Raw genomic sequence first — 129910 nt, 5'->3', positions numbered from 1 at the left:
ATGGCACTTGAGTATATAAGCTGAATCAATTCAGTGCAAGCTGAAACTCAAAGGCCATTGTTGACCAAGATAAGTCTTAGGGAAGGAAGGCTTTGAACCTAAATGAACCTGAGGTTTCAGTCAATTGCTTGTAACTCTTAATGAGTATGGAATAAACAGTGAAATATATATATATACACATACATTCCTGGATAGACATACTCAGTGTTAGGCTGGGAAAATAGCATGTTGGTTATGCAAAAAGTTTTCATGCTAGAGGCTCCCAGGCTCCATGTTTAGTTTTTGGCACTACCATAAGCCAGAACTGAAGAAAGAAAGACAGAGTTAATCTTGGCTTGTGTTTTTAGGAAAAATTATTATGGTAAGGGCAGGAAAAGTACAACTGTGAGGTTCTTCTTTGTATCTTTGAGATGATCTTAAACTTCCTCCCTTTAATCTAATAATGTGGTAACTTACATTAATAGGCTTATAATTTTACTAGAATACTGCCCAGTTCTGGTTTATGGTGGTTCAGGGGATTGAATCTGGGATTTTAGAGCCTCAGGTGTGAGAGTCTTTTTGCATAACCATTATGCTATATACCCCCACCTCTGACTTTCCTAGTACAAAGCCCACTTGTTCATGAGGTAGCTTTCAGTAGTTTGCCATATTCAATCTGCTAAAACTTTATATAGGATTTTTTCCATCTGTGTTCCTAAATCAGATTGGTCTCTAATATTTTATTTGTTTATTTATTTATACAGAGAGAGCTAGAGAGACCAGAGCACTGATCAGCTCTGGTTTATGATGGTGCTAGGAATTGAACTGGGACCTCAGAGCCTCAGGCATGATTCTTTTTGCATAGCTATAATGTTATCTTGCCAGCTTCCCTCTAATATTTTTTTCTCTTCTTGCTCATCCCTGGTTTTGGATACTAAGGTTGTATTAGCCCCATAAAATAAGTCTGAGTATTCTTTATGTATTTTTCTGATTTCTTTCTTATTATTTTAAAAAATGATTTATTTATTAACAATAAAGAGAGAGGGAGAGAGAACCATAGAACCTCTCTGGCATATGTAACGCCAGGGATTGAACTCAGGACATCATGCTTGAGGGCCCAACAATTTTCTTTTAACCCACTGTGCCACCTCCACTACAGTTTGTTTCCTAAAAAGTTTGTGTCCATGAAGTCTTCCAGGTGAAATCTATAGTATTTCTCCATGGTGATGGGGCTCAAATCCAGGCACCTGTGATGGTAAAGTGTGTGTTCTGCTGGGTGAGCTATCTTCCTAGTCCTCAAGATTTCTTTTAATAACATTTTAGTTTTGAGAGAGAGGGAAGGAGGGAGAGAGAGGGAAAGAGAGAGAGAGAGAGAGAGAGAGAGAGGAAACAAACACCAATGCACCACTCCAGAGCCCAGGATCAAACTTAGGACCTTATACACTCAAGTTAGTCACTATTGGTGAACCACCTCCCTGGCCACAAGATTTAAAGTTTTTTTTTTTTTTTTCCCCTCCAGGGTTATTGTTGGAGCTCAGTGCTTGCACTACGAATCCACTGCTCCTGGTGGCCAGTTTTTCCATTTCATTGTTGTTGATGGATAGAACAGAGAGAAACTGAGAGAGGAGGGGAAGATAAAGAGGGGAGAGCTGCTTGTAAGATGACCCTGGTGACCCCAGTAACCCCGGTGACCCTGATGATGTCTTCTGGGTCCTGTGAATTTTTTTTTTAAAGATATTTTAAGGAAACAACCTCACCTGCAGGGGGAAAGCTTCAGTAAAGATAAAGCAGTGCTGTAGGTGTCTTTCTGTCTCTCTCCTTTTAAAATTTTGTTCATTTACTATTGGATAGAGACAGAGAAATTGAGAGGGGAGGAGAAGATGCAGAGAGAAAGAGACAGAGAGACACCCGCGGCCCTGCTTTATCACTTGTAAAGCTCTCCTCCTGAAGGTGGGGATGAGGGGCTTGAACCAGGGTCCTTGCTCCCAGTAATGTGTGTGTGCTTAACCAGGTACACCACCACTTGGCCTATCTCCCTCTCTATCTCTCCCCTCTCAATTCCTCTCTGTCTCTATCCAATAATAAAAAATAAAAATATTAAAAAAAAGATTTTGGGGACTGGGCGGTAGCGCAGCGGGTTCAGCGCATGTGGTGCGAGGCACAAAGACTGGCATAAGGATCTCGGTTCGAGCCCTGGCTCCCCACCTGCAGGGGAGTCGCTTCACAGGCTCCTACTTTTAGTTTCTCTAGCCACATGAACAATAGCATATGCACAAATACACATATGTGCACATATACACATACATGCATATTCAAGCACTTCTTGCCTAGTACAACTGCTTAACAGTGAAATAGACTGTCTGGTGCTCTATTGCCCTCTAGCGGTCCTCTGCCACAATACACCATACTGACAAGTGGAACAAAAAGCCCATTATGAAATCCAGAGAAAAGCTAAAGCGTTGTAGGAACTCAAGGAGGGAACTTCCAGTCATGGCTTCTGGGGGGATTAAAATTTAAAACAGCATTCATATATATTTGAATCTGAATTTTACTACATGTTAATTGTGTGACCATAAACAAGTCATTTGACTCCTTAAGCCTGTTTCTTCATTTGTAGAATGGGGAGACACAAATTTTTTGTTTTGTTTGTTTGTTTTTCCAGAGCACTGCTCAGCTCTGGCTTATGTTGGTGCTGGTGACTGAACCTGGGATTTAAGAACCTCAGACATGAAAGTCTTTTCGAATAACCATTATGCTGTCCCCCGCCCCTGCTCACAAAAACATTTTCATATCCATGAAATGCTCAGAAAAGGGCCCAGGTAGATTAGAGTGTTTACCTTAGGTAGAAGAAGTTTACCTTAGGTAGAAGAAACTGTGTAAGCAAAGACAGGTAACAAGGTTAATGTTCAGAGCACAGGGATGATCCTTCTTTTTTTTAAAAAAAAATTTTTATATTTATTTATTTTCCCTTTTGTTGCCCTTGTTGTTTAACATTGTTGTGGTTATTATTGTTGTTATTGACGTCGTTGTTGTTGGATAGGACAGAGAGAAATGGAGTGAGGAGGGGAAGACAGAGAGGGGGAGAGAAAGATAGACACCTACAGCCTTGCTTCACCGCCTGTGAAGCGACTCCCCTGCAGGTGGGGAGCCCGGGGCTCGAACCGGATCCTTAAGCAAGTCCTTGTGCTTTGCGCCATGGGCGCTTAACCTGCTGCGCCACCGCCGGACTCCTGGGATGATCCTTCTTTACTGAGAATAAAGTTAGTCCCATGGAATAGAAAAGCATGAGTCTCAACCGGAACATAGTGAGAAGAGCTGGAACCTGTTTGTGGATGCAGCTGTCTTGGGTTCCTTTGTGGCTTCACTTTCTTTTTTTGAGAATCAGAATTTTTTTATTTTATTTCTTTATTGGAGGATTAAAGTTTTACAATCGACAGTAAATACAATAGTTTGTACATGCATAACATTTCTCATTTTTCCACACAACAATACAACCCCTGCTAGGTTCTCTGCCATCCTGTTCCAGGACCTGAAACCCCCACTCTCCACCCCTCACCACCTATCCACACCAGAGTCTTTTACTTTGGTGCAATACACCAACTCCAGTCGAAGTTCTGCTAAGTGTTTTCTCTACTGATCTTGTTTCTCAGCTTCTGCCTGTGAATGAAATCATCCCATATTCATCCTTCTGTTTCTGACTTATTTCACTTAACATGATTTCTTCAAGCTCCAACCAAGATGGGCTGAAAACGGTGAAACCACCATTTTTACTCTGAAAATGTCCAATACTTCTAGTTTATTCATCTCTTCATTTAGCTTCTTCATTTCTTTGTTAATTTTCTGCCTGGATGATCTGTCAAGTCGAGAGAGTGGGGTGTTTGTCCCCTACTACTACTGTGTTGCTGTTAATATATTGCTATAGCTCTTTCAGTAGATGTTTGATGTATTAGATGGCCTCTCATTTGGTGCATAGATATTAATAATCATTAAGTCCTCTTGATAAATAGATCCTCTGAGCACTAAGTAATGTCCATCCCTCTATTTTTAAATTTTATTTATTTTAAGGTCTATCATGTCAGATATGAGCATAGTTGTTCCTGCCCCTTTTTTGTGTTCCATTGGCTTGTATGGTAGTTTTCCATTCTTTCACTTTGAGTCTGTGTTTGTCTTGTTGAGTTAGGTGGGATTCCTGCAGACAACATGTGGTTGGGTTGTTGTGTTTTCTGATCCATCTTCTTACTCTGTACATTTTAATAGGTGAATCCAGGCCACTGACCTTTATTGATATTATAGATTGAAGATATTTTAATGCCATTATTGCAGATTTTTAGAGTGTTCTGATATATGACATGGTTATTGTGATCTAATTGTTTATAGGAGAACTTTGAGGACTTCTTGCAGGGCGGGCTTGGTGATAGTTGATTCTTTCAACTATTGCTTGTCTGAGAAGGCTTTTTTTATTATCTTTATTTATTGGATAGAGACAGCCAGAAATCAGGAAGGAAAGGAGTGGCAGAGAGAGAGAGAGAGAGAGAGAGAGAGAGAGAGAGAGACCTGCAATACTGCTTCACCACTTGTGAAGCTTTCCCCCCTGCAGGTGGGAACCGGGGTCTCGAACTCAGGTACTTGAGCATTGTAACATGTGTGCTCAACCAAGTGTGCTAACGCCTGGCCCATCTGAGAAGGTTTTTATATCTCCATCTGGTCTGAATGACAGTCTAGCAGGATACAGTAGTCTTGTTTGAAAGCCATTCTCACTTGATAGCTATCTTGCCATTCTCTTCTGGCCTGTAGTGTTTGTGTGGAGAAATCTGCTGCTAATCTTATCGGTTTTCCTCTGTAAGTGACTCTTGGGTTTTCTCTTGCAGCCTTCAGGATCCTTTCTTTATCCTTATTACTTTTCATTCTAAATATGATGTGTCACAGTGTTTTTAAGTCTGGGTTAATTCTATTTGGGACCCTCTGGGCTTCTTGAACCTTTATGTCTTTTATGTTGTCTAGACTAGGAAAGTTCTCATTTATTATTTCCTGTAGAATGCTTTCTTTCCCCTCCCTCTCTTTCTTCCTCTGGTAGGCCTATAATGCATGTTATTTCTTTTTTTTTTTTTTTTGCTTATTAATCTATTTAATTGTTTGAACTGTGTTAGAGAGTACATATTTTGTAATACATATTTAATTAATTCAGTTACAATACAGATAGCTTCCAGTGGGAATTAATATATATATATATATATATATATATATGTGTGTGTGTGTGTGTGTGTGTGTGTGTGTGTGTGTGTGTGTATGTCTACCTCTGCATCATCTGTTGCCAAATCAGTATTACATATAGTCAAAATACATTTTCCAGCTATGCATTTAATTTTGCCAACTTCAGTCAATTGGTTTCATAGTAGCCATGTTATAAATTACTTTTTTTGTTTTTAATTTTATTTATTTATTTTCCCTTTTGTTGCCCTTGTTGTCTTTTTATTGTTGTTGTACTTATTATTGTTGTTATTGATGTCATCATTGTTGGATAGGACAGAGAGAAATGGAGAGAGGACGGAAAGACAGAGAGGGGGAGAGAAAGACAGACACCTGCAGACCTGTTTCACCACCTGTGAAGCAACTCCTCTGCAGGTGGGGAGCCGGGAGCTGGAACCAGGATCCTTACGCAGGTCCTTATGCTTTGTACCACGTGTGCTTAACCCACTGCACTACCACCCGACTCCCTAAATTACTTTTATAAATATTTCAAAGCATGTTTTCCAATAATTGTTTTCCTAAGGAAGATATATAATTCAGCTATACTTATATATGTTTTCTCTACACAGTGATATTTTTAGAAAATAGAATGAAATATGCAAAAGCTCTAGGTCTTCACAGCAAAGCAAAAAAAATTAAGGCAGAATTTAGTATTCCTCCTGATTTTCACTCTTTGAGTTTTATTTTCTCCCCTTGTCTATTTTTTTAAAAGATTTTATTTATTTATTAATGAGAAACATAGGAGGAGAGAGAAAGAGCCAGACATCACTCTGGTACATGTGCTGCCAGGGATTGAACTCAGGACCTCATGCTTGAAAGTCTAATGCTTTATCCACTGCACCACCTCCTGGACCACTCCTTGTCTATTTTCTTAAGGACATATGCCTCTTCAAACAAGATTGTAGGCAAGACATTTCAACACTTACAAAGTTGAGAAGTAACTTCCTAATAAAGGTAACAATGTTTATATTTCAATGGGGTAGTTTTACATTGTTAAAAAATACATATGGTTTTGAAGTGATTGGCAGTAAATAAATTAACTTTATAGGCCAAAATGGAGAACGTTTCAGGATAAGGCATAGTGCAATTAGCAATGACTTAAGTTAGTTAGAATAGCAGGAATCTGGGGTTAGAGCTACTTCCATTATAGGTAAGTGGGACCTTATTTGTATAGCACTTGTTTCTGTCATAAGTTTAACAGATGTCAGTATCTTCTTCATCACAGCGATCACTCTGGGAGGCAGAAAATCTTTGATTACTTCTGTAAGACCACATTTTTTACAGAGGTCAGACAGACTGTAGACAAATTTGGTTCTCACTGGTGAGGTAGGATCAGAGATATTCTCCCTGTTGGTCAGAGGAACAACAATTCTGATGTTTCTCTCCAGAATGTCTTCCCTAGGATCATAGGGAGAAGGGATGTACCTGGAGGTAACCTGGGCACATTGACATTTGTTGTCAACAAGAACAGTCACCCTATATTCATCTTGGGCTTTTAACAATGCTCTAATATCGCCTTGTTATAACCCTCCAAATGATTCTCTCATGCTATTAGCAGAAAGTTGAAGTTACCTGGGCAACACCAGAACCAGCATTTGCTTTGGGTGGCTAGCGATGGCACATGCACAGTGTGGCTCAGTAGGTGGGCCTGGAGGCCATATGTTATTTCTTTTGAAGTCATCCCATATATCTCTGTTGCTGTTTTCAGTATCTCTTAATCTTTTTTTTTGAGATCTCTTCTTATTTTTCTCTAATTCATCCTCAATCTTGCTAATTCTGTTTTCAGCCTCATTTATTCTATTTCTCTCCTTTCTGTTGTTTTCTGTAGCTCAGTTATTTTGTTACTCTGTTCTGATACTGTATTAGCTTGTTCAACTAGTTGTGCTCTTAGCTGAAATATCAGCTTTCAGCTATCTAATTACCTCAAGATAGTACTTTTTTTCAGAGACTCATTTGTTGTTTCTGCATTTCTGATGACAATTTTTTTTATTTTAAGAATTTATTTATTTATTCATGAGAAAGAGAGGAGAGAGAAAGAACCAGACATCATTCTGGTACATGTGCTGCTGGGGAATGAACTCAGGACCTCATGCTTAAGAGTCCAATGCTTTATCCACTGCGCCACCTCCTGGACCACCTGATTACAATTCTTTTTTTTTTTTAAAGCTTTCTTTTTAAAATTTAATTAATTTATTTATCCTTTTGTTGCCCGTGTTGTCTTTTTATTGTTGTTGTAGTTATATTGTTGTTGTTACTGATGTTGTCATTGTTAGGACACAGAGAAATGGAGAGAGGAGAGGAAGACAGAGAGGGCAAGAGAAAGACACCTGCAGATCTGCTTCACTGCCTGTGAATGGACTCCCCTGCAGGTGGGGAGCCAGGGGCTAAAACCGGGATCCTTATACCGGTCCTTGTGCTTTGTACCATGTGCACTTAACCCACTGTGCTACCGCCCGACTCCCCTGATGACAATTCTTTCAAACTCTTTCCTTACTCCTGTGACTAATTCCTTAGCTAGTGTTTGGATGTTGATCTCATTTTTCTGTGTTTCTACCTTTGGGGGGCTTTTTAAAAAAAATATTTATTTTATTTATTTATTTATTCCCTTTTGTTGCCCTTGTTGTTTTTATTGTTGTAGTTATTATTGTTGTTGTTGTTGTTGGATAGGACAGAGAGAAATGGAGAGAGGAGGGGAAGACAGAGGAGGAGAGAAAGATAGACACCTGCAGACCTGCTTCACCGCCTGTGAAGCGACTCCCCTGCAGGTGGGGAGCCGGGGTTCGAACCCGGATCCTTATGCTGGTCCTTGTGCTTTGCGCCACCTGTGCTTAACCCGCTGTGCTACAGCCCGACTCCCCTTTGGGGGGCTTTTATCTGGACTTTTGTCCTAGTTCATTTCTCCAATGTTTCTCCTTGGTTTAATCATTATTATAGTGTGTTATGAGGTCCTTCTCTCAGTACTTTTCAGTCCACTGATCACTCTTTCCTGGATTGACTTGTGTCTAAGTAAGGTACTTAAAGAGTTCACAGTTGTGGAAATTAACAGTGGTTTCAATGTTATTTCAATCCCTGAGTTGAAGCACAGTGGTTGTTAAAGTCTCTTTTGTTCTTTTTCTTACCTATGGAAGCCTGAGGGCTTTTTACCTATAAGTAGGTTTTTTAGCTTAATCACTCACTCCTGACCAATAAATAAAGCAGGGTGGGGAGAGATAACACAGTGGTTATGCAAAGAGACTCCCACACCCCAAGGATCCAAAGCTCCACGCTCAATTCAGCTTCTCTGTCAAGCTGGAAAGCACTGCTGGGCCTTGTGAGTTTCTAAACAAGTCCCGTTTATAGTCCGTAGATTCTGAGCCAATTATTCACCATGTTCTTATCTGGGGAACAATGTAGAAAGACTCCCCCTATACAGCACCACCACTAGACCATTGGGGTATAGATCTTCTCCTGAGTTTCCTGGTCAGTTCTCTGCCTCCCAATGTCAGCACAGAACTTCACCCCTGCTACTCCAGCCTCTGAGGCCAATTCTTCTAGCGTTTGCCCTTCTTCCGTAGCCAGTCAACAGCGTTAGGTTGAGCCTGATGTAAAGTTTCAAGACCTCCTTTGAATTGGAGAGGTGGCAGTCGTTGACTATGTGGGTCATAGTCTGTCTGTAGCCGCAGGGGCAGTTCGGGTCGTCTCTGGCTCCCCAGCGATGGAACATAGCGGCGCACCAGCCATGGCCTGTTCGATAGCGATTGAGGAGGGCCCAGTCATAACGTGCTAGGTCAAAGCCGGGTTGACGCTTGCAGGGGGGGTCTGTGATGAGGTGTTTGTTCTTTACCTCTGAGGCCAATTGCAAATGGAGACTTGGTGAGTCTTAGGGGAGTCCTTTCCTCCCTTCAGCAATCTTTTTTGTTGGTAAAACAGACTGGAGGTGGCTCCTCAACTGGCAAACTGCCAGACTGTTACCAGCTGCTGGGGAGTAGATAAGGGCTTTAGCCCCAGGGATCTCTCCTTAGGCTCTTCTCTGTCCACAAGCCACATGCGTTTTCACTCACCAGTGAGTTGGTGGGTTCCCAAAGTAGTCCCAGTCCTGTCTTGTTGCAGTCTCAGGTGATCTTTGATATTCCTTGTTATTTAGAGAAGTTTCTCAACTGGGTAGAACTGGAGGTCTGGGCAGAGTTGTGGTCTCTGGATGCTCTGGTGACTTTGGTGGGTTCCCAAAGACATTCTAGTCCTGTCTTGTTGTGGTCCCATATGGTCTCCTTTGATACCTGTGGCTTTCCTTTCTATGAAACCCTGACTTGTCATTCCAATCTGTTCTCCTCACCCCTTCCCTGTCCCCTTCCCCCCCCCCACTTCTACCCTAGGGCCCCATGTCTGCACAACTTCACTGCTTCCAGTGAAGTTTTCTTTTTCTTTTAAGTTTCAGACAGTGACAGAGAGGGAGAGAGAAGGAAAAACACCACACCACCACAGCACCATTCATGGTACTGCTCTATGGTGCTAGGGGCTTGAACCCCAGTCCTTGTGCATGGCAAAGTGTACATTATGTTGCAAAAACTAGATCCTGGTCCCTGCCCATCTCTTTTCATTTTCCATATTCTTCTATATCCATTTAACCTATCTCATTGACTTTTATTGACACCTATGTTTCCCCCAGAGCCTCAGACCTACTCATCTAAGTGCCTCTTGGATGTTCTACAGGCTGCCTTGAACTGATATGTCCAAAATGAAATTACTTTGCTGCCCCAAACCTGTTCTTTTGGTGTGTCTACTGGGTCCACCCTCTGCCCTTATTGCCTAAACCAAAAATATGGGTGTCAACCTTGACTTTTCTTTCACCCCACTCCCCAGAAGTATTATCACAATGTTCCAGTCATTATACCTCATATGCTTATCTAATCCACTCATGATGCAGTGAGAGATTGAGAGAAGAGTATACTTCTCTCCCAGCTACAGAGGCCTTATTCTGGACACCACCCTCTTTTTCTTGGAATTTTTTAATTGCTTCTGAATTCAACCCCTTCTTCTAATGCTGTTATTTTGTTTACTTCTTGTGTTCTCTTCTGGAACTCAGGGAGCAGATTCTGTTCATTTTCTACTCTTTTTTTTTTTTTTAACCTTCTAGAGTCTCCTCACATTCCTTGCTTCACTATTCCCTTCCTCCATCTTCAAAGTCAGAAAAGTTACATCTTAGATATATATTTTTCCCCCATAGTCACATCTCCTTTTGCTTCTCGCTTCTGTTTTTACTCATTCTATGGCATTTTCTTTTTAAAATTTTGATTATGTTTCAGAGAGAAAAGGAGAACCATAGCACCACCTTGGCACAGGCAATGCCGGCGATTAAACTCAAGATTCCATCCACTGAGGCACCTCCTGGGATGTTATTTTCCCTTATTCTGTGTTTAAGTACCTTTGTGATTACATTGCACCAACTCTGGTAATCCAGTATAATTTCTCCATCTCAAAATTCTGAGTTGTATCTGTAAGTACCTTCTTGCCATAAAATGTAACAGATTCACAGCTTCTGGGTACCAGGGCAGAGACATCTTTGGAGGGATATTATTCTGCCTGTCACAGAATTCTCCTGGTCCATACCCCCAATATTTATACCTATCCTACATATGATACACTTCAATCTCATTTCAAGGTTTCCCCCAAAGCCTCAGTCCATGGTAGTGTCAAATCAATGTATAAAATATCACCTGAATCTTGTCATCTCATTAACTCCAAACCTCATTATTAAAACCTTCTGTACTAGGTATTGGTTGAGATTCAATACACTCTATCCTGGGGTGAAGTTCCTCTCCATCTGTAGACCTGTGAAACTAGAAGGAACATTTTAAAAAGTATTTTATTTATTATTAATGAGAAAGATAGGTTGAGAAACAGAAAGAACCAGACATCACTCTGGTACATGTGCTGCTGGGGATTGAACTTGGGACCTCATGCTTGAGAGTCCAACAGTCCAACCCTTTAGCCAATGTAGCACCTCCCAAACCACAGTAGAAGGCACATTCTCTGCTTCCAAAATAAAACAGTAGGATTATTAGCACATTATAATTATAAATTGTAAATATTCCCATGCAGAAAGAGTGAAAATGGAAGAAACAAAGGAGTCACCAGTCCCAAGTAATTCAGAATTATTTAGGGGCCAGTAGGTGACTTTTGCTAATTTCCCTTTAAATGATCTATTTTCCATCTTTTTCTTCTATAAACTACAAGAACAAAGTCCTATCATTTAACACTTTGCTTGGAAATCTCCCCCATCAAAAATCGAAGTTTAGGTTGGATTGTCAGTCAGGTTCGATTATCCAGTGAATCACAGCCCAAGTTCAAGCTCCTGGCCACCATATGAGAGCACCAGGCACAGGAGAAGCTTCCCAAGCAGTGGAGCAGCACCACATTGTCTCTTCTCTCTCTGCCTCTTTTTCCCTATCAGCTCAACCTCCTGTCAAAAGATTAATAAATAAAAAGTCCACTGGGAGGAAAGTCCCATAGAAAAATCTTGGTGGGGAAAAAAATGAAATAAAATTCCAAGGTCACTGTTTATAACTTCTACTTTCTACAAAACCACAAGGTATAATTCTAAGATTTTGGACACTATATAACAGGAACTCTTTTTCCTCCATTTTCATAGCTTTCTGACTCCTCACAGAGAGAACCATTTTTTTTTTAAATATTTATTTTATTTATTTATTCCCTTTTGTTACCCTTGTTGTTTGATTGTTGTAGTTATTATTGTTGTTGTCCTCGTTGTTGGATAGGACAGAGAGAAATGGAGAGAGGAGGGGAAGACAGAGAGGAGGAGAGAAAGACACCTGCAGACCTGCTTCACCGCCTGTGAAGCGACTCCCCTGCAGGTGGGGAGCCGGGGTTCGAACCGGGATCCTTATGCCGGTCCTTGTGCTTTGCGCCACCTGCGCTTAACCCGCTGCACTACAGCCCGACTCCCGAGAGAACCATTTCTATCTATAGTTTTTCTACATCTAATGGTTTAGGTGTTTTCTTTTATTTTTAAAAAATAATTAAATAGTTAATTTTTTCCCCCTGAGCACTGCTCAGCTCTGGCCTATGGTAGTATAGGGGATAGAACCTGGGATCTTGGAGTCTCAGACATGAGAGGATTTTTGCATAACCATTATGCTATCTCCTTCCACTCTATTTATTTATTTTGGATAGAGAAAGAAATTGAGAGGGGAGGGAGAGATAGAGGAAGAGGTAGAGGGATAGAGACCTGCAGCTTTACCACTCATGAAGATTCCTCCCTGCAGGTGAGGATTGGGGGCATGAACCTGGGACCTTGTGCACTATAATGTGTGCACCCTATTAGATATGCCACCACCCTTCCCTGATTTACGTAATTTCTTCTTCTTCTTTTTAATCTTTATCTGTTAGATAGAGATAGTCAGAAATTGAGAGGGAAGGGGTGATAGAGAGGGAGAGAGACAGAGAGACACCTGCAGCGCTGCTTCACCACTTGTGAAGCTTTCCCCTTACAGGTGGGGACCAGGGACTTGAACCTGGGACCTTGCACACTGTAACATGTGTGCTCAACCAGGTGCGCCACCACCTGGCCCCTGATTTAGGTATTTTCTAAGCTGATTATTTAGCATGCTCCCTATTTCCTTCTGCGTTCTCACTTTCTCACTGGCAAAGTCATTAACCCTCCAATTACTGTCTGTTTGAGGCAATCTAATCTTTTCCATCATACTGCTTATGATAGAATATCTTTCCTATCTCTTCCCACTGTTCAATTCCAACGTCACCTCCATATATTTAGCTATTTGTGACAACAGCACCAAACAGTACTGAAGTTAGTTCTCAGTTGCTGTTGGAACAGGGTTACCACAAATTTAGTATCTTAACACAATGCAGATTTGCTATCTTATAGAGTTCTGTAGGCCAGAACCTGATATTGGGGTAAAATCAAGGTGTGAACAGGGCTATGCTACTGTCTGGAAAATAAGAGGAGAATTTATTTCCTTTCCTTTTAATATTTATTTATTTATTTATTCCCTTTTTTGTTGCCCTTGTTGTTCTTTTATTGTTGTAGTTATTGATGTCGTCATTGTTGAATAGGACAGAGAGAAATGGAGGAGGGGAAGACAGAGAAGGGGAGAGAAAGATAGATACCTGCAGACCTGCTTCACCGCCTGTGAAGGGACTCGAACCTGGTTCCTTCCGCTGGTCCTTGCGCTTTGCACCACGTGTGTTTAACCCGCTGCGCTACCGCCCGACTCCCGTTTCCTTTCCTTTTCTACTTAATAAAGTCTTCCTACTTTCCTTGGCTTCCCTCTTTCAACTTCAAAACCAGAAACCATGCATCTCTCTGCCTTTATCTATTATCTCCTTGCCTTTCTCTTCCTTCTCCTTTATTTATTTATTTGCTTTTGCCACCAGGGTTATCACTGGGACTGAATGCTTGCACAACTTCATCCTTCCTGGCAGCCATTTTAATTTAATAATAATAACATTTAATAATAATAATTTTACCAGAGGGCTGCTCAGATCTGAATGATGGTGGTGTGGGAGATTGAACTTGGGACTTTGAGAGCTTGTTTGGAGGCTCTAGCAGGGAAGGCCATCCTCTTCTACCCTCCGGGAGGGAAGTACATGGAGCGGTGAGGGAGGAAGGGGACATCCGCCTCGCCAGCCAGATCAGCCGAATCAACCCTGGCGATCAATGGTGTGACAGATGTCGCAGCCAGATCGCCCTCACATCCTGAACTTGGGACTTTGGAGCCTCAGACAGGAGAGTCTCTTTCCTTTACATCATCTACCCTCCACCAATTTTATTTTATTTTAAAAAAGATTTTATGTATGTATGTATGCATTTATTTATTTATTTTTGAGAAAGATAGGAGAGAAAGAACCAGACATCAACTCTGGTACATGTGCTACTGGGGATTGAACTCAGGACCTCATGTTTGAGAGCCAGATGCTTTATCCACTGTGCCACCTCTCATATCAGGCAGCCATGTATTTATTTTGATAGAGGATAAGAGGAAGAGAGAGTAAAAATGAGACAGAGAGAAGAGGAAACATCTGTAGCGCTGCTCCACTGCTCATGACGCTTCTTTCCTGCAGGTGGGGCCCAGGAGCTTGAAGCTGGGGTCTTGTGCATGGCAATGTGTATGTGCTGTGGGTGCGCCAACACCTGGCCCCAGCTTATTTTAGGGATGCTTATGATCACTCTGAGCCCATTTAGCTAATCCAGGATAATCTCTTTATCTCAGTGGCTTTGGTTTAGTCACACCTCCAAAATCCCTTTGAACATGTAATATCATATATATTCTCAGAGTCCAGGGATTAGTTTATGTACATCTTTATGAAACCATTGTTCTACCAAATACACCCATGCAAATTTTTCCAATATGGTCTCTCTAAGTAAATTCAATAATTAAAAAAATTCAATAATGGTACTTTCCTAGTAACAATTCTGACTTTTAAAGTTATTTGTTGGTTTATTTAATGAGACAGAGAGCCAGAGCACCACTGTGGCATGTCTAGTGCCAGGGATTGAACCTGGGGCTTTACCCTTGCAAATTCTGCACTATACCCACTGAGTTACCTTCCTAGCTGCTAAAAATTTTATTTCTAATTGTAGGAAAAAATGTGAGTATCTGTCACTGTGTAGTTTATTTATTTATTTATTTATTTATTTTACTGTGTAGTTTTCTAGGGCTGTCATAACAGTGCCACAAAACATATAGCTTAAAAAAGCAAAAATAGTTTGGGAGCTAATCTCTCTGCCCTAATCTAGCTTTCTAGCCCTATTTTCAATTGTGACTACATCTTCCCAATGTTTTTAGATAATTTGCATGTTAACTATCAAGCTTAAACATAAATTACTAAGTCATGGGCCACTAGGAACATACCTAAAATAGACTTCCTAGCTTCTCTCCACCCTAAAATCCCTATTCTCATCTACTCCAATCCTACTTTTTGTTTATTGTTCAGTTTTATCTTTCTTTGTAGCTTGCTGTCTTTCAGCCACCAAGTTGCAGATGCTACTATGATTCCATCCTGACTTCCCTGGGCAGACAACCTCACCAATGTGTCCCTCACCTCCCCAGAGCCCTACCCTACTAGGGAAAGACAGAAACAGACTGAGGGTATGGATCGACCTGCCAATGTCCATGTCCAGTGGAGAAGCAGTTACAGAAGCCTGAACTCCTACCTTCTGCACCTTCAACAGAATGCTGGTCCTTACCTTCAGAGGGGAAGCAATATTAGGGGAAGAGGACCAGAGGATTCTGAACTCCAGTTTTATCAAGCCTCCAAGTCCTAAAGAGAGATAAGTGGAAAAAAGGAAGGACGTTTGGAAGTAGTAAGAGGTATAAGTGTGACTTAGAAAGGAAGGAAAGACAGGACCATAGGGTAAAAAATGGCAAATATATAAAAATATAGATAGGGAGGACAAGCCGTACTCCACCAGGTTAAGCTCACATAGAATGAAGTGCAAGGGCCAACGCGCAAGGATCCCTGTTTGAGCCCCTGCAGGGGAGAGGGGTTCTTTCATAAGCCCACCCTGTCCAACGCTTGATGTCTCGTCACCCAATCTGGTCCCCTACGCCTACACTGAACTTCTCTGTTCCAGTCTCTTGGAAACAGAGTTGGCAGTCAGCTGAGGTAAAGAACAAACACCTCATCACAGACCCCTGCAAGCGTCAACCCGGCTTTGACCTAGCACGTTATGACTGGGCCCTCCTCAATCGCTATCGAACAGGCCATGGCCGGTGCGCCGCTATGTTCCATCGCTGGGGAGCCAGAGACGACCCGAACTGCCCCTGCGGCTACAGACAGACTATGACCCACATAGTCAACGACTGCCACCTCTCCAAATTCAAAGGAGGTCTTGAAACTTTACATCAGGCTCAACCTGACGCTGTTGACTGGCTACGGAAGAAGGGCAAACGCTAGAAGAAGAATAAGCAGTGAAGTAGGTCTGCCGGTGTCTACCTTCCTCTCTCCCTAGTCCCCCCTTAAATTCTCTCTGTCCTATCCAGTAAAAAAGAAAAAGAAGAAAAAAGGCCACCAGGAGCAGTGGGTTTATAGTGCAGGCACCGAGCCCCCAGTGATAACCCTGGAGGCAATAAATAAATAAATCTCACAGGCATCTCACAGGTATCTCACAGGCATCTGCTGGTAATGGCAGAGGATTGGTGAGTTAGACAGAAGGAAAAAGTTATTTCTGACCTTTCCAGAGTCAAGATTGGTGGGATGGCTAGAATATGTAGTTATAGAAATAACAGTCAACACTAATCTGTGACCTTGAGAGCTACTGCAGTTTCCAATGGAGGGAATGGCAACACAAAACTCTTGTAGTGGGAACGATGTAACATATTATCTCATAATTTTGTAAATTAATATTGAATCACTAATAAAAGTAATAAGTAAAATAAAACAGCAAAAATAGAGGACCTGGAGATAGTTTACTCAGTAAAGTGCACACTTTATCACGTTTGAGGACCCAGATTTAGTGCTCTGCCTGTCATGTAGGAATAACTGCATAGGGGATGCGTCATGAGCAGTGGAGCCGTGCTGTGGCATCACTCCTCTTTCTCTTTCCATCTCTACTTTTCTTTTTTTAATTTAATTTTAAAAATATTTATTTATTTATTTTCCCTTTAGTTGCCCTTGTTTTACTGTTGTAGTTATTGTTGTTGTTATTGATATCGTTGTTGTTGGATAGGACAGACAACAATGAAGAGAGGAGGGGAAGACAGAGAGGGGGAGAGAAAGACAGACACCTGCAGACCTGCTTCACTGCTTGTGAAGCGACTCCTCTGCAGGTGGGGAGCAAGGGGCTTGAACCAGGACCCTTATGCGGGTCCTTTCGCTTTGCACCATGTGTGCTTAATCGTCTCTACTTTTCTTTCTCTCTTTGTTTCTCGTTCTCTCTTTTACTATTGGCTTGTTTAATTCATTAAATTCCCCCATAATTACATTTCTGTGATTTTTTTCTTAAATTATTATATTTTGCCTTTTATTGTTGATGCTGTTCTTTGTTATGTAATGCACAAATTTTGTGTCTTCACTGATAAAATGGTTGTCCAAGCTTTCTGTTTGTAATTAATAAGGGCAGTTTCCACTGGCTAACCATGTGCAATATTAGATACAAATTCCATATCAGCATAGCCTTCCTTTGAGCTCATTATGACAGACAAGGAAACTGAGATACATACAGGTTAAGTACCTTGCCTGAGGTCACACAATAAGTGGAGAGATTTTATCTATTCAATCCAAGGACAAATTTTCCATCTTTTCCAAAGTCATTTTTTTCAATATGGTATCTCACAGGCATCTGTTGGTAATGGCAGAGGGTTGGTGAGTTAGACAGTAGGAAAAAGTTATTTCTGACCTTTTCAGAGTCAATACTGGTGAGATGGCTAGGATTCTCTAGTCTTCTTAGAGGCTGTGGGACTGAATCTCCCTTACACACACACACACACACACACACACACACACACACACACACACCAAGTAGGAGGAGCAGATGTATTGTTAAGGGATCCTAATGTCAAGAAACAATGAGGTGACTGCTTAGTTGGGTACTCTGAATTCACTGACTATACCATGTGATACAGCTAGTAACTATAGAAACTCAGAACCTTAGTGCCGGCATAGCCTGAGGGTGCTTCTTCCTGAGCACGTGTTCTCTGGGTTGGAGAGAACTCAACTGGAGCCAACCTAGGCTGCTGCATGGGAGAGGGATCAGGAACTTGCATCAGGCTAGCATTGCAGGAGAGAGACTCTGGGACTCGCGGAGCCAGAAGGCAATCCAATGTGTTTCATCAGAAAAGAAGATTCTTTTATACATCCAAAGAAGGAAGTGGTAGGGTGTGACTAGGAGAGGGGGCAGAGTGAAAAGAGAGTCCGAACCAGTGGGGATTAAACCAATGCCCTGCAGACAGGGCAGGTCTCAGGTAAAACAGTGATTATGTAAATAGACCACAGCATTAAGCAATGGAGCAGGGGGGAGCTGGCGTACTTCCCAACACCTTAGAACCAGAGGCTGGGCCAAATAGGCCAGCAGAAAAGCTGCAGGTTTTTCTGGCCATGTCCTTTAGTGGGAGTCAGCAGAGTATCCAAATAGCAGCACTGGATATATAGGAATCAGAGTAGACCCCACCACATCATGCTGAAGATGCAAAGGGTGCTGAGGGCAGTGAGCAAAGCTGAGGCTCCTACTCTATGACACCTTAAGAGCAATCAATATCAATCAAAGAGGTGTGGGAGGAGAGACATTTGTAAGAATGGGTGGCACATCTGTTTCCTGGTGAAAGACAAACCCAAGAGGAAGACTATTTCTGGGGCAGAACTTACTTTGTGTGGCAACATGTAAATCTGGGTCACTTCCTGTTCAGGCTGTGGTTGGAAGATACTTTTGAGTAAGACCTCAGTTAGCTAAATCTAGGGAAGTTCCCACATTAATCTAAGACCCTAACAAAGTTCCTTGGAGGCTTGTTCAGTTTACGGGGAAAAATATTTTAGGTATATGGTACCTAAGGATCAAAAGATTTAAACTCAGAAATTAATTGGAAGGAACACCACTACTGGGTATGGTGTGGAACTATACATTGTGATCTTTTTTAAAAAATATATTTTATTTATTTATTTTCCTTTTTGTTGCCCTTATTGTTTGACTATTATTATTGTTGTTATTGATGTCACTGTTGCCAGATAGGGCAGAGAGAAATGGAGAAAGGAGGGGAAGACAGAGAGGGAGAGAAATACAGACATCAGCAGCCCTGTTTCACTGCCTGTGAAGCGACCCTCCTGCAGGTGGCGAGCTAGGGGCTCGAACTGGGATCCTTACTCCTGCTCTTTGTGCTTCACACCATGTGTACTTTACCCGCTGCACTACAGCCCAACCCCCTTTGCAATCTTTTTATTTATTTATTTATTTTTTACATTGTAATCTTACATTCTTGGAGCCTGTTATTAATCACAAATAATAAATTAAAAAGCCAACACTACTATTAAAAAGCTTCAGTTGCATGAAGATAGTTTCTGCATTAAAAATTTAAAAAAATATTTATTTATTTATTCCCTTTTTGTTGCCCTTGTTATAGTTATTATTGTTGTTGATGTCATCATTGTTGGATAGGACAGAGAGCAATGGAGAGAGGAGGGGAAGACAGAGAGGGGGAGAGAAAGACAGACACCTGCAGACCTGCTTCACCGCCTGTGAAGCGACTCCCCTGTGGTGGGGGGCGGGGCTCGAACTGGGTTCCTTACACAGGTCCTTGCGCTTTGCACTACCTGCGCTTAACCCTCTGTGCTACTGCCCGACTCCCCATTTTTGCATTATTTAAAACCAACATTTTAATTCTGTGGTTCATTGTATTTTAATGAAGCAATCTGCATGTGAGTCCAGGGAAATAAACAAAACTGCCCCACTATGTATGTTCACTCAGTACACATATTTGACTCTAAGAATGTAGTACTGAGACTTCTCAAGACTCCAACCTGGATGCAGGTGCAAATGAATTTTTTTTTTTTTTATCAGGAATCACAAGAACAGGTTATAGATGAGAAGTTTCCCTGCCCTTGTTCTACTATCCTTGGGCAAAAATCCACTCCTGTTTAATTTTCTGGTGCCATTTTTTTGTGGGTACCATTCTGTAGTACCCCAAATTTGATAGGAAACTGGTAGATCCCTTGTCACAGAAATTCCATCCCCCTACTTCTCATCACTTGCAGTGGTAATGAGCAATCGAGAGTAGGCTTGAGATGCTTTTGGAGAGAGAAAGAGCTCTGTGGTCTGGGAAGCATCTCTGTCACACTGGAGGAGTGCCTTGGCTGTTGTTGAAGACTGTCCATTGAGAGATTGCACAGGAAATGAGCCTGCACGGCAATGGAACCCTGGCTCCAGTCTGAGCTCTGTGCCTTTTCTTTTCTTTCTTTTTTTTTCTCTCTGCATCCTCCCTTCTTTCCTTCCTTTCCTCCTTCTTTTTCTACTTCTTTTTTAATTATTGTCACCAAGGTCATTGCAGGGGCTTTGTGCCAGCACTATGAATCCATCACTATTCATGTCCATTTTTCCTTTTTTTTTTTTCTACTTTATTTGATTTGATAGGACAGAGAAAAAAATTCAGAGGGAGAGGGAGAGAGAAAGACACCTGCTTCACTGCTCATGAAGTATCCCTCCTGAAGGTGGGGATCTGGGGCTTGAACCCCATCCTTGAGCATGGTAGTGAGTGTGTGCTCAACTAGATGCACCACCACCCAGCCTCCACTCTGTGCTTTTTCTTGTTAACCTGGATCTGGAATCTGGTTGGAGCCTCAATTTATTCTGGTGATAAATGACTAATTCCTTGAATCCTCAAAGAAATAATTCTTAAACTTGTTTGGGTTGCACTTTTGCAAATTCAGGGCCACTCAGAATAAGTCACATACCCATTCACCCTTGAAAGTAGTCAAGTGGGAGTCCGGCGGTAGCGTAGCAGGTTAAGCGCAGGTGGCGCAAAGCGCAAGGACCAGCGGAAGGATCCCTGTTCGAAACCCCAGCTCCCCACCTGCAGGGAAGTCGCTTCACAGGTGGTGAAGCCAGTCTGCAGGTGTCTTTCTCTCCCCCCTCTGTCTTCCCCTCCTCTGTCCACTTCTGTCTGTCCTATCTAAGAACAAAGACAGCAATAGTAACTACAACAATAAAAAGAAACAAGGGCAACAAAAGGGAATAAATAAATAAATAAATAAATATTTTATAAAAAGTAGTCAAGTAATTTCAGAGGACTGGTAAAGCACTAAAATCTATCTTTGGACCCAGGTTAAGTTGTCCTCCAAGATAAGGACATTAGGGACAGTGTGCAGTGCAACCTCCTCAGCATAGCACACAGGGCCTTTTGAGGTCCGACCTATTGCTTTCCCCCCCAGCTTCTCTGAATGCTTGCTGCATGTAATAATTTTTAGTTCTCCTTTCTCACTTCTGCACTTTCATGCACACTAATCTCTCTGCTGGGAAGGCTCTCTTTGGTTATCTGGAAACAGACAAGCTTTATTAAAGCAGAAGCTTCTTTTTGTGTGTATGACGTATATACCCCAAAACCCTTTGGTCAGTGGTGTGAAAGCTACCAAAATGTCAAATCTCTGTATCCAAATGTAAAGGCAGTGCTTCTTTAAGGTGCTGTGGTAGGATGGGTTTGTTTATTCATTCCTCCCTAATGAAGGAAGTGTCAGGGCTGTGGTCTTTTCCACTCTTTCTGTATTTTTGTTTCTATCTGAAAAAGTCATTCAGATAGTGGTGAAAACCTGGTAATGACAATGTATGTATGTGTGTATGTATATGTGAGTCAATAACTGCTTCATGTTTTGCTCAGTTTTTATTTTTGTTTTTCCCCCTCCAGGGTTATCGTTGGGGCTTCATGCCAGCACTACTAATCCACTGCTCCTGGGGCCATTTTTTCCATTTTTATTGGATAAGACAGAAATTGAGAGAGGAGAGGAGATGGAGAGGGAGAGAGAAAGTTTGATAATTGAAGACCTGTTTTACTGCTTGTGAAGCGACACCTCCTGCAGGTGGGGAGTCCGGACAGTGTGTGTGGAGGCGTTTGAACCCAGATTCTTGCCCGGGTCCTATGTGCCTTTAACCGGATGCGTCACTGCCCACCCCCTTTGCTCAGTTTTCTCTTTTTTTCTTCCTTCCTTCTTTCCTTTCTATCTCTCTCCCTTCCTTTCTTTTCCTTCCTTCCTTCCTTCCTTTTTTTTTTTTTGCCACCAGAGTTATCTCTGGGGCTCAGTGTCCCATGATGACTACTGCACCCAGTGGCCATATTTTTTCGTTCTTCCTGTATTAGAAAGTGAAAGAGGGGAGTCGGGCGGTAGCTCAGCAAGTGGCGCAAAGCTCAAGGACCCGTGAGGATGCCTGTTCCGCTCCTCACCTGCGGGGAGTCTCTTCACAGGCGGTGAAGCAGGTTTCCAGGTGTCTTTCTCTCCCCATCTCTATCTTCCCCCCCTCTCCATTTCTCTCTGGGCTACCCAACAATGACGACATCAGTAACAACAGCAATAATAACTACAACAATAAAACAACAAGGGCAACAAAATGGAAAATAAATAAAGTTAAAAAAAAAAAGAAAGAAAGTGAAACAGAGGAATACTGCACCAAAACAAAGGACCCTGGGGAATGAGCAGGAGGAAGGGACTGAAGAGGGTCATAAGACCCTGTAACATGACTATGGAAAAAGACCTAAACTGTGCATGAGAGTGTCTGTAGAGAACTTTTGGGGCGAGGGTGGGGAGATGAGAAATTGTACCCATGTGTCAACTGTTGCACTATAAACAATTAACCAATCCAATAAAATTGATAGAAGAGGGAGAGAGAATGAGTGAGAGATATTCCAAAGCCTTTGGTACTTGCTGAAAAAACAAAAACACTACCACCAACAACAAAAATTGAAAAAGAAAAAGTGAAAGACAAAAGAGAAACATTGCAGCACTGCTTCACTGGTCCTGAACTGTCTCCCCTTGTAGGTGGGGCCTGGTGGCTTGGCCTGAGTCCTTGCCTATGGTAACGTGTGCACTCTCCTTTGTACAGCACTACCTGGCCCTTATTTGATAAATTTTCTATGTTTCTGGGTTTAATTTACCCCCTTCCCTTGGACAAGCAAGGATTTCTTCCTGGGGTCAGCAGGTAGCTTACACAGTTGAGCACACATGTTACCAGGCATACTTGGTATGAAGTCTTGGGTCTCCTTTCTCTGTATCTCTTTTCTTCGTCTATCTTTCACTGCCTTTCATTCTATCTTTCAGGAAAGAAGAAGAAATAAATGACCATATGAGTGATGGGGTCATGCAGGGACTGAATTCTAGCAGTAACCCGGGTGGCAAAAGTAAGGAAAAGAGGAAGAAAGAAAGCAAGCAAGAAAGAGAGCTTCTTCTTAGATCCAGCACATGAGATAATCTACAAATTTAATTTTTCTTGGCAATGTTAATTCTGAATTTGCTGTCCTTTTGCTCCAATCTGGAGGATGCATTCTGCTGTCATAACCATCACCCTGGAATTTCCCTTCCATTATTACACTGGAAATAACCTTAACTTTTTGTTGTTGTTGTCACTGGGTCTTTACTGTTCTGGGTTAACTTTTTCAGATAGAAAGACAGAGACAGAGAGAAAATGGAAGAGATAAGAGGAAGAAATACCATAGCACCAACGTTACCCCCAGTGCCCTCGTGATCAGATTTGAACCTGGGTTGTGTGCATGGAAAAGCAGGCATTTTGCTAGATGAGTTATCTCTACCACCCTAAATTTTATTATTATTTTTTCCTGTGCTGAATGTTTTTCTGGACTCTGCTTTCTTTTTCCAACTTCAGATTAGCATTATTGAGGAAATATTGTTAAAGGGTTATTGTTGTTCCAAGGATACATTTCCACTTTTCCCCCCAAGATAGAAGTCAGTATCAAACCATCATCCTGTTTCCCCACAGGAACTTAGATTTCTAGCCACCTTTTGGCAAGCCTTCCTTCTGTTTCTGAGTCTCTGGATTGGATGCAATGGCATATAGCCCATTGAGGATTCAGCCAATTCATCATTTTCTTTCTTCTTCATTTTTTTTTCTTGGTTTACTTTTTTGGCAAAGCATGCAGGGGAGAGGAACCAGTGAGTGTTCCAATAGAAAACATATAGTCAGTGTTGTAAAGGCTACTGAAGAAAGTTTAAAGAAGGGGCTATTTTACAAAGTACAGACAAATTTTTAAAAAAGTTCATAAAGGGTGTGATATCCTCTGGGGCAAAAAAAAAAGTTAAAATAAAATAGATAAGAAAAAATAAGGCACTAAATTACTTTAATATAGGACTTAAAAAAAAAAAGAAAGAAAGAAAGAAAGAGAGGAAAGAAACAACTCACCTTTTCTCAGCTCCTGTCCTTTGATTTCTCACTCATAGCTCCCATCAGCTGAATCCGCTAGAAGCAAATGTGCAGGGAAATCTGGCTAATGGACTGATGCTGTGCGTAAAGGTTCCTTTCAGGGAAGGGCAGGGTAACGGGTAATGAGTGCATGTGGTGAAACCAGGGGCATTGTAAACGTACAAGGGGGACATATTTATATATTTATTTATTGGAACTGGGTCCTCACATAGGAGTATTTCACTGCTTTCAGCATGTTTTTTAATTCGTATGTGGTGGGGGTGAGCACATGACACCATAGCACCAGAGCTTCCTTCAGGATCATGGTACCTGTCATGTGGTGGCAGATTGAATCTGGGGTGCACACATGGCAAGGCACAACATACATCCTACAAAATACATCCTGAGCTATCTTTTCAGGGTAGAAAGTGAATATTTTCAATTGAGTGTATTTGAAATTAGGCCTGTAGAGTATTCAGTTGGCTGGTATAGAATTCTGAGTTAGTTAACTCCTTTTCCTCAGAATGTTAGAGGCAGTGTCCCATTATCTCTTGGGTTCCAGAGTTTCTGCTGAGACTCTGTGCCATTCTGATTACCAATTCTTTTCTGTATGACTCATTTTTCCTTAACTTTTCTTGTCTATCCACACATACCCATATCCTTCCCCCAAACATCATGCTATTTGGTGATGTGTGATTTCACATTATAGGACAAGGCCCCCAGGTGTGTTTGTTTAGTGCCTCCTTGCCCTGAAAATGCAGGAAATAAGATTATAGGCATCAGTCTCCTGCAGCATATGTTCAGCAGCTCACATATGATGTCTGATCATTAACCTGTGGACAACACAGCAAGATCTCATTGGTGACTAGCTGGCCCAGGCTCCAGACAGAGCTCATGAACTGAAAGACACTTCAAGCTCAGACTGACAGGGAGTAGACTGACACAGGCTTCTATGCTATATATGAATTTATATGGATCCTAGGTCAGATCAATGGGGTAAACAGTTAATTGTATTTATATACATTCCTCATATTTTGGAGCTGTTCTCTGCCCCAATTCAGTTTTCTAGCCCTATTTTCAGCTTCAACACTATCTTCCCAGACAATGTTTTTAGTCTACCTGCATGTTAGCTATCAGGCTCAGGCAAAAATTACTAAAGTCATGAACCCTTTGGAATATACCTAAAACAGACTCCCTAGCTTCTTCCCATTCAGAGACCCCTATTCTCACCTGCTCCATTCCTACTTTCTGGTTCCTGTTTATTAAACAATCTGTAATGCCTTATATTTACCACCTTTCAGCCACCAAGTTGCAGATGCTACTATGATCCCATTCTGACTTCCCTGGGCAGATGACCTCACCAATGTGTCCCAGGAACCTCACCTCTCCAGGGACCTACCCCACTAGGCAAATATAGAAACAGGCTGGGGGTATTGATCAACCTACCAATGTCTATGTCCAGTAGATAAGTAACTCTGGAAGCCAGGACTCCTACCTTCTGCACCCCATAAAGAATTGTGGTCCATATTCCCAAAGGGATAAAAGGGAAGAATAGGGAAGTTCCCAATGGAGGGAATGGGACACAGGACCCTGATGGTGGGAACTGTGTGGAATTATACCCCATTATCTTATGATATTGTTAATCATTATTAAATTACTAACACAATAAAAAATCAGGATCTCATACATGCAAAGCATGTTCTCTATCACTGAACTACTGAGTTACATCCCAGGCCCCAGACATATCTTGTACAACTATAAATCAGATCATTTTGTTCTCTTTCCTTCAGTACAGTGCTTGAAACTTATATATTTCTCAGTACTAGTTTTCTAAGTGAAAGAATGAATGAAAAAAAGTTCCTAAAAGGTAGGGTGATTCCTAAAGTAAAGGACAGTTACTGAGAAATTTTCTGTAACAAGGATGGGTTTGGACCATAGTATCTAAAAATGATGTCTTTCTTTTCTTTTCTTTTCTTTTCTTTTCTTTTCTTTTCTTTCCTTTCCGTTTTTTTCCCAGACCACTGCTCAGCTCTGGTTTATGGTGGTGTGGGGGATTAAACATAGGACCTTGGAGCCTCAGGCATGAGAGTCAGTTTGCATAATCATTATGCTATCTACTCCACCCCTAAAAATGATTTTAAAAGTAGTTGCCAATTCTGTACTGTACTTCTCCCTATCCTACTCCTCCAAACCACCTTCAGTCAAGGACTGCTGCACAAAATTGCAATTTAAGGAGAATTTAAGGAATCAAAGAAGGTGTTCAGGAACTGTGCACAGCAGTCTAAAATATGGCAGTAATTATAAAAGAAAGCTAATAAAGTATCTGTATTCAGTGGAGCAGATTAGCCATGGAAAATAACCAGAATTATATGAAAATAAGGGAGAATTTGATGTTTTCTAATGCTGGGTTACAGTTTTAGGCCATTCTTACTTTTATTTATTTATAAAATGGAAACACTGACAAGACCATAGGATAAGAGGGGTACAGTTCCCACTACCAGAGCTCCATATCCCATCCCATCCTATGATAGCTTTCCTATTCTTTAACCCTCTGGGAGTATGGACCCAGGGTCATTATGGGGTGCAGAAAGTGGAAGGTCTGGCTTCTGTAATTGCTTCCCCGCTGAACATGGGCATTGACAGGTCGATCCATACTCCCAGCCTGTCTCTTTCTTTCCCTAGTGGGGCAGGGCTCTGAGGAAGCAGAGCTCAAGGACACATTGGTGGGGTCATCTGTCCAGGGAAGTCAGGTTGGCATCATGGTATCATCTGGAACCTGGTGGCTGAAAAAGAGTTAACATATAAAGCAGAGCAAATTGTTGAGTAATCATGAACCTAAAGGCTGGGATATTGCAGATGAAGATTTGGGGTCTCCGTTTTAGAAATAGCTGTTTTAGGTATATTCCAAAGGGCCCATGACTTGATTAGTTTTTGCCTGAGCCTGACATCTGATATGCAGGTAGACCTAGGTTATTGTCTGGGGAGATAATGTCATGGCTGGAAAAAGGACGAGAAAGCTGGGCCAGAGAAGAGAGTAGCTCCCAAATATGGGGAAACTGTATGGTTGACTGTAAACCTCATCGATCTGATCTGGGGCCCATATTCAGCATAGAAGCCTATGTAACCTCTACATGCCTGTGGGTCCGAACTTGCATTCTGTGGTCATCAGTAGGAACATTCCGAGTTGCAACTATTTGAGGACACATCTTTTTCAGGTGGTAGATAGAGTATGTTATCCAAACCCCCTTCGGAGGATGGAACATTCTCTACCATTGTTGATCCACATTGAGGGCAAGATCCTATGGGGGGCCCCAAAGGGGTCCATTTTGTTGTTCCTGGTGGGGTTTTAGTCCATTCTAACTGCTTGTTGAAGCAATGAGTGAGCTGGAAGACTTCGGAGGTAGAATCTACAATTCTGGCTACATAAGGATAATTAAGTATTTAATTCACAGCGATAAGGATTACATTGGTTACATTGGGATAATTCCTATAAAGCGCTTAGCATACTGCCTGGCCCATCAGTCAGTGTTAATACTTGTTTCCTTCACTTTCTTCCACTCTCTCCCAGCAAGTCTTCATTCATTCTTTTCCAAGGACGGGCAGGGGCGTGCTCTCTCCTCCCTCCGCCCCGTTCAAGCTCCGCCCCCCACCCCTGTTCGGATTGGCTCTCGAGAGGCAAAGAGCCCTGAACGCCGCGGTGGGGGCGGGGCGCATGCGCAGACTGGGCTGGGCGGAGGTGGAGAGGAAGAGCTGCCGGAAGTAGGCGGCTGAGGTGGTGGAGGAGCAGGCGCTAGCTGCCAGGGAAACCGCGGCGCTGCACTGTTGCCCCGCTGACAGGCAGGCCGGAGAGTTGTCTCCGTGCCCGGCACCCAGAGGGATCAGCCTCTGTGCCTAGATTAAGGGTGGCTGGTCTGGCAGCCTCCTCTGGACTCGTTTTTTCTCGGAGTCGGTGGGAGGGGGCTGAGGGGCTGTAGGGTGCGGCGTAGGAGCGGCTGCGAGAGCCGGGCGGCCGGCCGTGGAGGGGGCGCTCCGCCGGGCCCTGGAGGTGCCCCAGAGCGGGGACCCGGAGCCCTCCCCACCGACCCGAGGCGGGGGCTGCTGGGGGCCAGGAGGGCGCGTCGCCCTCTGCCCCCGCCGGCACCCTGGCCATGACGGGCAAGTCGGTGAAGGACGTGGACCGGTACCAGGCGGTGCTGGCCAACCTGCTGCTGGAAGAGGATAACAAGTTCTGTGCGGACTGCCAGTCGAAAGGTAGCGCATCCTTCGGGGCGGGCGAGGGGTGGCCTGTGCGGGGAGGCGGCTTCAGGAGTGGCCGCCCCGCAGATCCTGCTGAGTGGCCCCGCGAGCTGTTCCGCAGCGCCGGGGTGCAGTGGAGGCAGGTTTCGAGGGCGGGGGGTGGTGGGCAGGGAGGCGGCGGGCGGGGGGTGTCGTGGTGGGTGCTAGTGGGTGCCTTGCAGGACGCTGGACCAGTGCGGGGCCGACCGTCCGTCCGTCCAGAGGCAGCCCCAGGGCTCTCAGCCTTTCCCTTTGCACAGCTGAGGGTGAACTGCAGCGTGTGCGTGTGCGTGTGTGTGCATGTGCATGTGTGCGTGTGTGTGTGTGCGCGTGTGCATGTGCGTGTGTGCATGTGCGTGTGTGTGCATGTGTGTGTGCATGCGTGCCCACGTGTGGTGTGTGCCAGCGTGTGTGTGCGCGCGCGCGTGTGCGTGTGTGTGTGTGTGTGTAAGATGAGGGGAGGGGGAGGCGGGAGGTGAGACCAGGAGGAAAGCTGCTGAAATGGTTTTTTTTTTTTAAGGTGCTAATGCTGCTGCCACTTGGCGAGCAGCTCCGCCTGTCATTTCGCAGCCTTGCTGAGATCTGACGGTGCTGAGGTGGCTTCCTCCTTCCTGGATGCCTTGCACTGGCTGGGACAGCTGCCTTATGCGGTGACACAGTGCGGATTTCTAGGCAGCCCAGCCCTGGCCTGTGGAGCGCTTTGGAGGCCTCGAGTGTGGTGGCAGAAATGCCACTGGGTCTGTTTAATCTGTGCTGAGGACACAAAGGATTCATCAAACTCGTTATTTCCATGGTGATCACCCTCCTAAAGACGAAAGATATGGTCCCTGCAAACTGGCACGGTCATTTAGCCCCTGTTTTCTGTGCTTTTGGAGATTCATAACTTGTAGGATTGGTAGGAAAGCTGGCATATTAGTGAGATGTCTTTTCTCAACACTTAAGGACTCAGCTTTCTGTAAATATTTTGTTTCCTTTTGTTTCTTTCTGAGTTCTTTGGAATGTAATCGGAGGAGTGGGGGAAATTCTTTTTTCTATGGTTGGGAGAAAAGGAGTAGTTACATTTGGAGAGCTATGGCTAATCTATTTTTGTTATTCACAATGCAGTGGATGTGCCTGGGCTGTTTGTCACTCAGCATATAGAACATTTAGCACATAGCAAAGGTTGACATGTATTCGTATTTATCAGTTGAGAAAGGAAATAAATGCTTAATCGATACGTTCTCTTAATTATTTCTAAATAAAGTCATGTAAGGAGAACTAGGGAATAATACATTGATCTGGATACCTACTAGTATATTTTCATGACCTTTGCTAATACATAAATGGCATTTGCCATGATGAAAGCAGCCCTCCTCCCCAGACTTCTGCTCCTGCATTTTTGTACTGGTAAGGATTCATTTTAAAAAGAATTTTAGAATTGATTTGTGTTGAAATTTGTGTGGGATCAATTGATGTAGGCTCATTTCTTCTAGTTGATTCTTGTTAGATCTTGTACTAGGTTTATTGGAAAATTTGGTTTAAATTTTAGGAGTGTATCTCTGGACTTACTAAAATTCCCGTGTCCTCAGTTGACAGATCTTGAGTCACAGTGAAGCAACCTGCTGGAGGGAGCACTGCTCCATTTGGGTTGTCAGACGCCATTTTGGTGATTAGTTCCAACCCCACCCGCACCCTACTCCCCATTTCGCATACCACTCTCATAATTTACTCATTCCAGTAAAATATAGCCTATGGAAAAGAGTTGACTCACCATTTCTTCTCTGCTATTTTCTGGAATCTATCAGTTGCATTACTGGGGATTAGGTAATTAAACACTAGTTAATACTTAATGAGAGTTAATGTCTGCTGGTTTACTGCTTTTGTAGAATCCTGGCTCTATCAGTTCTTTCCACAAATTGGTTTTTTCACTTAGACTTGATGACTTCGTGACTCACGTGGTCATTCTATTAAACATGAGATGACAGTTCAGTTAAATAAGACATTTGTTGCAACCTTAGTTTATCCAGTTTTTTACTTAGCTAGCCTGTTCTACGCTTCAATTCCTCTTACTCATTTCTTCCTTCCTTCCTCCCCCTTTTAAAAAATTTTTTTGTTTGTTTGTTATAATGATCATGTAGACAGCAAATCATGGAAGGAAGAGACATTCTTTGATAGATTAAGTTACCTCTTAGCTCTGGTTAAAATTACCCTTTGTAGCAGGAGAATTTTAAATTCTTTTTTTTTAAAAAAGATTTTATTTATTTATTCATGAGAAAGATAGGAGGAAAGAGAGAAAGAAAGAACCAGACATCACTCTGGTACATGTGCTGCCAGGGATTGAACTCAGGACCTCACACTTGAGTGTCCGGTGCTTTATCCACTGTACAACCTCCTGGACCACATTCTTCTTCTTCTTTTTTTAATATATTTATTTATTCCCTTTTGTTGCCCTTGTTGTTTTCTTATTGTTGCTGTTATTGATGTTATCATTGTTGGATAGGACAGAGAGCAATGGAGAGAGGAGGGGAAGACAGAGAGGGGGAGAGAAAGACAGACACCTGCAGACCTGCTTCACCACCTATGAAGCGATTCCCTTGCAGGTGGGGAGCAGGGGGGGGCTCGAACCAGGATCCTTAAGATAGTCCTTGTGCTTTGCGCCACCTGTGCTTAACATGCTGTGCTACTGCTTGACTCCCAACAGGAGAATTTTAAAACTATTGGCTAAAATTAGATTTAGGTTTGAGTTTATGTATGTGTATGTTTCATACCCTTTCTTACTTAGAAAATTAAAAGATAGTTGAACAGAACTTGGAGAACAGATGATATAGCTTTGCACTACAAATCTGTGAACACATATTTTTTGCAATATTCTATGCTAATTCTTTGACAATAACTCCTTTTAAATATCTTATACTTATCTAATAATTATATTATTTTTAGATATGTAATTTGAACATAATGGATAAGCAAGCATGAATTCTCTTTCATAGTACAAGTTCTGCTGGCCCTGAAGTTTTTAGCTTTCTTGAGCACATGACCCATCAGTTTCTGGGACTCAAAACAACAAAATGATTTCTCTGTGGAAAAGTAAATTGTCTTGGAACTGTTTTAAAAAGTGCTATTACTCTCTGTAGGTTAAAAGATGTCTTTTCCTTGTCACTCTCTGGTTATTGTGACCTCTAATGTAAAATTTGGGGTTGACTTAAGTACCAACAGAGGACAGACATACTAGAAATTCAGATAGGTCAATGGTAACTCTACCTAGTTTAAGTTGGTTCCATTTATGGAACCCTTGTTGGGGGTCACACTGGTCCAAAAGAGTCTTTAGGTCTACTGTTCTATATTTTATCACTGTGCCTAGAATGACTTCTAATCAGCCTCTTCAGAGACTTAACTAGACACTATCTTACTTACCATGAAAGGATCTACTTTTCTAATGACCTGAATACTTGTGTCTACTATTGGGACACTCCTCAGCACCCATGTCCATGAAAAATTGAGAGCTGCTTAATGACACATAATTAGAATGAAAGACATTTCATAATCTTAGGGAATATTCCTGCGGAAAACACCATAGGAATTCTGACAGAAACTTTGACATATATATTACTCCTCTGCTTGATCCAATTTCTGAGGTGTTTCATTGCATATCACATAGTAGTAATCTCTAGTCTTATTCCTCCTCCTCCTCCCTCTCCTCTTTCTCCTCCTCCTTTGCAGTGCTGGGAATTGAATTCAAGGCTACTTAGGGTATGTGTGATACCACTGAGTGACTTTCCCAGCCCATTTTTCTTTCCTTTTGTTTTTTCTTTTCTTTCCTAAGACAGAGGAAAGAGGGAGACAGAGGGTAAATACAACACCATCACGTTACCATTCCTGGAGCTCCTTTATTGCCATCCATATCACTCTCATGTGGTGTCAGTTCTCAAACCTTGGGCCTTGAACATAGCAAGACTGGTTCTCTCTCTCTCTCTCTCTCTCTCTCTCTCTCTCTCTCTCTCTCCCCATCAGAGCATTGCTTAGCTCTGATTTTTCTTTTTTAATTTTTATTTATAAAAGGGAAACTATCTCAGTATAATTTTCCTCATTTGAAAAATGTAAGTGCCTTATAAACTGATATATTATACAAATATAAGCATTACTTATTATTACCATACTAATCTTATTTATTTTATCTTGATTTATCTCAATTTATAGTTTTGTTATCACAAATACTGTGGTTGCTGGAATCTACAGTTAGGATGACTCATCTAATAAGTCCCTAGTCTTAGTCAAAGAGGTCCTGACATTTTTACAAATTTGTTCAATACTTTATTGTACCTTTGAGAATGTCTCTGAAAATTTCCTGACTCTTCAAACTTATATGAAATAATTAGCCCAGGAATTTTTGTGTAAAAGTTTACAATTAACAATCCTAGGTGTTTTTTTTTTTTTTTTTTTAGGTTTAGTTTATTTAATTTTAAAGAGTGGGAGAGGGAGGGGTTGGGTGGTGGGGCACTAGGTTGAGCTCACATAATGCACAAGGACCCGGGTTCGAGCCCCTGTCCCCACTTACAGGGGGAAAGCTTTGTAAGTGGTAAAGCAGTGCTACAGGTGTATAGGTGTCTCTCTGTCTCTTTCCCTCTCTATCTCCCCTTCCCTCTTTCTTGATTTCTGACTGTCTCTATCCAATAAGTAAATAAAGATAATACAAAAAAAAAAAAGCCCGACCCCCACCTGCAGGGGGAAAGCATTACGAGTGGTAAAGCAGGGTTGCAGGTGTCTGTCTCTCTCCCTCTCTACCACTCCCTCCCCTCTCAATTTCTGGCTGTCTCTATCCAATAAATAATTAAAGATAATAATAATAATAAAAGAGTGGTAGAGAGAGAGGAATGTGATAGGAGCTAGGCTTGAACTTGGTTTGCACACATTATGAAGCACTATACTACCCAAATGAACTATTTCACTGGCCCCCAACTCCTAACTCTTAAGTCTAGTAAATTAGTTAGCTAATTATTTAATTTTACTAGAGCACTGCTGAACTGTGGCATATGGTGGTGGTAATAGTGGGGGTTGAACCTGGGACTTTGGAACCTTAGGCACAAAAGTCTTTTTTTGCATAACCGTTATGCTATCTCCCTTACTCTAATTCAGTAAATTAATCTTTGGTTTTGCTGTCTTCCAAGGTAGTTAAATGTGCATCCAATGGAACATACACATTTCTATCAGTGTCAAATTATTTTAGCTATATCTGTGTTAACTTAAGAGAGGTTTAAAAAGTTTTATTTGCTATAGACAACACAGGGAGTTTTGAGTTTTGCTTCAATTTCTAGTTGTTAAACACTCCATTTTCACCCAGGATCAACTAATTTTATGCTGTTTGTTTTTTTAAATAACTAATGCATATTAACTCAGATAGTAGTGGTAAGTTTGCCACTGTTTTACTCAAAATATGCATTGGATTATTTATTTATTTTTGCCTCCAGGGTTATCACTGGGGCTCAGTGCTTGCACTACAAATCCACTGCTCCTGGTAGCCATCTTTTTTTTTTTTTTTCCTTCCTGTTGCTGCTGCTGCTGTTATTGTTGGATAGGACAGAGAAACTGAGAAAAGAGGGGGAGAGAAACATAGACACCTACAGACCTGCTTCACCGCCTGTGAAGCGACTCCCTATGTGCACTTAACCCGATGTGCTACCGCCAACCCCCTAGATTATTTATTAATATCAGTTTTTTAATCCTGTTCTCTGGGAGATGCTTTCCTGTTAATTCTCCTTATCCTTTAAATATAATGCTGTGGCAGTGGGATAGAGAATACAAAATGCTGTATCTTTTAGGTAGAGGTATTCTTTTCCCATTTTTTATTTGTGATTAATAGTAGGCAAGATTATAAGGTTACAGAGTATAGTTCCATGCCACATGCACCATATTTTTTTTTTTCTCTTTCTTTTCCCCACCAGGGTTATTACTGGAGCTCAGTGCATGAACAACTTCACCATTCCCCATGGTCATTTTTTAAATTATTTTTCTAGCTAGAGAATGAAAGACAGAGGGAGAGAGGAAAGGAGAGACACTGAAGCACATTCCACTGTTGGTGAAGCTTCCCCCGTGACAGGTGTTCCCATGAGGCTACTAGGACTGAAACCCACACATGATAATGTGATATGCTCTGCCTTATGGTATTGCTTGAGATTAAACTTGGGATCTAAGAACCTGAGGTATGAAAGTCTTTTTGCATAACCAGTATTCTATCTCTCCAACCCCAGACAATATTCCTTAAGTACCTTTAGTGTCATTAACTGTACCAGCATATATATTGAATAGGTTAAGAGAAAAGGCTGAGATATAGTTCACCCAGTGTACCTTGTGTACCTAGTGTACATTGTGGGGTGTGTACCTTGGTATGTGCAAAAATGTGGGTTCAAGCTCCAGCACTTTATGTGAGCACCATGGACAGCACCAGGGTACCCCCTACCCCACAATGGAGGATGGAGTGGTGCTGTAGTGTCCTTCCTCTCTATGTCTCTTCTCCCACTCAGAAATAAGATAAATGAAATGAAAAAAAAATTAGGCCCAAGTGCAGTGGAATTGTGAATGTGAGAGCCCCCAGGGCCACAAACAACAACAACAACAACAAACAAACAAAAAAAAACCCAAAAAAACAAGGATAAGAATTTTTGGTCTGAAGCATTTTCTAGTCTAATGGGGAAGCAGATGTGTAAGCAAATAAAGGATGTAATGTAGTTGTAAATGGAGAAATGAAAGTATTAAAGAAGCAAACAAGTCTGTCTCGGGAAGTTGAGGTTTCAAAGACAAGTAAGCTGTGTCTTGATAAGCATGGCTTTATCAGGTGAATTTCAGGGACTTTGCATTGTAGGCAAAGAAGACAGAATGTGCAAAACTGCCAAGGAGTATTGTATCATGAATGTGTACAGGAGGGCATTCTTTATTATGATTATGTGTTGGGGAGGGAAAAGGATAAGATTTTTGATAGGTAGGCAGGAACCAATAAGCTTAGTAGTTGACCTGCTACATGGCATTTTATGAGTAAGAACGCCAGTTGTACAAGAAGCTTATAATATTAGAAGCCCATCTACTATCTAAATGCAATTGTATATATATTGCAGACATAAAATGTTTTATAATTTTTTAAAATTATGATAGAGACAGAAATAGGGCAAGAGATGGAAGGGGGGGAGGGAAGGAGAAAGGGAGGAAGGAAAAAAGGGAGAGAGAAAAACCACCACCTGTTCTAGAACTTGTAAAGCTTCCCCTGCAGGTGGGGATGGGATTTGAACTGGGTCCTCACATATGATAACTTATGCAGTTTTACCAGTTATGTCACCACTGAACCCCCTCATTTTCTAATTTTTGAGAAAATAATAGTCTGAGTATTTCCCCCAACACGCTCTCCTTGAAGTGTACCTTACAACTAAATAAAATTATTTTAGAAAAGACCAGTACAACGTCAGTGATACATATTATGTCATTTCTGGAATTGATGGCATTGATTTTTGAGTTTGAAGGTGCTTTTGTACTCAAGTTGTATAGTCTGAATACTGAATATTGGATGTCTGCTTTTGGTTGCTCAGTGCATAGGATTTGTAAACAGGCAGCCATAACCCTATTTCAGTATGCTTTTTTTTTTTTTTAAAGCAAATTTCTTGCTTTCAAATAAACCAGAAAGCTATCTTCTTTCTGTAGTTTTCATCTGATGTCATTATGGTGTGTAGGTGGCAGCTTTCTTGGGTATAGTTGTCTGTATAACTGTTCACCACATGAGTCACTGTCTGTTTCTGTTCTTCTGCCTCAAAATCCCATCTTGGAAATAGCATAATGCAGTTGGTGACTGCAATATCTTATGCATTATGTATGCTGCAGTTAGTTTTGTATATTTTGTTGGTAGAATCTACCTGTGCTATAGACAGACAAAGGGTAAGTGACTTGTTAAATTGACCCAGACTCAATTCCTCCAAATGGTATTTCCCTTGAAAGTGAGGCCAAGAAAGAATCTGCATAAAACAGACATTTTGTATTCTAAGTATGGAAAGCCTAACTTTTGTTATTGTGTCTGCTTAAATCCTTGTCACAGTTGTACTTCTGTTTGAGCAAGTGGCCAGTTAAGTAGATACTAACTTTGAAGAAGTTCTGTATTGGCCCCTGGAATATGCCAGTTCAGCATACCACATTGAAAAGGTAGGAGCCAAGTCTATTTAGAGTAGAACACCTTGAGTTTAATTCACTTTTACCAAATTCCTCTATAGTTAAAGAATTAGTCCTGTATTGATTAGTTGTTGATTATAATTTATCACACAGTTAATGTGTCCACTAGAATGTAGGCTCCATGAGGGCACAGTCTTTCTGTTTTGTCACCTATTCCCAGCACCTAGAACAAACGCTTGGCACAGATCAGGATAGCTGTAAATTTTTGTTTGAATGAATAGATTGATTTTGTCAACTATAAATTATATACTTATTTATTTAACAATACATACTTTTTTTTTTTTTTAGGTTTTACTGATAATGAGAGAGAAAGAGTAATAATGAGAGAGAAAGAGAACCAGGCATCACTCTGGTACATGCACTGCTGGAGATTCTTCTTCTTCTAGCGTTTGCCCTTCTTCCGTAGCCAGTCAACAGCATCAGGTTGAGCCTGATGTAAAGTTTCAAGACCTCCTTTGAATCTGGAGAGGTGGCAGTCATTGACTATGTGGGTCATAGTCTGTCTGTAGCTGCAGGGGCAGTTCGGGTCGTCTCTGGCTCCCCAGCGATGGAACATAGCGGCGCACCGGCCATGGCTTGTTCGATAGTGATTGAGGAGGGCCCAATCATAACATGCTAGGTCAAAGCCGGGTTGACGCTTGCAGGGGTCTGTGATGAGGTGTTTGTTCTTTACCTCAGCTGACTGCCAGCTCTGTTTCCAAGAGACTGGAACAGAGAAGTTCAGTGTAGGCGTAGGGGACCAGATTGGGTGACGAGACGTCAAGCGTTGGACAGGGTGGGCGAAGATATCCGCGTATATTGGCAGGTCCGGTCGAGCGTAGACGTGGGAAATGAACTTAGATGATGCCGCATCCCGACGAATATCTGGCGGGGCGATGTTGCTAAGAACTGGCAGCCATAGAACCGGGGTGGAACGGATGGTTCCAGAAATTATCCTCATGGAGGAATATAATTTGGAATCGACCAAGTGGATATGTGGGCTACGGAACCATACTGGGGCACAGTATTCTGCAGTGGAATAGCATAATGCCAGAGATGATGATCGTAGTGTGGAAGTGCTCGCGCCCCATGAGGAGCTGGCCAGTCTTGCAATGATGTTATTCCTCGCGCCCACCTTTGCTGCAGTTTTTATGAGATGTTCGTGAAATGACAGAGTGCGATCGAGAGTAACGCCAAGATAGACTGGCTGGGCTTCATGCCGGATTCTCGTATCGCCAAGCTGCACATTAAGCTCACTCGAGGCTGAGGCATGGTGTAGATGGAAAACAGATGATACCGTTTTTGCAGTGCTAGGGATTAGTCGCCATTTTTTACAGTAATCAGATATCAGAGACATGTCTTTCGTGAGTGTTTCCTCGAGGATGTCGAACTTTGATGCCTGAGTTGCACAGCAGATGTCATCGGAGACTGCTGGAGATTGAACTCAGGATCTCCTGTTCGAGAGCTCAGCGCTTTATCCATTGTGCCACTTCTCAGATTGCTTTATTTCTCTTACCATAGTGCTGCTTAGCACTGGCTTATGGTGGTGCCCAAAATTGAACCTAGGACTTTGAACCCTCAGGCGTGACTCTTTCTGCATAGCATTTATGCTATCTCCCCTGCCTTTACATCTTGCTTCTTATTAGAATAAATCTACATTATCTACATAAATTATCGACATTATCAAATAATTGTCTAATCTTTAAAAAGCTCAATGGTTTTCTAAAATAAGTTTTAAAATATTTAAGTCAGGACCCAATCAAGGAAACAAACCACTGTAAATTGTATAAGCAAGGGAATTTAACATATGGAATATGGGCTACACAAGTGATAAAGGAGTGGATATAAAGAACCAGTGAGGCAACCTACAGGTTAGCAACACCTTGAGTTTTTCCCCTAAGGAAAAACAGAAACCACTGGTGCTGTAAGCCTGAGCCGTCTACTATGAGCAGATGCATGAAAAGGATAACTATCTTATGATAGCTAGAACTCAACCAAGTGAGAAAGAATTACCCTGCCTTCTTGCTTCCTTTTCTTATCAGTGCCTTCCACTGATAATAAAATACTTTTTTTTTAAAACAGGGGGAGGAGGAATTTAGAGAGAGATAGGAGAGACACACAGCTCTGTTCCACTTGTGAAGCTTCTCCATTGTATGGTGCTTCCATGTGGTGGCCAGCTAGAACTCAGGTTCTTATGCATGGTAAAGTACTCTGCCAGGTGAGCCATCTGCAGGACCCAATAGTTGTAATTTTTAGATAATAGATAAGAAGAGATTTCAATCTAGTATACTCCTAAAGGATCTTAACTGTTGTTAAACAGTAATTAGTACCAGGAAGTAATATAACAAACTCAGTCATCGCCCATATAATTAGGACCTGTGAAAAGGAAAATTAGTTTCTGTTAAATCTTTTTTTTTTTTAAACTGTTAGTTATTGCCTGGAGTGATATTCCTTGGTTACTCAGAAAGTAAGCTTCCACCCTTCCAATTCTGGGAAATCTTAGGCATGATGTATATTCATTAAGCTTGTTCCATCTACAATTGGAAGATTTGAGTCATTAGCACAAAGAGAGTTTTGAAGATTGTAGCCTTAAAACATGGTATAGATTTGTTTCCCTTTAAAATAATAAAGGTAATTGTGGGGCTATCTCATTTTCTTTCTTATTTTAAGATTTTATTTATTTGTGAGAAAGATAGGAGGAGAGAGAAAAAAACAGACATCACTCTGGCACATGTGCTGCCGGGCATCAAATCACGACCTCATGCTTGAGAGTCCAAAGCTTTATCACTGTGCCACCTCCCGGACCACAACTATCTCATTTTCTTGGTGCCATATTATCAACTTGTTTCTCCTCCTCCTTCCTCCCCCTCTTCTTCCTCCACCTCCTCCTCTTCTTTTTTTAAGATCACTGCTGACTCTGACATATGGTGGTGCTGGGGATTGCACTTGGGGCCCCAGAGAATTAGACACAACTCTTTTTCATAACCAATATGCTCTCTGCCCATCCCTTTTTAATTATGTTTATTGCGCTCTCCCTGTTCCCTCCAGATAGGTTTGTACTAGGAGAAAGTGAGATCACTAGATCTGTTTTCTCTTATATAGGACTTGAAAAGTTCTTTATCTAACAAGGAAAGTTGTTGTTGCTCCACTTAAAGTCCAAGCTTCCCAAGTTATTGATACTAGTTTCTTCCTCGATTAACAAGTGTTTAATTAGTTACATGACACGAGTTCAGCACTTTCTAGAAGTGCTTTTTTTGTCATTCAGGTCATCTGCCTGTGGGCCCCTGCTACATTAATGGAACTGGTAGAACTAGGCCAACAAAGGTTGCCAGTGAAATGTGAGTAGTTAGCTTTTTAGACTATTATTTTGCACAGAGTCCATTGATTAGGGAACCTCATTTTAGTAAAATTACCAGCTATAAAATTGCATAGGTTTCATGTTTTTTCCCCTTTCTCCAAAAATTAATGTCTTCTTGGCAGATATAACTGTAATTCCCAGGTGTAATTAAACAATAGTTTAAAAAAGCATATCTAACTGCTCAGAATGCCATTTCTTTTAAACAAGTTCATTTCAGCTTAAGAGGTACATCTACCTACTTTTGAAGCCTCATGTGTATATAATAATTACATTTTGCTGTGTTTGACTCTTCTATTTCCCAAACTTTCTCCTTTCCTACCCCACTCTTCTGGACCCTGTATTTCCCCACAGGCTTTGTGGATGCTGGTCCATTGATGGCTGAACTGCAGGCCTTTCCCCAGTGGAAAACCCCAGAGATGAGCCAAATCTACCTTCAACTGTGGCTATCCATCAGCGTAAGGCTGCCCTGGTGGTTGTCTTTAATTTGTCCAGTCTTCCCCCTTACTCCTCCATACTTCCTTCTGTATGGCTGAAGCTTGCCCTGGAATCCTATTTTTGTAACATATTACTGGGTAGAAACAGGGCTTTATTATTGCTGCTTCTTTTCATTTTTTGTATTTTTTTCCTATTTATTTATTTTACCTTTTTTGTTGACTATAGTCCTCTTTGACCCCCAATTTGTTTATTTCTTATGGGTGTTATGGCTTGCTTTTAATCACATATAAAATATGGTTTTGTTTAGATAGTACTATTGACAAATTTCATAAACTCACTTAGAAAATGCATGTTGACCTTTTAAAAATTTCAAGTCAAAACTTTCAAACATAATTTTTTAAATCCTAAACAATGAGAGCTGGATCCTTTAGGTTTTGTGTTATTTCTTCCTACCTAGAAAGCAGATGTGTAACATTTTCATTTTATAATTTATTGACAATATAGTAAAGCAAATATAGGAAAAAGAAAGACCTCTCTTAATTGTAATTGTCTTAGCATAGTCATTTGAGAAAATAGAACACTTTTTTCTTTTCCTTTTTTTGTTTTCTTCCAGTAGATTCGCTATCTTTTACAACAATTACCAGTGATAGAAACACCATAAATCCCCAAGATTCAACTAAGAGCTTACATCTTTAGATGTGGGTTTTCATGTTAATCCTATTGCTACTTCCTGAAGTGTACCTGCTTCTTCCTCTTTTTATATCTTACAGGAAGTCCCCTGTGTGTGGGCTTAAAGATGAATTATATAGTACTTTAAGTCTTGCATTTTGAATGTTACTTTAATGGATCAGTGTACTAGCTCAGTTGGATAGTACACTGCTTTGTCATGTGTGTGATCCTGGTTTAAGCCCTGCCCCCACTGCCACCCCCACTAGATTGGAGGAAGCTTCAGTCCTGTGATCTCCTTCACTCTTGCTCTGCCTTCTCTGTCTCTATCTAAAAAATGATTTAATATCATTTAGATGATTGTTTTTATTATTATACCTTCCCCAAATACCTTTTTACAATAGAGACAGAAAAATTGAGAGGAAAAAGGATAGAGAGGGAGAGAGAAAGACATCTGTAGCACTGCTTCACCACTTCTGAAGCTTCCTCTAGGGGCCAGGGACTTGAACCTAGCTACTTGCACATGGTAACCTGTGTGCTTTCCTAGGTATACTACTGCTCACCCCCTCTCAAATTTCTCTTTATAGATTTTCTATGTGAGTTGGTAGGGGAGGCAGCATTAGTACCTTTTTTGTTGTTGATACTTTACCACTGGGGTTATAACTAACACAAGCTCTGAAAATAAGAAATTGGAAGGAAAACTCCCATACTAATTATGATGCTTTTGTTCAAAATAGCTGTAAAAAGTAGAGCTAGTGGAAACCAATTTAGGTATGACAAGTGATTTTAGAAAGAAAGAATTAAAAGATCCAGGGTTTGGATTGCTATATTTAAAGCATTTTTTGGGGGGGTAGATAAAATAATAGTTATGCAGAGAGACTCTCATGCCTGAGGCTCCAGAGTCCCAGATTCAGTTCTCCACATTGCCATGAACCAAAGCTGAGCAGTGTTCTTGAAGAAAAAAAAAAAAGCATTTTCGTGAAAGAACAGCTGTTTTAGAACTAGGGGCTCTGTCTCTCTAGCTAGGCCAGACAGGTATGATGAGTTTGGTTAGAGGAATTGTTTCAGATGGAGGGATATTCTGATAAAAGGTCTTTCTTATAATGTGATGTCTTTATTAATAGTCCATCTTGCATGAGAGAGAAAGATGTTTCATTAAATGCAGCAATGAAATCAGGAAGACTCAAAATCAGCTTCTCTGAACATTCTTACCTGATTCTGAGCCTACTCTGTAAACCAAAGCAGCCTGATATAAGTGACTCAGATCAAGAATCTGCATTGTGGGCAGAATATAAATAGGATGCAGTTTTATTTGTCTTCTTCTGTATTTAAGGGGGGAAAAGATTTGTTGCTATAGGAACAAACTCTTAGACTAGTTGTAATATGTCTTGGATTTGGGGGAGTGGAAAAGCAGGAAAGAATCCTCTTATGCTTATTAGATAAATGTGATTTGTTTAAAAAGCAAAAATGATATTTTATTATGAAAGTTATTTATATTTATGATAGAAATCACTGGGAAGTATAAAAATATATGATGATGTGGAAAATATATCCTATACTTCTTATTACCCATTTCTACTTGAGCTTAGACTAAAATAACTTTATGCCATTGTTATTTTTATTAGTGATTTAATGATGGTTTACAAAATTATAAGTTTACTGGTTTATTCTCCCACCCCCAGTCTGCCAAAGTGTGGAATCTTAGAGATTTACACAAAGTCTTAGAGACAGTTTGTCTTTTTTTCTTTCCTATTTTAAAATTTATTTATTGGATAGATACAGCCAGAAATTGAGAGGATAGAGGGAGGTAGAGAGGGTGAGGGTAGATAGAATAATGGTTATGCAGAGAGACTCTCTGAGGCTTGCCTGAGGCTCCAAAGTCCCAGATTCAGTTCCCCACACTGCCATGAACCAAAACTGAGCAGCGTTCTTGTAAAAAAGAAAAAAGCATTTTCATGAAAGAACAGCTATTTTAAAACTAGGGGCTGTGTCTCTCTAGCTAGGCCAGACAGGCATGATGAGTTTGGTTAGAGGAATTGTTTCAGATGGAGAGACACCTGCAGCACTACTTCACCACTCAGAAAGCTTTCCCCCAGCAGGTGGGGACTGGGGCTCAAGCCCAGGTCCTTGTGCATGGTAACATGTGCACTCAACCAGGTGCACCACCACCCGGCCCCACTACTTTTTTTTAAAAACAAGTTTATGCCATTATTGTTATTGTTGTTGTTTTGCTTTAAAAGAATTTATTTATTTATTCATGAGAAAGATAGGAGGAGAGAAAGAACCAGACCATCACTCTGGTACATGTGCTGCCAGGGCATCGAACTCAGGACCTCATGGTTGAGAATCCAATGCTTTATCCACTGCTTCACCTCCCAGACCACTGCCATTATTACTTTGATTAACATTGATTGTAAGACCTTTTCCTGACATTAAAAAACACTTAATACCTTTACTGTACTGTTTGTACATATGATTACTAAACTTTTGCCTAATTGCTAGATATTTGTGCAAACATATTTTGTGTGTTTTATTGTATTAATAATGGTACAATGTAACTTTTGTGTTGTTATTAGACTAATTTTAATAGTCATATGGGCCTCCTAAATTATTATTACTATTTTGCCACAAGGATTACCAATGGGGCTTAAGTGCCTACACAACTCTACTGCTCCTATAGCCAGCCTTTTTGCCTGCCTTCCTTCCTTCCTTCCCCCCCTTTTTATAGGAGTGAGAGAGATAGAGAGGGACAAAGAGACTGAGAGAGAAGTGATAGCCACAGTAGTGTTGCACTATTGTAAAGCTTCCCTCCAGTAGGTGCTCCCATATAGTGGCAGGGATCAAATACATGGAAACATGTGTTCTACTTAGTGAGCTACCACCCAACCCAGGGCCTACTAATTTAAAAATGTTGTTAAGGAATCCTCTGGGTTGAAGGTGGTCTTGCTATTGAGACTGTCATCCTGAACTGCTTCACTGTAGTGGCTATCTGTTGAGACTTTGAGTAGATGGCTAGGGAGAATACCACTGAAAACACAGAGCATCTTTATGGAACCCAGTCATAGCAAGATGAGTCAAGATATATTTTCTTTCTTTCTTTTTTTTTTAAACCAGAGCACTGCTCAACTCTTTTTTTTTTTTTTTTTAGTATTTATTTATTCCCTTTTGTTGCCCTTTTTTAATTTTTTTAAAAAATTTATTTCTTTATTGGGGAATTAATGTTTTACATTCAACAGTAAATACAATAGTTTGTACACGCATAACATTCCCCAGTTTCCCATTTAACAATACAACCCCCACTATGTCATTTATCATCCTTCATGGACCTGTATTCTCCCCACCCACCCCAGAGTCTTTTACTTGGGTGCAATATGCCAATTCCATTTCAGGTTCTACTTCTGTTTTCTTTTCTGATCTTGTTTTTCAACTTCTGCCTGAGAGTGAGATCATCCCATATTCATCCTTCTGTTTCTGACTTATTTCACTCAACATGATTTTTTCAAGGTCCATCCAAGATCGGCTGAAAAAGGTGAAGTCACCATTTTTTTACAGCTGAGTAGTATTCCATTGTGTATATATACCACAACTTGCTCAGCCACTCATCTGTTGTTGGACACCTGGGTTGCTTCCAGGTTTTGGCTATTACAAATTGTGCTGCCAAAAACATATGTGTACACAGATCTTTTTGGATGGATGTGTTGGGTTCCTTAGGATATATCCCCAGGAGGGGAATTGCAGGATCATAGGGTAGGTCCATTTCTAGCCTTCTGAGAGTTCTCCAGACTGTTCTCCACAGAGGTTGGATCAATTGACATTCCCACCAGCAGTGTAGGAGGGAATGACCCCACACCTTTGACCCCACACCCTCTCCAGCATTTGCTGCTGTTACCTTTTCTGATGTATGACATTCTCACAGGAGTGAAGTGATATCTCATTGTTGTCTTGATTTGCATTTCTCTGACAATCAGAGACTTGGAGCATTTTTTCATGTGTTTCTCGGCCTTTTGGATCTCTTCTGTGGTGAATATTCTGTCCAATTCCTCCCCCCATTTTTGGATGGGGTTATTTGTTGTCTTGTTGTTGAGTCTGGCAAGCTCTTTATATATGTTGGTTATTAAACTCTTATCTAATGTATGGCATGTAAAGATCTTCTCCCATTCTGTGAGGGGTCTCTTGGTTTGGGTAGTGGTTTTGCTGTGAAGAAGCTTTTTAATTTGATGTAGTCCCATAGGTTTATACTTGCCTTAGTCTTCCTTGTAATTGGATTCATTTCATTGAAAATGTCTTTAAAATTTATGCGGAAAAAAGTTCTGCCAATATTTTCCTCTAAGTATCTGATAGTTTCTGGTCTAACATCCAAGTCCTTGATCCACTTGGAATTTACTTTTGTATTTGGTGAAATACAGTGATTCAGTTTCATTTTTCTGCATGTTTCAACCCATTGTTCCCAACACCATTTGTTGAAGAGACTCTGCTTTCCCCATTGAATAGTCTGGGCCTCTTTGTCAAAGATTAGATGTCCATACGTGTGGGGCCTAATTTCTGGTCTCTCAATTCTATTCCACTGGTCAGTGTGTCTGTTCATGTTCCAGTACCAAGCAGTTTTGATGACAGCGGCCCTATAATATAGTTTGAGATCTGGGAGTGTGATGCCTCCAGTTCTGTTCTTTTTTCTCAAGATTGTTTTGGCAATTCTAGGTCTTTTCTGGTTCCAGATAAACATTTGTAGCATTTTTTCTATTCTCCTAAAAAATGTGCTTGGGATCTTGATGGGGATAGCATTAAATTTGTAGATGGCTCTGGGTAATATATTCATCTTGATGATGTTAATTCTTCCAACCCATGAACATGGAATATCTTTCCACTTCTTTGTGTCTTTTTCAATTTCTTTGAGTAGGGACTCATAATTTTCAGTATACACGTCTTTCACTTATTTGGTTAGATTTACTCCTAGATGTTTTATTGTTTTTGTTGCTATAGTAAAAGGAATTGATTTCTGGATTTCAATTTCTTCTAACTTAGTGTTTGCATAGAGGAATGCCACTGACTTTTGAATGTTAATTTTATAGCCTGACACCTTACTGTACTGCCTGATGATTTCCAAAAGCTTCTTGCTGGATTCTTTAGGTTTTTCTATATATACTATCATGTCATCTGCAAATAAGGAGAGTTTGACTTCTTCTCTTCCAATCTGTATCCCTTTATTTCCTTGCTCCTGCCTGATTGCTATGGCAAGAACTTCCAACACTATGTTGAATAGTAATGGTGATAGTGGGCAGCCCTATCTGAGTAGTACCTGATCTGAGTGGAAATGCTTCCAGTTTTTCACCATTGAGTATGATGTTGGCTGTAGGTTTGCTATATATAGACTCCACTATCTTGAGGAATTTTCCATCTATTCCCATTTTTTTTAGTGTTTTGATCATAAAGGGGTGTTGTATTTTGTCAAAGGCTTTCTCTGCATCTACTGATAGGACCATGTGGTTTTTGGTCTTGCTTTTGTTGATGTGGTGGAACACATTGATTGATTTACGTATATTAAACCAACCTTGCATGCCTGGGATAAACCCCACTTGGTCATGATGAACAATCTTTTTGATATACTGCTGTATCCGGTTGGCTAGAATTTTGTTCAATATTTTCACATCTATGTTCATCAGAGATATTGGTCTGTAGTTTTCTTTTTTGGTTGTGTCCCTGTCTGCTTTTGGTATCAGGGTGATGTTGGCTTCATAGAAGCTGGCAGGGAGTATTCCAGTGTCTTCAATCTTCTGGAAGATTTTTAAAAGTAGAGGTATTAGTTCTTCTTTGAAGGTTTTGTTGAATTCATTTGTAAAACCATCTGGTCCAGGACTTTTATTTTTGGGGAGATTTTTGATAACTGTTTCAATTTCATTAGCTGTGATGGGCCTGTTCATGTTATCCACTTCCTCTTGACTTAGTTTTGGAAGTTGGTAGGTATCTAGGAAATTGTCCATTTCTTCCAGGTTCTCTAGCTTGGTGGCATAGAAGCCTCACATGATATGTTGAATTTCTGCAGTGTCTGTTGTGATATCTCCTCTTTCATTTACTATCCGATTTATTTGGGTCTTCTCCCTTTTTTGTTTTGTGAGTCTGGCTAAAGGTTTGTCGATTTTGTTTACTCTTTCGAAGAACCAACATTTACTTTCGTTGATCTTTTGTATGGTTTTCCTATTCTCAATGTTATTTATTTCTGCCCTAACTTTAGTGATTTCTGACCTTCTCGTTGCTTTAGGATTCCTTTGTTGTTCTTCTTCTAGGTCTTTAAGATGTTCAATCAGGCTGTTTATTTGTGCTTTTTCTTGTTTCCTAATGTGTGCTTGTATAGCTATGAACTTCCCTCTTAGGATTGCTTTAGCTGTGTCCCAAATATTTTGATAGCTTGTGTCTTCATTTTCATTGAACTCTCGAAACATTTTGATTTCCTCTTTGACCAAGAAGTTGTTAAGAAGTGTACTGCTGAGCTTCCACATTTTGGCACTGTTACTAATCTTTTGTTGATTGTTAAGTGTTAGTTTAATTCCACTGTGGTCTGAGAAGATGCTTGGGATGATTTCAATGCTCTTGAATTGGCTGATGCTGTCTTTGTGGCCTAATATATAGTCTATCCCTGAGAATGACCCATGTGGATTTGAGTAAAATGTGTATTCCAGTTGCTTGGGATGAATGACTCTGAAAATGTCCAATAGTTCTAGTTTATCCATCTCTTCATTTAGCTCCCTTATGTCTTTATTGGTTTTCTGCCTGGATGATCTGTCAAGTTGAGAGAGTGGGGTGTTGAAGTCCCCTACTATGATTGTGTTACTGTTAATATATTGCTGTAGCTCTTTCAGTAGAAGTTTGATGTATTTAGATGGCTTCTCATTGGGTGCATAGATGTTAATAATTGTTAAGTCCTCTTGATTGAATGATCCTCTGAGCATTAAGTAGTGTCCATTCCTATCTTTTTAAATCTTATCTATTTTAAAGTCTATCATGTCAGATATGAGAATAGCTGCTCCTGCCCTTTTTTGTGGGCCATTAGCTTGTATGATAGTTTTCCATCCTTTCACTCTAAGGCTGTGTTTGTCTTGTTGAGTTAGGTGGGTTTCCTGTAGACAGCATATTGTTGGGTTGTGTTTTCTGATCCAGCTTCCTACTCTGTGTCTTTTAATAGGTGAATTCAGGCCATTGACATTTATTGATATCAAAGATTGAAGATATTTTAATGCCATTGTTGTAGAGTTTTAGAGTGTTTTGATATATGTTCTATTTGTGGTGGTCTGATTGTTTATAGGAGACCTTTCAGAACTTCTTTCAGGGCAGGTTTGATGATAGTTGATTCCTTCAACTGTTGCTTGTCTGAGAAGGTTTTGATGCCTCCATCTAGTCTGAATGACAGTCTATCAGGATATAGTATTCTTGGCTGAAAGCCTTTCTCATTGAGCACTCGATAGATATCTTGCCATTCTCTTCTGGCCTGTAGTGTTTGTATGGAGAAGTCTGCTGCTAATCTTATGGGTTTTCCTTTGTAGGTGACTCTTTGTTTTTCTCTTGCAGCCTTGAGCATCCTTTCTTTATCCTTATTCCTTTCCATTCTAATTATGATATGTCTTGGTGTCTTTAGGTCTGGGTTAATTCTTTTTGGGACCCTCTGGGCTTCTTGAATCTTTATGTCTTTGATGTTGTCTAGACTAGAGAAATTTTCAGCTGTTATGGCCTGGAAAATGTTTTCTTCCTCTCCTTCTCTTTCTTCCTCTGGTATGCCAATAATGCGTATATTATTTCTTTTGAAGTCATCCCATAGGACTCTGTTGTTGTTTTCAGCATCTCTTAATCTCTTTTTGAGATCTGTTACTTCTTTTTTAGTTGTCTCTAATTCATCCTCAATCTTGCTAATTCTGTCTTCAGCCTCATAGATTCTATTCTCTCTGCCCTCTACTGCTTTCTGGAGTTCATCTATTTTGTTGCCCTGTTCTGATACTGTTTTAGCTTGTTCAGCTAGTTGTATTCTTAGCTCAGCAATTTCAGCTTTCAGCTCTCTAATAACCATGAGATAATTAGTATTTTCTTCCATATTCTCATTTGTTGTTCCTGCATTTCTGATTATAATTTTTTCAAATTCTTTACTCACTCCTGTTATTATTTCCTTAGCTAATGTTTGGATGTTGAACTCGTTATTTTGTGCTTCACCCTCTGGAGGACTTTTAGCTGGGCTCTTGTCCTGGTTCAAGTCTCCAATATTTTTTCTTGTTGTTTTAACCATTTTATATATTATGTTATGAGTTCCCTTTATCAGTACTTTTCAAGGTATTGATCACTATTGCCTGGATTGACTTGTGTCTAAGTAAGTTAATTAAAGGGTTCACAGTGGTGCAAGTTAACAGTTGTTTCAATAGTATTTAAATCTCTTGAGTTGGAGCTCAGTGGTTTAAAAGCCTCTTTTTTTTTCTTCCCTGTAGGCTATGGGAGCCTGGGGGCTTTTAAACTATCAATAGGCTTCTTAGCTTAATCACTGACTCCTGACCAAGAGATAAAGCAGGGTGTGGCAGAGATATTCCAGTGGTTATGCAAAGAGACTTTCACAGCCCCTCAGCTATGCCACCGAGGTATAGGACTTCTCCTGAGTTTCCTGGTTAGATCTCTGTTCCCTGGTGTCCCTCCCTGTCGCTGCTCCAGATTCTGAGGGTAGTAGCAATGGAGACTCAGAGTTGCACTTGGTGAGTCTCTGGGGAGTCCTCTCCTCCCTTAAACTGTCCCCTTGTTGTGGAGCAGACTGGAGGTGGTGTCTCAACTGATAAACTGCTGAACTGTTAGCAGTCACTTAATCTCTCCTTAGGCTCCTCTCTCCTCTCTGTCACCAGCCACACATGTTTGTACTCACCGGTGATTTACTGGGTTCCTGTGGTCATTCTAGTCCTGTCTTGTTTCGGTCCAGGGTGGTCTCCTTTGGTATTTCTAATTGATCTGGGAGAGGAGAGGAGAAGGAGGAGAGGAGAGGAGAGGAGAGGAGAGGAGAGGAGAGGAGAGGAGAGGAGAGGAGAGGAGAGGAGAGGAGAGGAGAGAAAGCGATCTGCTGCTCGTAGCTCCGCCTCCAGAAGTTGAATCCTCTGTTGTCCTTTTTTTATTGTTTTAGTTATTATTATTAATGTCGTTGCTGTTGGATAGTATAGAGAGAAATGAGAAAGAAGGGGAAGGCAGAGAGGGGGAGTGAAGGATAGATACCTGCAGGCCTGCTTCACCACCTGTGAAGCGACTCCCCTGCAGGTGGGAAGCCGGGGGCTCAAACCGGGTTCCTTATGCAGGTCCTTGTGCTTTGTGCCACCTGCACTTAACCCGCTGCGCTACTGCCTGACTCCAAGATATATTTTCATATCTTATGTCTTCCACATTATATGGTTTATATGTGGAATTTGTGCTGTGCTATTAATATTAATTAGAATGGTATGTTGTTTGTAAGTCCACCTTCATGTAAATTTAGTCCACTGAAGAAGTTTGGATTAGTGACCCAATATTAATAATAAGGGAAAAACAGGTACTGGTCTTTGTTTTTGTTGTTTGATAAAGGATCTTCTTAGACTGCAAAGTACACAAGAACAGGAGCAGTGTCCCTGTATGTGCATAATGCACAGTGGATAGAACATAATGTTCATCATGAACAATATTAGTTTATTGATGTGTGTTTAGATCATATTATTTTTGTGTTTTTAAAGTTAACTTACTTAACTATATACTATAAATAGAACATAAATACCCCACACCTATGGACATCTATTTTTTGACAAGGGGACCCAAACTATTAAATGGAGAAAGGAAAGTCTCTTCAGCAATTGGTGTTGGAAAAATTGGATTGAAACATACAGAAGAGTGAAACTGAACCAGTACACCTCACCAGAAACAAAAGTAAATTCTAAATGGGTGTAGGACTTGGATGTTAAACTAGAAACTATAAAATACTTAGGGGAAAATATTGGCAGAACTCTTTTTCCATCTAAATTTGATAAAAATCTTTAAGGATACAAATCCAATCATAAGGAAGATAAAAACAAAAATAAACCAATGGGACTACATCAAATTGAAAAACTGCACAGCAAAAGAAACCACCACTCAATCAAAGAGACACCTCACCTTATGAAAGAAAATCTTTACATGTCACATATCAGACAGAAGACAAATAAATACATAAAGATCTCACCAAACTCAGCAACAAGAAAACAAATGACCCCAAAGTGGGGAGAAGATATGACAGAATATTCACCAAGGAAGAGATCCCAAAGGCCAACAGACATGAAAAAGTGATCTAAGTCATAGATTGCCAGAGAAATGCAAATAAAGACAACAATGAGATACCACTTCACTCCTGTGAGAATGTCACACATTAGAAATTATAATAACAACAAATTCTGGAGAGGCTATGGGGGCAAAGGAACCCTTCTTCACAGCTGGTGGGAATGATAATTTGCCCAACACCTGTAGAAAGTATTCTTGAGAACTCTCAGAAGGCTAGAAATGGACCTACCAGCAATTCCTCTTCTGAGGATATATCCTAAGGAGTCAAACACACACATCCAAAACATGTTTACAGTAGCACACTTCGTAATAGCAAAAACCTGGAAGCAATGTAGGCATCCACCAATAGGTAAGTGGCCTAGAAAGTTGTTCGAATACTACTTAGCTATTTTTTTTTTAAGAAAGGATTAATTAACAAAACCATAGGGTAGGAGGGGTACAATTCCCACCACCCAATCTCCATATCCCATCTCCTCCCCTGATAGCTTTCCCATTCTCTATCCCTCTGGGAGCATGGACCCAGGGTCATTGTGGGTTGCAGAAGGTAGAAGGTCTGACTTCTATAATTGCTTCCCCGCTGAACATGGGCGTTGACTGGTCGGTCCATACTCCCAGTCTGCCTCTCTTTCCCTACTACTTAGCTATTAAGAATAATGAATTCGGGAGTTGGGCAGTAGCACAGTGGGTTAAGTGCAGGTGGCGCAAAGCACAAAGACCGGCGTAAGGACTCGGTTTGAGCCCCCGGCTCCCCACCTGCAGGGGGGTCATTTCACAGGTGGTGAAGCAGGTCTGCAGGTGTCTATTTTTCTCTCCCTGTCTTTGTCTTCCCCTCCTCTCCATTTCTCTGTCCTATCCAACAACAACGACATCAATAATGACTACAACAATAAAAAGACAAGGGCAACAAAAGGGAATAAATAAATAAATATTAAAAGAAAAAAGATAAATAAAATAAATGTTTCAAAAAAAAAAAGAATAATGAATTCACCTTCTTCACCACATCTTGGACAGAGCTTGAAGGAATCATGTTAAATGAGATAGCTAGAAAGAGAAGGATGAACTATGGTTGGATCTCACTGACAGACATGATTTGAGAAATAAGAACAGAAAAGGGAAACACAAAGCAGAACTTGGACTGGTTTGGTGTGTTGCACCAAAATAAAGGACTCTGGGGAGTGAGTGGTGGCCTTTCAGGACCTGGTGCATGATGGTGGAGGATGACCTGGCTAGGGGGTGACTGATAGTGTTTTGCAGAAAACTGGGAAATTGTAGACATGCACCTATAATTGTATTTACTCTAAGCTATTAGTCCCCCAATAAAATTTTAAAAAGAAAAATATATAAAAGGAAAAAGTTGTATTATAAATATATTTATTATATGTTAGTTACATTATTAACTCAGATATTGAATATTTGGACATTCTAGGAAGCTGAGTAGGTGAATTTCATGGTTGCTTTGTGGTAGTTGCTTTAAATTTTTTTAAAAAAAATTATCTTTATTTATTGGATAGATACAGCCGTAAATTGAAAGGGAAGGGGAAGAGACAGAGACACCTGCAGTCCTGCTATACCACTTGCAAAACATCCTCCCTGCAGGTGGGGACTGGGGGCTTGAGCCCAGGTTCTTGTGCACAGTAACATATGCGCTCAACCAGGTGTGCCACCACCCGGCTCTGTGATTGCTTCTTTATGCCATTTCTTTTGTGTGCTTCTGACATGTGCTGCATTGAAAGTGGGAGCTAGTCACGAAGCAACTACTTTGCCCTCTCAGTAGGAGGTTTTAATATGACGTATCTTGGGGGAAATGTAGCATGGAGTGTGAAACAGGAGTCTGTAACAGCAGTCCTTTAGTTTTTTTGTGGGATGGGAGTAAATATTTAGACTCTGTTCTCAGGTGCCATAGAAATTAACAATATTCTTGCAGCAGTTTTAGAAGCTCTCCTTATAGCCACTGAGACAGCTTTGTTTAATTTAAAGAATCTTGCTTTAGCTACTTTGAAACTGTGATTTTTTCCCTAGACACCTATCCTGGATTCCCTCTGTAGGATCTTTCTATCCACATGACTGGCATCTTTACCCCTCTTCCTTGCACCACACCTTCTCACTTATACAAAGCTAGCCTATTTTGAAACACCTAGGTTTTGAAATGTTGCTGTGAATGTTTTCTTTTTGAAAGAATGAAGTTCCACCTTTTGCTCTCCCCCTTAAGCCAGGTCTGTTCTGATGACAGACGTTCAGCATGCCACTAGACTAATCAGCCATCTGTACTTTGATCCCGGAATTCCTTTCTTTTCTGCTGTTTGTTTAGAAAGTAAGGTTCTTTCGTGTGTTTGAATACGGTTGCCATTTAATTAAACTAGCACTGATTTTTTTCTTCTGTTTACTACTGGTTAGACTTTCTCTGATATGTAGGAAAACTGCTCTGTTATTGTGGAGAGAAGTTCATGTCTGTAATCTTGTACAAGAGTTCATTTGCAGACTCAGGAGGTTTTGTGTAAAGCCTGTGCTTAGGTCAAAGGTATATGCTTCCCTTCAAACTGGGAAACATACTATCTGGCTACTTGTTCTTGAGCGCTAGTATATTAGGCTTCTCTTCTCTTTTGGACTTTCTTTGAGAAAAAGGAATATGGGTTCTTGAAAGTTTAAGCCTTCATGAATAGTTTTAGATATTGGACTTTGCAACTATATATATATCTCGTAAAACAAAAATCCAGCTGAAGAGCTGGGAGCTAGTACAGAGGTTTGTGCAACAAACTTTCATGCCTCAGGCACCTGAGTCCCCAGGTGCAATCTGTAGGATATTTTATTTAATTTACTCTTGTGTGATTTTCAGAGTAATAAATTACTTAAACCTCAAGTTCACATAAAAATTCTCAGTAGTTTAAAAAACTTATTTATTTATTTATTTATTTATTTGGACAGAGACAGAAATTGAGAAGGAGGAGGAAGGACAAAGAGAGACACTTGCAACAGTGCTCCACTGCTCATGAAACTGTCCCCACCTCCTGCAGGTGGGAACGGGCTTGAACCAAAGTCCTTGAGCATTGTAATGTGTGCTCTACTAGATGTGCCACCAATAAGCCTCCTAGTTTCTTTTTTCAGTACACTAAATCAGGTATTTGTTAGCTAAAACAACACACAAATAAACAAAAAGCAGATACAAGTGCCAGAGGAGAGCAACAAAGTGCTGTGAGAGTCAGAATAGGAAGAAAAGTCTGATATAAAATGCAACAGGATTTTCATAAACGGATGTTTTCCTTTTTTAAAAAATATTTTTATTTATTTTGTTATTAGATAGAGACAGAGAAATTGAGAAGGAGGGGGAGATAGGGAGGGAGAGAGAAAGAGACACCTGCAGCACAGCTTCACCACTCGTGAAACTTCCCCCCCTGCAGGTGGGGATCAGGACCTTAAGCACTATAATGTGTATGCTTAACCAGGTGTGCCACCACCTGGCCCTTCAAAATAATGTTTTTCAAATAGAAGAAGTAACCTATGTAAAACTGTCTGTGAGACTTTTTTTTAATTTTTAAAATTATCTTTATTTATTTATTGGATAGAGATACCCAGAAATTGAGGGGGAGGGGGAGACAGAGAGGGAGAGAGAAAGAAAGGCACCTGCAGCACTGCCTCACCACTTGTGAAGCTTTTCCCCTGCAGGTGGGCACTGTGGGCTTGAATCTGGGTCCTTGTGCTTTATAACATATGTACTCATCCACGTGCACCACCCCCTTGAGACATTTTAAGAGATTAGGAAAGTGCAAGCAGTCCAGTTTTCTTCTTGGTCAAAACTGAGAATGTCCAAAATATGAAGTCAGGAAGTAGAATCCACAAATAGATGAAAAGTTGCTTAGTTGGCCCCTGGTATGTCCTGCTTCTTTCCTGTTTGGGGTTGCTGCTGCTTCACTGCCAGTATTTCATCATATTGCTGCTTGTCTTCTGAAATTTTGACTTCTCTCTCCGTCTCTCTCTCTGTCTCTCTCTCCGTCTCTCTCTCCGTCTCTCTCTCTCTCTCTCTCTCTCTCTCTCTAACTCCAGGGTTATCTCTGCGGCTCGGTGCCTGCACTACGAATTCACTTCTCTTGCAGGCCATTTTCCCCATTTTGTTGCCTTTGTTGTTGCACTTGTTGTAGTTGTTATTGTTGTCATAGCTGTTGTTGTTGGATAGGACAGAAATCGAGAGAGGAGGGGAACCGACAGAGAGGGGGAGAGAAAGATTGACACCTGCAGACCTGCTTCACCACTTGCGAAGCGACCCCCTACAGGTGGGGAACTGGGGGCTCGAACCGGGGTCCTTACGCTGGCCCTTGTGCTTTGCGCCATGTTCGCTTAACCCGCTATGCTACCACCCAGCTCCCTGACTTGTATCTTTCTTTCATTCACTCAGATCACCTTCTTTGAGTCTTTTCCCTGAGCCTTATTGAAACTGTTCAGAAAATTTGACTATAAAAACAAAACAAAAGAAAAAAGAAAAAGAAACTGAAATATTCTACCCTTTCAAGGTTAAATTGCAGATCTCTCTCTCTTTTATTAGAGATAGGGGTAGGCTTTAAATTTATTTGCCTTTTTATTTTTATCAGTATTTGTCCAACAAAGAAAGTATAGGAAAGCAGTTTTCCTTAAATATAGTTGAAAGATAACAAAATAAATTTTCTTGCTTGTAAGGATGAAGAGAAAATAAGGTGTAATAGTTCAGATTAAGAAATAAATTGAATTAGAAACTATTATATATTCATTTTCCTATGCATAAATCTTTTAAGGCAAGCAAATTGACACTATTAACTTATAGCTAACCAGCAATTTGCTTATCTCTTGGTTCATAGTCTCTGTTCTGCTTCATAATCAGAAGTTTCTGTGCCTTCACTTTGTAGGGCCTGAGTAGCTTTTAGTTACCGTGCCTGTTTTATTTATTTATTTTCTCAGAATTAGACCCTGCTTCATGTGAAATGTACTATTAATGACTACCTTGGAATTTTTCTTTCTAGAGAACTTGAGCTAGAGGTGAAGGTCAAACTATCTTTCTTCCACTGTTGCTTAGAGTTCTTTGACTTCTACTCATTCAGTCCTCTTTTTGAAGTTACTCCAGAAAGAAAGAGGTTTTCTGCTCCCCCCACCCCCCACCAAAGCACTGCTTAGCCCTGGCATATGGTAGTACAGGGGATTGAACCTGGGACTTCAGAGCCTCAGGTGTGAAAGCCTTTTGCATAAGCACTATGCTAACTCCCCCATTCTAGGTTTCCTACTTTGAGGTCAAGTAATATATATATATTACAACTTTTATACTGGCTTCTCATAGGACCATTTATTTAACAAAAACTATGTACATATATTTTATTTCCCTAAGAAAGGAAACACTTTCATTTTGATAGAACAGAGTTATTTATTTATTTGATAGGACAGAGAGAAATTGAGAGGGGAATGGAAGATAGTGATTGAAAGAGAAAGAGAGACAGTTCCAGCATTCCTGCATACAGGTGGGTCCTTGTGTGTATGTAACATGTGCACTCACCCACTTGTGCCACCATCTGGCACCCACTGAATGAAATTTAAACACAAAACATGGCCTAAACAAAATCATAAGTAAATTTAAAAAATAAGAAACAAATAATTGCAAATTGTCAGTTCTTCTAAATTAATCTGTGGATTTAGGACTAAACTAACAAAACATTACTAAGTTATCTGGTAGAATGTTGTCTAGATTTTGTTATTTTGCGTTTCATTTTATTTTATTTTCATGGGTTTTAAAACCAATGTAATTTATTCTAGTGACCAGGGAGGTGATAACAGTAGGGAAAACATTGGACTCTTAAGCATGAAGTCCCTAGTTCTATTCCCAACATCAAATGTTCTGAGTGATGCTTTGGATCTCTCCTTTCTTTCTCTCCCTCTCTCTCATTAGTAGATAAATATTTTTAAAATGTTGATAAATATTGTCACTTTTACAGATTTTTCATAATAGTTCATTGCATTTCCTTTATTATTTAAAATGTCTCCACCTGGTTATTTCAAATTTCAATTAGTGATTTAAGTAACAGGAAATCTTTTAATCAAGGACTAATAGTTAAAACTTCCAATTCTGGAGAGCCCACTGAATATTTAGCTATATACTATATGTAGCATTATTTTTTAAAAATTTTAAATCTTTATTTATTTACTGTATAGAGACAGCCAGAAATTGAGAGGGAAGGGGGTGATAGAGAGGGAGACAGAGAGATACCTACAGCCCTGCTTCACCACTCGTGAAGCTTTCCCCCTACAGGTGGGGACCAGGGGCTTGAACCTGGTCCTTGCACACTATAATGTGAGCACTCAATCAGATGCACCACCACCTGGTTCCTTTTATAACACTATATATTAAACAATGTCTTAAGAATATAATAATAGCAAATATAGCATCAATTAAATAGCAGCCATTAATTAAAAAGAGAGAAAACTGGGTCTTGGTGGTAGTGCATCTGGTTAAGTGCACAAATTATCATGCACAAGGACCCAGGTTCAAGCCCCCAGCCCCTACTCTCGGGGAACCCTTCACAAAATGGTGAAGCAGGTCTACAAATATCTTTCTCTCTTTGTCACCGTATCAATTTCTCTTTGTTATATCAAATAAAATAAAGTTGAAAAAGAAAGAAAAAAAAACAAATTGAGAGAGAGGAAAAAAGCCTTTTTTCTTCTTTTTCTCTTTTTTTTTTCATAAGGATTACTGCTGGGGCTCAGTGCTGGCACTACAAATCCATTGGCTCCTGGCAGCCAATTTTTTCCTTTTTTTTTTTTTTCTTTCTGTTTTATTTGATTGGACAGAGAATTTGGGAGAGGATGGGAGACAAAGAGAGAGAGAAAGAAAGATATATATGTAAAGACCTGCTTCACCACTTACGAGTCACCTCCCTGCAGGTCCAGATCAGGGGCTTGAACCCTGGTCGCTGCACATGGTACTATGTATGCTTAATCAGGTGCGCCACCACACAGCCTCTGAGGTAAACCTTTTAAGAGAGAAAGCATAGACAAATGGCCCGATGTAGTTGTGATATATATCAGTTAATGCTTAGCAATACTCTACCTCACTAACCTCCTTCTTCTGGTTACTTGGTAGAAGGATAATGCTTTGCTTCATCTCTGCTGGTGTCATAGCCATGTGACAGCTACATCTATTTTGCTATTGATTTCCAAAATTGAATTGAGTTAACTAGCTTATATTTTGGTTGACTATAACAGCAGTTGCTCTTTTTAACTAAAATTTCTAAGCCTCTATAATTTACACACCTTGACAATTTTATATAATATGCAAGTATAGAAGCAACAGTAGGAAGTAAAAATGATGAGAAGATAGATTAATATGATCCAGTATAAGAAAGGCATCTGTAATAGTCAGTGCTATATAATAGCCAGACTAGCCAGTTTTAAAAATGCTACCTGCAAACATAATTGACAGAGTTTTCAAGGAGGAACCACATGGTCACTTGTAGAAAGATCATCTACATTCAGGAAGTTAGACTCAATGACATCCATGTTTGTTCCTCTTATGTCTGATTTTCCAGTTTTAAATTCCTTGGTGTAATATTTGCCTTTATTCTCTAGCAGGTCTCGAAATGTTTTCATTTGATTTGTCTGAAACATTTAAAAAGCTTAACTTCTCCTTTTTTTTTTTTTTCCAAGCATGTGATGGTAGACAGTATCTCTTTTTGACAAACGGAAACAACACTCTTGCAAGATTGACCAGATGGAAGGGGACTTCACTTGTAGAGTACTCTGTGAGCAGAGGGTGATTGAGTAAGCTGTTATTTTGATCTCATGGTTCCCTAAAGCACTGTAATTACAGAGTTTCAAAGTTACTGTTTACTTATTTTGGAATAGGGAACTAGATGAATTCTCTTTTGTAGAGATGAAAATAAACTGGTAAACATACCTTTCAGCAACCTTATCTAATTTCTTCAAGATGACACTGATGTTTCTGTGTATTCTTTGCAGTGAATAAGAAGATAAGGGAACTTAGTGTTAGTCAGATAAACTTGTTCTAAAAACAATTATTGTATCTTCTTTACTTTGACTCCCAGATTTTGTGTTGTAGTTAATGACTGGCCAAGTCAAAGACAACTAGCCGCTATTTTAAAAAGTTTGTTGATTTAGTTTCTTTATGTGGTTTTTATTTTTATTTGCTGTTGGATAGAGACAGAGAGAAATTGAGAGAGAAGGGGGAAATAGAGAGGAAGAGAGACAGACAGAGAGACACCTGCAGACCTGCTTCACCGCCTGTGAAGTGACTCCCCTGAAGGTGGGGAGCCTTGGGCTTGAACCAGGATTCTAACCAGTCCTTGCGCTTTGTGCCACGTGAGCTTAACCCGCTGCGCTACCACCTGACCCCCCCACTTTTTTTTAATAAAAAGGAAACACTGACAAAACCATAGGATAAGAGGGGTACAGCTCCACATAATTCCCACCACCAGAACTCCATATCCCATCACTTTTCTTGATAGCTTTCCTGTTCTTTAACCCTTAGGGAGTATGGACTCAAGGTGATTGTGGGATGCAGAAGGTGGAAGGTCTGGCTTCTGTAATTGCTTCTCCACTGAACATGGGCATTGACAGTTTGATCAATACTCCCAGCCTGCCTCTCTCTCTCTGTGTGTTTTTATACTTTAGCCAACCACATATTTAGGCTCATCAAGACTTGATATCTTTATGCTTGCTATCTCATTTTTCATTTTTAGAACCACTGAATGCCAAGTTAAGAAGGGACCAAATTAAGACTATTATCTACAAATCAACCAGTAGAACTGTAGTATCAGATGGGATTTCAGGGCTAATCACTCACTGACTCACTGCACTGAGATCATTTCTCTACCATCCCTAAGGGCTAATCTTTCAGCCTCTGCTTGAAACCTACACTTATGGGATTCTACTGTTTCTGAATATGCTGCATTTACTTTCACACAACCTTAACTGTTAGAAAATTCTTCCCTCGAGTGTGCTAAAATCAGCTTTTACTCATTGGTGCTAGTTCTGTCTTTGAAATCTGTATACTATGTTCTTAGCTCTCTTTAATTAACATTTCTCTATACCCTAAGTACTGCGAGGCAGACATTATTTTATAGATGAGAAAATTGAGCCTTAGGAACTCTAAGTAGCTCTCTGAAGGTCAGAGTGATAATTTTTTTCTAAGCTTTTTCTATGTGCAAAGATTATATTTTAAATACATATACATTTTCTTACATGTCCAGATAGAGTTATGTTTGTTACTTGTGCTTTTCTCTTCTCTAATTAAAAACTATTTTATGGAACATTTCATATTAACTAAAAAAGCCTACTGGCTTAAAAGTAAAGGAAGCTGAGCATCTGAGATAGAACTGTCACATTTTCTCTGAGAGTAGATGAGGGAGGGGGCACAAGAAACTCTCCACTCACTCTTTTTAACTATTTATTTCTTTATTGGGGGGGTTAATGGTTTACAGTCGACATTGAAATACAATAGTTTGTACATGCATAGCATTTCCACATAACAATACTCCCACTAGGTTCCACTCATTCTTCATGAAAATATTGTTGCCTGTATTTCTGTACTGAGGTCTTGTTATGTTAGTGGCTTGTGGGTATTAGGTCTTAGTCTTATGTTCTTTAGAGGCAGACACTGAAATATTCTGGAATGAGATCTGGAGAAATCCCATAGTTGTGACAGTGAGACAAATAATTAGGAATTGCGCTCACCAGACATAGAGTCAGGAAGCAAATAGCACAGCACTTAGTTAACCTTTATTTCCCCCCTACTTTTTATTTGTGATTAATAGTGGGTTACAATATTTTTTTAATTATGTTTTATTTATTTATTGGGTAGAAACAGAGAGAAATTGAGAGAGGAGGAGGAGATAGAAAGGAAAAGCGACAGACACCCACAGGCCTGCTTCAACACTCGTGAAGCTTCCACACTGCGGGTGGAAACCAGGGCCTTGAACCTGGGACTGTGCACACTGTAATATGTGCGTTTAACTAGATGCGCCACTGGCTGGCCCCCGGGATTACAATATTTTAAGATATAGTTTCATACCTACAGCCACCACCGAAGTTCTGTATCCCCACCATATCATTTCCCAAAGATAACCAATATAGTTCTCATAAGTCTTAGAAACAGCTTGCTGCTTCTGTTCCTCCCCCCAAGTTCATGTGTATCAGTTCTAGATTCTACAGTTTCACAGCTAGCTTTTCATAGGGATTTTTGACTTTTGATGTTGTTAGCAAACTATTTTATCATAAGAACCCATCAAAGTAGAGAGGAAATGGTAAATAGAACCATGAAATTATAACTTTTGGCTCCATTTTTAATTCTTTACAACTTAGTTCTTAGCAGAATTTCTTTATGAAAGCATAACCTAATGTAGATACTTAGTACCCTAAGAAACCTCATTTGTATCTGTTTAGCTACTTCTTTATAAAATATCCTGGTTTCTCAGAAAAGTCACGACACATTTTGCTTAGAAAGACATGGAAAATATATCATGACTTTTCTGGCAACCCAATATAAACTCTTATTTATTTTCTATTATTTTGTGTATGCAGGTTGTAACATGTGCACTGAACTGCACTGCCCCTCCCCCCTCCCACTTGAATTATTTGTGAGAATCATAGATTCAGTTTTCCAAAATAATTTTCTTTTCTTTTTTTATATTTATTTATTTTTCCTTTTGTCACCCTTGTTTTTCATTGTTGTTGTTGTAGTTGTTGTTGTCGTTGTTGGATAGGACAGAGAGAAATGAAGAGAGGAGGGGAAGACAGAAAGGGGGAGAGAAAGACACACCTGCAGACCTGCTTCACCACCTGTGAAGGGACTCCCCTACAGGTGGGGAGCTGGGGGCTTGAACCAGGGTCCTTATGCCGGTCCTTGATCTTTGCGCCACGTGTGCTTAACCTGTTGCGCTACTCCCCAACTCCCCCAAAATAATTTTTTTTTAATTTTTTAAAATTTTTATTTAAGAAAGGATTAATGAACAAAAACATAAGTTAGGAGGGGTACAACTCCACACAATTCCCACCACCCAATCTCCATAACCCACCCCCTCCCATGATAGCTTTCCCATTCTCTAGCCCTCTGGGAGCATGGACCCAGGGTCATTGAGGGTTGCAGAAGGTAGAAGGTCTGGCTTCTGTAATTTCTTCCCCACTGAACATGGGCGTTGACTGGTCGGTCCATACTCCCAGTCTGCCTCTCTCTTTCTCTAGTAAGGTGTGTCTCTGGGGAAGCTGAGCTCCAGGACACATTGGTGGGGTCTTCAATCCAGGGAAGCCTGGCCAGCATCCTGGTGGCATCTGGAACCTGGTGATTGAAAAGAGAGTTAAGATACGAAGCCAAACAATTTGTTGAGCAATCATGGATCCCAAGCTTGGAATAGTGGAGAGGAAGTGTTAGGGAGGTACTCACTGCAAACTCTAGTGTACTTCTGCTTTCAGGTATATATTTTGCAGTAGTTTATGGATACGTGTGCACATAAGCTCTCTCACACAGAAACTGGTGTATATCTAGGTTATGGGACTTTGTTAGAAAGTGAACTACCTGAGATGAAATTAGAATGTACTATAAAAGGAAAGGTCTCACCCGAGTAATGAAGCTGAAGGGTTGTCATTCCACACGTGAAGTCTCTGGACACAGTCTGAGGTGAAGCATGTTGAGGTGGCAATCGTTGCGTTGGTTAGGTTGTGATCGGCGGATGCAATATTATTTGGTTTGGACTGGGAGATGCATACGGGAAAGTGGGCCCTATCCAAGGGTTCCAGGACTGGGGGAAGTAGGGGCTCTATAGTGGAGATGTGAGGTTCCTGCTGTCTTCGGGTTCAAAAAGACAATCGATAGTTAATGTTATCATCACATTATTTGTTAATTGGGTTAACTTTGAAAAGTCCTTTTGTTATGGTTTGCTGTACAGTATCCAGAATCTTGTATATAGCTGTGCTATTGGATGCTTCTAATCTACTTGGTCTAGGCTTTTGAGAGAGTCCGCATATCAAATAGACAGCCTATATATTAAAAGGATTCAGTTTGTGTTTTGAGAAACTTTGAGACATACAATTGATTTTCCCCCTCTCATATTAATTAACTACTGATTTATATGTCTACATTTTGCTAGGAGTGTACATAAACACCATTCCCACCACCAAAGGACTGTGACCCATCCCTCCCGCCCACTCCCACCCCCCCAAAAATAATTTTTTACCACATCATTCTAGCTTTTCTTCTGTTAAAACCTATAGATCAAACAAGTAATTGTATTCAGCAGAACTGAAGTATTTTTTCTTTGTTGTGCTAACCATAGGTCCTCTTTATTTTTGTAGAAAATCAGGTAGTGTCTTTTTACCTCACTACTGCAACCTCTGACTGACATTATGCATATCTTATGTGGTAAACTTCTTCTTAGTGGAATGATGGAGAAGAAAACAGTGATTTTTCACTATTTGGCAGATGTTATATAAAAAGTAACTTGTTTTTTGTCTGTATAAAAATTATGAAGAGTTTGATGATTTTTCTGAATTATCATTATGAAGAGCAAAGTTAGCAGGGAATGGAAGATTATGTAAGAGTTTTTTTTTTTAATTAGATACCTCTATGAGTTTTCTTTTTCATTGCTATAAGCATCTTTATTGTTTGGCAATCTAGGTGATGGTGGCGTTGGGTAAAGTAGGGACATCAGCCCAAGGGAAAAAGATCCTATTAAGTTAATCTGAATGCATATTTTATAGGCTTGGTAGAAAAGGGAGGGTAACTAGTTTTAAATTTCAGGTTGAACACTTGGACTGGCATGACATGTTTATATCGTTTTTCATAGTAGGACTTAATCCAGGCCTCACTAACATTAAAAAATTTCTTGGGAATGTCTGTTCATTAAAATACCAAACAGAATGTGATATGACTTTTCTTTTTTTTCTTTCTTTTTAAAATTTTATTTAAGAAAGGAGACATTAACAAAACCATAGAATAAGAGGGGTACAATTCTGCACAATTCCCATAACCCAATCTCCATATTCCATCCTCTCCCCTGATAGCCTTCCCATTCTCTATCCCTCTGGGAGTATGGATCCAGGGTCGTTGTGGGTTGCAGAGGGTGGAAGGTCTGGCCTCTGTAATTGCTTCCCCGCTGAACATGGGCGTTGACTGGTCAATCCACACTCCCAGTCTGTCCCTCTCTTTCCCTAGTAGGGTGGGGCTCTGAGGAAGTGGAGCTCCAGTACACATTGATGGGGTCGTCTGTCCAGGGAAGTCTGGTCAGCATCTTGCTGGCATCCGGAACCTGGTGGCTGAAAAGAGAGTTAACATACAAAGCCAAACATCCACTGTCCTATACTCTGCTTGTTAGGCCTCATGGGAGTTTTCTTTATTTTTTTTTTTAAATACTAGAATATCTGCATTTAGACAATCAAATTATTCAACACTGTAAAAAATGTTGCTACATGCACACACACTATCATAATACCCACATATAGTATGGTTCTGTTTATATGAAATGTACAGAACTGGCTGATCTGTAGAGACAGTGGTTAAATTTGTGGCTGTCAGGAGCTTGTGAAGGGGATTAATGGGAAATAAGGAGTGCTAGCTAGTGAGTATGGGGTTTCTTTTGGGGGTAATAAAAATGAAAATAGTGGAAGTGAAATTAGTGGAAGTGGTTGTACAACTGTGTGAATATACTAAAGACCATTGGATTGTACACTTTAAAATGCTAAAACTAAGCTAAAAATTGATTTATGGAAAAATGGATAAGACCAACAAAAAAAAGAGTTGAACATACTGACAGTTTTGTCACTGAGGTTCCTGCAAAAGTGTTGTCTTAAATCTAGAGATCCTAGCTTGGGCCTTGAATGTTGTTTATATTGTGCTTTATTACCCTGTTCTTCATCTTCATAGGGCCACGATGGGCTTCCTGGAACATTGGAGTATTCATCTGTATTCGGTGTGCTGGAATCCACAGAAATCTAGGGGTGCATATATCCAGGGTAAAATCAGTTAATCTTGACCAGTGGACTCAAGAACAGATTCAGGTATTTATACAGCCCAATTGTAATATAGCCACTCCCATATATCCATGAAATAAAGATAAAGGAAAGTTTAGTTGTCAAATACTTGTACAAAATTTTCACATCATAATAGAGAAATTTGTACTTAAGATGCAAGTTATTCTACCTATAGTTTGTCAAAACACAAATAGTCTATGATCTAGGACTCCATGAGTATGTGAACCATAAAGAGGGATCTTTAAAGTTTTTTTCTTTCTTTTTGATAGAGAAAGAAAACAGAGAGAGAGAGCGAGAGAGAGTCCTGTAGCACTGCTTCACCACTTGTGAAATTTCCCCCCAACAGGTAGGGACTAGGGGCTTGAACCCAAGTCCTTGCACATGGTAACATGAGTGCTCTACAAAGTGTGCCACTGCTCAGTCCTCTATTTGAAGTATTTTTAAGATCCTTAACAAGTGCAGCCTCAGGAAGTAGTTTAGTGGATAAAGTGTTGGATTCTCAAATATTAAGTCCTGAGTTTGATTCCTGGCATTACATGTGCCAGAATGACGCTCTTATTCTATCCCTCTCCCTCCATCCCCCCTCTTATTTTAATTAATTAAAAAAATGACCCTTGGCAATTGTAGATTTAACATTTGTAGTTTGAGATATTTACTAAAAAAACTTTCAACTCAGATTTACAGTAACATTCTATTGCTTGCTCATACTTGCTCGGCACACACACACACCCACACACTTGGGCTGGGAATGAGATACATAGGTTAATAAGTGTAGTTGGCCCAATATTTGTACCTTGAAATTACTTTGGGGGCCAGAAGATAGCTCACCCAGTAGAGTTCATGCCTTACTATGCTTGAGTCCCTGGGTTTGAGCTCAGTCATTACATGGGAGCATCATAAACAACATCAGGGGAAACTACATTGATGGTATTCAGATATTCTCTCTATAAATAAACAATAAAAAACATGAGAAAAGTTGTTAGCCAGGTGCAGTAGGATTGTGCATGCTTAAGGCTCCGGTGTTGGGTTAAAAAACAGAAACACGTTACTTTAGGTTCTATTTATTTATTTATTTATTTATTTTCCCTTTTGTAGCTCTTGTTTTCCATTGTTGTTGTAGTTATTGATAGGATATTGTTGTTGGATAGGACAAAGAGAAATGGAGAGAGGAGGGGAAGACAGAGAGGGAGAGAGAAAGATAGACACCTGCAGACCTGCTTCACTGCCTGTGAAGCAACTCCTCTGCAGGTGGGGAGTCGGGGGCTCAAACCCGGATCCTTATGCTGCTTCTTCCGCTTTGCACCATGTGCGCTTAACCTGCTGCGCTACTGTTCGACTCCCTAGATTATTTTTCTTTGAGAGTACTAGAGGCCAAAGGCCTTTTTGAATCTTTTTTTGTTTTTATACAGTACTATAAATTGAACCCACAGCCTCTTGTATGGAAGTCTCTTACTCTACCATTGTACTTCAGCAACTACATATATATATGTTCATTAACAGTCTAAAATATTAGTTACATTTTTTTTCAGTTACACTTTACCTTTTGAAGGTAATTACATGTAATGGAGGTGTTGGGGAATGTGAAGATCTAAAAAGATCTTGTATTTTGATTCCAAGAGATCTTGTATATTTATTCCAAGAGATCATTTCATTTATTTAATGGAAAATATTTATTGATAATAAAGCCAAGTAGGTTAATTAATAGTATAAACTCCAAATTGTAGTTACTGCTTGCCAAGTAGACATTTTTAAAAAATTTTTTTATTTATTTTATTTTATTTTATTTATTCCCTTTTGTTGCCCTTGTTGTTTTCGAGTAGACATTTTGAGAAGTGGTTATGTATCTTGGACTTTCAGATGAGGCCTTGAGTGTCTCTTGTCAGGCAAATCTGTCAATAAAAGGAACTCATGGGGGAAAGGGAATGGCAAATGTGGGGGAAAATAGGAGATAAAAGACAGTAATGAATGGATTAGAAGTCAGAATATACAGGTTTAAACTTTGGTTTTGCCACTGTCTAGATTAATTCTTCAACTGTACAATGCTGCCGTTTGGTCCATATTTTTCAATTTATTTCCTGCTCTGACATTCCATGTTTCCACATCTCTTTGATTGCAGTGCATGCAAGAAATGGGGAATGGAAAGGCAAACCGACTTTATGAAGCCTATCTTCCTGAGACCTTCCGAAGACCTCAAATAGACCCGTATCTTTTTTTTTTTTGGAGCAACTTGTTATAGAAGGCTAAATAATTTGTACTTTATTGTTTTGGAAGGGTCATACAAGACATAAAACCCATGATCTGACTGAACCATCTCCATATGATCTATGACAGCTCTGAAGATTCTCAGGCTTCTGAGGCCTTGGATACGTGTCCTATGTTCTAAAACTGAGATATCTCCTGGAATCTAAATTACTTTTAAATGTCTTTCTTATATCCCACAAGAAGCAGTTAGCTGTTGATAATCAGTGAATAACTTTCTTCTTTCCTCCATGTGTTTAAGAGGGATTGTGCCCAGCTCACAAAACCAAATCCTCCCAAAATAGTCTCAAAATAGGATTTGTAGACTACTTCATTATTATTTGCTCTTTGATAGGTGCAATTGAAACCTAGTTAAAGCAGATTTAGGATCCAGCAGAAGACACACTGATCAGAATCTGGTAGGAGAGCACAAGTGTGTGTGTGTGTGTGTGTGTGTGTATGTGTGTGTGTGTGTGTCTGTGTGTGTGTGTGTGTCTGTGTGTGTGTCTGTGTGTGTGTGTGTCTGTGTGTGTGTGTGTCTGTGTGTGTGTGTTTCTGTGTGTGTCTGTGTGTGTGTGTGTGTCTGTGTGTGTCTGTGTGTGTCTGTGTGTGTGTGTGTCTGTGTGTGTGTGTCTGTGTGTGTGTCTGTGTGTGTCTGTGTGTGTGTGTGTGTGTGTGTGTCTGTGTGTGTGTGTGTCTGTGTGTACATGGTTGCAACTTCACTGAGGCTTTGCTGTGGGACTTTTCTCCCCTTTTTTCTAGATAGAGGGTGAGAGACAGAGGTGGAGAAAGATACGGAAGCACACAGCACCACTCCACTGCTTGTGAAGCTTCCCCTTTGAATGTTGTTGCTTTGTGCTACTGAAGACTCTAATGTGAGTCCTCACACATGGCAAAGTGTATGCTCTACTGAGACCTCAGGAGCATATCTATTTAAGGGAGTACTCAGGTGCCTTTGTTTTAGACCTGTTAACTCTTTACACTTCAAAATAGATATTTGACTGCTTTACTTGTATAAGCTTCCTCTGCTATCTGAAAGTAGAACATAACTATTAAATAGGATATTTTTTTTGAACCTGGAAATATTCATAATTTTTTCCATATAAATTAATTGTAATAGCATTCCCAGACCACGATGGAGCATTCTGTTTTCTGACAGGAAAGGAAACATGTATTCTAGAATAGCAACAGGTTCCTCTGATGACATCATGAATGTTTTATATTTTATTATCATTTTTATACTTTAATTACTCTGGTATATAATTTCTGCTACACTTACTCTGAAGGAAAACCACAGAAAATGGTATTTTAAATTAATTCCATGAAGTGATTGTGAAGAAGACATTTGAAGGTTTTGGTTAGGAAAACTTCATGTGAAGGGAAAGGAGCCATATGTGAAACTAGGCAGGAGGGAGAACAGTATTCCATAGAATAGAAATTGACCTTCCAGAGTCATACTGTGGTGTGGCCTGAGAAATAGTGCAGTGAAGAGAGTAATACTATGGGATGGATTTGTTTGATTTATCCTTAATAAGCTTTTTTGCAGAGCTGTTGAGGGATTTATTCGAGATAAATATGAGAAGAAGAAATACATGGACCGAAGTCTGGACATCAGCGCCCTTAGGGTTGGTTGTAAATCTTTCACATTTTTTCCACAATAAATAATTTGTTTCCTAATCAGAATAGGGAAGGATTTGTAAAAACAGCTATTAAAGGACTCCACAAATATCATTTCAAAAGTAGAAAACTCCACATATTGAGTAAAAATTGTGAAGTATCATGGAGCAAACTTTAGATGAAAGTTAAGTAAATCATCAGTAAATTCTTTGTTTCAATCTATATTTAGGTGTAAGTGACTTCCAATTCCAAATTATTCTTCAAAATAGACATGTTGGGAAGGGTTTGGGCGGTAGCGCAGCGGGTTAAGTGCACATGGCGCAAAGCACAAGGACCAGCAAAAGGATCCTGGTTTGAGTCCCTGACTCCCCACCTGCTGGGTGGTATCGCTTCACAGGTGGTGAAGCAGGTTTTCAGGTGTCTTTCTTTCTCTCCCTCTCTCTATCTTCCCCTCCTCTCTCAATTCTTTATGTCCTATCCAACAACAACAATGGCAACAAAAGGGAAAAAACAGCCTCCAGGAGCAGTAGATTCGTAGTGCAAGGCACCGAGCCCCTTGCAATAACCCTGGAAGCAAAAAAAAAAAAAAGACATGCTGGGCATACTAGCTCAAATAGTGTAATATATATATGTATATATACTAATTTTCTTATTTGTGTATATGCATTTTTCTATAAGTGAAGCCAAAAAATTAGGTATAATAATTTAATCACTAATTTTTCCTTCAGTTTGACCTGTATTTTTTCACTTTGTTGATAGACTTGGTTGGAACCCTTATTCCTGAGACAGGCTTTAGGAGACTTCCAATTACCAAATGGTCTGAGGATAGAAATCCTCAGCATGTGTTTAGTATCTGAAACACAATGTATCATACAGGGTATGATAATTAGGGCAAGTATAACAACATGGGTTCTAGAAGAAAATAAACTCAAACAATGACATCTAAAAGAGAACAAATATACTATGTTAGCTTTTAAAAGACCATTGATAAGAATGCACAGTTATTGGGGCCAGGTGGTAGCACATCTGGTTGAATGCGCATGTTACAGTGCGCAAGGACCCAGGTTCAAACCCCCAGTCCCCACCTGCCGGGGGAACGTTTCTCAAGTTGGTGAAGCAGTGCTGAAGATGTCTCTCTGTCTCTCTCCCTTTCATCTTGACTTCTGGCTGTCTCCAATAAATAAAGATAATTAAAATATTTTTAAATTACAAAAAAAATGCACAGTTGTTTTTCTTAGGCACAAATGACTGGTTGTCTAGCTACAGAAACACAGAATACAGGATTCTCCAGTTCTAACATAAGTCCCATCTATTTATATCTATGCCTACCTATCTATGTATCATCTACAGAGTTATGAAATTACTAAGGATTTCTTTTTTTATTTTCTTTTTAAAATTTTTCCCCTTTTGTTGCCTCTGTTGCTTATCATTGTTGTTATTATTATTATTGTTGTTATTACTGTCATTGTTGTTGGATAGGACAGAGAGAAATCAAGAGAGGACAGGAAGACAGAGGGAGAGAGAAAGACAGACACCTGCAGACCTGCTTCACCGCCTGTGAAGCAACTCCCCTGCAGGTGGGGAGCTGGGGGCTCCAACTGTATGCAGGTCCCTGTGCTTTCTGCCATGTGCACTTAACCTGCTGCGCCACTGCCTGGCTCCCTACTAAGGATTTTTAACTCCACATGATAATTTAAAATTAATTGGAATAACTATGTTGAACCTTTGATATTTTGTATAAAGAGGCATTAACTGGTAGGTAAATTTCAGTGCTGGCAAATAAACACAGGCTAATATTTGTAATTAGGTAAAGATAGTATCACCTCAACTTAATATAAAGGACTTTTCCATCAGAGTCATTCAGAAAAGGGAATGAAGTCATGGTAATTGGTCCAAGACAGAATTAACCTAATGTATAGCTGCAACTTGGATGTCATCATCAAATAGGATTTGAAAGCAAAGCACACATTTTTTTTTATTTGTAGCAGACTATGTATGCCCTATGTACCAGCTCTGTTTATTGTACTTAATGATTGAAAATCAGATGGACTCGGGGGGTCAGGTGGTAGCACAGCGGGTTAAGCGCACGTGGCACAAAGTGCAAGGACCCCCCCATAAGGATCCCAGTTTGAGCCCCTGGCTCCCCACCTACAGGGGAGTCGTTTCATAGGCGGTGAAGCAGGTCTGCAAGTAGGTCTATCTTTCTCTCCACCTCTCTGTTTTCCCCTCCTCCATTTCTCTCTGTCCTATTCAACAACAAACGACATGATCAACAACAATATTAATAACCACAACAAGGCTACAACAACAAGGGCAACAAAATGGGGAAAAATGGCCTCCGGGAGCAGTGGATTCATGGTGCAGGCACTGAAGCCCAGCAATAATCCTGGAGGAAAAAGAAAGAAAGAAAGAAAGAAAGAAAGAAAGAAAGAAAGAAAGAAAGAAAGAAAGAAAGAAAATCAGATTGGCTCAGGGAAAGGGTATCTGAGGTAACCTAGATGATTAGAGAGGAGGGGGAAATTGCCTTCTAATGACAGATAGTGTTTATTCATAATTATGTTGCTAATGTGCCATACCTATGAGGACAGCCTATTTTATTCACTGAGTATTTTCATTAGGAACAAAATGCCTCCCAATCGTGAATATAGCCAGTTTCTTTTCAATATGATATTAAATATCTTCATTCAGAAAAAGTTAATTCTTGGCATATAAAACTTCAAAAGACTTTATTTACATTAAGTAAAAATGCTTGAAATAGAATTTTCACAATTGGGAGGCATTTTGTTCATGTACCAGAAAGATGTCTGGTTCTTTCTCCTCCTATCTTTCTCATTCATAAACAAATGAATAAATAATTATTTTTAAAATTTTTTTTCAAAGCATTAATTTCTTTCCTTTTGTTGCCCTTGTTTTTATTGTTGTAGTTATTATTGTTATTGATGTCATTGTTGTTGGATAGGACAGAGAGAAATGAGAGGAGGGGAAGACATAGAGGGGGAGAGAAAGACAGACACCTGCAGACCTGCTTCACCGCCTGTGAAGCGACTCCCCTGCCGGTGGGGAGCTGGGGGCTCGAACTGGGATCCTTCCGCCTGTCCTTGCGCTTTGCACCACGTGCGCTTAACCCGCTGCTGCGCTAACGCCTGACTCCCAATAATTTCTTCTTTTAAAAAAATAAATAAAACCTTGAATATACCACTCCATTCTCTCCTGGCCTCCATGATTCCTGCAGAAAAATCTAATGTAAGTCTGACTGTTGCTTTTATAAGTCACATCTTTTCCCTGGCAGCTTACAATTTTTTTTGCTTTGCCCTTGACTGTGGTGTGCATTACTCCTTGAATCATGGCTCCCTCCCCTCCTGCTCCTGCTGTCCATGCTCAGTCACCAATGTTCAGATAGTGATGTTCCTTTCTTTACCAGATTCCAGCTGTTCTCTGACAAAATTCATTGAGTTACTTTATTGTAATATTTGTTTTCTGGGGGAGAGCCAACTTTTTCTTACTGGGTTATCATAGCACAACCCCGGAAGTCCCAGCCAAAAGATTTAATAATTCATCTCTTCATACTTATGCCAGTGCACTTTCTACAAGTTGTGCTGTATTATATCATCTTTTCATATGCATGTTACATTTTTTTGTGTCTCTGTATTGTTAAACTTAATAGGTGGCTGTGTTTTGCAGCTGGATATTTATTTAATGTTAAAAATTTGAATATAAAAAATATGAAAGTTTTATGAAACTGCCTCTGAAAAATAACAAAAACAGAGGCTCTCTAGTATCTTATTTTTGATGTGCCTATTGGTATTATATAGGTGGTTCACTCAAGACATCCTGGAAAAATATTTTAATCCTTTTTACTCCATTTTGCTTTATTTCCTTTGTCTTTGTTTTTCTAATCTTTTAGTTTGAAATTAAAGTTAACTTTGATTTTATTTTTTAAAGAAGGAGCTAAAGATCAAAGGACTATATGACTCTGTCAAGTCACATAGGATATATGCTGAGTAAGATAAACATGAGCTTACTTGTTGGTATACCAAGATGACGGGTCTCCTCAAAGTATGAACAAGTCAAACTTGAGTCCAAAGGGGTCAGCATGGGTGAAAACTGTGTATATTAGCATAGACTGAATGTTTCAAGAGTCATAAGTAGGTTAGAATGAGGAAAGCAGTAGCTTAGGATATTTAAAAGTTTGCCTGAGCCAACAGGGAGAAAGCCAATTCTCATGTTTCACATTCACAAATACTCAGGTTCGTCAGATTTCTGCATCAGATTATGTCCTTTTGGATTTAGCATACTGTTTGTTAGTCAACGTGGTACCTGTGTTCTCTGTCACATTTTGTTAAATTATTATAGAAAGAAAAAGATGACAAGTGGAAAAGAGGGAATGAGCCAGCTGCAGAGAAAAAGATGGAACCTGTTGTTTTTGAGAAAGTTAAAATGGTAAGTGGGAAACTGCACTATGTGGATGGTCTCAGGTGTGTTTATCTGTGTGGAGGAGGAGTGGTAGAAGGCCTTATGATGGGAAAGGGTGGGCTGATAGCATATTGTACCACCTTACCTGAAGAAAAAAAATACTTCCATCTATAGATCTGATCACCTGCTGCCACTTGCTGTTTCTGCTTCTTTCCCATTGCCTTATTACTGCTTAATCTGTTTTGTAACACTTCTCTTGGGGATCTGTCCCATCTGAGGAATGAGACACATTCCTTTTTTCCTTTTTCTTTTTTTATGAAAAGGAAACACTGACAAAACCATAGGATAAGAGGGGTACAACTCCACACAATTCCCACCACCAGAACTCCACTATGTTAGAATGTCAGGGTTGTGTGATCTCTTCTGAGCAGATGCTACTTCTATATTAGTCCTTCTGTACCTATTTTCCTGTTGCAATAAATAATAGTCCAGAAAACAGGCCATGCTAATTGGTTTTAAACAATCCCTTCTTATATTCTTTCTGTACTATATTGAAGTAGATACCTTTATTTTCCTACAGAACATACTGTAGTTGTGGATAGTAGATATTCTAATAGAAGAACTTAGAATAATTTAGCATCTGATAAAGGAAAAGTTTTTTTTTTTTACCATAAGTATAAATTCACAGTTTTCAGGATTCAGTTTTTAATGTTATTGGTAGAGTAAGTTAGATATATCTTTAAACTGATCTCCTTTTTGGCATATTAAAGGTTTTTTTTTTTTTTTAACCACTATGATATTGCTGGCTGTCAACTGTGGTGACATCAGACACTTACCTTTGCTTCTGGGTACCCTGGCACTAAAAACTATCACCTCTGTTCCTTGACCTGTGATTGTGTGGTTTCAGAAAGATCTGTCTCTTCAGAAAGCAAAACAAACACAAATGATATCTTTTGTTTTCACTTTAGCTTCGACTTTTAAATACTTGTGCCCCCTGACTTAACTCTTCTACCTGACACTTTCTGAGTTTTATTTCTTTGGTAACTCTTTGAATAACAACAGCCACACCATAAGAAAACCTATAGCTTTATAGTAGAGAGGGGAGAGAGGGTTTCAAAACCACCTTATTATTTCTACCTATAACATATTTTCATCATAGCCACAGAAAAAAGAAGATCCACAGCTACCTCGGAAAAGCTCCCCGAAATCCACAGCACCTGTTATGGATTTGTTGGGCCTTGGTAAGAGAGAGACATTTCCACTTCCATAATCTTATCAATTTGGATAAATCCTCCTGGCTCTGTGAAGAAGAGTTCTTGAGCTCGTATCTTTGCCACCAAGATTGTTCTCTCATGTTCTTCCTGTTTCATATCCGAGCAGTTTTCCAAGGAGTGTTTACTGTGACATTATAATATAGAGTCAGAGTACAGGTTAAGAGCATAGCCTTGGAAGCTAAACTCTTAACTCTGCTATTTACTTTTTGTGACCGTGGTAGCTTACTTACTGTGTGTACTTTTCTAATCTGTGTGGTGAGGATGAATTTCTGCTTCAAAGGTGTTGGTGGACTGATTAAATGAGGTAATGCTTATACTCTTTGCCTGGCACATACATCAGTAAATGTTAGCAGTTTTCACTAAATCCGTACTTGTGAGCTGTTCCCCTCTCCTTCATTTTTCAGGTGCAGCCTATATCTGAGATACGATCTATAATCTTGTGGTTATTTTTCTGAAAATATTTGAAGCTCTAAACTAGTAATTCTGCCCCTATCAGAGGTAGAGCCGATTTGTTACTTACTTCAGGATTGACAGCTTTTTTGTAGTTGCTGTTATTGGCTAGCTAGGCTTCTAATTTATATAATTTACATTCTTCTCTGAAAATGAGCCCCAAGCCTCTTGGCCCTTCAAATATATGGAAGGAAATCAGCCAGACCCTCTCTGTGATGTTGCTGCTGTATAGCTTTCAGGCCTGGGTTTCTGCTGCCTGTTTCTGATAACTGGGTTACTGGCTCTTGCAGTATTCTTGGAGAGGTGGGGTGGCGGTGGGGGACTTCTTTTGAGAGACCTATCCAAACTAAATGGCTCCAGAACCTCAATTCCCATGATCATGATGGAGCACATGGGTCTTCTCTGTCAGCTTTGAGTCTCGAATAAAGGGAAGACTTAGGTTTAGTGAACAGCAACATTTTACTTTTACACTTTGTAGATGCACCTGTGGCTTGCTCCATTACAAATAGTAAGACCAGCAATACCCTAGAGAAGGATTTAGATCTATTGGCCTCTGCTCCATCACCCTCATCTTCAGTTCCCAGAAAGGTGAGTCTTGTGGGCTCCTCAGGATTAAAGAGCACTGTGACAAGGGTGCTTCAGCATCTTAATCATGGGGGTGGGAGTCATGCTTTGTTGGTGGAATTGGACTGGTTCTCTTGACTCGTCCCTTCACTCTGTAATTTTTGTCACAATCTAAGATTACTATTAATTTGTTTTGTCTTGCTCCAAAAGGGCTCTTTGAATGAGCTTCTATTGAAATTGTCATACAGGCTTTAATTATAAAAACTGATATTTAGGGAGTCGGGTGGTAGCGCAGTGGGCTAAGCGCAGGTGGCACAAAGTGCAAGCACCAGTGTAAGAATCCTGGTTCAAGCCCCCAGCTCCCCACCTGCAGGGGAGTCACTTCACAGGCGGTGAAGCAGGTCTGCAGGTGTCTGTCTTTCTCTCCCCCTCTGTCTTCCCTTCGTCTCTCCATTTCTCTCTGTCCTATCCAACAACAGTAGCATTAATAACAACAATAACAATAATAATAAGGGCAACAAAAATGGGGGGGAATAGCCTCCAGGAGCAGTGGATTCGCAGTGCCAGCACCAAGTCCCAGCAATAACCCTAGAGGCAAAAAAATAAAAATAAAAAACCCTGATATTTAGGACATTAGCCTAAGTTATTGCTAGAGAATTCATGGGTAAGAACTTGAAATATTCTTTCTTTTAGTACTTGAAATTTTATTTTTATTTTTTATTTTTTAACCAGAGCACTGTTCAGCTCTGGCTTATGGTGGTGCGGGGGATTGAACCTGCGACTTTGGAGCCTCAGTCATGAGAGTCTGTTTGCATAACCATTTTGCTATCTACCCTTCGCCCAAGACTTGAGATTTATTTGTTACATATTTATTATTTTTTGTTGCCCTTATTGTTATTTTTTAATTGTTGTAGTTATTGTTGTTGTTGCTGATGTTGTTGTTGTTGGATAGGACAGAGAGAAATGGAGAGCAGGGGAAGACAGAGAGGGGGAGAGAAAGACACCTGCAGACGTGATTCACCACTTGTGAAGCGACTCCCCTGCAGGTGGGGAGCCAGGGGCTCGAACCAGGATCCTTGCACTTTGCGCCACCTGCGCTTGACCTGCTGCACTACCGCCCAGCTCTTGGGACTTGAAATTTTTAATGGTTACTATTTGGAGACTACCTGTTATATATCACATACTACGCTTGATGCTTTTTTTAATACCATTTTGTGAATTTCATTTATCTTTAAAATCTTTCCCATAATCCTATAAAATGAACATTTTTATAGCTGAGAAATCATTAGTTCAGGCAAGTTATGTGATTAACTTAGCATCATACAAGTAATAAATGGCTGCACTGGGATATTAACTCAGTTCTCTCTGACTGCATCATTTGTAAATTGTTTTGGTCATTTGTTTGTTTTTCACCAAATCATATAATTTTGTTAAAGAACAAAGGCCAGAGCGTCATTATCAAGTGTTTTTGGATATTTGTATGGTAAAAATGTCTGGAAACTATTAACTTGAGCTGTGATTTCCTTCCACAAATGTTAGAAGCAGCAAAGAGATGAGAGTGGCATTTATAAAAATCCCCATGAGGGGCATTCCAATTCATCCCCTGCCCCCTTTGCTTTAAGGTTATAGGTTCCATGCCAACTGCAGGGAGTGCTGGCTCTGTTCCTGAAAACCTGAACCTGTTTCCAGAGCCAGGAAGCAAATCAGAAGAAACAGGCAAGAAACAGCTCTCTAAGGATTCTATCCTTTCTCTGTACGGATCCCAGACACCTCAAATGCCCACCCAAGGTAGGTTTCATGGGGATCATGACAGTGTATCAGACAGAGATGTGAGGGCTCATACAAAGAAACTTTGTTGTGACCAGGGACAGTTGCTTTAAGACCAGGGCATCATATTCCAAATAAGTCTGAATGACTTTTTTTTTTTTTTTTTTGTGAAGCCATGAAGTATCAGCAGATAGGTATTAAGATAGCTCAGAGCTATACTTCTGTGAGGTCTGATGTTACACCTCTGTGAAGTCTGAATCAAGGTCTGAATCTGGACTCTAAAAGGAAAATAGTGCCAGAGAGATAGCTCACTGGGAAGGGCACATGCCTTGCTAGACACAACCCAGGTTCAAGCCCTGGGAGTTGCCATGGTACTGAGGGAAGCCCCCTCTCTTCTTGCCTCTTTATCAGCATGAAGAAGTTGGTTGGGAGTGCTGTAATCACTGTGTGTGTGACTCCAACTATGAAAGAAAAATAAATGAGAGAACTAGTGAGGTGGTTAGCCCACTGATAAAGCAAGCCTTCTAAGGAGTCTGTCTAACTGATTTGCTGGGTAAGAAGCATTTGAAATTGCATAGTTCTAAGAAGTTCTACTTAAAAGGAGTAGCCAGTGAGAGTTTAAATGGACTTTACATGCTTTCTTCCTTTTCTCTTTTCCTTTCTTTGTCCTTCCTTCCTCTCTCTCTTACTTTTCTTTCTATTTATCTCTTTCTTCCTGACACTATATTGAAGGGTTTACAGACAATTGTAGAAATGTGGATACAATTTCTTATCTCCCGAAGATAAGTGTCTGCAACACACTTTCATCCCTAACTTAAATCCTTTTCCATCATCATGTACCAGGACCCCAAGTCCTCTCCAGCATTTCCCTTCTCCTTCCCTAGAGTCTTTTGCTTTGGTGCAGATGAGTGGCTAAGAAAGTTGCGCACATACAATAAACACACTAGACTACTCCTCAGCTCTTAAAAATGATGAAGTCATCTCCTTTGCCTCTTCTTGGATGGAACTTGAAGACATCATGTTAAGTGAGATGAGTCAAAAAGAGAAGGACAAATACCAGATGATCTCACTTCTAGGGGGAGCTTAAGAAACAAGAACAGAAAGGGAAAGCACCAAGCATCTTTTCATCTTTAACAGCTCATCTATATATGTTTTCTCAGCAGCAGTGTTCATGGCTCCTGCTCCGATGGCATATCCCACAGCCTACCCCAGCTTCCCTGGGGTCACACCTCCTAACAGCATAATGGGAAGCATGATGCCCCCACCAGTAGGCATGGTAGCTCAACCAGGAACATCTGGGATGGTTGCCCCCATGCCCATGCCTGCAGGCTATATGGGTGGAATGCAGGCATCGATGATGGGTGTGCCAAATGGCATGATGACCACCCAGCAGGCTGGCTACATGGCAGGCATGGCACCTATGCCTCAGACTGTGTATGGAGTTCAGCCGGCTCAGCAGCTGCAGTGGAACCTTACTCAGGTAAGCTTCCCTCATTTCACTTGGGACAAGAGTTTTGAGTCTTCCAAACGCTGTCTCACCCTTATCCTTTAAATTATTTTTTTTAAAAATTTTTATTTTTACTTATTTATTGCATAGAGACAGCCAGAAATTGAGAGGGATGGGAGAGACAGAGGGAGAGAGACAGAGAGACACCTGCAGCCCTGCTTCACCACTTGCAAAGCTTTCCCCCTGTAGGTGGGGACTGGGGGCTCAAACCTGGGTCCTTGTGCACTGTTAACATGTGCACTCAACCCAGTGTGCCACCACCCAGGCCCATCCTTTGAATTATTACAGTGTAAGTGAGATAATGCCAGATTCTTTGGCTTGGGTTTTGCTGCTTTTTTTTCTAAAACATCTAGCTAAAGTCAGATTTTCTGAAAAGCTCTCAGTTCCTGTACAATAAAAGTAACTGGGGAGGCCGAGCAGTGGCACAACTGGTAAAGTGCACATATATGTTACACTGTGCAGGGACCTGGATTCAAGCCCTTGGTCCCCACCTTGTAGGGGGAAAACTTCATGAGTGAGGAAGCAGTGCTACAGGTGTCTCTTTCTATGTGCTCTTCCGCTCTTGATTTCTCTGTTTCTAATAAATAAGTAGGTAAATAAATAAAATATTTAAAAAGAACAAAGACAATTGTCTAAATCTAAATCTCTGTACACACAAAATAATGTCCAAAGCAACCTATATAAGCAAATATGGAGTGCAAATAAAACTACTCTAACCCACAGCTACTGTATAGTAGTTGAATACTATAAAGTTTGAATGACATGACAATATACATATAAGAACCAGCATCACAGAAACTGAATAGTGAAGAGAAACAGAGGTCTAAAGGCCACAGAACATAGGTAAAATCACTCCCTAGGATAAGAAAGATCTCTTCATATTGGAGAAATGCTGAGAAGATGTCTGAGACAAAGAGATTAATACTCTGATTACCTGGAAAATAAAAAAATAAAGGACTTGAAATATATAGGAGTATAGACGGTAGCCTTGAGAGAGCACTATTTCTAGTGGAGATGGTGATGACTTAGAAGGAAGAGGTGTGGGGAGCCAGGCGGTAGCGCGGCGGGTTAAGCACAGGTGGCACGAATTGCAAGGACCGGCGTGAGGATCCCCGTTCGAGCCCCCGGCTCCCCACCTGCAGGGGAGTCGCTTCACAGGTGGTGAAGCAGGTCTGCAGGTGTCTATCTTTCTCTCCCCCTGTCTTCCCCTCCTCTCTCCATTTCTCTCTGTCCTATCCAACAACAACAACATCAGTAACAACAACAATAATAAATACAACAACAATAAAAAGACAACAAGGGCAACAAAAGGGAAAATAAATAAATAAAATTATAAAAAAATATAAAAAAAAAAGAAGGAAGAGGTGCTTGGGGTCGGGCGGTAGCGCAACAGGTAAAGTGCTCGTGGCACAAAGCACAAGGACCAGTTAGAATCCCAGTTCAAGCCCCCGGCTCCCCCCCTAAAGGGGAGTCACTTCACAGGTGGTGAAGCAGGTCTGTAGGTGTCTTCCTCTATATCTACCCCTTCTCTCTCAATTTCTCTCTGTCTCTATCCAATAACAAACAAATAAATAAATAAAAAGAAGTAAGAGGTACTTTTTTGGAGACTGTGATCAAGGGACAGATGGAAGTGAAAAGTAGAAAATATAATAACAAACAAACAAAAAGATAAACTATCCTCCTCCCCAGATAACCCTTCATGATACTATCAGAAGGGGATTCCCTTGAACTAAAAAACTGTAGTCACTTTCCCTATCCCCTCATGCTTACTTGCATTATGGCCAATTCAGAAAAATAAAACATTGTGAAATAAACAGAAAGTAACAGATGACAATCATACAACACTACTATGAGATGAAAATAGAAAACCAGCACCTGAGGAGGTGACTTTGTAATAGAGTACAGGACTTGCCTGCGTGAGATCTGCAGTGCACACATGCCAGAGTGTTGTGATAAGAGTGAAGGGAATGGGGTGGAAAGATGGATGAAACGAAGAAAGGCTTTCAAAAAGTGTAAAATCAGGGAGTCAGGCGGTAGCACAGCGGGTTAAGCGCAGGTGGCCTGACACACAAGGACTGGCCAGCATAAAGATCCTGGTTTGAGCCCCCACCTCCCCACCTACAGGGGAGTCGCTTCACAAGTGGTGAAGCAGGTCTGCAGGTGTCTATCTTTCTCTCTCCCTCTCTGTCTTCCTCTCCTCTCCATTTCTCTCTGTCCTATCTAACAACAATGACATCAATAACAACAATAATAATAACTACAACAATAAAACAAGGGCAACAAAAGGGAATAAATAAATTAATTAATTTTTAAAAAGTATAAAATCAAAACATTTGAACCCCTCACCCCAACAGTCATGAAGCAGAAAACTTAGACAACCCATCAGTTTGAGTTAAATGTCCTTTAATGAACACTTGCAAATAAGACAAAACCACTGGAGTCAGAAATCCAAGAATTTGAGCCAAAGCTAAAAGCTGTGAAATGAAATTTTTACTGAACTCAGTAAAGAAGCAGAGATACAGTTATCTTAGAAATAAAGACTGGGGGAGTTGGGCTGTCGCGCAGCGGGTTAAGCGCAGGTGGCACAAAGCACAAGGACCGACATAAGGATCCGGCTCTCCACCTGCAGGGGAGTCGCTTCACAGGCGGTGAAGCAGGTCTGCAGGTGTCTTTCTCTCCTCCTCTCTGTCTTCCCCTCCTCTCTCCATTTCTCTCTGTCCTATCCAACAATGACAACAACAATAATAACTACAACAATAAAACAACAAGGGCAACAAAAGGGAATAAATAAATAAAATAAATATTAAAAAAAAGAAATAAAGACTGGATTACAAATTAGTGAAGGAGAATGGATTCAGCTGAAAATATACTTGGCATTGAGGAAAGATACAACATAATTAAAAGAATGGAAACTAAATATAGAAAGCAATAAAAATAATCAGAAAAAAAGTAAAACAGAGGTCAGTCAAAGAAGGGTTACTATAAATAGTGTTGGAGACTCCCAAAGAACAGACTGATGCGTGGGGAGAGGTGTTTGTGTTGTTGTTATGAAAAATATTTTTATTGCTGCCCAGGAGGTGGTGCAGTGGGATGGCACATTGGACTTTAAAGCCTGCTGTTCCCAGTTTGACTTCAGCATTGCCTGTGTCAGTGATGTTCTGCTTCTCTTTCTCATAAGCAAACAAACAAATAACTAAATGTTTTAATGTGAGAGAGACCATACTACTACTAAGCTCTAACATTGGTCTGTGATTAAACCTGAGACCTCGGCGTGTAAGTCTTATATGCTACCACTGTGCTATCTCTCTGACCCCAGAATTAGTATATTGAATATTTTAGGGCTGGGGAGACAGTATAATGGTTCTGCAAAAGCCTTTCAAGCCTGAGGCTCTGAAGTCCCAGGTTCAATCCCCAGTACCACCATAAGCCGAAACTGAGCAGTGTTCTGGTCTCTTTCTCTCTCTCTCTCTCTTTCGGTATCTTTCCCTCTGTATCGACTTTCTCATTAAAATAAATAAAAATATATAGTTTTAATAAAAAAATAAAAGTTTAATAAGAGAAAGATTTCTAAAAAATAAAAGATTTGACTATTAGCCCACTATCTCCCTGGAAAAATGATCCAGAATGGCCAGTTCTAATGTATATCCTAGGAAACTAAAAACAAGACTCTAATCATCTCCCTACCTTCAACTTGTCAAAAGTTATTTACAAAGAAAAGGGAACACTGAGGTTGACATCATGCTCCCTAACAGCAACACACAAAAAGGTAACAGTGGGAGTCGGGCGGTAGCTCGGTGGGTTAAGCACAGGTGGCGCAAAACACAAGGACTGGCATAAGGATCCCGGTTCGAGCCCCCGGCTCCCCACCTACAGAGGAGCTGCTTCACAAGCGGTGAAGCAGGTCTGCAGGTGTCTGTCGTTCTCTCCCCGCTCTGTCTTCCCCTCCTCTCTCCATTTCTCTCTGTCCCATCCAACAATGATGACATCAATAACCACAATAATAACTACAACAATAAAACAAGGGCAACAAAAGGGAGTAAATCAATAAATAAAAATATAACAGAGTGCTATTTTCTAGACACACAAATACATGTGAGCAAGTACTTTAAAGCCATGCTTTTCTTCAGGTATCAAAGTTGTAAAATCTGAAATATGCAGTAAATCAAATTGGAATCCTTTCCTGAAAGATTTGCCAAAAGATTAACTGTGTTCATCTAAGAGATCAATGGGGACATTCTTGCAAATGAATATTTACTGAGACTATAAACAAAAGCAATGGCAAGGTAGAGGATTATATTTTGGTGAAACTGACAGGTGGTTCACCCATAGACCACACCTGTCACGTGTGAGAGGTGTTGGGTCTGAGCCTGGGCCTCCACCCCGGAAGGAGTATCTGCAGGGGGAAGCTTCACTAGTGGTGGAGAGGTGTGGGGATACATCTCCTTTGACATTTGATCTGTTTTCAAGCTCAATTTCTGGTCGATTATTATCTCCTTCCATATGTTCTCTTTTTATCTTTTCCTTTTTTATGTGTGTGACTTTCATAACTGGGATCCACATTCACTTACTTTTATTTATGAATTAAGGAAGTGCTATAAAACTGATGGAAACATATTTTTAAAAACCCAGTTAACTTCCTTTTTTGCTTTTTTATTTTATTGCTACTAGTGTTATTACCAGCACTGTGAGTCCACTATTCCTGGTCGCTATTTTCCCTTTTTTTTATTTTCTTTTTTCTTCTTCTTTTTTATTAGGACACAGAGAAATTGAGAGGGGAGGGGGATATAGAAAGGGGAAAAAAAAAGATGGACATCTGCAAACCTGATTCACCACTCATGAAGCTTTCCCTCTGCAAGTGAAGAGTGGAGACTCAGACCTGAGTCCTCAAACATGGTAGCATGTGCACTCATCTGAGTACACTACCGCCCAGCTCTCTCTCACTGGCTTATGGTGGTGGGGAGGACTGAAATTGGAGCCTTGGGCCTGGAAGTCTATTTGTATAACCACTATACTATCTCCCTTGCCCTCTTTTTTTAAATTTACTTTTTTTTTCCAGCTAGAGAGTGAGAAACATAGGGAGAGAGGGAGTGGGATACTATGAGTGAGACACTATAGTACCACTCCACCACTTGTGAGGTTCCCCTTGTGCATGTGCCCCCATGTGGTGACCAGAGACTCAAGCCTGGATCCTTGTGCAGGTTAAGTGTGTATTCTACCTAGCAAATTATCTCCTGGCCCCAGGAAAGTCTTCTTTCTTATGTGAAGCTTACTATGGGGTAAACTTACTATGGGGTAAAATGTCAAGATAACTGCAATTTTCAAATACTTATACATCAGATAAAAATATGGCAAAAGATGTTAACAATTGGTCAGTTTAAGAAAGGAACATATGGGTCTCATTTTGATGTTCTTTCAACTTTTCTGTATGCTTGCATTTTTCTTTAAAAGGTGGTAGAAGGAAAATAGACCATTTTCTAAAGAAAAAGAACTTAGACTGAAAATGTACTAGACTTGGGATATTTGAAGGCATTTGTCTTTGGTAAATTATTTCTTTAATTTAGTTTTCAGAGATTAGTCTTTCAGTCTGATTCATAAATAGGTCCCAATTTTACCTGCCCCTATTTCATTTACTCTGTTCTAGCATTTACTGTCTCATACATGATAACATATTGGTCTTCACTTCCTTTGTTCTTTCTGTATAGTCCCACCTTCTTTTTCTCTCTGAGTGTATGCTAACACTTTGACTGTTGGTCACAGTAATGATTCTTCTGGGAAATACGACAAGAGTATTAGTGTGAGGCTTCTCTCTCAGGGTTCTATGGCATAATGTGCTTTTTTATGTTCAGGATGAGAGACTGGAAAAGAAAAAAAGAGAATAACCACCTTTTTTTTTATTAGCACCAAGATTTATTCTTTCCTTCTTTGAGCATTGTTGATCTCTGTCAACATCTCACTTTTGAAAAGTTCTTCATTTCTGTGGTTTGATGTCCTTAAAAATGATCTAACAAGATTTAGGGCATTTATGTACCCTAAGAATGTTTGCTTTGTCTCATTTTCCACTCCCAATCCCTCCTGCAGACAAGATGGCTACCCTGACTTCTGTTTAGTTGGCGTCATGCCCACAGTCTGCCTCATCGTCCTGACCTCATCGTCTCCTCTCTCCTTTGCAGATGACCCAGCAGATGGCTGGAATGAACTTCTGTGGAGCCAATGGCATGCTGAGCTATGGACAGTCGATGAACGGTGGAAATGGACAGGCAGCAAATCAGACTCTCAGCCCTCAGATGTGGAAATAAAAATAAACACCTGTATGGCTATCACTCTCCTTGCCACCCTCCTACTCCTCTTTCTCTCACTCCCTCTACTCCTGTCCCCTTGCCCACCTCTCTGTTTGGTTGAAAAATCACTCAATTCGTCATTTGGAATTTGCCATTCAGTCCAGCCCAGCCACTTCCAAACATGCAGGCCTCTCTGTAGCTTTATGTTGTACATATCCCCAAGCCATCCTACTCTCTTCACAGCCATAGCTCAAGTTCCTCTCCTGGCACCAGCACCTTAGAAACTGTTGGCAGAAGGCAATTGAACTGAGAGGAATGTGTATACTCTTGAGTACCTTCCCTGCAAGTTTAATCCCCTTAGTAGACAATGAGAGAGGTGTGTAGGTGCTGTGTCTTAGGCAAAGGGGAGAGAGTACTCGGAGTTCCTTCTATACATATGTGTGTGTGTTCTATGTGTTTAACATTTTTTTTTTTTTTGAAGAAGAGACATCATGACTGATGAAAGTGCTGGTGCCAAATTAAATACTCCTTGGGTCTTAAATCAGTTTGGTCTTAGCCCTGCGGTTGAGACAAATTGCCTCCGGTGAGGAAAAACAAAATTATCATTACTTTGTTCTAAATTTCTTTCTGGATCTGAGGCTTCAGGACTTACTCACTGCTTCAGCCATCTTTCAGAGCACCAAAGACATTATGAAACTCCCACACAAAAACACATGTAGCCATTCCCCACCTGCCTCCTGCCTCCTGCAGGATCTGACTTCATGACTGGAGGATCACTCTCTCCAGGGGGAATGCACAGCTCAATTTGTGTGTGCTTTGTGCACGCAGGGTGTGGGTATGTATTCTGCCTCCTCTTCTCTCCCCCTGTGCTCTGGGAGTGTATATTTTTTGTTTTCTTTTAGGTTCACAACAGAGAGAAATTAATTTATCACCAACCTAAAACTATTCCAGTTTTTTGTGTAGTTTACAACAATTTCAATCTCATCAATAACTCCTTCCCCCCTCCGCCCCCCACCACCAATCTACCGATGACTGTCATGCCTACATATCCTGGGCTACTCTGTTTTCCCCACCTGTCCCAGGTAGTTGAGGTAGAGAGCCTGCACAGCTTTCCTCTCAGTCATTGTTCATCTCACTTGAAAATTAAAACAAGAAAACTTTGCTTAAAAGAGTTCATCTATGGAAACCATAATTTCTGGTTGCCTTTCTTCTGTGTATGTGTAAATTCCTTAATAAATATTGCAGGGAAGGATTGTTTGTTTGCCTGTTACTGTGTGTCACTCTTACAAGCTAGTAAGCTGCAGCAGGGATTCTGCTTTCCAGAGGCATTTTCTTCAATTTCTTTCTTTTTAAAATCTTTATTTATTTTTTAATGAGAGAGAGATACTCAGACTAGATCACTGCTCAGATCTGGCTTATGGCGGTGCTGGGGATTGAACCTGGGACTTTAAGAGCTCAGACCTGAGAGTCTTTTGCATAACCATTATGCTGTTTCCTCTGGCCCTTCAATTTCTATATTTAAAAAAAAATCTAAGGGCTAGGCATTCAGAAACAGAGTCTTGTAACGAGGAAATGGCTCAGCTGGTAAAGCACAGAACTTCCATGTCTGAGACTCGTGCTTCAATCCTTGTCACATGTTCTGCACTGGGGCTCCCCCCCCCCCATATAAAGTACGCAAATCTTTAAAAAAATAATATGAAATAGAACAAATAATAAAAAATTAATCTGACATAGTTCTAATTTGTAAGAAGGTCACAGTCTCATGAGATAATAATTAGAATCCCTTATACAGTGTATGATGGTTCTATGGAGCACCAACTGCTATCAGGAAATCCTTTCTAACAATAATGGCACTTGACTGGAGTCTCACAGCTGGGGTAGGAGTTCACCAGTAGATGAGTGGAGAGAAGAATATTCCAGAAAGTTAGCACATTGTGACAATGTTAGGGTGATCTGGGGAAGGACAAGCAGTGTACGTTTCCGAAGTCTGGTGTGAGTCATGTGTGAGATATGAGACTTGAGATATGAGACTTGAGTCTGGTTTTGTTCAGATCCTGGGGGGCCTTCTGATACCCTAGGAAGGGCTTTTGCTGAAGAGTTAGAGATACTGGAGGGATACAGTAAGATGTGAGCTGTAGATCACGAGTTGTAGCTCTTGCATTGTTGTGAACAATGTGTCTGAAAGAGCAAGATGAAGGGGCCAGTGATAGCACACCAGGTTGAGCGCACATGTTACAATGTACACAGACCCAGGTTCGAGCCCCCAGACCCCACCTGCAGGGGAATGTTTTGCGAGTGGTGAAGCAGGGCTGCAGGTGTCTCTCTGTCTCTCTCCCTCTCTATCACCCCCTTTCTTTCTTGATTTCTGGTTGTCTCTATCCAATAAATAAATACAGAAAAAAATAAGAGCAAGTTGAGATCTAGAGAGGACTCTAGAGACAGCAAGAACTGAATTAGACCCATGGCAGTCAGGGGTTGGAATGGCTTAGAATAGCTATTCATAAGGAACAGAGTCCACAAAAATGCTGAAATAAATTTAGGAAAGGCTGATGTTAGATTACTTCTTGTATAGCTAGAATATAGCATCCATACAGTAATGATTGGAAAGTCCTATGTAAATAATTCAGTAATGACCGAAAAGCCCTATGTAAATAATTTTCTAATCAACAGACTTAGGGCCAGAGAGATAGCTCACCAGGTAGTGCCTTTGCCTTGCCAAGCATGCATCCTGGGTTTGAGCTCTGGCACCACATGGGAGATACCACATGACACAGGAGGAAGCTCTAGTGCTGTGGTGTCACTGTCTCTCTCTGTCTCTCTTACTCTCTCAATGAAAAGGCAGCCTGGAGTGGTGAAGTCAAATGTGTGAGGCCCTGGCTCGGGCGAAAATGAAAAAGAAAACAGATTTTGTTTTATAGGGAAGTTTAAGGTTCATAGCAGAATTAAATGTAAAGAGTTCCTATATACTCAACATATTTACACACACACACACATACACACTGTTCTGATAGAGGGGGAGAGAGGAGGCCAGGAAGTGATGCAGTAGATTAAGAATTAGTACCTCAAGCATGCATTCCCGAGTTTAGTCCCCAACATAGCATGTGCCAGAGTGATCTTTTCCTCTTTCTCTTCTCTTCTCTCCCTCTCTCCCTTCCCCCCTTTCTCTCTCTCTTTCATTACTTACTTTATTTATTTTGGATAGGGACAGAAATTGACAAGGAAAGAGAAGACAGGGAGAGGGAGAGAGGGGAAGGGAGAGGGTGACCTGTCCTTCCCCAGATCACCCTAACATTGTCACATGGTGCTAACTTACTCTTACTCTTCTCTCCACTCATCCACTGGTGAACTCCTACCCCTGCTGTATGACAGACAACCTAATAGAAAAACAGCCATTGGAGAACTGAGTAGGTAATTCAACAGGATACCTGAGTGAATAACAAACAAGAATATAAATAGATGCCTTGCCTCATTAGTAATTGCAGAAATGCAAAATAAAAACTATTATGAGACATTTCCAAACACATACCAGAGGGGCTGGGACAGTAGCAGAGGACTTGCATGCCTGACACTACAGAAACCACATGTTCAATCCCCAGCACCACCATATGCCAGAAATGAGCAGTGCTATGATCCACTCTTTTTTTACAGAAATAAGTAAGTACATATTTTTAAAAATGGGAAGGGAATGGGTTGTGTCACACCCGGTCGAATGCACATGTTACCATGCACAAGGACCCACGTTCAAAATCCCACTCCTCACCTGCTAAGTAGTGAAGTAGGTCTACAGGTGTCTCTCTTTCCCTCTCTACCTTCCCCTACCCTCTCAAGTTCTCTCTGTTCTATGTAATACAAAAGTAAGGAAAGGGAAAAGGAAAAAATGACTGCCAGGAATCATAGTGCAACACCCAGACCCCAGCAATAACCCTGGTGGGGAAAAAAATAAAGCACTTCTAGCTCTCCTGAATTTCTCTGCCATTGTGCTGTGTGGGCTGACTGGTCTTCACTATATCTTCTCACAAGACTTTTGAGAATCAAGCAATTCCTGACCTAGAAACAAAAGCAGAATTATCCTACTTCCCAATGGATTCAGATGAAAATCGATAGTAAAATATGGTACAACTTCCAAGAGAAGACACTGGAAAAGAACAAAGCTGGATACAGAGGGCATCATAGAAGATGGCATACCTATTTATGTTTTCACAGGTCATATTGGGAAAAAAACATTTATTTGGACATTTTAAAATTAGGAACCCATTTCTTCTTTTTTTATATATAAATATTTATTTCTTTTTTGTTGTCCTTGTTTTTTTTATTGTTGTAGTTATTGTTGTTGATGTCGTCGATGTTGGGTAGGGCAGAAGAAATGGAGAGAGGAGGGGAAGACAGAGAGGGGCAAAGAAAGACACCTGCAGACCTGCTTCACCGCCTGTGAAGCGACTCCCCTGCAGGTGGGGAGCCGGGGACTCCAACCGGGGTCCTTACCCAGTCCTTGCACTTTGCCCCACGTGCACTTAACCCGCTGTGCTACTACCCGACTCCCCTATTCTTTTATTTTTATGTTTCTGTCTTTGTTTTTAGACTCTAATAAATATGTGAAAGCACTGTTTGAAAGAAAAGGGGGGAAATGGCAGGGGGTAGATAGCATAATGGTTATGCAAGAGTCTCTCATGCCTGAGACTCCAAAGCCCCACCAGGTTCAGTTCTACACACCACCATAAGAACTGAGCAGTGCTCTGGTAAAAAAAAGGGGGGGATGGGGTGGGGGGAACTTCCGTGAAAATAGCTAAAGTGAAAAAAGGTAAGCCCACGTCTTAACAAGAATGTAGATCGAAGGGGGTCCAGCGGTAGCGCAGCGGGTTAAGCGCACGTGGCGCAAAGCGCAAGCACCAGCGTAAGGATCCCGCTTTGAGCCCCCGGCTCCCCACCTGCAGGGGAGTCACTTCACAAGCGGTGAAGCAGGTCTGCAGGTGTCTGTCTTTCTCTCCCCCTCTCTGTCTTCCCCTCCTCTCTCCATTTCTCTCTGTCCTATCCAACAACGAACGACATCAACAACAACAATAATCACCACAACAAGGCTACAAGAATAAGGGCAACAAAAGGGGGGAAAAAGAAGAATGTAGATCCAGGGGCCAGGCAGTGGCACACCTGGTTAAGCACACACATTACAGTGCACAAGGACCCAGGTTCAATCTCCTGGTCCCCACCTGTAGGGGGAGAACTTCACGAGTTGGGAAGCAGGGCTGCAGGTATCTATCTCTTTCCCTCTCTATCTCCATAATTCTTTCTCAATTTCTCTGTCTCTATCCAATAATAAATAAATAAGTAAATATAATAGACTGTAGGTCAATGGAAATTCTCTTATACATAGCTTGTGGTAATGCAAATTGGTTTTAAAAAAAGACTTTGGAGAATGGTTTTTTTATTTTTGCCTGTTAAGGCTGCTATTAAATATATCTAGGATCCAGCAATTCAATTAATAGGTATATGCCAAATAGAAATGCCTGTATCTGAGCTTTAGAAGACAGCAATACTCATAAAAGGAGACATCATTCATAATAGCTCCAAACTGGAAACAATTTAATTGTTCATCAGCTGAAAAATGGAGAAATAAATTATGATATCTATACAAATGATGGATCATGTTGTATACTTGAAATAAACTGTGATGCAAACTACACCTTAGTTAAAAATGCTAAGTTGGTCGGGAGTCAGGCGGTAGCGCAGCGGGTTAAGCGCACGTGGCATGAAGTGCAAGGACCGGAGTAAGAATCCCAGTTCGAACCGGGCTCCCCACCTGCAGGGGAGTCCCTTCACAGGCAGTGAAGCAGGTCTGCAGGTGTCTGTCTTTCTCTCCCCCTCTCTTCTTCCCCTCCTCTCTCCATTTCTCTCTGTCCTGTCCAACAACAGCGACATCAATAACAACAACAATTAAAAAAAAACAAACCAAGGGCAACAAAAGGGAATAAATAAATATTTTTAAAAATGCTAAATTGTGGACCAGGAAGTGGCACCCTGAGTAGAACACTGGATTTGCATACATGAGGTCCCTAGCATTACATATGCCAGAGTGATGCTCTGGTTTTCCTGTTTTATTAATAAATGGAGCCAGGTGGTGGTACACTTGGTTGAGTGACAATGTGGAAGGACCCGGGTTTGAACCCCATCCATACCTACAGAGGTGAAAGCTTCCGAGTGGTGAAGCAGTGTTCCAGGTGTCTTTCTCTTTCCTTCCCTATCATCCCTTCTCTCTTGATTTCTGGCTGTCTCTACCCAATAAATAAATAAGATAATTTAAAAAAATAAATAAGTATTTAAAAGAAAATGTTAAGTTTTGTGGGGCTGTGAGATGGTTCATCTGGTAGAGACACCACCATGCTTTAGAACCTAGTTTCAAGTCTCTGGGCATTAGATGAGAGTTCCTGCAGGGAAGAAGCTTTGTGAATGGTGGAGTAATGCTGCAGGTATCTCCCCTCTATCTTAAACAAAAAAAGCCCCCAGGAATTAATTAGTGATAACCCTGGAGAGGCAAGAAGAAAAAGCTAAAAGTTAAATTGTGGTATATTTACCAAAAAAAAAAAAACACAAAACACCATAATGTACCTAATCAAATAGTTTCTACTTATACCTAGATAACCTCCTCACCTACTTCCTATTTCACTTCCCTCAATCACTCTAAAGCTAACCTTGTCAGACAAAATAAGGACTACAAAAGCTTGGTAGTGACAAGAGACCAGAACACTTTAAGGACAACTCTTTGGTCACTACCAGGGCACCCCATTACCTGGGGCCCTAGTCAGGGAGTCCTGGGATTCCCACACAGACATGATGGGCCTAGACCTCTAGCAGATCCTTCTCGACACTGTCACTGGTCACTTCCATCAGGAATAACATAATGGACCCCTTTGTGGGCCCCTATAGGACCTAGCCATCAATGTGGATCAACAATGGTAGGGACTGTTCCATTCTCACAATGGAGGTTGGACAACATACTCTACCCAAGGAAGATGGGTCCTGAAATTAGTGCAGCCTGGAATGTTCTTAGTTATGACCACAGAATGTGAGCTCAGACCTACATGGATGCAGAGGTTACACAGGCTCTCCTGTGCTGATCAAATCGGGGTTTACAGTTAACAATATATATTTTCCCCATATTTGGGAGATACTCTCTTCCCTGATCCAGCTTTCTAGTCCTTTTCCCAACTAGGACACCATCTCCCCAGACAACAACTCAGGTCCACCTGGATATCAGCTGTCAGGCTCAGGCAAAAATTAGTAAAGTCATGGGCCTTGAAATATAACTAAAATAAACCTACTAGCTTTTTCCAAAATGGAGACCCCCCAAAATCTTTTTTTCTTTTTTTTTCACTCCAGGGTTATTGCTGGGGCTCAGTGCCTGCACTGTGAATCCACTGCTCCTGGAGGCTTTTTCTTTTCCCCCTTTTGTTGCCCTTGTTGTTTATCATTGTTATTATTATTGTTGTTGTTATTGCTGTCATCGTTGCTTGATAGGACAGACAGAAATGGAGAGACGAAGGGAAGACAGAGAGGGGGAGAGAAAGAAAGACACTTGCAGACCTGCTTCCCCACTTGTGAAGCGACCCCCCTGTAAGTGGGGAGCCAGGAGCTCAAACCAGGATCCTTATGCCAGTCCTTGTGCTTTGTGCCATGTGCTCTTAACCCGCTGCACTACTGCCCAGTCCCTGAGACCCCTAAATTTTCATCTGCAATATTTGTTGTTAAAATTCGGAGGCTCTTGCCGGCTGGGTTGGCTTCGCGGTGGTGAACAGAGATGCGGAGACAATGGCTGGGCAGGGAAGCTGTATTTCTTTATTCAGGAACAACGATTCATAAACTAAGACAAACTAATCACCAAACAGAACTCTGCTGTCTCTTTGCGGCGGCGCAAGCACTCTCTCTTACTCTGGACTCAGGAACCCTCTAACTCTTGAACTCTGTCACTCTGGAACTCTTGAACTCTCATACTCGGGAACCCTCTGAAACTCTTCCACTGTGGAACTCTCTCTTACTCTGTAACTCTGAAACTCTCGAACTCAGGAACTCAGGAACTCTCGGACTCTCTAACTCTGTCACTCTGGAACTCTGGCGGGTTTCCTAGGGGTGGGGCCAAGCGGCCCGCGAAATTAACTGGACTGATCTAATTCTCTTGGTGGGGGAGGGCTAGAACAAACCAATGTAAAGCATACGACAAATATTCTTTTTTAAAACAATTTATTTATTTATTCATGAGGATAGAAGTAGAGAAAGAGCCAGACATCACTCTGGTACATGTGCTGCCAGGGATTGAAATCAGAACCTCATGGTTGAGAATTCAGTGTTTTATCCACTGCGCCACCTCCCAGACCACTGCAATATTCTTGCCTTTAGGTTTTTGATTATTCAACAATTTGTTCTGCTTTATATCTTAACTCCTTTTCAGCCACCAGGTTCCAGATGATACCATGATGCCAATCAGACTTCCCTGGGCAGAGGACCCCACCAATGTGTCCCCAGATCCCTGCCCCACTAGGGAAAGAGAGAGACAGATTGGGAGTAGGGATCCACCTGCCAATGCCCATGATCACCAGAGAAGCAATTACAGAAGCCAGACCTTCCACCTTCTGCACCCCATAATGATCCTGGGTCCATGCTCCCAAAGGGATAAAGAATAGGAAAGCTTTCAAGGGAGGGGATAGGATATGGAGTTCCAGTGTTGGGAATTGTGTGGAATTGTAGCCCTCTTATCCTATGGTTTGTCGATATTTTCTAGTTTATAAATAAAAATTTAGAAAAGACTCAAGAAAAAAATTGTGGTGTATTCATACAACACTAAACAATAATGGGAATTATCAAATTATCATTTTATAAAGAAAATAAATCAAACCTCTTAAGTTTAGAATCTTTCCTAGTTCTGAGGGCTAGAGTCCAGATCAAAGTCTTTTATAGTTCCTGGTGAAATTTCTACTCCTGGTTTGTAAACGGAAATCTTGCTAAGTCCTCACATGACCTTTTCTCAGTGCTTAAACCTTCAGAGAACAGAACGACCTTCCTCTGTTTTCAAAAGTACATTAACCCCATGAGATCAGGATCCCAATCCAATGTCTCCTTACACTAAAAGGCAAGGGGAATGTGACGCACAATCCATAGCAGGCTGCTCTCCCTATAGTTTTAGTCTATTATTAAACAGTTATTTGTAAGCTAATGATGGCGAAGTATATTTTAAATGTTGTACACCTGTTGAGAATATAAAACCCAGCAACATAAGTAGCAGTATAGTGTCATCATTTATTTTATCTTTTTTGCAGAAAATATGTAATATTACATGGAGAAACAAGAATGATGTGTAAGTCTGTGTACCAATTGTTATCACTGATTATATATATGCTTGGTGAGACTGTAAGTAATTATTGTATATATGAAAGTTTTGGCGTTTCAGAAATATAAGGAAAACTATTAATATATGGACTCTCGTTGAGAATAAAAGCAAAACTCCCTGAGCATGCTAGTTTGTTAAAACACCGGTTTCTATACTGTGCCTAGTCTTTCCCCAAGTGCCTACTATGGTATAGATTCTTTGAGGCCAATGATGTTGCAACGATACAGATGTTTGTCAAAGGATTCAAACACTCCCGTTCCTGTTGTCAGCCGCGGAGACCTAGTTCTATTGATCAGCCAGTGGATGGTGTGGGATCCCAGAACATCGGCTGCCACAGCAGCGCAGCAGGGCGGCTGCACCCGTGGGCCGGCTCCGGGATGCCCACAGCGCGGGACCAGAACCCCAGGAGGTACCGGCTAGCCGGGCCGCTGCCCCGGAGGATGCCGGGAACCGCGCTGGAAGGCCCCTGCCGCGCAGGCGCACTGGCCTGGGGCCGCGCTACGTGGAGCATCTCTGCTCTGAGCTCCTGCAAGCGGCCGCGGCTGGAGGGCGGCGTTGCGAGCGGGTGAGAGGCGGGCGCGGGGCTTCCCCGCGGGGTCTGGGGAGGGGGTGCAGGGCCCAGCGCCGCCTCTGACCCGCCCGCGGCCACCGTGGCGCAGTGGGTCCAGGGGCCCAGAGAGGGGCGCAGACAAAGGCGGAGGGCGGAGGGGCAGTGCTGGACAGGGCAGGGAAGTGCTGGACAGAGCAGGGAAGCGCTGGACAGAGCAGGGAAGCGCTGGACAGAGCAGGGAAGCGCTGGACAGAGCAGGGAAGCGCTGGACAGAGCAGGGAAGTGCTGGACAGGGCAGGGAAGTGCTGGACAGGGCAGGGAAGTGCTGGACAGGGCAGGGAAGCGCTGGACAGAGCAGGGAAGCGCTGGACAGAGCAGGGAAGCGCTGGACAGAGCAGGGAAGTGCTGGACAGGGCAGGGAAGTGCTGGACAGGGCAGGGAAGTGCTGGACAGGGCAGGGAAGCGCTGGACAGGGCAGGGAAGCGCTGGACAGAGCAGGGAAGTGCTGGACAGGGCAGGGAAGTGCTGGACAGGGCAGGGAAGTGCTGGACAGGGCAGGGAAGTGCTGGACAGAGCAGGGAAGCGCTGGACAGAGCAGGGAAGTGCTGGACAGGGCAGGGAAGTGCTGGACAGAGCAGGGAAGTGCTGGACAGGGCAGGGAAGCGCTGGACAGGGCAGGGAAGTGCTGGACAGGGCAGGGAAGTGCTGGACAGAGCAGGGAAGTGCTGGACAGGGCAGGGAAGTGCTGGACAGGGCAGGGAAGTGCTGGACAGGGCAGGGAAGTGCTGGACAGAGCAGGGAAGTGCTGGACAGGGCAGGGAAGTGCTGGACAGGGCAGGGAAGCGCTGGACAGGGCAGGGAAGCGCTGGACAGGGCAGGGAAGCGCTGGACAGGGCAGGGAAGCGCTGGACAGGGCAGGGAAGCGCTGGACAGGGCAGGGAAGCGCTGGACAGGGCAGGGAAGCGCTGGACAGGGCAGGGAAGCGCTGGACAGGGCAGGGAAGCGCTGGACAGGGCAGGGAAGTGCTGGACAGGGCAGGGAAGTGCTGGACAGGGCAGGGAAGCGCTGGACAGGGCAGGGAAGCGCTGGACAGGGCAGGGAAGCGCTGGACAGGGCAGGGAAGCACTGGACAGGGCAGGGAAGTGCTGGACAGGGCAGGGAAGTGCTGGACAGGGCAGGGAAGCGCTGGACAGGGCAGGGAAGCGCTGGACAGAGCAGGGAAGCGCTGGACAGAGCAGGGAAGTGCTGGACAGGGCAGGGAAGTGCTGGACAGAGCAGGGAAGCGCTGGACAGAGCAGGGAAGCGCTGGACAGGGCAGGGAAGTGCTGGACAGGGCAGGGCAGTGATGGACAGGGCAGGGAAGTGCTGGACAGAGCAGGGCAGGGCTGGGCAGGGCAGGGCAGAGCTGGACGGAGCAGGGCAATGCTGGACGGGGCAGGGCTGGGCAGAGCTGGACGATTAAGGGCAATGTTGGACGGGGTAGGGCAATGCTGGACGGGGCAGGGCAGGGCTGGGCAGAGCTGGACGGGGCAGGGCAATGCTGGATGGGGCAGGGCAGGGCAGGGGCAGAGCAGGGTAGGGGAAGGGCAGAGCAGGCTTGGGCAGGGCAGGGTGGGGGCAGCCCTGGACCAGGTCTGTATGCTTCGCTTAGGGAAGGAGACAGAGACTGAGGGGCGGCCTGACATGCTGCTAACCAGTAAAGGAGCTGGTACCGAGACTCTTAAAAAAAAAAAGCTATTATTAATGATTGAACCTGCTGGGCATTTTCCTGGGACCACTGGGGCCTCATGCATGGACATCTGTGCTCTAACACATTGAGCTGTCTTCCTGGTTCCCTGGAACCTTTTTGATTCCAAATCTCACTTTATTGAAAACATAATACCGCCCAACACAAAGAATTGAGATTTAGTCATCCTTTCATTCTCCTTGACATCAGCTCTGTGTTTTGGATCACGTGGGCTGTGCCGTCTCCATGGAGAACAATTGAAAATGTCAGTGATTCATGCATATTTTAAAATTTTGATTTTCTAGATCTTTAACAAACTGTTAAAGCATCTCCTGTGGATTCATAAAGGTGGCTGCTTAGAATTAATACTTGAAACTTCCACCCACCTACTGAGGAGACAAAGCTCAAGATGGGATCTCTTTCTTAAGACCCTTAGAAAGAAAAGGCCCTGACTCAAGATTTCACTGCAGTATGTTCATGAGTTCCTGAGAACTGAGGACTCCAAGAAGCAGGAGTTGGTAATTAGAGGAGACTCATACTCATTTAAGGTTTCCTATCTGAGGAGCTGGCAGTTTCCTAATCAAGAGTGGACAAGAACAATCAGGATTTAACTTTGTGGGCCGAAGGCAGGAAGCTCCCCCAAAAGGAGTTCTGAAGTCATCATGCCCCAGCAGCTCCCACTTACCCTTCCTGGGGAGGTTGACACCTGTGTGAAGTTGGAGAGAACATCTCTGGGGAAGAATGTAAATAACAAGTCTGAAAAAGAAGGTGAGAATAGACCAATGGGTGGATGGGAGGGAAAAGTGTCCCCTCTTGGGATGACAATTGCATAAGAAGTCTCTGGAGTTCTTGATTGTGGGTAGTAGCAGTTCAGTCTAAAGCTACCTGTTAAATGTCATGGCTGTATATGTTCTTTCTCCTCATCTTCGTTCTGGGTAGTGGAGAAAGAAGGACTTGCCTGATTTTCTTTGCCTTACAGTGAGGAAAAGTACCGGGTAAGCCAGAGCATCTTGTGCTAGAAAGCAAGAAAGCACCCAAAGACAGTGGACACATACCAGGAAGTTGCAACAGTCATATTCAAGGGACTTCCAATGGACAGATTTAGAGCAGATTACACATACATATTTATTATAACACTTCATAAAAGTAAAATTACACAAATTCATGATGACAATTAAAATAGAGAAAGAATGGGAGAAAAATTCACTTGTCAACATAGGAGGTGATTAATATCAACTGTACCACCTCCCTGGCTACAGAATACCTAGTTTCCACCAAGTAGAACTTGAGTAAAGTACCAAGGTATGCTCAAAGGAAGACATATAGGAGGACTGTGGAGGAAGGTGTGTCCAGTGAGTGGTGTTTAGAGGGAGATGCTATCTGGAAGAAGGTTGCTAGGTTCTTAGATAGTTTGTGATAGTCAACTTGATATTATTTGGATTTGTCTTGCCAGTGGGAAATTTTTGAGGAGTTTTGAATAGAGAAGTGACCTGATGTACTCAAGCTCTTGGATCCACACTGATTCATTTATTTTTTTAATTTTTAAATATTTTATTTTTTAAATCACTTCTTTCTTTCTTTACTTATTTATCTGAGGGAACAGAGAAAATTTGAGAGGGGAAAGGAAGATAGAGAGGGAAAGAGAAAATGACATTTTTAGACCTGCTTCACTGCTTGTGAAGCTTTCCCCCCTGCAGGTGGGTACCAGGGCTTGAACTTGGGTCCTTACACATTTTGATATGTACACTTAACCTGGTGTACCACCATCCAACCCCAGATTCATTTATTTTATGAGAGAAAGGGAGAGAGAAAAAGACACACATACACACACACACACACACACACACACACACACACACACACACACACACTACTGGGAATCAAACCCAGGGCTTCACACGTGCCAAGTCCTGTGTTTTGCCTGCCTTGCTGCTTCCCTCACCTTGGATTCCCATTGGCTGTTAGAAAATATTAGTCACCCCCCACACCTGGTCAACAGTGTACTTATTACACAGTCTCCTTACTAAGGAACCATCAAGTTGTTGAGTTACTATAAATATCCCTCTTTATGAGTGGATGTACTGAGGAAGGGACCACATTTTGTGGATCTGCAGACTGTTTTTCTGTTGGGAATTTGGGGAAAAGCAAACCACATATTTCTTTTCCTTCCCCAGCTCTGCTCTCTAGGTATGCTCCCGAGACCCAGGGAAAAAGCCTAGAGGATGAAGTAACCCCTGGAAGTGTGACAGCGGGATCTCAGGTGGGTTGACATTGCCTTTCACTTCCTTAAAATTGTTTCTCAAATTTCAAGAGTCCCAGACCATGATTTCCTTTGGTATGACATGATATGGTGGGTTGGATTTTCTTAACCAGATATCATCAGTTGATTTCACAAGTAGTTTCTCCCACTGACAGCTGCTTTCCAGAGTAACAGTCTTGTTTCTAACAATCTTCTAGCCATTTATACAACAAGATTAAAAAGTCTCTCTGTGTGTGTGTGTGTGTGTATAATTTGTAGGGTGACTAGGAATTTGTTCACCTGGTAGATAAAGTACTTTACTTTTTTAAAGTTTAAAAAAATTTTTTTATTCCCTTTTGTTGTCCTTGTTGTTTTATTGTTGTAGTTATTATTGATGTCATTGTTGTTGGATAGGACAGAGAGAAATGAAGAGAGGAGGGGAAGACAGAGAGGGGGAGAGAAAGATAGACACCTACAGACCTGCTTCACTGCCTGTGAAGCGATTCCCCTGCAGGTGGGGAGCTCGGGGCTCAACCTGGGATCCTTACGCCGGTCCTTGTGCTTTGCAACACCTGCACTTAACCCACTGTGCTACTGTTTTTTTTTAATTTTTATCCTCTTAATTTATTGATCACATAGAGACAACCAGAAGGGAAGGGGTTAATAGAGAGAGAGAGAGACAGAGAGACACCTGTAGCACTGCTTCACCACTCGTGAAGCTCCCCCTCCCCCGCAGGTGGGGACCAGGGCCTTGAACCTGGGTCTTTGCACATTATAACATGTGCACTTAACCAGGTGTGCCAACGCCTGGCCCCTAAAGTTTTTTTTAAATGTTATTTATTTATTTGAGACAGAGGGAAGGCGGGGGGGGGGGGAGATGGAACAGGAAAGAAACAGCGAGATACCTGTAGCCCTGCTTCACCACTCATGAAGCTTTCCCCTGCAGATGGAGAGCAGGGGCTTGAACCTGGGACCTTGTACCCTGTAGTGTGTGTGCTCTACCAGGTTTGCCATCACCTGGCCCTGATCAGATACTTTACTAAGCACAGTGACCCAGGACTTTGAGCCCCGGGTCACCACATGGGAGGACCATGGAAAAAAAGGAAGTTTTGCAAATGGGAGAATGGTGCTGTAGTGTCCCCCTCTCTGTCTTGCACCTTCTTACCTGGGGGGAACATCTGCTAGGAAATGTGGCATTGTATATGCACAAAGCTTCAGTGAAGCACTGGTGACAAAAACAAACAACAACAACAAAAAGTATGTAATGCTATTTTTGCCCTTAAACTTAGAAAGGTCGTCTGGAAGAAAGACAAACTGTCGCTGTTCCAGACCCGAACAATGACCTGGAGTGGAAGAAAGACTCACACACATAATACAGTGAGGAAGTACACCCAGATTGCCCACCTCCAGGAGGATTTCCCACAGACAAGAGAAATCCTGAATTGCAGTTCCCAGTCAAAATTTGGGCTCTTTTTACTGGCGCCTAGGACAAGTACATCATAGAAAGCAAAAGTTCAAAGCAGATTTGCCGAGTATAAGCAACTCATGTACGTGACTTCCACAGGGTGTGTTGTACATACTTTTCATGGGGTTTGTACTATGTGACTTCCACCCCATACCCTGGGACCCTCCTTTACAGACACTATGTCATTAGTCCTGGATTTATCATCTACCTTAATCAAAACCTTTTGCTTAGCAAAACATGGCTATCATCAGAAGTTAAAGGTCAGACTTTTGCCTTTGGGAAGCTTTTACTATAGACTTTTCTTTCTGAAGCAAACCACATGCATCTTCTTGCTCTGGGACAAAAGAAGTAGGTTGGAGTTTACATTTCATGTCCAAAAGAATTAAGCAGGCTTAAAGCCATTCTCTGCACATAATGATTTCTAGGGTCCTTTCATTCCTTGTCCCCAATAACTAACATTGTAAGGCACAGTAAGGAACATTTCTAAATGTAAAAAATGAAGTTCTGAGATCTTTGGAAATTTATATTCTTCATAAATTACCCTTAAAAGATGGTCTTTGGTCATGTCTTCTAACAGAACTGTAACTTAAAAGATAAATGAGAAACTACAGAGTGGGGTGGTTATGAGGATTATAATGAAACAGTCTGAGAAGAAAAGGAAAGAAAACTTCTAAGAGCATTTTAACAGTCTCTGTAGTAGAAAATGAGCTAGTTAGAAAAACTATGACTGGGGCCAGATGATGGCACACTGCATTAAATATACATATTACCATGTGCAAGGACCTGGGTTCGAGCCTCTGCTCCCCACCTGCAGGGGCAAGCTTCATGAGTGGTGAAGCAAGTACTGCAGGTTATCTCTGTGTCAGTATGTCTCACTTTATCCCCCTTCTCTCAATTTCTCTATGTCCTATCGAAGGAAGGAAGGAAAAAAGAAAGAAAGAGAGGAAGAAAGAGAGAAAGAGAAAATAATGGTAGTGAGGAGCAGTGGATTTGTCAATGCAGACACCAAGCCCCAGAGATAATTCTGGATGAAAGAAAGAAAGAAAGAAAGAAAGAAAGAAAGAAAGGAAGGAAGGAAGAAAAAACAAAACAAAACCCTAGCAACTGGAAAAGCTCTATATGTTATTCTGAAGCCTAGGAAAACTAAAAAAAAAAAAATTACGACCAGGGGCACTGATATAGAATGAGTTACTGGAGTGACTCTAGCTTCCAAAACCTTATGGGGGTGAGGAGATAGCTCAGCTTGTACAGTGTGCACCTACCATGCATGAGGCCCTGTCAATGCATATACTTTGAATAGTATCTGTGGAGCTTTTTGGATGGTGGAGTGGTACTATAGTATCTCTCAAGATCTCTTTTTCTATGTCTTTCTCCCTCTCTTACTGTAAGATAAATAATAAAAAATTGTCATGGAGCTGTCGTTCACCAGTGGTATTGCATTTGTGTGAGGCCCTGGGTTCATCTTGCTCTGCTACATGAAAAAAAAACACATATGGTATAGTATTTAATCTCATATCTTCTTTTTGAATTCTTTCTTTCTTTCTTTCTTTCTCTCTTCCTTTGTTTCTTTTAATATTTATTTATTTATTGCCTTTTGTTGCCCTTGTTGTTTTTATTGTTGTAGTTATTTATGTCATTGTTGGATAGGACAGAGAGAAATGGAGAGAGGAGGGGAAGACAGAGAGGGGGAGAGAAAGATAGATACCTGCAGACCTGCTTCACTGCCTGTGAAGTGACCCCCCTGCAGGTGGGGAGCTGGGGGCTTGAACCGGGATCCTTACACTGGTCCTTGCGCTTTGCGCCACATGCGCTTAACCTGCTGTGCTACCTACCACCTGTCTCCCTAATCTCTTATCTTTAACCTTTCTCAAATTCAGTTTTTCATTCACTAAATGTGCATGCAAGTCTTAGTCTAACAGGCTTGAAATGCATTCCAGTGTTACACATTGTATACAATACAGTACAATACATTAAGAACATTAAAATAGTCTCCACACTTAAGAGATTTATTGCTGGGGCTGGGGGATAGCTCACCTGGTAGGGCACATACCTTACTACACATGTGGCCTGTGTTCAACCCTGAACTGCATGGGAATGATACAGCACTGGAGGGGTGCTTTGATTCTGATTCTGACTCTGATCCCCCTTTTTAGCTTATAATATTTAATTTTTTATTTCAGATAATTTATTTTTAAGAAACCACAATTCCTTCTTTGCAAATCTAATGGCTTTTTAACAGTCTTCAGTTTCGAGGACTAGTATTAATTACAGGGTTTTTTTTATTGCCTTCTGTATTATGATGCCTTCCCCTTATATATCTGTCTCTGTATAGATCTGAAGTAGGAGAATGAAAAAGTTATGCTGGGGTCAGTAAAATTACCCATGCATGATACCCCAATACTGCAGAAAAATTATCTCAACCTTCTGGCGAGAGAGAGAGAGATTTCAGTGGTTATTTAATTTTTGTAAAATATATGTTACAGCCTTTTCTACTTTACAACAGAGTGTCTGCTTATGTCAAGGGCTATTTCTTACTAGGCAGAAAACCATTCTGTTCTCTCCTATGTTTCTTCAAAACCATCCTGTTCTCTCATACTTTTCTCATTAACAGAAATTTCTATCAAAAGGCATGTTATCCATGTTGAAAAATACTTCATTTTAACCGGTTCTCTAAGAGAACAAGAGATAGCTTACCTGGAAGGCCATGTGCTGTGCCATGTGCATAGCCTGTGTTCAAGCTCCAGCATCACATGGGAACACCACAGGGACGCACCAGTTCTACTGTCTCTCAGTTTATTTGTATGTGTGTATGTTATGTGCATGTATATATATTTGTATATTTTAAATAAAAAGTTGGCTTCAGAAGCAATGGAATTGCATATACATGAGATCCCAGTGCCAAAATAAACACGCTTTTCAACTGAACAAAAGTCTCTGTCTTCTCTTGTGGCTTTACCTACTTTAGGACTCTCCTCTTTCTCAAATATTGCTGGTATTTATCATTATTAATCTAAACTCCTATACACTGTTCTGTTATGTTCTTTCATATTCCACAGATAGTTTATCTTCAAAGAAATTGTAAGTGGCAAAAGACAACTTACACACATTTGGCATCGCTATGTAGCTTCCAGCAGACACTCAGCCAAACAAGTTTCAGAAAGGTATTCAGAGACACTTAACTAGAGTCTCTTGGCACCAGGTGGGGTGAGGATAGCTACCAAAACTCTGGAAATAAGCATATTTGGTATTCTAGGAGCTGTTGACCTTCCAAGATGTGTACGTGGACTTCACCCAGGAGGAGTGGGAACAGCTGACTCCTGCTTACAGGAATCTGTACCGGGAGGTGATGCTGGAGAATTACTGGAACCTGGTGTCAGTAGGTAAGGGTGAGCTCCCTTTGAACTAGAACCCACACTGGAAAAAAAAAATCTTTATTTCTACATTAATGCTGTTCTTGCACTTTGGGTTTGGTGTTAGAGGATTCTAGTTCCTTCTGAAGACCAATTCAAGATGCTATGTTTTTCCCCTTATGGTCTTTCTACTAGAAGCTCTCTTTACTTTTTAACCTCAGTCCATTCAAGTTTTTTTTTCTCCACAAGTAGGATATCAGCTTTCCAAGCCTGGTATGACTTCCCAGTTAAATAAAGGAGAACTACCGCTGATTGAACAAGATGTATCAGGAGTTTCAAGTTCAGGTAAAAGTATGGCAGATGGGGTCATTGTCATGTTTGTGAGAGAAATTCACTCAAAGCTGTCTCCTGGGTAAGAGAAAGACTGTAACCATCTGAGTGGGACTCAAGAAATCTCATAACCATTCTAGGCCTTTCTTGCACTTAACCCCTTCTCATTTATTTCTCTGGAGTCAGAAGAAAGAGATGCCTTTCTTGTCAAAGTCAACTTTCTTCACTATCCCAACCCAATTGTTTCTTCATGATCCTAGGCCTCATTCTGATATTTATCCTGTATGTTCAAATATACAAGGGTCTTTCCTCAATAAATGCACACTTTACTGATTATCCTATTATTTTATCATGGATTTTATTTTTACTAACGGTTTCACTTAATTTCTTTCTTGAATAGCCAGGGAGGTGACTTACTAGAACATAAACCTGAGACCAGGTTTAATCCCTGGCATCACATAGGTGATGCTCTGATCTCTCTCTCTCTCTCTGTCTTATGATAATGAATAAGTAAATATGGGGCCAAGCAGTGACACACCCAGTTTAGTGTACATATTACCATGTGTAAGGACATGGGTTCATATCTGTAGAGGGGAAGCTTCACAAGTGGTAATGTAATACTACAGGTGTCTCTCTTTCCCTTTATCTTTTTCTCTCTCCCACCTCAATATCTTTTTCTCTTATAAAATAAAAAGAAAAGAAAAATGGCCACTAGAAGTGGTGGATTCATTATGTTGGCACCAAGCCCCAGCAGTAATGTGGTGGCAAAAAGGGAAAAAATGTAAATAATTTTAAATATATAAAAAAATTCCTTAATATAATTTTGATTCCCTTTTTTAACTTATGTAATTTAACTTTTTATTTCAGATAATATTATTATTATTATTTATATTACAGAATTACATGTCAGCAAGGGTTTAAATCCATACCATTCCCACCACCAGAGTTCTGAAACTTCAGTCTCCCCACTGCAGTCCACCACAGTTCCCCTAAGGTTGTAGACATAGGCCAACCATCATCTCTACAACTATCTGTCCACATTTATTCATAATTGCCCCCCTGTTTGTTCTGATTCAATGCACTCTTCCCCTCCAAGCCATGCACAACAACAAGCTACCTCCATGTCTCTCTCTCTTTTTCCTTCTTTCTCTCTGGGTGCTGATGGAGCTGGATTTCAGAGCCCTCTTATTTTCCTCCTATCACTTCTCCCTCACTGGGAGTATGCATCAAGGTTGTTTCTGTGAAGCAGAAAGTAGGAGTTCTGGCTTTTGTCACTGCTTCTCTGCTGAACATAGGCATTTACAGGTAGATTAATATTCCCAGATGGTTTCTATCTTTCCCTAGTGAACTAGAGCTCTGGAGATGTGAGGGTTCAGGACACATTGATGAGGTCATCTGCCTAGAGAAATTGGGATGGAGTCTTGGTAGCATCTGTAACTTGGTGTCTGGAAGGTGGCATGACCTAAGTTGAGACAAATAGGCTAATGAACAGGAACCAAAAAGTAGGATCAGAGCAGATGAGACTAGAGATTTTAGGGTAGAAGAAAGTTAGAAGATCCATTTTAGGCATGTTCCTGGGGGCAAGTCACCCTATAATCTACACAAACTCCCACAAATGCATTGTGATGATTTCAGTGATATCTTTGATGCCTATATTTTACATATTTTCAACTTTGTTTTGTGCTTTTATATGAATTCTAGTATCACATATCCCCGGTATTTAGGATTTCTCTATATAAATGTGCTGTTCTTACATCAAACTATACATTCCAAAGCAAAAGCCATCTTCTCTCCTAACAAGTTTCTTATGGTAATATTCCTTGTTATTTTAATGTCTAAAACTACAATTCATGATATCAGCAAGAATATGTCAGATTTTTATACTGTTTTTCCTCTCATTCCTTACAGCTTATTTGATATTACCTGTCATATTACATTCTTTTCCATCTGTTTAATGCAGTGTTGAATCAGGTTCCTATTATCTCATGCTTATAACTGTACTTTCTATTTGCATCTACTGGTGATGCCTTGGTTTCTTCATCTGAATAATTTTGGATGTTGATATCAGATTTGGCCACTTGAAAATTTTAATTTATATTGTTCTCATGCTAAAAAGAAAAATTAAGTGACACCATGTTTTCTGTAGTAAGTAATCTAAGCCTTTTTGCTTACTTCTTTTAGTCCATTTCAAAATTTACTCAGCTATTACTGATGACTTTGCATGTACTATTCTAAAATTAGGCTAGAAATCCTAGGAATAATATTTTGCTGTGAAAAAGAAATGTTGGTAATTTAGTATGGCAGGATCTAGAATGGGAGGATAGAAAAAGAAGGTGAGGGTAGATGTACAGGTTCACTGTGTGTGTGTGAGGGGGGACACAGACCTTTGTTGGTGGGAATGGTGTTAATATACACATCTATTAACATATAGTCTCACAATTAAATTTTTAAAAAGGAGGGAAAATTAGAAAAACACCATCATCTGAAAATTTTGTGCCGTAGGCTGACAGAATAGCTCACTTTCTTAGTGTGCCTGCTTTGCCATGCATGCAACCCATATTTGAGTCTAGCCTTTGATGCATTGAGGAAAATTTTCAATGCTATGGTATCTTTCCATTTTTTCTCTGTCTCTTTATACCTGAAAAGGTCATTCCAGAGCAGTGAAGTCCACCATCACTATCACCAACAAAAATAATCTATGCCCTATATACATGAATGGAATATTATCTAATTTAAGATTTTACAGTATTGATAGCATTTTACACATATTAAAACCATTTTTTCACCTCTTACATAGGTAAAATTTTATGAAGATTGATATAAAATCCCAGTGATTATACAGGAAAAGGTACCTACATTCATCATGTGCACCTATAATCACAACCTAATAATTCGTTTTTAGTGAATTCTATGAAATACTGCTAAGATTGTACAAAATGTATATATAGTGATAAAGTGAAAATTAAAGTCAACCTAAATATTTTTTAGTATGGAAAACTCAAATTGTTCGAGTATCCATAAGAAAAATCCAAGGTAGTTGATAAATAATGTACAAACAACTGTATTTATTATAAACCATTAACCCCAAGAAAAATAGCTTAAAAAATGAATGAATGAATGAATGAATGAAATAAACCTGGTAGTAGTGTACAGGACTTGTATTTGAACAGTACTACACTCAATCCTTAGCATCCCCAGTAGCCAGAACTGGCTATTGCTCTAGTAAAAAATATATATATATAAATATATAGATATAGAAGGGGGTAAGATATAGTTGGGTTAAAAAAATAGCAATGGGTATAGAAATAGTACACTATGATCCATTTAGTGTATGAAAATGTTTATTTATGAATGCATACACAAAAATGTATAATTCATACATAATTGTAAAATGTTAAAATGAACACTTGCTAAAATATTGAGACTGCAATGTGGAGGGAGAGGCTAAACCTCTTTAGTAAATTCATTATTATTTGTTTCATTTTAATGTTTTAAAAAGTATTTAAGATACTGCTTTTTTATTAAAGATTTATCAAAATGAGAAGGTGGGGGGAGAGAGAGAAAATATCAGAGCATCATTCTGGTACAGGCAATGCCATGGATCAAACTTGCAACCTAATGTCTTTCAAAAAATATTTTATTCATTTACTATTAGATAGAGAAAGAGAAAAATTTAGAGGGGGGAAGATAGGGAGAGAAACAGAGGGATACCTTCAGCACTGATTCACTACTTGTAAAGCTTTTCCCTTGGAAGTGGGGGCCAGGGACTTGAAACTGCATCCTTGCTCACTGTAATGTGTGCACTTAACCAGATGTTCCAACTCCTGGCCCTGCAACTTAATGTTTTTATGTTTAGTTCCCTAGCCATTTCCCAGGTCACAATACTTGTTTGTTTGTTTTTTTAATAAAGAAATTTTTGTCATGAAATATTGTATTCAGATGGTAGGGTATTGGAATTATGGCTTCTTTAATTTTATCTTTTGATATTTTTCCTTAAAACTGCTTTCTTCTTACTCTGTTTCCTCTTGCAATTCACATATCTGAGCTCTCCCAATTTCTTAATGTTAGCTCACATACTTATTAACATCTTCTTTCCTTTGACCATTTCACATTCTTTCCTATCAGTTCTTTATGCAGTATAATCACATTTGAAGATAGTCCAAGCTTCCTGTACTTAATACATACTACTTTTTTCTCCTGTTACCCCTATTTCCATTTTTCAAAATACAGCAAATATGTTTTTAAAAAATACTTTATGTATTTATTTATTGGATAGATATAGAAATTAAGAGGGAAGGGGAAGACAGGGAGAGACTCAGAGATGCCTGCAATATTGCTTCACTGCTTGTGAATCTTTCTCTCTGTAGGTGGGGACTGAGGGCTTGAATCCAGGTCCTTGAACATTTTAACATGTGCACTCAACCAAGTGTGCTACCTAGCTCCTATTTTTTTCTTCTTTTTTTCATTTCCTTCTCCCTTTCTTTTCTCCCTTCTTCCTTTCTTTTAATTTTTATTTATAAAAAGGAGACTTAAAAAAACATAGGATAAGAGGGGTACAACCCCACACAATTCCCACCACCAGAACTCCATATCCCATCCCCTCCCTGACAGCTTTCCTTCTTTTCCCAGAGCACTGCTCAGCTCTGCATAATAGTGGTGCAGGGGATTGAACCTGTTGCCTCAGAGCCTTGGGCATGAGAATCTTTTTGCATAACCATTATGCTATCTCTCTCACCCAAGAAATATATCAAATATGGTTAGTTTTGTATTTTTAATTCTCTCAGACATGAAGAATAAAGAATCCATTGAATCAACCTTGAAGAATATTTCTAGAGAATTATACTGTGACCTGATGGAAAGACCCAAAAGAGGAAGCACTTTATATTCCACATTGGGAAGAGTCTCCAAAACTGATAAGTTAGGAAGCCAGCAGGAAAAAAATAGGATAGATGAGGAACAGAACCCCTTGATCTGCAAGAAAATGCTTACTCGGAAGAGAGGCCAAGAATCTAACAAAGTTGCAAAACGTATTAATGTTAACTCAAAAAGTAATCCAGGATCAGTAGCACCTCCAAGAAAAACAGACCATAAATGTGAAATGACTGGACAGAATAGCAGATATAATTTAAATTTGATTAATAATTCCAGGAGTTATACAAGAATAAAATCCTTTGTATGTAATATTTGTGAAAAAATCTTCAAACAGCTCATTCATCTTACTGAACACATGAGAATTCATACTGGAGAAAAACCTTTCAGATGTAAAGAATGTGGAAAAGCCTTTAGTCAGAGTTCATCCCTTATCCCACACCAGAGAATTCATACTGGTGAGAAACCCTTTGAATGTAAGGAATGTGGGAAAACTTTCAGACATCCATCATCTCTTACTCAACATGTCAGGATTCATACTGGGGAGAAGCCCTATGAATGTGGTGTATGTAGGAAAGCATTCAGCCAAAGCATTGGGTTGATCCAGCATCTGAGAACTCATGTTAGAGAGAAACGTTTTACTTGCAAAGAATGTGGAAAAGCATTTTTTCAAATTAGACACCTAAGGCAACATGAGATTATTCACTCTGGTATGAAACCCTATATTTGCAATGTATGTAATAAAACCTTCAGCCATAACACATACCTAATTCAGCATCAGAGAATTCATACTGGAGAAAGACCTTATACATGTAAGGAATGTGGGAAAGGTTTTAGTCAGAGAATACATCTCTCTATCCACCAGAGAGTCCACACTGGAGTGAAACCTTATGAATGCAATCATTGTGGGAAAGCTTTTAGGCATGATTCATCCTTTGCTAAACACCAGAGAATCCATACTGGAGAAAAGCCTTATGATTGTAATGAATGTGGAAAAGCCTTCAGCTGCAGTTCATCTCTTATTAGACATTGCAAAACACATTTTAAAAATACTAGCAGTGATACGTGAAGTATGTGCAACACAAAAGAATCACCATGTTGGAATAAAATCCTGTAAATTAGTGGTTTTCTGAATTTTGGATCTCAACTACCAATATATTTTTGTAATGGTTTAACCCAGTATTACAACTATAAATTTTGCCATATTAAAAAATTAGCATTGTTTTAGAAAACAATCATTTTAATATTTAAATGTGTAAGATGGATAAAATTCAAAAGCAGTTCTTTATGTTAAATTAATTTTATGAAAATCTCCCCAATTTTTTTTCTTTTCACTGTAGGCCAGTGATAGCTTCATCAGTTTGTTACAGTCAGTGATCTGCAAACTGAATTTTGAGAATCACTGTTTAAATACCACTTTAGTAAGTTAAAATAAAATGTCCTATAGTTATGTGAAAGCCCTTATATGGCTAGAAGAGGAATAAATAAAAATACCAGTTGACTGATTTCTAGAGAAATAATGTTAAATATGGTTTTATAGAATTCATATATGAGATAAATATTTATATTTTATACTTACCTTCTGAGAATAACCTTTTAATGCAAGTAAATATATAATTTGTACTGTATATCCTCTTTTAGAAACAATAGTTACTATTTTAATGCAAAACATCTGGTAGCTGGGGGTGTAAATAAAAAACATCTGGAGATAATACATAGACCAGGGAGTCTCAGCCTTGGCATTGCTATTATTTAGGGGTGGATATTTTGCAATTAAAATCTGTTGTATTTATTGTAGAATGTTTAGCATTTTTCCTGGCTGGCTATAAGATTTTTGTAGATGACAATAGTCTTCCCAACCATTATAACAGCCAAATACCCCCAGACATTGTTTGATAACTCTTAAAAGAGAAAATTGTCCCTAGTGGACAATACTGATATAAGTAAAGTTGTGTTCCTACAGGTATTTAAAAAGTAAGAGGGTTGTTTACCACTCCTGCTGTTGAGCATAAAAAATTATTGATAATAGCAAAGACTTTCATTTAATGTCAAATTAGTATGCTTGTGTATATTCCATAAATCTTGTTTTTCTATTAATTTCTTTGGTACTTTGTTGTATTTATCATCCTTCATGGATCTGTATTCTCCCCAATAAGAAGTTTTAATAATATTTGTGATAATACTATGGAAACAGAAATTATTTATAGGGCTTTATGCAGTTTATGGTAATTAATATAATCATAATGAAATTTTTGTTTATCCCTAAGTAGTTTGTAATATAGTTCTAATTAGCTGTCTTTTAGAGCCATTATTTTATCATTACCATTATTACACCTAAAAATAGGTCATATACCTTCTTAATACATGAGTATGTCTGTCTCACTAACCTCCAAGATGTTTTAACTTTCTCATTGCCCAGTATACAATATTTTATTATATCTTGTGATTTCTGTTCTGTGGGAAGGTCTTTGAGCTAACTACCAGAACAACAGTGTAGGGGCTCACCAGGAAGGACCAGGGAGAAGATAATTGACTACAAGGGCCAATGTGAAGCAGGGAAATATGTAAGAGGAAATACAGGAATTGACTCATATCACTTCAGTGTATTTTATAGATAATGCATTCTTCAAACCATAACCAGAGATAGGTCAAGTTCAGTTTCTTACTATTATGTGGAAAAACTAACAATTTTTCTGGTCATTGAAATAATGAAAGTAAAACTGCAAATCTAGAAGGTATAGCATTATGTCTTCATCTCTAGATCTTTTTTTCAAGTTACTCCATTTACTTTTTTCTAGTCCTCATTAACTGATCCTTGTATAAATATATATATATATTTCATGAGCCAGAACCTCATAGAGTACCTTTTCATCTAGATAGAGAGACATCATAATACTGGAGCTGTTCTCAGTGCTATGGCAATCCCATGAGGTGTGTGTGTGGCAAGGCAACAGGCACCCTACCTGGTGAGCTACCTGCCAATAGTTTTTTTGCCCCCTGGTATAGCTTTGTCAGAAAGATAGTTGAGATACATGCTGTTTGTTATTTACACACACACACACACATTTGTATATATGTATATGTAAGTATACATATTGGAAAAGTATAGCATACTTTTCTGTTTCTCTACACAAAAATGTGTCAAGCCTTTTCCGACAAAAAAATATACATATTCTATTATGTTTCTATGTGTTAGATTTCCTAGGAATTTGGGTTTCTCTGATTGATTACTTTAGTAAAATGCATGACTATCACTTTTCTTTATTATAGTCCCTGCCTCAGTGATTTCATGTAATCCTATGGCTTATATGTGTAACTTGACTGCCAAATTCAGCCTCTCTCTTGAACTCCAGCCTTGTTTCTGCCATCAAGCCTTTATACTTGATACTCCTCCAGATATCCTATGCCTGAGATTTTCATCTTTGCTCCAATGTTACCTTTTCACTGAAGCCCATGTTGAGTATACTACCTTGTACTATAACCTGTCCTTTACCCTAATTTCACTATTCCCAAACTATCTTAATTGCTCTACAATTTCCATATCACAGATCACTTTATATACTGTATGCTTTATAAATTTATTCAGCATGTGCATGCCTGTTTCCGAAGTGTAGTGGTTATCGTGTTTGCCTCACAAATTTATTATGCTTATTGTTTTCTATTGTCTCCACCTACTAGTATGTAAGCTCCATGAGAGCAGGGATCATTTTGTTCACTGATGTATTTATCACAAGTGCCTAGAACAGTGCCTGGCACACAGTAAAGACTCAATAAATATTTGTTGAATTGTTTTGGGTTGAACTGCATTATGTGTTCATATGACAATAAAGATGACCCTTATACTTTAACCCCTGCATTTTATAGATTAGATTTTTGTTTCTTATTTTTGAATAAATAAATTTTATTTATTTATTTTTAAATTTTTATTTATTTTATTTATTTATTCCCTTTTGTTGCCCTTGTTTTTTTTATTGTTGTAGTTATTATTGTTGTTGTCATTGTTGGATAGGACAGAGAGAAATGGAGAGAGGAGGGGAAGACAGAGAGGAGGAGAGAAAGATAGACACCTGCAGACCTGCTTCACTGCCTGTGAAGCGACTCCCCTGCAGGTGGGGAGCCGGGGTTCGAACCGGGATCCTTATGCCGGTCCTTGTGCTTTGCGCCACCTGCGCTTAACCCGCTGCGCTACAGCCCGACTCCCTTTTATTTATTTTTTTAATGAGAGAGACAGAGAGGGATAAAGAGAGACCAGAGCACTGCTCAGCTCTGGCTTGTAGTGCTGAGGATTGAACCTGGGACCTCAGACACTCAGGCAGGAAAGTCTTTTGCATAACCATTAGGCTATCTCTCCAGTCCAAGAGGGATATTTACAAGTTAGTTTTATAAAATAAAGTTAATACATCTATGTTCATAGGAGCACAATTCATAATAGCTAAAACTTGGAAGGAACCCAGGTACCCAACAACAGATGAGTGGCTGAAAAAGCTGTGGTACATATACACAATGGAATACTATGCAGCTATTAAGAACAATGAACCCACCTTATCTGACCAAACTTGGACAGAGCTAGAAGGAATTGTGTTAAGTCAGCTAAGCCAGAAAGATAAAGATGAATATGGGATGTCCCCACTCATCAACAGAAGTTGAGAAAGAAGAACAGAAAGGGAAACTAAAAGCAGGATCTGATTAAATTGAAAGTAGGGCACCAAAGTAAAAACCCTGTGGTGAAGTGGAGGGTGGCCATTGGGCTTCCCAGCGTAGCGGGGGGTGGTGGTGGTGGGAAAGCAGAGGTGGGTGGTTCGGATGGGACACAGTCTTTTGGTGGTGGGAATGGTGTTTATGTACACTGCTATTAAATTGTAGACATATAAACCACTATTTAATTAATATGAGAGGGGTAAAATTGATCATATGTCTAGAACTTCTTAAAACACAGACTGAGTCTTTTTAATACATAGGCTGTCTTTGATATGTTGACTCTTTCAAAGGCCTAGACCAGGGAGAACAGAAGCAACTGGTAGCACTGCTATATACAAGATGCTGGCTATTATACCCCAAACCTTAACAAAGGGACTTTTCAAAGTTAACCCAATCACCAAATAATGTGATGATAACAATAACTATCCATTGTCTTCTTGAACCCTAAGATAGCAGGAACCTCACATTTCCACTATAGAGCATATATTTCTCCCAGTCCTGGAACCTTAGGGTGGGGCCCACTTTCCTGCATGCTTCTCTCAATCCAAATCAAATAATATTGCATCCGTGGATTGCAACCCAATCAACGCAACAAGTGCCACCCCAGCATGCTTCACTTCAGACTGTGTCCAGAGACTTCAGGTGTGGAATGACAACCCTTCAGCTTCATCTCTCGGGTGAGACCTTTCCTTTCATAGTATTTTCTAATTCCAGGTTCCAGGTGTTCCACTCCCCAATAAAGTCCCCAAACCTAGATATAGTCCAGGTCCTCTGAGATAGAGCATATGTTCATATGTGCCCATAAACTAGGGAAAAATATATACCTGAAAGCTGAAGTACACAAGAGCCTGTAGGGAATACCCCCCCAACACTTCATCTGCACTAGTCCAGTCTTTAGGTCCATGGTCGTTCAACAATTTGTTCGGCTTTGTATGTTGACTCTCTTTTCAGCCACCAGGTTCTGGATGCCAGCAAGATGCCAACCAGACTTCCCTGGACAGACGACCCCACCAATGTGTACTGGAGCTCCACTTCCCCAGAGACCCATCCTACTCGGGAAAGAGAGAGGCAGACTGGGAGTATGGATCGACCAGTCATGCCCATGTTCAGCGGGGAAGCAATTACAAAAGCCAGACCTTCCACCTTTTGAAACCCACAGCGACCCTGGGTCCATACTCCCAGAGAGATAGAGAATGGGAAAGCTATCAGGGGAGGGGATGGGATATGGAGATCAGGTGGTGGGAATTGTATGGAACTATACCCCTCTTATCCTATGGTTTTGTTAATGTATCCTTTCTTAAATAAACAAACAAACAAAAAACAATGGGGAATGTAAAAAATATTACTGTCTCTTTTGATGAGGTGGGAAACAGTAAAACTAATATGATTACATTTATTTTTTTTCACTTGAAAAGAAAATAAAGTTAAATGTGGCTAATTATGTTTATTTTTGTTTATCATGAGTATTTTATCATTCTTTTTAAAATTTAAGTTACATTTATTTTTGCCACCAGGGTTATCACAGGAATCTAATGCCTGCAAAATTCCACCATTACCCATGGCCATACTTTTCCTCCTTTTTCTTTCTTTTTTAATTCAGCATGAGACACTGGGAGTAGAGGTGTGGGTGGGGGAAAAATAGGAGATGCACCTACAGCACTCCTTTACCATAATTTTCTGTTTTAGTAGATATTGTTAAATAGTTGTGGTTTTCCAAAGTAGTTATATGGAACTGGAGCTATAACACAGAAAGCTTGTATGCAAAAGGTTCAAGGTTCAATTCCCAATCATGCTGACAGCCAAGAACTGAGTGGAGTTATGATCAAAACAACCAAAATTGTACTAATTTGTACTTTCACCAGAAGTCTCTGAAATGTCTGGTCTTTGATTATCAACATTTTCCTTTGTGCTTAGTACTTTTTTTCTACCTAATAGTAAGTTTATGCCTGTCGTAAAGATCTTTCCCTACTTTATATATTTTTTTCATTGTTTTACCTATCACATTTACATTTTCAGTAGGTTTGGGTTGATTTTTATTATAGAGACAGTGAGAGAGAGAGGGAAATATGTAACACTAAAGTTTCCCCAGTGTGGAGGCTGTATTTGAACCTAGGTCATGTGTATGACAAAACAGGCACCCCATTGAGGTCATTTTCTTTCTCTTGAAGCTCTGCTTTGAAAATTTGAACTGGTATGTGGTGCGGTGGATAAAAAATTGAACTTTTAAGCATGAGTTTCTGAGTTTAATCCCTCACATCACATATGGCAGAGTGATGCTCTGGTTCTTTCTCTCACTAATGAATGTACACATCTAGAAAGAGAGAGAAAGGAAGAAAGAAAGAGGAAGAAAAAGAGAAAAAATTCTTTTAATCAGATGGTAGAAAATCCTCTCATTTTCAGTCTAAAAATGCATTTTCCCTTTATTCTTGAAGTTTTTATTTGTGCACAGAGTTTTGTATTGTCAGTTATTTCTCCTCAGTACCCTGAAGATTTCATTCTCTTACGTTGTAAATGATAAATTTGTTGTCACAATGTCATTGTGTTATCAAGCATGGCCACTATACTAGTAATTGTTGTATAATAACTCCAAATTTAAACATCTTTTTTTTTTGTAATAGCCATTACAAAAAAAATTCTCATATTTCTCATGAGTCAGCAATTCAGATATTAAATGGGAAGTTCTGGCTTAGGATGCAGTCATGATGTAGGACAAGGTTTGAGTCATTTTAAGGTACCCATCTTTAATTTTGTTCGTAACATTGCTATAATTGTATGGGCACAATTTAAACTTCACAATTATAGTGATTTTATATAGAAAGGATTTGTATTTTGCAAGGCACCTGGTCACAGCATAGTCTGACACAGACCACCCTAAAACCAAGAACAAAACTTGAGACTAGCAATTTGACTAGTCTATAGGCTCCATGTTACTATACCACTTCAAATTCATGCTTTTTTCTGAGTCTTACCCTTTGGGATTCCAGTTACTGTACAGAAAAACTATTTCACTCTGTGTGTGTGTTTTATGCATATTTTTCTTCTGTGAAATATAAAAAGATTCTAATTTTCAGCCAGGTGAATGATTTCAGGGCAAAGTACCTTCCAAGTTGGATTACTCCCCTGGATGCTAGCTAACTTTCCATCTGACGGTTTGGTGATTCCCTACTATGTTACCATCTCATAGACACTGCTTTGGACTGAGTTTTGTCCACCCCAAATTCATATGTTAGGACCCTAGAACCCACAAACTCAATTTGTATTTAGGATTAAGTTAAAATAAAGCATTAGGGTAGGGGTGGGGAAACTTTTTTCTGCCAAGGACCATTTGGATATTTATAACATCATTTGCTGGCCACACAAAATCATCAACTTAGAAATTAGCATTTAATGTTGCTATGAAAAAGAAATATTCCTTGATTTATTGAATTTCATGTCCCTCTTGTGGCTACCTTTGCCAAGACCAGACAAATCATTTCATAGGCCCTACATGTCTGATTCAGAGGATGCTTCCCCGCCCTGCATTAGGATATACTCTAGGAGCTCCAGGGGTGCAATCGGTTAGCACACAGTACTTATACAGGATATACTCTAATTCACCCCATCTGGTAGCTTTATGAGATGAAGGAGTCTGAATATATGGAGACCAGCGTGGCCCACCTGGTTTAGAACACATATTACAATGTGGAAGGACCCAAGTTCAGGACCTCAGTCCCCACCTGCAGGGGGAAAGCTTTGCAATTGGTAAAGCAGTGCTACAGGTGTCTCTCTGTATCTCTTCCTCTCTATCTCTGTCTTCTCCCTCAATTTATCTCTGTCTCTATCCAATAAATAAATATCAGAGAGACAGACACTAGGGACAAGCTAACACAAAGAAGAAAGACACAGGAGAAGGCAGAAATTTGCAAATCAAGTAGAAAGACTTCAGGTAAGCCAATCTTGCTGAGAATTGGATTCTGGATATTTAGCCTCCACAATGGTGAAAAGAACAATTTCAGTCTGAACTCAAGACCCTATCTACTATGCCACCTCTCGAGCCACTCCAGACTTAAATTTTATTGTCACTAATGATGGATTGGTATAAGTATCTTAGCCCACTATTACCAGGAAGAGGGTCCCCAGTCATCCTCCATTCTTATCTCTACAGATTGCTCCCTTAAGCTCTTCTCATCACCTGAGAGATTAACTGTGTACTTTTCTATCAATTGTTATTGATTTCATTTAACCAGAATTAAGATCCAAGAATGCAGGACTATGCTTTCGAGGACTGCTTGTAACCACGCATGACATGTGGTGGGAGAGAGGTGTTGAATGAAGAATAAAGGAATGCATGATGAGAAAGAGGTTTCCTACCATGGGTCTCCTGGTCTCCCTGGGCCTCTGCAGCTCTGTGAGTGTTGGGCTGCGGCTTCCCTGGGCTGTGCTGCTCTCTCAGCCATGCAAGCTCTGTGGTGCTCTCGGGAATTCTCTGGGCTCCGGGTTTTCCGGAGCTCCCTCTTCTCAGGGAAGACTGACCCCTCACGTTTATCTTGTCCATCTCCAAAACTCTCTCCCTTTACACTGTCTGAACTAGAAGACGCTTTGAAGAGGGTTAAACTGGGAACGGCTGCTGGCTATGATAACATCACCCCAGAACTCATTCTTAACTTGGGTCCCGCGGCAAAGAAGTGGCTCACTACATTACTGTCCCACATCTTGGAATCCGAATCTATGCCCAAAATTTGGCGTCGTGCGAAGATAATAGCAGTTTTGAAACCAAAGAAAGACCCAACACTGGCCGCCAGCTATAGACCAATTTCTCTCCTCTCCGTGTGTTACAAACTCCTTGAGAGGCTGCTTCTGTCACGTATTTCTCATCTTACAGAGAAATTCCTATCACCCGCCCAAGCTGGTTTCCGCCCAGGAAGATCTACCTGCAAACAAGTCCTGGCCCTCTCAACTTACATTGAAAATGGATTCCAGAAGAATTTAAAGACGGGTGCTGTCTTTGTTGATCTCACAGCAGCCTATGACACGGTCTGGCACCGTGGTCTCCTAGTCAAGATCTCAAGATGCCTGCCTCCATGGGTGGCCAACACTATATCGTTTCTTCTCCAAAACAGAAGATTCCGGGTGCATCTAGGTGACAAGTCTAGCAGATGGAGACTTGTCTCAAGTGGCCTCCCCCAGGGCTCTGTTCTGGCTCCTACGCTATTTAATATTTACATCAATGACCTCCCAGAAACTTCTTCAAGGAAGTTTATCTACGCCGATGACATCTGCTGTGCAACTCAGGCATCCAAGTTCGACATCCTCGAGGAAACACTCACGAAAGACATGTCTCTGATATCTGATTACTGTAAAAAATGGCGACTAATCCCTAGCACTGCAAAAAACGGTATCATCTGTTTTCCATCTACACCATGCCTCGGCCTCGTGTGAGCTTAATGTGCAGCTTGGCGATACAAGAATCCGGCATGAAGCCCAGCCAGTCTATCTTGGCGTTACTCTCGATCGCACTCTGTCATTTCATGAACATCTCATAAAAACTGCAGCAAAGGTGGGCGCGAGGAATAACATCATTGCAAGACTGGCCAGCTCCTCATGGGGCGCGAGCGCTTCCACACTACGATCATCACCTCTGGCATTATGCTATTCCACTGCAGAATACTGTGCCCCAGGATGGTTCCGTAGCCCCCATGTCCACTTGGTCGATTCCAAATTATATTCCTCCATGAGGATAATTTCTGGAACCATCTGTTCCACCCCGGTTCCATGGCTGCCAGTTCTTAGCAACATTGCCCCGCTAGATATTCGTCAGGATGCGGCATCATCTAAGTTCATTTCCCACGTCTACGCTCGACCGGACCTGCCAATATACGCGGATATCTTCGCCCACCCTGTTCAACGCTTGATGTCTCGTCATCCAATCTGGTCTCCTATGCCTACAATGAACTTCTCTGTTCCAGACTCTTGGAAACAGAGTTGGCAGTCAGCTGAGGTAAAGAACAAACACCTCATCACAGACCCCTGCAAGCGTCAACCCGGCTTTGACCTAGCACATTATGATTGGGCTCTCCTTAATCGCTATCGAACAGGCCATGGCCGGTGCGTCGCTATGTTCCATTGCTGGGGAGCCAGAGACGACCTGAACTGCCCCTGTGGCTACAGACAGACTATGACCCACATAGTCAACGACTGCCACCTCTCCAGATTCAAAGGAGGTCTCGAAACTTTACATCAGGCTCAACCTGATGCTGTTGACTGGCTACAGAAGAAGGGCAAACGCTAGAAGAAGAAGACAGACTATATGAATGTAATATATGTGCAAAACTGTTCAAACAACCCATTCATCTTACTGAACACATGAAAATTCATACCGATGAGAAACCTTTCAGATGTAAGGAATGTGGAAGGGCCTTTAGTCAAAGTGCATCCCTTACTACACATTATAGAATCCATACTGGTGAGAAACCCTTTGAATGTGAAGAATGTGGCAAAACCTTCAGACATCGCTCATCTCTTAACCAGCATCATAGAACTCACACTGGGGAAAAACCTTATGTTTTGATAAATGTCATAAAGCTTTCAGTCAGAATATTAGTTTGATCCAGCATTTGAGAACCCGTTCTGGAGAGAAACCCTTTACATGCAACGAATGTGGGAAAACCTTTCGACAGATTAGGCACCTTAGTGAACACATAAGAATTCATACTGGGGAAAAACCCTATGCATGCTCAGCATGTTGTAAAACCTTTAGCCATAGAGCATATCTAACAAACCACCAGAGAATCCATACTGGGGAGAGGCCCTATAAATGCAAGGAGTGTGGGAAACCTTTTAGGCAGAGGATACACCTTAGTAATCACAAACCTGTTCATACAGGAGTGAAAGCATATGAATGCAATCGCTGTGGGAAAGCTTATCGGCATGATTCACCCTTTAAGAAACATCAGAGACATCACTCTGGAGAAAAACCTTATGAATGTAATGAATGTGGAAAGTCTTTCAGTTATAACTCAACACTTAGCCAACACTATGAAATGCACAAAAGGAATGCCTACCAAAACAATGTGTAAATGCAGTTTATTCAACATGGAAAAAAATCAAGACTGAAAGAATTCTGTGCTTTAAAAATTCCAGACTGGGGGTGGGGCACAGATAGCATAATGGTTATGCTAAGAGACTCTCATGCCTGAGGCTCCAAAGTCCAGGTTCAATCCTCTGGTCTGCACCATAAACCAGAGCTGAGCAGTGCCCTGGTTATAAAAAAAAAAAGTAAATAATTAAATAAAATTCCAGACTGAGAAATTGGTATAGTGGTACTTTCAGTTTTCCTTGTATAAGTCAACACTACATTTATAACTACACCTTCATACAAAGTACTTAATAAGTGATAAAGGATGGGACTTCAAATTAAATTCAACAATATAGATAATCATACTTTTTTTCTGGTTTCATAATGGACTAACAAATAGGCATTCACAGGGATAGGTGGTAGTGCACCTATTTGAGAGCACATGTTACAATGTGTAAGGAAACTGCAGGGGGAAACCTTTGCAAGTAGTGGATCAGTGCTGCAGGTGTCTCTCTCCCTCTCTATCACTCCCTTCCCTCTTGATTTTTGGCTGCATCTATCCAATAAATATAATTTTAAGAAAACAGGCATTCACAAATTGAAACATTAACATTTTTGGAAGGTACTGTTTAAAACACCCCCACCTCTAATTTTTAAATTAAAATGGTGTTTACTTTCATGAGAGATAAAGTCTCATGGTAAATTTCAAAAGACAAATAAGTGTAAACCCTTGAAAGATGGCTGTAGAAGTGAAAACTTCCGGGGTCGGACAGTGGCGCAGTGGGTTAAGCGCATGTGGCGCAAAGCGCAGGAACCGGCGTAAGGATCCCGGTTCGAGCCCCCGGCTCCCCACCTGCAAGGGGAGTCCCTTCACAGGCGGTGAAGCAGGTCTGCAGGTGTCTATCTTTCTCTCCCCTTCTCTGTCTTCCCCTCCTCTCTCCATTTCTCTCTGTCCTATCCAACAACGAATTGCCTTAACAAGGGCAATAATAATAACCACAACGAAACTACAACAAGGGCAACAAAAGAGGGGGAAAAAATGGCCTCCAGGAGCGGTGGATTCATGGTGCAGGCACCGAGCCCAGCAAGAACCCTGGGGAGGAAGAAAAAAAAAAAGTGAAAAATTCCCTTATGAAATTCTAGAAAGAACTACTTTAAAAAAATATTTTTATTTGTCATTGAATAGAGACAGAGAGAAATTGATAGGGGAGTGAGAAATAGAGGGGGAGAATGACAGACACTTGCAAAGCTTTCCCCTTGCAGTTGGGGACAAGGGGCTTGAACCTGGGCCCTGGAGCACTGTGATGTGAGCACTTCACCAGGTGCACCACCACCTGGTCCCAAAGAAGTACTTTTTAAACTAATTTTGTGCACCCTGTTTACTTTTTCTATTTTTACCCAAGAGAATGCAAAAATAAGTTTTGTTCATAAGCATCAACAGCAGCCTCCTATACAGATGGATCTGTACATTGCAGTATATTGTGCAGGTCATTTCACATCAGTAGATAAACTGCATGGTCATTTTTACAACTATATAGTATGCCATGGTTTGAATGTATTTTATCCAGTTCACTATGGATGGAATATTGTACTTCTAATATTTTGTTTATATAGTGTTGCCATGAAGGGTATTGTACATCTTAATTTATCATACATGTGAATGTGTATAGAGAGTCAATTCCTAAGGCTAGAATGTCAGTTCTAGAAGGGATGTACATATATATGATGGATAATGCTAACTACACTTTCATAGTGGTTGAATCAATTTATTGGGTTGTCAGGAAACTCATGACATATTATTCTTTGGTTTTCCTATGAATATTTACCTACCAGCAAGATAAGCTGTTAAGAACTATATCTGAAAAAAAAAATCACATCAGCTTGTCTCAATATCAGCTGAAATGCATCCTCTGAAACAATACTGGCCATCCTCTAACCAGAAAGGAATCAGTATCTTATCAAATAGCAGCCAAGCCCAGCAAAGCCTTACCTTGGGGAGATACCACTATCAACTGCTCTAGTCCCTGACTCCTGAGGTGTCAATTGATGAATGAGAGTCCCTTTGATAAGACTGGCCCACTGTCTCAGCAAATATATATCAACTTCTTTGTTTGGAATGGAGAAAAGCTGGTAACTAGTTGATGTTTGTACCATGGCAGGGCTTATCATGGTTAATCAATTGGTCATACATAGTAATTTACAGAATGGTTATGCCAGTGAGCTATATTCAATAGTGAATCCATGAAGTGAGATCAAAAAAAAAAAAAAAAGAAGAAACATACGGGTTTTCTAAATATTATTAAGCATTATTTAGCTAATAATGTATACTTTGTATGAAAGCTGATTACGAGAACCACAGTAGTTTTATTTTTCTAACTGGTTAGGTTTTATTAAAGTTTTAGTGATTCTGTGAAATGTTTATTCCCGTTAGCAATCGTAAGTTGGTACTTAAGATCTCCCATTATTTCTAATGTATTAGGATCAGAATCTGAAGCACGTGGGAAAACCTAGACAGTTTTCTTTTCATGTCTTATTCCTTCTTCTTGTGTCTTCATCCTGGACTTACATTTTAAAATTTATAACAAAGGAAGAGAATGAAAGAGAGACCTGGAGCATCACTCTCGCACATGCAATGCCAGAGTTGTCAGACCTGGGACTTCATGCATGAAGGTCCAATGCTTTTCCCACTGTATTACCTCCAAGGGTGCAATGGTATTTAAAAAACAAAAAACACCTCACTACAAGGTAAGATTATTGCTAGCTCTAAGTTTTTCTTTTTAAAGGTTTTAAAAAAATATTTATTCCCTTTTTGGTGCCCTTGTTGTAGTTATTATTGTTATTGATGTTGTCGTTGCTGGATAGGACAGAGATCAGTGGAGCGAGGAGGGGAAGACTGAGAGGGGGAGAGACAGACACCTGCAGACCTACTTCACCGCTTGTGAAGCGACTCCCCTGCAGGTGGGGAGCCGGGGCCTCCAACCAGATCCTTCTGCCGGTCCTTGCGCTTAAGCCGCTTCGCTACCGCCTGACTCCCTCTAGCTCGAAGGTTTACATATTCTGTTTTCGTCATCCAAAAGAAGGCTTCCTTCCTCATGATCTAAAAATACTTGGGAAGGTTTTATTGGCCCATCTCCAAAAAAGTCAGGTGTAGAAAGAAATGTCAGATTCGGTGCAGTGCATTTGAATGGTATGACTGGCGACCTACAGAGAGGTAAAAGCAGAAGAATTACTGTTGATAGAATTCTGTTTTTTCGTTTTTGCCTCCAAGTTTACTTCTGGGGCTCAGTGCCAGCACTAAGAATCCACAACTTAAGGTGGCCATTTTCCTTCTTCATTTTTTTCTTTCTGTTTTATTCAATAGGACGGAGACAAATTAAGAGGGGAAGGGTAGATAGAGAGGGAGAGAGAAAGACACTTGCAGATACCCAGAAGCTGGTCACAGGATGGCAATTTCATCTGGAATTCAATCAGGAGCACAGCTAACCGGACAGGGGGCGGAGTCTCCTTCAGGCCCCGCCCCCAGCTCGTCGCTGAGGCCTCTGGGAAGGGGTGGGCTCCGGCCAGCACTGAGTTTATCTGTAATGGCTGCCTAGTGTTTATACATTTTTTTTTTTGCCTCCAGGTTTATTTGCTGGGGCTGGGTGCCTGCACCACAAATCCACTGCTCCTGGAGGCCTTTTTTTTTTTTTTTTTTTTTCATTTTTGTTGCCCTTCCTGTCCTTATTGCTATTGTTGCCATTGATGTCGTTGTTAGGTAGGACAGAGCAAAATCGAGAGAGGGGAAGACAGAGAGGGGGGAGAGAAATACAGACGCCTGCAGACCTGCTTCACCGCTTGTGAAGAGACCCCCCCCCCCACGCAGGTGAGGAGCCGGGGGCTCAAACCGGGATCCTTAAGCTGGTCCTTGAGCTTTGCGCCACGTGCGCTTAACCCGCTGCGCTACCGCCCGACCCCCGTGTACATTTTTTCGCGCGAATCTCCACCCGAGAGGGGCGCCCGATCTGCTTCCATTGCTGGTTGGGTTGACAAACCGTGGGAGGTCCAAGGCGGCGGAGGAATTGAGCCAGCCGCCGAGTCCAGGGCTGGGAAGCTTGAGGGAGGGCGGTGCGCCAGGAGGCGGTGCCTGCGAGCCGGGATGAGGGTCGGTGCGGCCAAGCCCCCGCGCTGTCAAGCCCCCCTTCGCCACGCCCCGTCCGCCACGCCCCCACCCGTTACGCCCATCCGCCCCGCCCCCCCAGTCACGTGCCCCCACCCCCAGCTGCGGCGCTCCCGTCCCGCTTCCGGGTTGGCGAGGCAGCAGGCTCCAAGGGCTTCTGCACCCACCATTCAAGCTCAGAAGAAGCCGAGGTCGACTGGCAGCTCTCTCCAAGGCTGGCGGCCCCTTGCTGTCATTTACAGCTCCTCCAGGGCGTTGTGGGAAGTGCTCAGTAAATTTTAGGCCTTCCAGGAGCCCGGGAGAAGAGTGTTTTGGATCCAGTAGACAAAACCCTGCCGCCGAAGGTGAGAGTGCTCTCGGAACCCACAAGTCTGAGCCACCCCGAGCCCTGTAGGATGTTGAGGGTGGAAGCAGTGGCAGCTCAGCAGGAACTCATCAGAAAGAAATTACCTCCAACCTGAGAACTCTGGGCTGATGTTGGGGTTGGAAGAGGGAACAGAATTCATAGCTGGGGTTGGTGATGAAACCTTGGTTCTTTTTGACCCCTTCATCTGCAGGGAGCACGGATTGAATCAAGTCACAGCATCCAGGATATAGGGAGAATGAAAAAAAAAATCATAGAAATTTTGCCCCAGGAGAGAGACAAGCATTACTAGTATCTGAGTGGGCAGCTGTCTGTACTACATGGGTCAGAAAGTAGGAAATGTTACAATACGAGTCCGATCAGGTGAAAAAGCTCCCCCACTCTACCTTATAGAGCCAGAACTGATCAATTCAATTCCTCCACGCAGACCTGGGCTTTCAGAGCTCCTTTCTCATCATTTCAGCATTCCACCTTTTCCTGAGAGGAGGAGGAGGAGGATCAACGAAGTCCCAGGTGAGCAGAAGTTTCCTCTCTCCTAAAATTCAGTCTTTTTTGTCAGAGGTCATTCAGAGGCAGTTGTCTCACTGTCTCCACTCTCACCTTGGGAAAGAGAAGGAGGCCACATTTGTGGAATGCTAATGAGCATGTATCTGCACTCGGTCATTTGTGTGACTGAGAAGGGTTGGAAGGAGTAGTACCCTAAAAACATGCCAGTAGCCTTAGGAAAACTAAAGGCAAAGTAACATACTATTAATACTAAATATTGGGCTGTTGGAAATGTCCTGACATATTTTGTGTTTCTCTATGCAAAAATGAGTCATGATGTTTTGGACAATGGAATACTGCTGGACTATTCAGGATCAGGTTCACAATTTGGATGATCAGTTCTGGCTATTTTCTACTCTGAAAGTCTTACAGAATTTTATAAAGGGACCAACTATTTTAAACCAGACCTATTTTACATTTTTAAAATTTTTTCTTTTTCTTTCTTACATAAAGACAGAAAGTTAGAGGGGAGCAGAAGACAGGGAAAGAGACAGAGAGAGACATCTGCAGCCCTGCTTCACTACTTGTGAAGCTTTCCCCTTACAGGTGGGGACCGAGAGCTTGAACCTGGGTCCTTGCATGCTGTAATGTGTGTACTTAACCAGGTATGCCACTGCTTGACCCCTTACAAATTGATAGTGTTAATAATTGGCCATAAATAAAGTAGGCTTCTTTAAAGAATGAATAAATTACTAGTTGTAATTATTTTACCTAATTGGGACTGAATGTGTTTTATTATTATTATTATTGTTATTCAGATAATGTATTTCTTTAATGTGGTATGCAGGGCCCTCACCCAATCCAGTCCAGAACTTTGCTATGGAAGACACAGGAGGAAAGGAGATGGCATCAGCAGAAGCCTCAGGCTTCTCAGACTTGAGTGACTCGGAGTTTCTGGACCTGGAAGATACCCAGGAGTCAAGTCCATCACTTGGCAAGCCTGGCTCTTCTGAATTCCCTAAGAGTGACAAATGTATAAACTTACCAAAGGGGAAAAGAGATTTGGATGTTCCATCACCCCTGGAGCGATTTAACCTTAAATATTTGTATGTCACTGACCTGTCTACTCAGAATTGGTGTGAACAACAAATGGTATATGGGAAAGAAATTCCTGATTTCTTGACACCTGAGAAGGAAGCTGTTTTAAACACTGGTGCCAGCATCCACCTAGCTAGAGAACTAGAAGTTCATGATCTTGTGACTGTCTCCGTCGTCACTAAAGAAGATGCTTGGGCAGTCAAGTTTCTGAACATATTGTCAATGATTCCTACCCTGCAATCAGAAGGGTGCATCAGAGAGTTCCCAGTGTTTGGAGAAGTGGAGGGTGTGCTTCTTGTTGGAGTTATCGATGAGCTGCATTATACAGACAAGGGGGAACTGGAACTGGCTGAACTCAAGACACGCCGGCGGCCTATGACCCCTCTGAAAGCTCAGAAAAGGAAAGACTGTTTTCAAGTTAGCCTATACAAATATATCTTTGATGCCATGGTACAAGGGAAAGTGACCCCTGCTAGCTTAATCCACCACACAAAACTGTGTCCAGAAAAGCCCCTGGGACCTTCAGTGTTGAGGCATGCACAGCAGGGAGGCTTCTCTGTGAAATCTTTTGGCGACCTCATGGAGCTGGTCTTCTTATCTCTAACACTGTCTGACCTGCCAGTCATTGACATCCTGAAGATTGAGTATATCCACCAAGAAACTGCCGCTGTGCTAGACACAGAGGTTGTGACCTTCGAAGAGAAGGAGGTGAAAAGCAAGATGCAGCACTACATGGCCTACTGGATGGGCCAGCGAGAGCCACAGGGGGTTGATGTGGAGGATGCTTGGAAGTGCCGGACATGCAGCTATGCAGATATCTGTGAGTGGAGGAAATGTGGTGGGCAGTGCAGCTCCACACTAGAGCCCCAAGCCAAAAGAACCAGATGAACAGAATGGCTTCAGGCACTTTTGAACATCCCTACTCCGTATATACACAGAGTGAAAGACCAGTCTCTCAAGCTGGCTTCCATTGAAAGTAATCTTATTTGGGTTCTAGTTATCTTTTTTCCATATCTAGCCATGCAGATACAGGAGTGAGACTTAAGGGTGAATGGGAGAGACGAGATGATGCCGCCTCTGGAACTTTGTCATAGGTTGTTAAAAAGACACTCAGTCTGGCTGGAGCAAAGGTGCCCTGTAGTAATCATTGGTTTCTTAAGCTTCCTAAGCTTCTGAGAAGCTTCTTCCCTATTTTTTGTCAATGTAAGTTTTTCTTTTTAGATTTTATTTAATAAAAAAATGAAGCACCGTCTAGTGTATCTCAAGCCTTTCAATACATAAACACACTTCTGAAACAGATCTAGTAGAATGAACAGAGCAAGAATTTCAATAAGCATAATAAACATGCTTATTTACACATGGTTATTTTAGAAAATGAAGTAGGAAGCCATAGAATGAAAACAATAGATACATAAATAGACAACTGCCTGGCAGGTGACACAGTTGTAGAACTTTGGACTCTCAAGCACGAGGTATTACGTTTGATCACTACATATGCCAGAGTGCTACTCTGATCTCTTGACTTCTCCCCCTCTCTCTTGCTCCTCTTCCTCTTCATCTCTTAAATTTAATATTTTTAAAATGCAGTAGACAAGATTATATATAAAACTCATATACTCTCAGCCAGCAATACCAACCCTAGGAAAAATACATGTATTATGTACAGTCTTCTTCTAGCGTTTGCCCTTCTTCCGTAGCCAGTCAACAGGTCAGGTTGAAAGCTGTCAGGAGCTGCTTGTTGCTGGCTTTGAAAGTGACTGGGATCCATGTGGATTCAGTCGGCTAGGAAGGATCGTCAGTTTCCCCAATGAATGGGTACTCACGGGATGCACCACGAGAAGGTCGATCCAATGCAACCCATTATGTACAGTAGGAAATATGATCAAGATTATGTTTTGGTTTTTTGTTTTGCTTTTTAACCAAAGTACCGCTCATCTCTAGTTTATGGTGGTGTGAGGGGGATTGAGCTTGGGGCCTCAGAGCCTCAGGCATGAGTCTGTTTGCATAACCTCTGTGCTATTTTCCCTGCCTAAGGTTATGCTTTATAGCTCTTTTGCTATAGCAAAGCCCAGAAACTACCCAGGTGCTCATCTGAAGAATGAATACAAGGGTTGGGTGATAGTGCACCAGGTTGAGCACATACATTACAGTCTACAAGGACCGAGGTTCAAATCGCTGGTCCCCACCTACAATGGGCAAGTTTCATGAGTGGTGAAGCAGTGCTGCAGTTTCAATAATCCATTTTTGGCTGTTACACTACACAATGGGGGCAGGGCAGGGAGAGGTGAGGAGAGGTGCTCAGTGCCAGAGCTTCACTGCTCCTGGCTGATGTTTTCTGGTAGAGAGGGAAAGACACCACAGCACCAAAGCTTTCTCCAGTGCCTTGGGGGGCCAGGCTTGACTTGATTCACACACATCACTTCATCCACTTTTTATTTTATTAGTGACTTAATATTGATTTATAAAACTGTAAGATAATAGGGGTATAATCCCACACAGTTCTTTCAATTTCTCTGGCCTATCCAACAACGACGGCAACAACAACAACAATAATAACCACAACAAGGATAAAACAAGGGCAACAAAAGGGGGGAAAAGGGGGGGGAATGGGCTCCAGGAGCAGTGGCTTCGTAGTGCAGGCACCGAACCCCAGTGATAACCCTGGAGGCAAAAAAAAAAAAAAAGGGTGAGAGGGAACTTCACAAACAGAGCAGCAGTGCTGTGGTGTCTCCCCATCTGTCTTTCACCCTCTCTCTGGAATTGTGCAAGTGTGAAGCCCCAGTGGCAATATGATGCTACCTACA

General features: G+C 40.9%; 4 protein-coding genes and 1 long non-coding RNA gene across 9 annotated transcripts; all 5 read left to right on the top strand.

The window, feature by feature from the left end:
• The first annotated feature begins 27812 nt into the window (after positions 1–27812).
• SMAP2 (small ArfGAP2) lies at positions 27813–86601 on the top strand. Its single transcript, XM_007536090.3, has 10 exons — positions 27813–28321; positions 65134–65267; positions 67357–67442; positions 69025–69103; positions 73449–73535; positions 74668–74749; positions 75711–75820; positions 77419–77584; positions 78727–79043; positions 85241–86601. Exons 1-10 carry the CDS (start codon positions 28219–28221, stop codon positions 85364–85366), a joined length of 1290 nt encoding a protein of 429 aa, XP_007536152.1. The 5' UTR covers positions 27813–28218; the 3' UTR covers positions 85367–86601.
• Positions 36008–40318, top strand: LOC132542537 (uncharacterized). The gene is made up of 2 exons (XR_009553536.1): positions 36008–36499; positions 40215–40318. It is a non-coding gene; the product is annotated as an uncharacterized LOC132542537 (long non-coding RNA).
• An 8602-nt stretch (positions 86602–95203) lies between the features above and the next one.
• On the top strand, positions 95204–113464 carry ZFP69B (ZFP69 zinc finger protein B). Of its 2 annotated transcripts, none has more exons than XM_016193876.2 (6): positions 95204–95286; positions 97303–97765; positions 99172–99257; positions 103955–104081; positions 104304–104396; positions 109166–113464. In XM_016193876.2, the coding sequence occupies exons 2-6, from the start codon at positions 97660–97662 to the stop codon at positions 110317–110319; spliced, it is 1566 nt and encodes a 521-aa protein (XP_016049362.2). In that variant the 5' UTR covers positions 95204–95286; positions 97303–97659; the 3' UTR covers positions 110320–113464. The 2 variants fall into 2 exon arrangements, with proteins under 2 accessions (XP_016049362.2, XP_060062129.1); XM_060206146.1 differs by having other exon boundaries at positions 104301–104396.
• Positions 113465–120290: 6826 nt separating this feature from the next.
• LOC132542381 (zinc finger protein 69 homolog) lies at positions 120291–121281 on the top strand. The gene is made up of 2 exons (XM_060204955.1): positions 120291–120390; positions 120510–121281. The coding sequence occupies exons 1-2, from the start codon at positions 120291–120293 to the stop codon at positions 121001–121003; spliced, it is 594 nt and encodes a 197-aa protein (XP_060060938.1). The 3' UTR covers positions 121004–121281.
• A 3133-nt stretch (positions 121282–124414) lies between these two features.
• Positions 124415–128354, top strand: EXO5 (exonuclease 5). Of its 4 annotated transcripts, none has more exons than XM_060206145.1 (3): positions 124415–125502; positions 125986–126035; positions 126856–128354. In XM_060206145.1, the coding sequence occupies exon 3, from the start codon at positions 126888–126890 to the stop codon at positions 127992–127994; it is 1107 nt and encodes a 368-aa protein (XP_060062128.1). In that variant the 5' UTR covers positions 124415–125502; positions 125986–126035; positions 126856–126887; the 3' UTR covers positions 127995–128354. The 4 variants fall into 4 exon arrangements, with proteins under 4 accessions (XP_060062128.1, XP_060062126.1, XP_060062127.1 ...); XM_060206143.1 differs by having other exon boundaries at positions 125916–126035; XM_060206144.1 differs by lacking the exon at positions 125986–126035.
• The last annotated feature ends 1556 nt before the right edge of the window (positions 128355–129910 follow it).

This window comes from Erinaceus europaeus, chromosome 13 (genome assembly GCF_950295315.1).
Source record: "Erinaceus europaeus chromosome 13, mEriEur2.1, whole genome shotgun sequence".
NCBI lineage: Eukaryota > Metazoa > Chordata > Mammalia > Eulipotyphla > Erinaceidae > Erinaceus > Erinaceus europaeus.
Note: the sequence above shows the minus strand (reverse complement) of the source record. Positions and strands in the feature narration are given on the sequence as shown.

Excerpts from the sequence above, each read along its gene's own strand:
- SMAP2 (XM_007536090.3), top strand. The coding sequence starts at position 28,219 with ATGACGGGCAAGTCGGTGAAGGACGTGGACCGGTACCAGGCGGTGCTG. Across the intron at positions 73,536-74,667 it reads TTTTTGAGAAAGTTAAAATG|CCACAGAAAAAAGAAGATCC; the intron begins GTAAGTGGGAAA and ends TTTTCATCATAG. Across the intron at positions 77,585-78,726 it reads ACCTCAAATGCCCACCCAAG|CAGTGTTCATGGCTCCTGCT; the intron begins GTAGGTTTCATG and ends TTTTCTCAGCAG.
- ZFP69B (XM_060206146.1), top strand. The coding sequence starts at position 97,660 with ATGCCCCAGCAGCTCCCACTTACCCTTCCTGGGGAGGTTGACACCTGT. Across the intron at positions 97,766-99,171 it reads TAACAAGTCTGAAAAAGAAG|CTCTGCTCTCTAGGTATGCT; the intron begins GTGAGAATAGAC and ends TTCCTTCCCCAG. Across the intron at positions 104,082-104,300 it reads CTGGAACCTGGTGTCAGTAG|TAGGATATCAGCTTTCCAAG; the intron begins GTAAGGGTGAGC and ends TTTCTCCACAAG.
- LOC132542381 (XM_060204955.1), top strand. The coding sequence starts at position 120,291 with ATGAAAATTCATACCGATGAGAAACCTTTCAGATGTAAGGAATGTGGA. Across the intron at positions 120,391-120,509 it reads ACATTATAGAATCCATACTG|CTTTCAGTCAGAATATTAGT; the intron begins GTGAGAAACCCT and ends AATGTCATAAAG.
- EXO5 (XM_007536099.3), top strand. The coding sequence starts at position 125,843 with ATGGGTCAGAAAGTAGGAAATGTTACAATACGAGTCCGATCAGGTGAA. Across the intron at positions 126,036-126,855 it reads GAGGATCAACGAAGTCCCAG|GGCCCTCACCCAATCCAGTC; the intron begins GTGAGCAGAAGT and ends TGTGGTATGCAG.